The sequence below is a fragment of the Erpetoichthys calabaricus genome, chromosome 2 (assembly GCF_900747795.2).
Source record: "Erpetoichthys calabaricus chromosome 2, fErpCal1.3, whole genome shotgun sequence".
In the NCBI taxonomy this organism is placed as follows: domain Eukaryota; kingdom Metazoa; phylum Chordata; class Cladistia; order Polypteriformes; family Polypteridae; genus Erpetoichthys; species Erpetoichthys calabaricus.
In genome coordinates, this window is record NC_041395.2 from 150327614 (window position 1) to 150471792 (window position 144179).

Sequence of the window (144179 nt, forward strand, 5' to 3'; positions counted from 1 at the left end):
CTTTCTCCTTGAATTATAAGGGATGGGTTAGGATTCAACCAGTTAAGCAAAATGCATCCTGGTGCCAGGAAGGTAGTGTAGGATGTCACGGTACATTTTTCATTGCATAATGTTATCCCTTCAGGGGTTACTCTGAATATGGCTGCTAAAGGATTAGGAGTAATTCTAGCTCGAAGGCTGTCTGAGAGATATGTAAATATTTTAACCCAAAATAGTCTGGACGTAGAACATTCTCAAAACATGCAACTTAGTGATGCAGGTGCTTGATAACAGCATTCACAGATTGTATCGTAAACCACATTATTAGGTAATTTGGACATATTTGATTGATTATAGAGATGTAGGCAATTAGTTCTGATTCTGTCCTACTTTTCACTTTAGTCTTATGTAAAACATATAAGATTGTTCCCTAAGATATGCCTTCCATGTTTCAGAAGGAAATTTTAGGAAGGGAAGTGTGAAAAAGCTGCCATTAGAGAAGATGATGAAAGAGGAAAAAGTTAGTCATTAAGACCTGGAGTAGTGAGAATGAGCTTAGCTTTTTCTGTTTTTCTTTGAAAAGATTCTTTAAAGCCTTATGGAAGAACACAAACAGAAAGATCAGTGTGACTGTGATCAAGGGATGTAAAGTGTTCTGCAACAAGCTCTTTAATTGTAATGGTTTGAACGTATTCTCTGAACTCATGTGCAAGCTGTCTCCCTGTTTCACCTATATACTGTAAATGGGAGGACATTTCCTACAAGGAATGCAGTAAATTACATTTTTAGACTGGCAAGAGGCCAGTTGTTTAATACTTACTTTTCCAGAGGGACCACATACAGTGGTATTGTTGGTGACATATTTGGAAGTCATAAATATGTGTTTCAGCTCAAAGTGCCTGGTGATGAATGTGGCTTTCTTCTGTAAAGTGAGCTGTAGATGAGAAATTTGTGTAGGTTAGGTGGTCGATGGAAGGAGAGACAAGAGAGCGTTAGGAAATAAACTCCTGTGGAAGGAACAGTCTGCAAAATAGGGAAATTTTATTTTGATGACCTGTGGGAAAGATAGAGTATTAGGGTGGAATGGAAGGACCAGCAGGATGCTGGTTTCATTATTGGGGTATCTCTTATGGTGGATGTTAGGAGGTCTATGCCTGGCTTGATTGAGGGCCCTGTCCACAATTTGAAAAGAGTGACCTCTGGCAATGCAGAAACTCACACAGTTACCTTCTCTACAGCTCATTCTATCCCTGGCATTATGAAATTCCTCTACCTGTTTCACAGATCCTTAGAGTCTGCCACCTCTGCTGTGATGAAGTTGACTTCTGTAATGAAGCACACAGAATGAGATGTTTCTCATGAAAAATGCAGTCCCAAGACAGAGAACAACCATGCTTCATATGGAAAATATGGCCCACAGAAAAAACAACCAGCCCAGCACCTCCAGTTCAGAAACAACACTTTTAAATTCTGTTTTTCTATATTAGAGCAAAGCTCTCAGGAACATTGCTGACTGGTGTGGATTTTGTCTTTTGTGTTCTATCAGGTGGTCTGCTTCTGTTTTATTGTCATTATTGGTTTAACATATGCACTGTCCTACTTATGAAGTTGTCATATGGGCAAGTAGTGTTTATATAAATTAAAGATATGGGTGTGCATTATAATGATATCATTAAGGGAATTCAAAAAATAAAATATATATATATTTATGAATAACTATAGAAAACAATCATGTATGAGCATACCCCTCAAGACATTTAAACAACACTCAATTCCCTCCTCACCTTGTAGAACCAACAACCACACTCTGTTCAGTATTATTTTGAGAGGAATCTGGCCAGTGTACCCTTTAACCTAATTTGTATATCTTTTAAATGTGGAAGGAAAAGCCAAATGAATGACTGGAGGAACTTCAGCAGATTTAAAATCTTTCAGTCTTGTGATTGTGTGAGAGTTGTATGGGGGGTTGGAGCCTATGCAGTCAATTTCACGTGTACATTATAATTAGCCATTGCAGCTTTTATTGTATTGAAAGAACATTTACCACCTCTCAGTGCCTGGGTTCAAATCTGGACAAATGTGGCTTGGGCTTTCAATGTTTCTATTAAGTTATGTAAAGGAAGTTAAGTAAACGCACAAAGCTAAATTGCCTTGCTGCGCCCTAGAAGCTGTTTCAGACTAAAAACTATTAGCGTACCAGTTAAGCCCTTTCCTCAGACATATTGTGAATCCCAAGAAAATGCTGGGAAGGACTGGAAGTTAACGGTTTCCTTTATGATTTCAATTTCCTGCAAGGACATTAACTCCAAATGGACTGTGTACAAGACCTCAATAGTGGAGAAAGATGAAAAGAGCTGTGGCCAAAAGGTTGCTGCAGAAAGCAAAGCTTCTAAATGAGCTAAACATAATACACATGTTTCGCACAATAAACACTTAAGATTGATGCTCACTATAGATAAGTGCAAAATAAAATTTATCTTCAGACTTGTGACCAAGTGCCTTGTTATCTGGTTTGCACCAAGCTGTCTTAGCTGCTGAGGCAGAAACCTACCCCCAGTGTAGCCTGAAAAGATCTTGGAAACAAATTATTGAGCAGTCTTTAAATGTGATTCCTGCTTGCCTTGTGTAGAACTGACACTTTCATGTACTAAATTATACAATGAATATTTAAGTGCCTTAGACAAGAGACATCATCACGGAGCACCCTACAAAAACTGAACAAAAAGAACAGCACATATTGTAGGTAATAGAATTGAACAGGATCCATATGACCCAAATGTACATTAGGAGTAGAATGAGGGGACTAGCCACACAATTCCTTAAATTTTAGAACATTTGGTAGAATAAGGTTTCAAATTTGGAAATCGACAAGAGTATTCGTGGTGAACAATAAAGAAGCCTCACCAAGTGCCATTAGAAGGTTGCTCCAAAAAAGTGTGGCTTTAAGATCTTTGCAAAGAATAAGAAAGGCTTTTATTCTCTCTTATGTTTTTAAAATTTTGCTTTTTATAAACAATATCTTAACATTCTAGTTTTGTATATTAAAAATGAACTAAAAGAGCATAGTGCAGCATGGTTTAAAATATACAATAAATAGTGTTTACGTATACATGAATATTTGGTGCATGTAGCATCTTCCATCATTACAGTGTAACTGACTCTAAGCATTCAATGACAAATACGTAGATGCTGTGTGAACTGCAATCAAGAATACAGCCAACTGTGTCTGTAAGTAACTAATAAAAAAAAAATAGTGTCAAATTCTGTACATGGAATTAACCTGGAGTGCTACTGCTTCTACATTCTTCACTATGTTAAAGCTACATAACTATACAAGGCCTGAATCAATGAAGTAAGCTAAAAGTCACGTAATCCTTACACAAGGCTGATTTTAGATATGCCAGTAATAGCATTGTAATGACAAAGACATCTGGGCAGTCAAAACAGAAACCTCCCTAACCGGTTTAAGGATTTATAAGGTACAGTATGAAAATCAAAGACAACAATAAATAAAATACATTTATGTGGCAAATATTCTGTATGAAGCTAAAAATGGTTTTACAAAAAATGTCCACACAAACTACTTAATATATTCAGTATAAACAGATACTCATACTTGTAAGAAGCTACTGAAATAATAATAACAGGTAGATTACATCCTGTGCAGAATAGTCAATCTGAAGGAGATTGAAGACTGCAAAGTGGTGGCAGGGGAAAGTGTAGTTAGGCAGCATAGGATGGTGGTCTGCAGGACCACGTTGGAGATCAAGAAGAGGAAGAGAGTGACGGCAGTTGCAAGGATCAAATGGTGGAAGTTGAAAAAGGAAGACTGCAAGGTTGAGTTGAGGGAGGAGGTGAGACAGGCACTTTGTGGCAGTGAAGAGTTACCAGACAGTTGGGCAACTACAGCAGGTGTAGTAAGGGTGACAGCAAGAAGGGTGCATGGCATCACATCTAGACAGAGGAAGGAGGAAAAGGAAACCTGGTAGTGGAATGGGGAAATTCAGGAGAGTATACAGAGGAAGAGGATGGCAAAGAAGAAGTGGGATAGTCAGAGAGATGGAGAAAGTAGACAAGAGTACAAGGAGATAAGGCGCAAGGTGAAGAGAGAGGTGGTGAAGGCTAAAGAAAAGGCGTATGATGAGTTGTATGAGAGATTGGACACTAAAGAAGGAGAAAAGGACCAGTACCGATTAGCTAGATAGAGGGACCGAGCTGGGAAGATGTGCAGCAGGTTAGGGTGATGGAACATACTCACAAGCAAGGAGAGTGTGTTGAGCAGATGGAAAGAGTACTTTGAGAGGCTTATGAATGAAGAGAACAAGAGAGAGAAGAGGATGGATGATGTGGAGATAGTGAATCAGGAAGTGCAACGGATTAGCAAGGAGGAAGTAAGGACAGCTGTGAAGAGGATGAAGAATGGAAAAGCCGTTGGTCCAGATGACATACCTGTGGAAGCATGGAGGTGTTTAGGAGAGATGGCAGTGGAGTTTTTAACCAGATTGTTTAATGGAATCTTGGAAAGTAAGAGGATACCTGAGGAGTGGGGAAGAAGTGTACTGGTGCCAATATTTATGAATATGGGGGATGTGCAGGACTGCAGTAACTACAGGGGGATGAAATTGATAAGCCACAGCATGAAGTTATGGAAAGAGTAGTGGAAGCTAGGTTAAGAAGTGAGGTGATAATTAATGAGCAGCAGTATGGTTTCATGCCAAGAAAGAGCACCACAGATGCAATGTTTGCTCTGATTATGTTGATGGAGAAGTATAAAGAAGGCCAGAAGGAGTTGTATTGTGTCTTTGTGGACCTGGAGAAAGCATATGACAGGGTGCCTCGAGAGGGGCTGTGATATTGTATGAGGAAGTTGGGAGTAGCAGAGAAGTACATAAGAGTTGTATAGGATATGTACAAAAGAAGTGTGAGATTAGAAAGGAGTCCCCGTAGACTATGATATTTGCGGATGACATTGTGATCTGTAACGATAGGTGGGAGCAGGTTGACAAGATCCTGGAGAGGTGGGGATATGTTCTAGAGAGGAGAGGAATGAAAGTCAGTAGGAACAAGACAGAATACATGTGTGTGAATGAGAGAGAGGACGGGAGAAATGGTGAGGATGCAGGGAATAGAGTTGAAAAAGGAGATTGAGTTTAAATACTTGGGATCAACGGTACAGAGTAATGGGGAGTGTGGAAGAAAGGTGAAGATCTACAAGATGATAGTGACACCAGCTATGTTATATGGGTTGGAGACGGTGGCGCTGACAAAGTTAAAGTTGTTAAGATTATCATTGGGTGTGACAAAGATGGACAAGATTAGGAATGAGTACATTAGAGGGTCCGCTCAGGTTGGATTTTTTTAAGACAAAGTCAGAGAGGCGAGATTGCGTTGGTTTGGACATGTGCAGAGGAGAGATGCTGGGTATATTGGGGAAAGGAAGCTAAGGATAGAGCTACCAGGCAAGAGGAAAAGAGGAAGGCCTAAGCAAAAGTTTATGGATGTGGTGATAGAAGGAATACAGCAAGATACAGAGGACAGGAAGATATAGAACAAGATGATCCACTGTGGCAACCCCTTATGGGAGCGGCTGAAAGAAGAAGTAGAGGGATCAGACTTCTAAAATGCATTCAGCATGGTTCCCTGTCACATGACATGAATGCCTGTGATTCGCCAATACACTCATGCTTAGTGAAAGCATTTATGGTTGGTTAAAACCCACATTTGCAGTTTAGGGCAGTTTGCAACTGGGAAAGCTGTGACAGGGCGGAGAACTTAATGGAATATTGTAATCACCATGTTCAAGGATTAGTACATGTTGGCACCAATAATCATAATAGCGATTTATATACAATTAATTGTTTTTTTTTTTAAAGATAATACCAGAAAACAGCAAAACCACTACCCAGCTCTGCCCCTTCCAGTTTGTACATTATAAGAAGCCTGGCTGCCTGGGAGGAGGTGTCACTTGCACTAAGAGAAGACCCACCAGACAGAGCTCCAGTGAACAACACTTTTTTAATGGTCTAGAGCTGGATACTTGGCTGTTGCACCAGAGAGGCTATTTGCTTTGTCGCCAAATAAGAGTGATTTTGTTTTGAATTTTAGTTATTAAACGCGATGACCCGGGTGGTATCCCAACTTTTTTCAGTCCTGTAACCCAGCCACATTTTATTTTATCCAAATTACACTCTTTTGTGAAATCATAGTGATAATGTAAGTATATTAACATTTTAATATTAGAGTCTTTGAACAGTAGAGAAGCAGCAGTTGTTGCACTGTGAAATCAGAATACAGTATATGAAGAATGATGTTTAATGGTGACAATATGAGGTAAAGAAACAGAGACATAATAATTACAATAATAAGAATTTTAGCAGGAAAATCTGCTCCCCAAAGCCTGACCTAACCATTAGAGAAAGAAGCCCTTTCAAAGCCACTCTGTAAATTGAGTGCCTTTATTGTGTCACATTGGTCACATGTAGTGTGTCAGCATCAGACTCACAGGCACACATTAAGATTTGTGTTATTTCAACTCATTACATTTTGAACTATACTTTTTGTTTATATGTGTGACCAATGATTTTTATCATTATTTTCATGATGTCATTGCACTGACAGTTTTTGTTTTATGTCTTTCTGAGGTTCTGCTGTAGCATTGATAGTAAAGAAATCTGTTATTAAGTATGTGCGTTGACAACGTGTTGCATGTGACATTATGCTGTCACAACTATACAATGGCAGCATACTCCAAAAAGTCTGAATCCAAAGAAAGAAGAGCAATCTATTTAGCACTTAATAATTTAGAGTTAGTAAGTAAGCACAACATTATTATATTTCTGACTTACATTTTTAGGTAGTAGCTTGGTTTTGATGATAGCAACTCTAAATTCCAGCATTTTAATCTCTGCCCATTTCTTGATGCTCCTTTTGGTTTTCCATTTCAAAACAAGCATTTTTCTTTGCTGCTCAGTTCATTTACAAGTCTGTTTGAACATATCATTTTCCAAAACAACCTGGCGATATATATGAGCAGTGGAAAGGCTCACATGTGAGATCTCAAGTTTCAGAGTTTTCTGAACCATGGAGTCAAAAAGCAGTTAGCCATCTTGACAGTGAAGGTCATCATATTCTTCTTCAACTTGGCATTGCAGAGAGAATATTAAAGTAGCTGACAAAATTTTGAGCTTTATCTTCATGATAAAGAGGTACAAATGAAAAGCAAGAGACACTGAGGCTGAGACCCTGCTGAACCTCCGTGTACATTTTGGCACATATTATAAGAAAGTCAATTAAGAGTTGGAAGGAACCCAACGAACAGAAATGTGCCAGCTACCTGCATTAAACCGTCTAATCTGTAAAGAAAAACAGTGTATAAATTTTGAAAATAAGGATTAACAGAAATGCAATGGTGATGGCTTCAGATTCTTGAAAGACGTAAATAAGGTTAACTGCACTAAATATTAATTTCAGGGTACAGATGAACACGGTGTGACTAACAGGACAAAGCTAACAAAGGGCAGATTCAGAGTAATCATTGGAAGAAGGTCTATGTAGACAGGACTCTTAACCTTTACAGTTTCCTCCTGGGACACTTCAAGGCATTTTCCTCATAGCCTCATGTGCAATTTTTGTTCTTGAGCTTGGAGCATGACTTCCATGCACTGTGGACCAGCTGCCGTGTCCTTTACCTTGCATGTGGTGACCATTCTGCATTTATTAGATTGGGACAGAAGAGGGGAAAAAAAAATAATGAGCCTTGATAGGCTGAATGGACGGACGTCTGTCACCTTGAACTAGATATGCTCTTACATTCCCACTCTTCTAGTTTCTGCCAAGTAATCTGAGACTCGCACATTATTAAACACTAATACCACTTTTGCAATTGTGCTATAGTATACACTTTAAAACTAATTGTCTGTTAAACAAATCCAGTAGTTTAAGCTTCCTGTGTGCACCTGGTGATGCCATGTCTTCCCAAACTTACTGAAGATTCAGAATACAAGTAAGAAACAGATAATGTGGAGTCTTCTGACAGTAATGAATCACAGGATAAAAAAAAACCTGAAAGTGGAGCATTTCATGTGCCCAGCCAGGACTAGTCCTTCAGAAAAGAAAAGAATGTGCTGTACTCGTTAAAAACACAGTTTCTCTTTTTATGATTACTGATCAGATATACTTCTCAAGAGGAAAGTGGAAAAAGAAAAACAGAAATCACAGGTTTTTATCGACTTATCAAGAACATTGTGTTTCACCAAGTCAGCGCTAATTTATCTAGGTGTTAAATCATTCAAGGACAGATTGCAAATTCAGATTTATTGTGTAGACTACTTGAATAAACATTGTCTCGGAAGTGAATAAAGTAATTGCTCCTGTAAATTATGCTGATGGAAGTGGGTCACTCGTAAGTGACACGAGTACTGCTGAACAAAGAGTGTGGGCTGCTGCTCAGGTGTCTGCCAGGCTGTAAGGTGGGGTTGAACAAGGTGACAAGCTAAGGAGCTGAGACAGCAGGTGTTCATTTCTACTAATCTCGGCATCAGAACCTAATTTCTACTTTCAACTGAACCGCTCCCTAACTTGATTTCTGAGTTTCTCTTCCTGCTTGCCCTAGAATTTAAAATATTTCCTGTTGTTCTGAGATTGCCCTGACAGTTCATGCTACAAACAAGCATGAAATGGCCATCTATCTATCCAGTGACGTGCACAGAACCTTGGTTGGGCAGTGGCTCACAAAGCAGGGAGAAGCACTTTATAAGACAGAATTTCATACATTTCATGGGGCATTTGGGTGTAAGTTCAGGGGCATTATAATACTCAAAAACTTGTTTTGTTAATATTCAAAAATCATGTTTGCCCATGAGTGTTGATTATGTCAAATTATCAGAAAAATCAGTACACCCCTTCCAATTGTCACCTTCCTGATATGCAGTTCCAAGAGGGGGTGCTACCATTAACTGTGCTGTCTTCTTTTTTCCTCCACTGTACTGAGAAACCACCCAATGAAGGCAGCTGACTCCACCCTTTCTGGTTCTTGGGCCATAAAAGCAGAACCGTCCGGGAAAAGCCGGCACTTCATGACCAAGTGACCAGAGAGATGGAGCTCCGCTATAGCCTGAAGAAACCTAGAGAATTAGTCAGGCCCTGTTGTTTTGTTCTGTTTTTGACACCAATAAGTGTTTGCTTTTGTTTACCTTTGAAGTACATGGGGATGGCCAAGTTGGCACCATTCCCTCACGTGACCATGTACTTGGCTTTTCTACTATGATACATTTTAAAACAAAAGAGCAAATAAAGGAATGTTCATCTAGTTACGTGAAATACCGAATAACAGCAAGGGTTCACATAATAGCAGATTACTATAACTTAAATGCTCTATGATTTTTAACTTAAAGGCAGAATGAACATGATGTTGTTAGACAATATCACTGTTATGATTCTACAGCATTTTCTGTTACCACACCCGCCTAGTGTCATGGCCTTGCAGTCTCTTCTGTAACGATGCAGTCTTGAGTCATACTGGCTGATATAATCTCAAGTCATCCTTAACGGCACCCTAAAATATATATATATATATATATATATATATATATATATATATATATATATATATATATATATATATCTTTACACATGTTTGTTGTGTTAAAGTAGCACACGCAAATCAATTCTTATGTTAGGACGTTCTATATGATGCAACTGCTTAAAGCAGGGGTGTCAAACTCCAGGCCTGGTAGCCCGCAGTGGTTGCAGGTTTTCATTCTGACCCTTTTCCTAATCAGTGACCAGATTTCACTGCTAATTAACTTCTTTTCCCTGTCGTTGTTTTTAAGGATTCAGTCCTGTGAATTGATTCTTTTCTTCATTAAATGTCAGCCAAACAGAAATGACATGTGAAACGAGACAACAGATGACCAGCTAAATTGGGGCTTCAAACTCCAACCAATTTCACTCCAACCAGTTTCTTAATGAGAAGCCAATTCTTGCTGTTAATTAAAACCATTTTTACTTTTTCGTATACAAAGTATAGGGAAAGTATTGTAATCGTCCAAAAATTCAATGTCGAGATTTTGATAAATCTGGAAGTTTAATACCTCCCTGACTTTCTCTTATACGAAGCATAGGGAAATTATTGGAATCGTTCAAACATTCAATTTCAAGATTTTGATGAATCTTGACGAGTCTGAAAATACCATTTTTGGAATTATGTCTGTGTGCGTGTGTGTGTGTGTAAACACGATAACTTGAGAACGCTTTCATTTAAGTCAACCAATTGTATTAGGTACAAAACATAGATTTCCATCAACTTTTGGGCTATTTCTGCTAACCAGAAGTGGTACTTTACCTTTTATTCATGCAGCTGCAGAGTCTGATTTATTCATCTTTACTTTTATAATAATAGTTCAATATATTATTTTTTTGATTTGATTAGTTGTTGATGGTTCTTTAATGTACATAAAATAAAAATATAATCATTGTCTAGCAGTTTACTCCTCAAATATCCATCCCCATATCTGAGTATACGAGATCTAGGGGAGACTGCTCCCGATTTTTTAATTCCACGGTTTGTTGCTGCTCTCATTCCACCAGAGCAGACATTTCCAAAACTGCTGATTTTCTGTTTTTTCTAAGAACACCATCAAAATGTTTTGGTGACCTAAGAGATCAACCTTTCTGAGACTGTCACTATTTTTGTTTATTTTCAGATATTGTGTGATGGGCACAAGTGAGCTGGTCATTTGGCGGCTTGTTTTGTGTCTCATTATTGTTTGGCTGAGTCACGTTAATTAAAACTAATGAAAAAAGTTAATTAGCAGGAAAAACAGGTCACTAATTGAGAGGATGGTTACAATGAAAACCTGCAGCCACTGTCACCCCTAGCTTAAAGAAATAGATATGTGATGGATTTCTTTTTATTTGATACATTTTTATTCTTCCATAGTGCTTCTTTTGTAATATTACTTTAAGCTCATTTGATTTTATGTATGTTTTCACAGTTTCACAATATTGGTGATTTAATACAGAGCAAGACATTGAAGTAAAGTTTGTTCATTTCGCTTCAGGGCTTGATTCTTCATTTGTCATTTTGTTTAGCTTATTTGTCAAGCTTTGACAGACAATCCAGCACTTTTTTCAGGACACTATACAATTATGCGAAGGCAACTTTTCCATTACTGTGAGCTTTATCAGATAAAATACTGTATGTTTACTGCTTTGTTCAGGCTCAAACCATGTGTATGTGACCGTCGTTAATGGAAAGAAAATACACAAGTAACATAAAACCTCACCTTTCACCAATACGTGATTGCTTAATATTAACAAGTACTTATTGGCTTATGTATGAGGTTGATTAGCATGATCCACATATGGTTGTTTCAGGGTGACAAGCTGGGTGGAGTTTGAGGCACTCATTTACAAGATGATTGTTATTTGAAAAGGTGAAATTACAAAGAAATAAATGTGCGCACTCCAGGTTTTATAAATCAGATTTTTTCTGCCATATGCATTTTCTTGCTATTTGGCACACACATATTTTTAAGCATGAATCCAACGTTTTACAGATGAGACTCATGGTATAACTGCCAATAGTTTTATGTATTAAAGTGCCTTGCAGTGAACTTACATTCTATCTAGGACTGGTTCAGCCTCATACCCATTAGTGCAAGGAAAGGAACCAGCTCACTGTACTCTTAATAAAGAATAAACAGGTTTGGTTTTTCAAGAGTAAGGTCATAAAAAGATGAAACCCACAATGAACCTAAGGCAAAAACTAGTCATGAAAGGTCATTCCATCCATTACAGGCCACACTCCTCACTGGACAGCTTGGTCTGAAAGAGTCTAAAAGTTAGTTTTTTGATGTTCACAAAGGTAAGACTAAATGCAAATTTTGGTTTGAAATAATCAGATCATGTATTCTGTTTTTTAAAAAGCTACCTAGATAGGTGGCCAGACAGATATTCACATAATAATAATAATTCATTACATTTATATAGCGCTTTTCTCAGTACTCAAAGCGCTATCCACACAGGGAGGAACCGGGAAGCGAACCCACAATCTTCCACAGTCTCCTTACTGCAAAGTAACATGGTGGGGTAGCAGACCAGGGGAAATGTTGGGGGCATCAGCCGGGTCATCCCATTTACTTTGATTTAAAAAAAAAAAAAGGCTTTCTGGTTCCACAAAACAACTTCAGTCAGTCTTGCAGTGTAAGTTACGTTTATAGTTGACCCATTAGGTCAGTAAGTAAAGCCACCTCCCAGGAGGAACTCTGTTTTATGGTGTTGGTGCCTTCTCAAGGTGCAGTGACCAGGGCTAGGTATCTTCCTTGAGTAGCCTTTCAGCGCTAAGGGGGGAAAAAGAAGATATGGTTAGCATCAGAACCCCTCTTATTCCTGGTCTCGAACTGTTTATCTCTTCAGAGGCAGAAGATGGTTCCCAAACACACATGATAGATAGATAGATAGATAGATAGATAGATAGATAGATAGATAGATAGATAGATAGATAGATAGATAGATAGATAGATAGATAGATAGATAGATAGATAGATAGATAGATAGATAGATAGATAGATAGATAGAGCATAACACTCTAAGATAAACTGGGAAAAACAATCAAATAAAATGGTAAAAATATTTCTCTTGAGTATACAACAAAATAAAAAACAAAAGAAACATGAAAATGATCAGATGATTTTTTTTGTGATCAACTTTTTATTAAGTAAAGACAAATTGACAGGATTTGTAAAAATATTTTTATTAATTTGTCTGAAGATGCTGTTACCCTGGTGCAGAGCAGAACATTGGCCTTAAATGGCAGTTATTCTAGTGACTCCTGCAATGCTGAGGTGCATTTTTGTGTTTGTTGTGTTTACCAAGACACAGAGGACTGGTTTAGATTGAGTTTTTTTGTTGTCTGATAATAAGGAATGTACTATTCACTAAATAATGGTAACAGTTAATATGTCCTTTTGTCCCAGCTACTAAAACAAAAAAACTGCATTTAAAGCAGACAAATCATACCAGCTTACTCTCCCCTCAATGTAGATTTTAGAAACACATAAGCAGCCCTTTTAAATATTTTAACATGTACAATATTCTCCATCAGTAACATACCATTTCTACCTCTTTTGTTGCCATGGATCGAAATTGCTTTGTTTGGACTGCTGTCAAAAACCTATTAACTGCTTATCTCAGGCCATGTTCAGCTCTGCTGATTTCACTATTGAAGGTTCAGTTTCCTTGAATACTCCTTCCAAATTTAAGTAGTAGGAAATGTTCTAAATGACAAAGAGTCTTAGTGGCTCACTGTGTGATCTATGTGGTGCTATATTACAGAACACTTAAGAGTGAACCCATACTATCACAATGAACAAGTACAGACCTAAGCAAGTGCTTTGGCTCCTTTCTCTCCATAAGTCCCTACGGAAGCCTTTTACTGTTTGATTAGCAACAAATACTCCTTCCTTTCCCCCATCTCCCAACATATGCAATCCATTTTCGGCAAAATAATTTACATAGGATTCATTTCAGAGAGCAATTAATTGGAGTGGTCTATATGGCTTGGGTAGGGCACAATGCCAAAGACTATGAGGCAGTTCACATTGTGCCATCATTCATCTAACCATATTCCTATCGTGCTTTTTCAATATAGGATCACAGGAAAACCCAATGATATAAGAGGCAAGGCGTTTATCAGCCATAGACTGGACTCCCAATACACACATAAACACCAGCAATAAATGTAACCAATATATCTTTTAGTATGGAAGGAACCAATTACTGAAGGAAACCGATAAGGACCAGGGAAGAATGTACAAACATAACAGAGGCTGCAGTTGGGCTAGGAAATGAGCCCCAGTCCTTAGAGCTCTCAGTGAGCAGCACTAACCACTGGTGAAAGGACGAAAGCATGCTAAAAAATGCATGCAACAAGTAACTCCTGGGCATTAGTTTTATTTACTGGTAAGGCATTATTTTTTTAAAGTAATATAAATGAAATGTTAACATAGCATAAAAAATTGAACACAAGGAGAAACACTATAAACATTACACAAATTAAAAGGACCACAAACCATTGTAAAGAAAAGGATATCCATACCGTGTAATCCTTCAAAACAAGATTAACTGCAGCACCTGACCAAGTTGGGCATATTTTGATGTGGACGCAGTTGTGTGCAGTATGGTCAAAAATTCAAGGTGTTCATAGATACTGGCATATTGTAAATACTTTTCAGACAGAAACAAATAACACATGTATTATTGGTTAATAGTGCATACATGCGTGCCTCTTGACCAGGGCCAGCTCTAGTATTCTTACTGCCCTAGTTGAAGATGTAAATGGTTCCCTGCCTCCCCATTTGCTTTGAGTGGATTAATCATTGCCAGATATGTATGTAGAAACCTAGAAACACAAGAGAGGAGCAAGGACTGGAGGGGGAGCAAAATATGGAGGGTATAGATACAAAACAGTGAATTTACTATTTGAAAATATCGAGGGAGATGCTTGATTACTTATAACAATGTCTGTTAAAAAAATACGCACTTGAGGGATGCCATTTCGGAGAACACATAGAAATTAAGCAGTATTAGCAGGCTTTATTTATTTCTTTGCGTTTAACATTTCTCTACAGAAAAAAGGGTACAGTATGTATGAAATAATCAAATTACCACTTAAGTTACAACTTGCTTAGTAGCTCCCTATTTAAACCACCAGCCTAACAGGGAGTTTACACTGATGGTAACAAACTAACTATAATCTTACTGAGGCAGCTACATAAACATATATTTTTCATTTAGGTTACTGAAATAAATTGACAAGCTTGATATAATCACAACAATTCAATAAAACTGAAATATAATGATTATCATTAAATATTTACCTATGAGTCCTATTTACTTACTGCACCCATGGGAAGATATGCAATTAATACAACAAAACCATCCAATCAAAGCATGACCTCAGAGAGTTTTTTCAGTGAGAGCTATTTCGCTTGGTAAGAGAAAATGTCATAGATGGCAGTGAACAGTGGAGAATATTCGCCAAGTTTGAATGTAACCCCATTTGGGAGACTATTATAATTTGAATTAAATAGCAATACATTCAAGAGCTGCAGCAATGTTACTATTTTGATCATTTGATTTTATTTTGCCATGTCTGTGCCTCCTATGCCAAGACAGTTTGAAGATTATTATTATTATCAATATAATTTTTGTTATTATTGGAGTATCTATGCTCTAGGTATTCTTTGTACCCACAAACTGTTCAAAATCATTGCAAATGTCATCACAAGGCACAAAAGTCAACGTGCAAGGGATTAGTCGATTTTGAAAGTGTCCAATAAATTAAATTCCTGCATTTTGCAACACAGCAGCTGCCCAAGATAGGAAAAGCAGCCTATTAGCCTATTTTTCCTGGACAGATTTGTTTCTACACTCTTCTGTTCCAGACCCAGACATCCTCTGTAATCTATTTAGAGACTGTGGAGTCCGATAGTACATTTCATTCTTTTCCAGATGGTTTCCAGAATCCTTTTCTTGCCTTAGCCATCTTTATTGCTGTCCATTGTCATTCTTTGATATCATCAATACATCTCCTTGCTAGTCTTCCTACTCGCAGTTTCCAATTTATTTTTCTCTCTATCGTTATTCTGGTTAACCTCTCCTCTCCCATCCTGCAGATGTGCCCAAAAAGACTTAACTTCTGTTCCTTATTAGCTTCACAAATAGTTTTTTCTTGTTTATGATGTTTTCAATTTGTTTTATGTTTCACCTTTTGTCTCCATCCAATTTTCAAAATCTTCCTGTAACACCTCATTGCAAACATGTTCAATTTCAAAATTGCCTCCTTCATAATCAAGGCATAAAGTAATGTAGAGAACACTCATGTTACCTGGCTGGTACTATTCGTTAAAACAACGATCGCATCATTGCATGTGTTAGGTTATAGCGATTACCCATTCAGATGCTGTTGCCTTCCACCTTTCCCTGACTGCCAAAGCACAGAGGAGAGGCATTATAATGCTATGCAAGATCTTGCGCTCTCAATTGTGGAGCACTGCCAGATACTCTTGAATGTAGGTGGTAAGGTCTCATTGTGTCAGTAGGGAGGCTGGTTTACATGCCAATGGAGTTCTGCAGAATGGTGATTGCATAACTGACTATCCAGAGTCAATCCACGCAAGGCTGCAGGACCTGATAACATACCTGGTTGTGTGCTCAAAGAATGTGCCAGTCAACTGGCTGGTGTCCTCACAGACATCTTCAACACATCTCTGAGCCAGTCGTCAGTCCCAGCATGCTTCAAGTCGACCACCATCATACCAGTGCCGAAGAAGTCATCAGTGACATGCCTGAATGACTACCGACCAGTTGCACTCACGCCAATCATAATGAAGTGCTTCGAAAGGTTAGTCATGTCACACATAAAGACTAATCTCCCTGCCTCCCTTGACCCTCTTCAGTTTGCATACCGCTCAAACAGGTCAACTGAGGATGCCATATGCTCTGCCCTTCACCTCTCCCTGACACATCTGGATAAAAAAAGACATATATTTCAGGATGCTATTCATAGACTTTAGCTCTGCCTTCAACACAATCATCCCTCAAAAGCTGGTTGTAAAACTGAGCAGTTGTGGCCTGAACACCACTGTCTGCAATTGAATCCTGGACTTTTTGACAGAGAGGCCCCTGTCAGTTCGGATGGGCTGCAACACTTCCAGCATCATCACACTGAGCACTGGAGCACCACTGGGCTGCGTGCTTAGTCCACTGTTGTTCACCCTGCTGACTCACGACTGCACAGCCACGCACAACACCAATCACATCGTCAAGTTTGCGGATGATACGACAGTGCTGGGACTGATAAGCAGGGATGATGAAACAGCATACAGAGATGAGGTGGAACGGCTGTCTGCATGGTGTGAAGACAACTATGTATCTCTCAATGTCGACAAGACAAAAGAGATAATCATGGACTTCAGAAAATCACATCCTGCCCACATCCCACTCCGCATCAACGGTTTAGAAGTGGAGACTGTTAACAGTACCAAGTTCCTCGGTGTGCACATAACTGAGGAACTTGTCACAGGCCGTCTAATAAAACAGATGGCCTGCTAGTAGTTTGGGACCGACCAGGACTGAGGGGGTAATAAGAGAGGCACGAGAGAGGCAGATGTTCAAAACCAAAGGTAATTTTAATATAGATGAAAAAAAAAAAAGGATGCTAAAATGTATAAATAATCCAGTGACACGGCAAAATCAAATCATGAAGAAGGGGAAAAAAAAAAAAATTTAAAATTATAAAACACAAAGGCTCTTACCCTAATATATATATACTCAATTCCAGTCCATGCAAGGGCATCAGCAGCCTTAAAATAATACAAAACTGGACTCTGTGTCAGTCCAGGTCCCCAGTACAACTCCTCAAAAAAAATAATCTCAGGAGTCGTTTTTGGTCCTCAGGAGCCTACCACACTCCTTTACAGCAACCAACAGCTCAGCGCTCAGGCACCTCTTAATTCTCTACACACGATTCCCCTCATTGCGGCCACAACTGTGCTTATAAAGCCTTTTCCATTAGCAGGACCGGCTTACCTGATCATAGGGAGATACCATTTAAGACCTTCCGGGGAAATCGTACCATCCAAATACAAATCAAAATATCCGATAACCACATATACCTAATAAAACAATAAACAACAAAACAACAAAAACATTTATACCTAACCTCGAGGTTATTAACATACAAACTTAAACATTACGGTACACGTATGCTACTAATACTATTTGGACTTCTCTTACAGCTATCATTGGACCTTCTCAGGCACCTGTGACTACATTTAGCATCTGCACCCCCTTTAAAACACCAGTCGGTAAAAATGATATGTTACGTGCGAGTCTGCGCTCGAAACCTACGGCGAAACCTCTGAAAAAAAAAAAAAAAAACCTTAACAACCAGATGGTAAGACCAAATATCTTACAAAAGTTAGAAAAAAAAACGTTCCCTTTTTTTTTCCTCATTGCAAACCCGCTAGTACTTTGCTCATTGTAGTTCATATGTAAAACTTATTGAAAGTCTTGCCCTGTAGCTATCCGTGCTATAAATAGATCAGCGTCACACACCCCCTCGATATCATGCATTCGATATAACACCTCATCACTAATCAAGAAAGCCCAGCAGAGACTACACTTCCTGAGGCAGCTGAAGGGAGCAAGTCTTCGCCCTTCCATCCTCACCATGTTCTACGGAGGCACCATTGACAGTGTTCTGACCAGTTGCATCACTGTCTGGTATGGCAACTGCAACATATCTGACCGCAAGTGCCTGCAAAGGATAGTGAAGACAGCAGAGAACATTGTTGGGGTGCCTCTCCCTTCACTACAGGACATATTTTACAAACGCAGTGTCCGCAAGGCCTGCAGCATTGCGCAGGACCACTTACATCCCTCACATGGACTTTTCACACTTCTGCCATCCAAGAGAAATACTGCAGCATCAAAGCCAGATCTGCCCCCAAGCTATTAGACTCCTTAACACTAGGCTGCCCCCTGGGACCTTCCACACTGCCTGAACCACCTCTAAAAACAGAACTTTTATACATGCGAGTCACTTTCCTGCAAAGACTAGTGTGCATGTAGAGAAGAACTGAAAATCTCATACTGACTTTTAAGTATTTTGAAACTCTTGATATCCTTCTGCTGTGAAACATTCTGACCTGTCATCGTTTATGCATGTCTTAAACAACTATTATCATACACTGATAATTTCTGTATGATCTATATCTATTATTTATTTATTATATTACATATCTTACACATCAATATTGCTGCTACTTCTTTGTCTTGTCTTTGCACAATGCCTTGTCTTGTTTGTGTTTTAATTTTAAATTTTAATTCTATTTTTAATTCATTATTTGCACATCATGTTGTTACACTGTGGACGCTGAGCTTTGCAATTTCGTCTATCTGTATACTTGTATATGGTTGAGATGACAATAAAGTTCACTTTGACTTTGATATGTATGAGGTTGATTAGCATGCCCCTTATATATATATTTCAGAATAGCAAGGCGCAACCAAACATGCATATTTACAAGGTGATTGTGATTTATAAAGAGTAAATTACACACATTTGTGTACGTAGTACATTTTACAAATCTGATTTTTTTTTTGGCCACCCAGTAAGTCCAGCCTAAGAGCAGGAAGCAAGATACTGAATTAAGTCACTAAAAAGCCCACGAGGGCTACATGTAGCTCTCATTATTGTTTATGTCAAAGTGCATGAGTCCTTTAGAGTGAGGTTGCACAAATTAGATCTAAATGAAAGGTGTGCCATGAGGAAACATTTGCTGTCCAGAAGGAACATCAGGGCAAGACTACGGTTTACCCATGAACAACTAGACAAAGACCAGGACTTCAAAAACAATGTGGTCAGGGCAAGACAAAGACAGAGTTGTTTGGCTACAGTATCAGAAGATGCATTTAGAAAAAAAACAAAGACAGAATTCTACCAGAAGAATCTGAAACCAGCATGGTGATGGAAATGTTATGGTTTGTTTGGTATTTCTTTGCTGCATATGGGCCTGGGCAGCTCACCATCATAGAGACAACTATGAAGTCCTCATTGTACCAGAGAGTGCTTGAGGATAATGTGAGACCATTTTGTCAGAAGACTGAAGCTCAAATGAAAGTGAACTCTGTAACATGATAATGACCCTAAATTCACTAAGGAATGGTCGAAAAGAAAGAAATGGATGGTTCTGAAATGGCCAAGTTAAAGCATGGGCCAGAATCCCATTAAGATGCTGTGGGAGGGAATTTGAAACACGCTGTGGAAGCAAGACAACCCTCAAATATTGCACAGCTGCAATTCCCCCAGGCGACGTTTATTAAATGCCTACTTCAGGGGGCAATACCAGCTAGTAGAGCCAAGGGTGGACATACTTTTACCACAGTCCAAAATGGATTACCCTTTTAATTTCTTGTTGAATAGATTATTACAAAGTCAAATTTTCATTGTCTTTGTTTTCAATTATATCCCCTTTATCTAAAGATATGTGTGATAAGGCACAGTAAGTCCCAAAAAAGTTGGGGTGCCAATGAGGCAAACCCTGTTTAATTTGAAAAAGAAAGATAAAAAGATGTGCACAATGAGGAGAGAGGAGGGGTTGGGAGCATGAACTGATATAGCGTGTTGCCGCACCCACCACACAACAAACCACCTCAGGATCCCAGATTAGGACCAGAGTACAGCCGTGCAATGGGTGACACCTCAGCACCACACTAGTTTAAACGGAATGGAACAGTTTGAGGTGTTTTACAGTGCCTGGAGTACCAATATGCCACCAACCTCCAAGTTTTCCCTGCAAGTTAGAGGACCTACAATGGTGAAACAATAAACAATCCGCAAACTGCCTTTTACTGCCTTCTATTGGCGTTCCTAGAAAGGGTTGATCTGGAGTCTTCCTTGACAGTCGGACTCTCAGGTCCAAAATGAGATGCCACCTTCCAGAGATGCCTCTCTTTCATATCAGCCGGACCTAAGTGGACAGGCATTCTCTGGCTCTGTTGCCATTAATGGGCAGGTTCTTGGCACTGTGAGAGAAAAAGGAGATAAGGCTGTTAGCGACAATGCCTCCTCTTGTGCTGGGGTAGTACCTCATACCTGAGGTGAGCCTGGAAAGCAACCCTCTAGTGGGCATGCGTCACAATGTTTAAAAGAAAATCAAATCTTGATAAGTTAATTTTTGTTAAATGAGGTGCACCTGAAAAGTGACACAAGATGGTATTCATTAAAAGACATTTGGCTGTCCAGTTGAGCTTCTGTAAACAGTCCTTCTCTGCTGGAGTGATTAGCCACACTAGTACAGTATATGATGACTAACAGCACGGGCTCCTTTCCAAAGATCTTAGGGACTGACCTGGCTCTTCTTTTGCTTCTCCACAGCTGGCTGACCTTATCCCTTCTTTTGGCATGCTAGACATTTCAGAAATGCACACTGAAACAAAACATTTGACATTTCAGCTGTTGTAGAACCAGGTGAATGTCACCAAGTGGAGCTTGGAGGATTTATTTATCATTTGTGGGCAATACAACTAATTGTGGTTGGAATAAGGCTAATCTTCGTAAATGACAAGAGGTAGATTAATGATTTTATTCAAGATGACTGACACAGATAGGATCCCAAACTGAGCCAAGCAACACTCAATCCAGGAGAAACATAACAGTAAAAGCACAAAAGTGATTTAGAAAGTGTTTCTTTGTATTGAAAGTGAAGGCTGCTGCTGTGTTAAACACAACCTGCCAAGGTTAGCAGAGCAGAACAGGTTAGCATTATGGGACAATATAGTATTTTTATCCCAGCCACCCATATACTCATTCATTTTTTATACTTGCCTTAAACAGCTTGGGGTCATTGTGAAGCAAATGGTCACAAGGCAGAAAGACAGTCACCTAAAACATGGCTCTCGTTTGTCATTTTCTCTTTCAGTTCTGAAATCCAGAGGATTCTTCAGCCCAGGCAAAAGCTCTCACCAATACAGTACATATAAAGGAATCTCCTGGATAGTAGCTGTTGTTATAAAAAAGACCAATAGACAAGAGGTTAGTCAGGTGGATTGTGAATACCATATCATACTTAAAACCTCCCAGGAATGCATCTGAACAACAATATCAGACATGCCGCTATCACACATGTATGAGTAGGAGGCAGCTGAAGGGCTTAGAGACAAAGAGTACTAGTAATAGTAATACATCTGCCCAGGGTGTGGCGGGGGTCCACTAACTTTCTTTCTAAGTCTCCTGCAGACCCTTCCCAGGAAATCCAGCCAGGAGCCAGTGCCTCAGCTCGGGACACATCACTTCCGGTCCCGGCTCAGAGGACGACATCACTTTCCACAGACTCCCTATAAAACATCACTCCCTTCCCCTGGATTTCAGTTGTTTTGAACTCTGGCTTGTAACCATTACTTGCTTTGAACAACCTTACTCTTTTTTGCAGCCAGGAACATATTATACGGGTGGCTGCCCCAAACCTTTGCGATGTCTGGTGTCTCTTTTTCTCATATCGCCATACTGCATACTGTACCCACAGTGCTAGACATTCACACTCAGAGGCAGGTGATTGTCCTCTACCCAGCAACACCCTGAAAAAATAGTGTTAGTCATATTCAAGTTCTCTATAGTAATTCTTCCTAACATTTATTCAAAATTTTCTCTTCACAGTTGTTGAAAAGCTGTTTTTAAAATATCCAGATGGCGTCCACCTTAACAGTTTTGGTTATTAATCACTTGACATCATAATGTCCAAACTAGAAGTGGAGATGTCGACACCATTAGATGCATGAAAATGAGAGCCCACAGAACTAAATAAGCAAATATCATTATGCATTATCTTACAAATATGTGGAGTTTAAAGTATCAATACAAACCCACACTGTAAGGCAACAGGCCGAACAGAGTCATATACTGGGGGCTCCTTCCAACAGTTGTGTTCAAAATCTCTTTCCTTCTTCTAGTATACTCTATCAATACACTTCAAAAAGGCGATTTAGTGAACTACAGGTTCAAAAGATTTTAAAAGACCAGTACATACTTTTCCTTTTCTTCTTGAATTGTTATGATGATAAAGAAGAGAGAATTGTTGCTTTCATTCATTTATCCAAAGAGTTTAAGTAACTAATCCGGTGCTCTAGGACTGCAGCTCTTTGCAAAAACTCCTCAGTGTGAAAGTCATTTTCCCAAGGTATTCCGTTCTTACAGATCAATCTTTTGGTTGAACCTTTGCTTTCAGTCATCATGCATATGGTGTTAGGGCTGGGCAATATGACAAAAATATATCTCAATATTTTTAGGTCATGTGGTGATATTCAATATGTATCAATTGTCTCTAAAATTCTGTGGTATAAGTTTCATTTATAGTCAGGTCCATGTTAGAATGAACATTTGTCACATCAATATTTCTCTCTGTTAACAGAACATACACACATACACACATGCACAATACACCAATAACTTATTAATTGTATAACATGTATATTTTTGGTACAGTATTGGTAAACAATGGTCTCTTTCACCATTTCACTATTTCTCTTTCACATGCAAACACACACATCTCTTACTTATAGAGAGTTTTAAAACATATACTTTGACATTGTGTTACATCTGTTAATTTACAGTCTCTCCCTCACCCACACACTCATTAGGTCCATTGTAATTAGTTAATGAAACCTTAGATATGAGTACACATACTATTGGATACAATTGTCAATATTTAATCAAACTTGGTCTGCAGTTTTGATTAAGTCCAACATAATACAGCCTACTTACCAATGGCAAGGTGAAGCCAGTGTCCAAAACACTGCAGCCTCATCCATTTATTCAAGCTCACTGTTTTGCTTACATTACCGCCATTATTCTTCATGCAACAACAATTTATTTCTTATATAAACCAAAACCACACATGGAATGTCTCAATGGGCTTTAAGAGGCCCTTTTCTTTAACAGTTCCACAGCACATGCATGCTGCACCACCCCGACTACTCCAAGACTTTCACATATTTTAATATACAAATCAGTATAAATAGCCCCTTTCCTTCGGTGTTCTGTGAAAAGACAATGGCAAAAGCACACAGAAAATAGAATTTTAGCAAATGGGAAATAGAGGCAGGGAAAAACATACTATTTGTTGGCTTAAGTAGTGGTATAAACAATTAAAGAAAATTGATGGAGTGATACAGAGTGGCAGAGACAGTTGAAAGTTCAAGTTCAGAAAGACACACAGTGCCCAAAATTAAAAAGAAGTGGTCAGATATCAAAGTCGATGTGGAAAGCGATTTGCAGCTCACCGTCTGTTTACTCTGTTTAAGACAATATTACAAAAGCTGACCCCCGTGCCGATGATACAAATCCACGCAGTGATAGTGCTGCTGTGTCCAGCACATTTTCAGGCACTAGCTGCACACACACTCCTGCCTCAGAAACCACCGGGTGACGATCTGGCTGTGAGGTGACGGACGCTGTTCTAGACACACAAAATGCAATAGAGATGTGGCCGATGAACTAAGGAATATAAGGGATGTACTATGTTATGTGCTGTTGACCACAAATTAAATGAAGTGGTTAAAAAATAAATGCTGCATCTGATTACCTGATTTTACATTTTGATAGTTACAGTACATTCAAATGAAGTTGTAACGCTGTCCGATTTGGCCGATCATTTGGTGGGTCAGGGTCAGGTTCATTGTAGTGCATCTCTACAGGTATGTCAAGCCACAATTGTGTGCCACATTATGCCACAGGCTACATGCTTGCACAATGCAACAAACTTTCTGTGGACAATAGAGTAGCACATTAATAGAGTGGAAATGCTTTCTACTTAAATAAGCAAATTCATTATCTGAAGGTGTCTTTATAGTGTAGTGTTGGGGCCAAGCACCACAACGGATTGATTCTTTTGCCACACTAGCTGGAAAAACCACCTGTGACTGTGCCGAGCTGCCAGTTTTATAATCTCCCCTGCTATAGATGATGTAACACTAGCTCATTCTTTTGGTGATTCATCCCTGGCTGTTGTTACTTGTCCAGCGCTGTTGCAATAGCAATGTGTGTGCAGCTGACCGCTCCAATTATACGTATTTGGAAAACCAGATGTTGCTGCAAATTGTATTTTCGTGTTTGCCAGTTGTAAGAAAATCTTATCTATCTGGATGACAAGCGGATAGTACCATCCTATATAGCTGCCACAGCGTGACTCAGTGATGTTTGTGAAATACCTGATCGTCAGCAAGTTCACGTTGAAAAACAGTGGACAGAACTTCCAAAGAAGTAGGTAGAGCACAATTTCTCAAAGTCAGCCTTTGTAAAGCTGGTGCCAGTTCAGCACACAGCTCCAAGAGGAGAGCTCTTGGAAATCAAAATCGACTTAGAAGCCAGTTATCATCATCATCATCTATAAATACGCACTCTCTTCTAATTCTTCCATTTGTGATGTCATCTAACAACACTAAAGCAGCTGTGGTAGTTGGAATAGTTTGGCCATTCCATTCACCATTATATTTATACAGAATGATTTCAATCACGTGAATTAAATCTGTACACAAAATTCAATTAATTTCAGTGTATTTAATAAATACAGCATCACTGATGCAAATCTGAAAAAAGAAAGGGAAATGACATAGAAACAGTAGCACTGCTTTGACGCTGGGTGCCACCAGTTTGCAAAACACAAGCAGAAAAGTGTGTACACAATGGGTGAGGCTGCCGTGAAATTGTACATGGCTTTACGCCAAGCTGACTTTTTATACATCTCAAAATAAGTGTGGAAACTGACGTACACTCTCATAACAGACTTGAGAACCTGTACATGAAAAAGCGAGTTCAGGAAAAGGATGGACTGTTTACTATAGAGATAACATGATGCAGCATGGAGTGCTACTGCAGTTGGACTATAAAGCAATAAGTCATGAAAATAAGTGCCTCCAGGGTAGAGTTTCTTACCAGAGTCCTGACTGATTTTCCTGTACAAGTGACAGCATCCAGACTTTCCCTCTATGGGCCTTTTGCTTCAAGCATACAGTATGTGACAGTTCCTTGTATACCAGACTAAAATAAATCAATGAAAAGCGAATAATGCTAGAGGTCATCTTCAATGTCACTGAGCAGGGGCCCTAAATTTCAGTCCTGGAGGACCAAGTGGCTGTGGGTTTTTGTGTTCCAACCCAATTGTTTAATTAGAAGCCAAACTTTACTAATAACAGAGCTTATTTAATGATGTGGTTTGTTAGTGTTAACATTTTGCCACTACAGGTTGCTCCTATTTTGTAGATTTTTTCTTTTCTATGAATATCAACCAAATGATTTGTACCCTTCAACAGATCAAACATTCTCAGTCCTTCCGTTTTTCTTTTCAAAAATATTATTAAAAACAGATAATTCATGATGAACACTTACAGGTGTAAATGAGCACAGGGGGGTAAACTAGGAGTGCTTAGCGTGCATGCTGCTTAAACCGAGACACTGGGCTTATCTGAGCCAGTTTTGGTTCCAAATAAAACCATTAGGACAAGCTGCAATTGGTAACTAATGCTCCATACCAGAGTAAAGATGAAGCTTAGCGGAGTGTTGTGGATTGAGAGTTCATAAAATGAGAAACAAAACCTTGGAGAAAGGTTTTGAGGATATTTCTAATGTTGCTAAATTCTTGCTTAATCTCACATTATTTACAAAAATGTAAAACATTATAACCTAAACTATCCATTGAAAATAAATTATGAATTTCATTAACATGTTTTACTTTTGTCAGAGACAGGATTTTTAGCATGTCAAATGTTAATGCTTTCTTAGTTAAAATATGGTTAAAATTAATCTGATACTAGTGACAAAATGGTAAAATGTTAAAAGCTATATTGTCTATTGAAAAGTGTGTGTCCGGTTCCTCTAAGCCAGGGGTCCCCAACCCCCGGTCCGCGGCCCACCACCGGGCCGCAGCCGTCTGACAGCTGGGCCACGAGAGAACTGCCGGCAACGGAGACTCACCCAGACTTTTCGGAACGCTTGGCGGGCGGGGCTTTGCAGTGGCGCAGAGAGAGGAGAGAGACCGAGGTGAGAGAGTATTACAACAGTTATTTTTATGGTCCCGACAGTTTCCCATATGACACGAGTCTATAGAAATCGCGTTACTACGAAGTACATTCAGCAGATGCTTTCATTACAATGAAGTGACCTTGAAATGCTTGAACGAATCATCCACAGAGCAGATAGATCTGTGGTCACAGCTCAGTTGTGACGTTTGCACAACGATCCCCAAACAGAAACATTGTAAAAAAAAAAAATCTCTTCGAACTTTCCTCGTACTGTTTTTTTTTTTGCTGTTTTTGTTTTCTGTGGTTTTCAGTGATACCTTTTGCTTATTGCTTGTCCACATTTGAAAAACATCCATTGGAATTTAACTCATTGTCACCCTCCTATAGAAACGGCAGACACGAAAAAAGATTGCAGTGTTAATGTTTGTGATGTGCAATCTGTTGGAATGGCAAATGCAAAGCATATGTCTTTGTTATATGCAAAAAAAGAAGAAAAATCTTGGATTGCAAACGTATGCAAACTGCTTAATAACTTAATAATAATAGAAATGTTATGTAAATTGTGTATAAAACTGCACCCACCCCCCACCCCCCCGACCGGTCCATGGAAAAATTTGCATCTAATAAAGTGGTCCTTGCTGTCAAAAAGGTGGGGGACCACTGCTCTAAGCCATCTAAATTGGTCTGTTTGGCATTGGTGATGGAATCAAAAGACGAAGTGCGAGTGTGAGACCCACAAGGTGGAGTAAAGGGGTAGGAGGCACGCTGAGAGTCGATGGAAAGTATAAAAGTGGACTGGAGGTGAGCAAATGAGAGTGTGAGAAGCAGGCTTTATGGAAACAAGCATGAATGATAGACCACTGGTCAAGAGAAGTTCAGACACACAAGGTTAACAAGAAAATGCATTGGAGGTAAACATGGGAAAAGAGATTTCAAATATAATTTAAAATTTACTCTATTACCTGTGTTCAACACGTAATGTGGCTAGTTATTAATATATCACATTTATGTTATTACATCATTTGTCCCTATTGCTCATTATTGTCAGCGAGACACAAACAGGAAAGATATATTTATTAAAACCAGGTTTAAAAAGACGGTGTTCCATGATGTTAAAATGATCAGTTATAAAAATGACTATTTCTAACAATAAAGTAACGCAAAGATATTCATAGTAATGTACAAGAATAAAACCACTTCACAACCTTCTAGGATCAACCATGGTGTGTTCCTGTCCTCATGTACTCCAGTCCATTCAGTGCATAAAATGTGAAGTGTGGTAAGGGAAACTTTGTAAAACGCAGTTATCCAAAGTCACATCAGTGACACTAGATAGTGTTATTTAGGCTTCCCAAACGTCATAGGCACAACAAACTGCACTCAAGAGCGAATAACGGCACTGCCAAGCTCATTAGTGCTGGACTACAAATCATTTGTAGCATCAATACGCAGCTCAGTCCTTTTAAATTACACTGACATGTACAGCCGGTCATATTTTGCAATCAGCCATTCTAATGAGGGCATACTCCTGCAGCAGGAGTTACATTATGGCAACACAGCAGTTACAGAAGCTGCAGCTCTCTTTTTGGCTGCTAAATGTGGAATATAGCCTTGCATATACAGTACATGTACTGTTGCTAGTAATTCTGAAGTACGATCTTGGATATCATTTGCAATTGCTGCCAAATGTGCTTCACATGGCTAGTGAATACTTAGTTGCTTTAAGTGTTAGAAGTTTCATATTCATAAACCAACACATACAAGTGAACTGCACAGTTCAATGTAAACTGAATTGAATAATGTCATTATATTTAATTAAGCAGTGCACAAATTCAGTACTGTAATGGATTGCCATGCGGACTCACTCACTTTCTTTACATCTTTTCTTTAAATTAGCTATTACTTGACGACGAACTGCTGAAAAGACAACTGTCTCTGTTACGTCTTCTTCAGTTTTTATGGCAATTAAACCTCTAAATTTTTCCAAGCTGTCCCTATCCCATTATATATACATCATTCATCCAATCAGTTTCACATTTAAAGTCACAGGTACTCAGTCTGCAGATACTGCACTCTCTTCTGTGCTTTTTGAGCCATAACAGATGTTAGATGATCGGATCTTGGGGCTGCTCAAATCTCACGAGTATGCAATTGTGGAACTGACTTAAGATGATGAATTGATGTTACTCCCATCTCATTGTAAATAGGCAGCTTCTAATAAAAACAAGAAGTAATTTGATCAGTTAATAAAGCTATTTAAGACTGAAATAAATGTGCAACCTAAACTTATGTGTATCATAAATGTTGCAAGTCTCCTTGGATAGAGGCGTCAGCCAAATAAGTAAATGTAAAATAAGCAATTGGGGCTTGTAAATCTTAACAAAAAAATCAAGTAAAATGAAGCCTAAAATGTTTGAGCAATAATGGTTTCAGAAGCAGTAAATAATATCTACTGTACTTAAGAAACTGGGAAGAAAGAAAAACCTGTAGCCATTGCTACCCTTCAGGCTCATATGGTTGAATCCATGTCATGGAGTAAATACAGTGACAAACCTAAGCTCTCCATGGTTGAAAGTGGTCCAACATTTGTATCAATATAAAATCATTGATTAATCACCTACAGTACTAAAACAATTAAATGGTACACAATCTTACAGATGCAAAATAAATCAGCTTTATATACTATTTTCCTCATAAACCTTTGAAAATAAACAAACATGTTTTCTTTCATTTTTCCTTATTACAAGTGCACTCATTTACTTTAAGGAATTGGAGTTTTGATGAGATTAAAATTCTGCTGGTAGTGCATGTCTACAATAGCAGCTTGCACTCAGTTGATTTTACTGTTTACACATAACTGTCGTAATAAATTAATAAAAGTTTTAAGAACCTGTAAGTTCTATCTAGCCCAAGAGTTTTTTCATACATATCTAAAGCTTTTTACCCAATGTAATTTTAGAAGAGAGAAAACATTTAATATTACATTTACATTTACTTGAACAGCATGCAATTTTATTCTAAGCAACTTACAAAATAGGTCTGCATAATCAAGTAAACATCAGGGAACTGTTCCGGAAACAAATAGGAAAACTAAAATGTTATACATTTTATCTACAGAGCAAACTTATAGTTTCAGATACCTTTGTAATATTCAGTGAAAATGGTCTTCCATGTTATGCACATGAAATCAATTTTCTTTTTTTTAATGTTTTTTTTATTATCACTTACCTGTTCAGATGGTGGAGTTGTATGCTGTTGGCTTTGAACATGTTAAGCTTCAATGTTCACTATACCAGCTTCAATTCTACAGGGCATGATGGTTTTCACTCCAATCATGCTCACAATGAAAGACTAGTTTCTGTCTTAGTATTAAACTCGTCTAACTTGAGCAGGCCTTCTGTGATTCAATTTATGCACTAATTCTAAATTAAGAATTTCAAACTCTTTTGGGTGGGGTCAGAGTGGCAGTTGAAAAGCTGGCTTGATTTATAAAACAATCCCAAAATATCGCCAATTCACTTGGTGACATAAATCTGATAAAAAATGAAAACCTGCAAATCAACGATATGAAATGGAACTGAGATCTGTTTCTTTAAATGGAAATCCATTTTCTTCTGTTGTAGTTTTCAGATGCAGGGAGCTGGTGCCTGTCATGCAGTATTTCTGCCATCAGCCTTGGACTGGTTGCCAGTCCATCACAGGACACACCCAGACTGGTGCAAGAGATCTTCTGGCATCCCTGTGACCTAGGGATCAATTATATTTGAAAATAGTTTGGAATAGTCCAGGGTTCATTCTACCTATGACAAAAGTACCCAAGAAACGAGCATTCTGAGCCACAGATTTGTGTATTGAGATAATAGCAATGCCTATAGAATGATGTATTATCGTGGAGGAGAAACTACATAAAACTAAAATACTAGTCAGTGTATATGCACCAAATTTGGATGATAAAGAATGTATAACTAACGTCTCAGTGCTAATTCCTAACAGGAGTTCTCATAACTTTATAATGGAAGGATGATGTGTTTGTCATCTTGAACCATGTTCGTATTATTTTGGAACTTACAATACCAATAAAAAGTATTCACCCACTTGGAAGTTTTCACATTTTATTGTTACACTACATTGAATCAAACAAATTTAATAGATTATTTTGTGTTTTAGGATTATGATTAATTTAGACCACCTAGAGATCTGTTTTTATTTTGACATTAAAGAGTCTTTCTGACATGTTACATTTACATTTACTTTTTATGTGGCTGACGTCTTTATCCAAGGCAACTTACAACAGTTATGATAAAATTAAGTTACATTTCTTTTGGTTTTCCATTTGGAGCACAGGCAGGTCAAGTTACTCGCTTATAGTCACACACAGTGTCAGCAGGATTTAAACCCAGTATCATAAAAGCCAAATAAAACCCAAGGGGGTGAATAATTTTCATAGGCACTGTAAGTAGCTACACTTTTCTAATAAGCTCATCAGTGACATATAAACTCATTAACCATAGTAGATGTCTTTACTAATTGATATTTTCAGTGAGACCAAAACATCTCCAGAAATACTTGCAAGAAACACCTCAACCAAGCATTATGGACAGGGGAAATCAATTCATATGTTTAACATAAAGAAAGAAAAAAAAAACCAAATAGCTCATTAAATAAAAAATAAAGAAGTGTGTGTGATGAATTTGTTTATTCATGTATTTAAATGTATTACATTTTGGCTGCTTTTCTAAATGACATGTCAGTGACTGTTTTGGGTTTTATATGACTGCTTTTGACAATATTTAAACCTCCTTTCTACTATGAGGTAAACATGATGTAAATGTAAGGTCAAAAACCTCCATTTTTACTTGATTAAAATTTACACAAACAAGGAAATGTTCAATAAATGAAATGGTAATAAAACTGTTTTTCTAATCATAAAAATATCACGGCCAGTAGAATTTTGTTAATCATTCTTACAATTTCTTCAGTTATAAAAACATAAGCACTGAATATTTTTAATGAACATTTGTGTAATGCACAGAATGAACACACTGACACAGCTGTACAAGAAAAAGATAAACATTTTCTACTTTATTACTTACAGAAAGAGATTTCTACAATTTACAAACACCACATTGTTTATCCCAAGGTGAGTTCTGTCTTGCAGAGTTCAAACAGTATTATTTATTTGCATTTTCTGTACATTATATACAATGGAAGACATGGTTAAAGCCTGTTAGTCATTCTTTTGTTTCACTTTTGTGCAATGGATGGATGCAAGGTACCATGGAAATTCAGATTCATTCAGGTTAATGTAGCCTATCATTATACAAGAATACAACAGTACAAAATTCAAATTGCAAGAATTCAGTTCAACATTAACAACATGGTAAAAGTGACTGAACAAGCAAACAGGTGTATACATACCCCTGTGTGTTTATCAGTTGAGATATACCATTTCATAGCTACATTTTTAAATCATGAATTTTACTACTCTCTATTTTAATATACTAAAATTTAAGTATTTTCCCCCTCTGTTCAGAACAGAACATAAAATCTGAAACACACCAACAAATGATGTGTTCAAAGTTATTTCATTGCAAAAAAGATATTGATATAAAGTATGAAATGTTAAATATTTAATACTTCTCAGACAAACATTAGACAGTTCTATATTCAATAATTTACAAGAATGATTCTTAAGAGTATTCAGCAGCAAATGAATTAAAACAAACAAAACAGAGTGTCCATTTATGTGTTACAGTATACCTGATCACATAGTGACCTGGTGTTAGGTATACAGCAGGAGATTTCTGTTGAAATCCCATAAGAAATACTGAGGATACGTGGCAGATGGTAAACAGGTTGTCACAGTGCTATTTGTTTGGCAAAAAAATGTGCAGTTCATTCAGCTAAGTCCTGAGGTTATACTAAGTAAACAATGTAACCCAAACAAGTTGTACCATTAACTTAAAGGAGGTCCTGGTTATGGCATAGAAAGGATATGCAGTATGGAGTTCCATCACTGGAGTATGCTGAGTTTTGTAAGGTTGTCATTCTGAAATAAAAAATTAAAACAGGTTTTAAAAAAATGTAAAAACTGCACAAAACTGCATCAGAATAAAAATATACACTACTAAGGATAATAAACAAAAAATCAATCTTTAGGTAACAAAATGTAAAAGAAAAACAACTATTCTAATCTTTGCAGGATAACAGACACTTTAATTGCAATAAAAAAGACTTAACAATAAACAAATGGTAATGACACCTCTTCCTGAAAAAATAAAAATTAAAGCACTGAAGATCATGTGTTGTATGATCTAGTTTTCTTAGAGAACTTTTTCTTTATTTTCCATTCACATCCAAATTTAGTTACTACAGGTAGTAATTTTATGTACTCTGTTACATTTATTGTTTACCTACACTATATACAACCTAGTCAACAGTAAAAACTAATGTTTTATTCTTGCACATTTCACAATCAGAAATATCAAAGAAACAGACATGTTACAGCAAAAGCGGAGGAAACTGAATGAGTAAAGGTTTTACTTTATAATCTAACTTGTGACCTTTGTACTGCCCGACTACTTGAGCAGCTTAGAATGCTTAAATATAATTAATAGTATGTCAAGTGATTCTGCCACATTACAGAGTCAGTAGATATCATTGTGTGCTAGAAAGCATGTACTGCAGAGTAATTACATAGATTATATATACAGTGCATCCGGAAAGTATTCACAGCGCATCACTTTTTCCACATTTTGTTATGTTACAGCCTTATTCCAAAATGGATTAAATTCATTTTTTTCCTCAGAATTCTACACACAACACCCCATAATGACAACGTGAAAAAAGTTTACTTGAGGTTTTTGCAAATTTATTAAAAATAATAAAAACTGAGAAATCACATGTACACAAGTATTCACAGCCTTTGCTCAATACTTTGTCGATGCATCTTTGGCAGCAATTACAGCCTCGAGTCTTTTTTGAATATGATGCTACAAGCTTGGCACACCTATCCTTGGCCAGTTTTGCCCATTCCTCTTTGCAGCACCTCTCAAGCTCCATCAGGTTGGATGGGAAGCGTCAGTGTACAGCCATTTTAAGATCTCTCCAGAGATGTTCAATCAGATTCAAGTCTGGGCTCTGGCTGGACCACTCAGGGACATTCACAGAGTTGTCCTGAAGCCACTCCTTTGATATCCTTGGCTGTGTGCTTAGGGTCGTTGTCCTGCTGAAAGATAAACCGTCGCCCCAGTCTGAGGTCAAGAGCACTCTGGAGCAGGTTTTCATCCAGGATGTTTCTGTACATTGCTGCAGTCATCTTTCCTTTATCCTGACTAGTCTCCCAGTTCCTGCCGCTGAAAAACATCCCCACAGCATGATGCTGCCACCACCATGCTTCACTGTAGGGATGGTTCCTGGTTTCCTCCAAACGTGACGCCTGGCATTCACACCAAAGAGTTCAATCTTTGTCTCATCAGACCAGAGAATTTTCTTTCTCATGGTCTGAGAGTCCTTCAGGTGCCTTTTGGCAAACTCCAGGCGGGCTGCCATGTGCCTTTTACTAAGGAGTGGCTTCTGTCTGGCCACTCTACCATACAGGCCTGATTGGTGGATTGCTGCAGAGATGGTTGTCCTTCTGGAAGGTCCTCCTCTCTCCACAGAGGACCTCTGGAACTCTGACAAATTTTTCTGTAACCTTCCCCAGATTTGTGCCTCGAGACAATCCTGTCTTGGAGGTCTACAGACAATTCCTTTGACTTCATGGTTGGTTTGTGCTCTGACATGAACTGTCAACTGTGGGACCTTATATAGACAGGTGTGTACCTTTCCAAATCATGTCCAATCAACTGAATTTACCACAAGGTGGACGCCAATTAAGCTGCAGAAACATCTCAAGGATGATCAGGGGAAACAGGATGCACCTGAGCTCAATTTTGAGCTTCATGGCAAAGACTGTGAATACTTATGTACATGTGCTTTCTCAATGTTTTTATTTTTAATAAATTTGCAAAAATCTCAAGTAAACTTTTTTCACGTTGTCATTATGAGGTGTTGTGTGTAGAATTCTGAGGAAAAAAATGAATTTAATCCATTTTGGAATAAGGCTGTAACATAACAAAATGTGGAAAAAGTGATGCGCTGTGAATACTTTCCGGATTCACTGTAGGTATGATATAGACATATAGATTATACCATACCTTAAAACAAAAAATAATCCCAAATACACTCATTATTTTTAATTTTTAACATTATATATTTTGGAAATTTAAGCAATACAAAAATGTACATGTGCAAAATAATACATCATGGGCAACATTACCACTAGATTTATATTTTTGCCAGCTAGTAATGGAGATGTATAGGAATGGCTATATGCAAGCAAGTCAATAATATATAGATATACTTTGCAAATTAACCAAAAACCTGTTTTCGTGCAAACCTTGGAAAAATGCACATATTTAACTGATTTTTTGTTCCATCCAAATATATGTGAAATTAATTACTGACAAGGCAAATTTTATTATAGGCCGAAGCAGAGAATTAATTTTAACTTTAACACTCTGGTATACATAACTAATCAATACAATGAAAATTCCCTTCTTAACTTCTTCATCCATCCATCCATTTTCCAACCCGCTGAATCCGAACACAGGGTCACGGGGATCTGCTGGAGCCAATCCCAGCCAACACAGGGCACAAGGCAGGAACCAATCCCAGGCAGGGTGCCAACCCTCCGCAGGACACACACAAACACACCAAGCACACACTAGGGCCAATTTAGAATCGCCAATCCACCTAACCAGCATGTCTTTGGACTGTGGGAGGAAACCGGAGCGCCCGGAGGAAACCCACGCAGACACGGGGAGAACATGCAAACTCCACGCAGGGAGGGCCCGGGAAGCGAACCCGGGTCCCCAGGTCTCTCAACTGCGAGGCAGCAGCGCTACCCACTGCGCCACCGTCATTCTCAGTTGAAATGATGTATATACAGTGGTGTGAAAAACTATTTGCCCCATTCCTGATTTCTTATTCTTTTGCATGTTTGTCACACAAAATGTTTCTGATCATCAAACACATTTAACCATTAGTCAAATATAACACAAGTAAACACAAAATGCAGTTTGTAAATGGTGGTTTTTATTATTTAGGGAGAAAAAAAAATCCAAACCTACATGGCCCTGTGTGAAAAAGTAATTGCCCCCTGAACCTAATAACTGGTTAGGCCACCCTTAGCAGCAATAACTGCAATCAAGCGTTTGCGATAACTTGCAATGAGTCTTTTACAGCGCTCTGGAGGAATTTTGGCCCACTCATCTATGCAAAATTGTTGTAATTCAGCTTTATTTGAGGGTTTTCTAGCATGAACCGCCTTTTTAAGGTCATGCCATAGCATCTCAATTGGATTCAGGTCAGGACTTTGACTAGGCCACTCCAAAGTCTGCATTTTGTTTTTCTTCAGCCATTCAGAGGTGGATTTGCTGGTGTGTTTTGGGTCATTGTCCTGTTGCAGCACCCAAGATCGCTTCAGCTTGAGTTGACGAACAGATGGCCGGACATTCTCCTTCAGGATTTTTTTGGTAGACAGTAGAATTCATGGTTCCATCTATCACAGCAACCCTTCCAGGTCCTGAAGCAGCAAAACAACCCCAGACCATCACACTACCACCACCATATTTTACTGTTGGTATGATGTTCTTTTTCTGAAATGCTGTGTTCCTTTTACGCCAGATATAACGGGACATTTGCCTTCCAAAAAGTTCAACTTTTGACTCATCAGTTCACAAGGTATTTTCCCAAAAGTCTTGGCAATCATTGAGATGTTTCTTAGCAAAATTGAGACGAGCCCTAATGTTCTTTTTGCTTAACAGTGGTTTGCGTCTTGGAAATCTGCCATGCAGGCCGTTTTTGCCCAGTCTCTTTCTTATGGTGGAGTCGTGAACACTGACCTTAATTGAGGCAAGTGAGGCCTGCAGTTCTTTAGACGTTGTCCTGGGGTCTTTTGTGACCTCTCGGATGAGTCGTCTCTGCGCTCTTGGGGTAATTTTGGTCGGCCGGCCACTCCTGGGAAGGTTCACCACTGTTCCATGTTTTTGCCATTTGTGGATAATGGCTCTCACTGTGGGTCGCTGGAGTCCCAAAGCTTTAGAAATGGCTTTATAACCTTTACCAGACTGATAGATCTCAATTACTTCTGTTCTCATTTGTTCCTGAATTTCTTTGGATCTTGGCATGATGTCTAGCTTTTGAGGTGCTTTTGGTCTACTTCTCTGTGTCAGGCAGCTCCTATTTAAGTGATTTCTTGATTGAAACAGGTGTGGCAGTAATCAGGCCTGGGGGTGGCTACGGAAATTGAACTCAGGTGTGATACACCACAGTTAGGTTATTTTTTAACAAGGGGGCAATTACTTTTTCACACAGGGCCATGTAGGTTTGGATTTTTTTTCTCCCTAAATAATAAAAACCATCATTTAAAAACTGCATTTTGTGTTTACTTGTGTTATATTTGACTAATGGTTAAATGTGTTTGATGATCAGAAACATTTTGTGTGACAAACATGCAAAAGAATAAGAAATCAGGAAGGGGGCAAATAGTTTTTCACACCACTGTAATTATTGATACAGAGTCTAGCTTTAAATGGTATTAAGACTTTAGAAGGGTCTATGAATAAATTTACAACCTGCTGTTATTAATGTAATATACATAACTCTATTCTAGGTTTTAGTCCCATCTTCTCTTACCACATATGGAAGTTGATGTTACAATGTATTGCATAAAACAATTATTTTGAAATGCTCTATGAATCTAACAATTACATTGAAATAGTGTGTTTGTAACATAATGTGTGCTATTTAGCTGCTGTACTTAGATAAGTGTAGTGGTTAGCACTAGAAATGTAATTTCTGACACAAATAGATGTTGTGTTTTTAAATTATGCCAATGTGCATATTTTGCTTCTGTCCTTCCTCGACTTGTTCTAAATACGTGCACTGCAAATGTCAAAGCTTTTAAAATTCTAAAATTCTAAGAGTGTCAACAGATTTGACAATATTGTTAGTTCTTTAACATGAAAGACTCCTCCATTACTGCCATAAGCAATGCTATTGTACAGTGGTACCCAGGTGTGAATTGCTGCCCCTCTGTCCTGTGGCTGACACTTGGCAGTATTTGCATCTTCTTTCACCTCATCAATTTTTTTCCTATCACTTGCTATTGACACTGAACATTGCTGCGTATGTGTGAACTGCTGTCTCTTCTGCAGACAACAAGAAAATAATCAACGAAAGTGAATCACACTTTTAATGACTCATATTTACTCACTATGTGGAATCAAGAAAAGAGGAAAAAAAATCATAAAAACAGTCCGAGAACTAGTTATGACCAATTAAGAATGAATGTAAACATATTTCAAAATGAGACCACAATGTTTTTCACATAACTCAAAATGGCAGCATTGGAACGTGGCTCGCTCATGTTTTCACAGACACGTAAGCAACTCCAAGAATAAAGAGTCAGCTTTCTATGCCTGTGCTACATGAAGATTATGACACACTTTGAGATTGTGCTGTGGCTGAAGCTGGAAAAGTAATTGAAGGTACAGCTATTTTGAAATTCTGTGGCATATATAAAATCACATACACAATGGTTTAATAACAAATGTGAAATTTGTGCTCAAATCATATGATTTTTATTTTGCTAAATGGCGCAGTTTGCCAATATCACACACTTGATACACTTTTTTCAGAAGTGCATTATGTGTTATAAACCCAGGTAAAACATTACTATTAATGACTCATAAAAATCAGGCTAAGTGCATTCTAGAAAACCTGGATTTAGCCAAACATGCATTTCTGAAACAGATTAAATCAGAATTGTGTGTTCTGTGAGGCCAAAGATGTGGGTAATTTGCTAATACTGCTTTCTGGAACAGGCTCACGCAAAGACTGGGGCAACCAGTTCTCTAAAACTAACCTGCAAAAGAGCAAGTTTAACGAAAAGGGTTAACTTTTTGAGGCAACAATAATGGTGAAAGGTCACAGTTCCCAGCTACACTATTTAAGAAACAGAAAATAATAACTAAATGTTGAAAATGTCATGCTCCTTTCCGAACAAACAATCGACACAGAAGCATAACTGCTTTGCAAAATTCTGCCCACAGAAACATAGGCTCCAATAAGACATTCTGACAGGTCTATATATGTGTTTGTTCTGAAATCCAAAATTAGCTAAAATGTCTTAATGGAACAGACCACAGCTATTCCAGATGATATGTTGATTCACTTTCACTCAGTACAAGTAAAACAAACTCAACAAGTTTGGCATCAACTTTTGCATAGCTGGTTATGTAAATGAGAAATATATATTAAGTTCTATTCCCTATTTGGAGAAAGTTTCCACTAAATTACCAGGAATGACAGTCTACGACTGTGGTGATCCAACTCAAGCCTTTCACAGGCAATGAGAAGCTTGACTGCTGACAATATTTTCACATTACTTTCCATGAACTACAAAACTACTTCTCAAAAAAGAGAAGCCAGCTTTGTAACCTGCTTTAAACAAAATAAGATGGGAACTGCCACCCAGCTACGAAAGCCAACATGAATGATGGTCAAAGTGGTGTCCACTGATGAGACATATGAGTAGTGGTAGGTGGGAGGATGCGCATGCATCCAAAACAAAAATGAATGAAGTGCTGCCATTTTGTGTATAAATTGCATTCACAGAGAAAAAAGAACAAAAGTGCGTAAAGACAAAAGATTGAAAGCTAAAACATTTTATGAATATGCAGATGGAGTTGATACATAAATATTTGGACTTTTTTGGCATAAATAATAATAATTAATCAATCTGTAACTATCTGAATTTCATATTTATTCCTTTATTCATGGTTTGTTTCATTTAAGAGGTTAAATATTATAGAAGTCCTGGCAATCCATACTTTCATCAAATAGCTGGGATGGTATAAGAGCTAACACTTTCAACTCATAATCTGAAGGTCCCAAGTTTAAAACTCAAAGTAGGAAATTTTTTTAAACAAAAAAGTAAGCATCTGTCACAAATTTCATTTAACAATGCATAAAATCTAATCAATGCTTATTCGTAATTACAGTTTAGCTGTAGTGACTATAGCATTTGGAAATGTTGAACTTAGAAGCTCAACGTTTGAGCTTTGGACTGAACTCAAAATTCAGAAATGTTTTACTTTCAAAGTCCTAAATGCTGATGCCATAGTCTGTGAACTTCTGAGCAGTAATTTGTATGTTTTGGGCATCAATGTATAAAACTTTAAATTTTAAAAGGTCAAAGCTAAATAATTAAAATTTACTCAAATATAATTAGACCAACAAGTCCAAGTAATCTAAAAAAAAAAAAAAAAAGATCCATTCGTTCTTGAGATAATCTCCACAAAACTTTCCCACAAACAGACATCTTAACCAAAAATGCAAACACACGTCCCAAGGATATCAAAAAATGTTTTACTTTGAAAAATCAAAGTCCATTTTATTTTTAAAGACAACAATATGGAGTACTGTACTGTATAAGAATAACTGTAGGTAAAAGGACAAAAAGAAGAATAAAATCAAAGCTATCTTTATCATTGTATGTGGTCACATTGATTCAGGTGCTTAAGAGATTGGACAATTCATTGACAAATGAATTTCTGGTAACAGGGCTTTAAAAAAAAAAATCAAACAACCTTGATCTCATTAAGACAAAATACATTTTAAGTCTTACAACTCCAGTAAGACTCCCCCCTCTCACAACCCCCCCCCAACCTAATTTTAACTGGGCCATATTTATTGTAATGTAGACAACTATGATTATTTTTATGTGTCTTAAATGCAGTGGCTGTTTGTCTTTTTAAAAATACTAAAACTTGAAATATTTGGCTAAATTTGAAACTGAAAATTATAATAAAAGTGTAAATTTTGTTTCATTTGCAGCCAAACTTTTCTAAGTGAACAATAATTGTTTTTAAAATACTGTTTCACATTTTGGCACAGTTTGGCGTTGACAAACACAAAGAACCTCTTAAAATGATGTTCAACCTCTAAGATACATAGTATCTGGTTTTATTCAAGAACACCTGTGTTACCTAGCTTCATGCATGAAATTTCGTAAGACCATGGGCTTCAGTTATACTTCTTTTGGTTAATCGGATGTTTTAGAAGTACCATGCAACTTATTACGGTTTTGAATATGGTGGGTTTTTTTTTAAGGGACTAAAAAATATAATTTCACTGGATCTTCTTATACTTGAATATGCCAGATATAACTGGTCATACACATAGCATTTGTGCTGTAGGATCAATTCTTTTTTTTTCCTAGTGCCTAACCATGGCTTTTGCCGAAATTTCACTGCAGCAACTCAGAATCGTACTGAGTAGTTTGTATGGTCCCCACATCCTTGTATGCATGCCTGACAACGTCGGGCATGCTCCTAATCAGATGATGGATGGTGTCCTGGGGGGAATCTCCTCCCATATCTGGACCAGGGCATCACTGAGCTCCTGGACAGTCTGAGGTGTAACCTCGCGGCATCGGATAGACCAAAACATAATGTCCCAGAGGTGTTCTATTGGATTTAGGTCAGGCGAGCGTGGGGGCCAGTCAATGGTATCAATTCCTTCATCCTCCAGGAACTGCCTGCATACTCTTGCCACAAGAGGCCAGGCATTGTTGTGCACCAGAAGGAACCCAGGACCCACTGCCCCAGCATAGGGTCTGACAATGGGTCCAAGGATATCATCCCAACACCTAATGGCAGTCAAGGTGTGCATCCCTCCATGGATATGCCTCCCCAGACCATCACTGACACACCACCAAACCGGTCATGCTGAACGATGTTACAGGCAGCATAACATTCTCCACGGCTTCTCCAGACCCTTTCACATCTGTCACATGTGCTCAGGGTGAACCTGCTCTCATCTGTGAAAAGCAAAGGGCACCAGTGGTGGACCTGCCAATTCTGGTATTCTGTGGCAAATGCCAATTGAGCTCCACGGTGCCAGGCAGTGAGCACAGGGCCGACTAGAGGTATATAATTACATCTTGTAAAAATTGTAGCTTTAATTAGTTTTGAATATAATGCTTTGGTCTGTAACCTTGTACCTTTGCAAAGTTTTGCAGGGTTTAAATCAAAAACAATATACAGTGAATCATGTTTTACTTTAACCTGTAAAACACTGATGTTTACAGGCTGCACATACAATGAAATGAATGTTTTAAGTATTGTACAGAAAAGAACAAATGAAAATAAATAGTATGGTGAACGATGTACAATGTCCTACTCCTTCTCTATGTTCTGTCCTTGGGGGAATGCAAGCATTTAAACTTATCAAGGCATGGCATAGCTTCCAGCTTGTGTTTTACCCATGGCTTAAAGTGGGCCAATAGGCTGTACTGACACTTCACTGTTTCTGCTTTGCGAATCAAAGTGTAGCCACACATTGCAGTCTGGCGTCTAAAGGGACACATCAGTTTACCAGAATATTGCATGTATTTCACCACCAAGGGCCATTGTCATCCACTCCATTCTTTGAAGTATATGTTCTGTATATAAGCGAGATTAGCAATCTACAGAGGAAAACCATTCCAAGCCAAACCACTAGAATGTGTATGTATTTCATACCACATCACGAGGAATAAGAAAAAGTTGAGTAATGTGTGTACTGAAGTACACAACATGCTAAGCACATCTTCTTTGAGCTTCACAAAACTACCACTTCAACCTTAAACTGCTTGAAGTGGCAGGCCCATTTCTCTACAGTGCTATCACTTCTCGGCGTTCAGAGGAAAAAAAAAAAAAAAGGACGTTGTGCCTAAGAATAAACCACTCGCTACACAAATATTATCAACAAATTTAAAAAAAAAAACGAAATTTCAATAAAAAAATTATTTTTTCTATAACACCAAATTTCAATCAATACTGGTATATTGGAATGTGCTTTCTTACAGAATGTCTACTGGCCTAGATGTTTAAAAATGCCAAATTTCAGCTTTTTTTAACTAAATAGAAAATAGTGTTTTTGTTGATGAATGTGTGAATGAGTTAGTCCATCAGTCAGCTTTGCATTTTATATATTTTACATTAGGCATCCTTCTGTTAAGAAGCTTTTTGATTCCTTCTTTAACAAAAACATTTTAATTTTGTTAATTTGAAACACTAATGTTAAGTTTTTGGGTTATACAGGGAGGGTGAGTACCACTATGACACAGCTCCAAAAAAGTCCAAAATCTCACTCCAGGGTGGAGTGGCTCTTCCCTTGACTTGCTGTATTTTAATCATGTACAACTAATTGTAAATTAGCCTTATTTGATGTGAATGAGTGTGCCCTCTGATGGTCAGGCTGCAAAAATAAGCCACAACCCACCGAAACCATACAGTAATTGTGGGCTTGAAAATGGATGAATGATTAAGTTTTCCATATCATACATGGATACAATACATTTGTAGTCACATTCATTGCACTTTTTGTTAATTTTACGTAATTTAAACATACAGTCATGCAAAATGTTTGATTAATACATTTAAAAAAATTATACATCATATATAAAATAGTTCCAACCTTTAACTGTAACTGGAATAATAGGGTATCAAATAACAATATTGATGTGTAATATGTTTACCGGTAAGTATGTTACGTTAATATGTTCTTCTACATTACTTTTTTTGTTTTACATTTATCTACACAAGGGAACACAATAAGTATTATACAAATGACAATATTGGAAATATCACTTTCTTGGCAAGGACAAAAGAATAGAAGTCATTTTTTAAATCTATTCCAGCACTATAATCTATTTAAAGATATAGGTTTCCATAGTAAAAATAGATACACTGGAGTTTTAAAAAAACAATATGCAATTACATTTCAAATCAGAATCAGAATCTAAATAATTTACTAGAGGCTTCTTTCAGCTTGGATAATTTTTTGGGTTATAAAAGATAAGGTACAGTATGACTGCAGAACTAAGGAGCTTAAATAAAATATGTTTAACATTATAAACTAAGAGAAAGACAGAGCTGGAAAAAAATCAAAGCACAATCTCCTACCAAGAATGCATATTTTCTTTCTGTCCATCCTGAAGACTTACAGATGAAAATTAATTTTAAAAGATTTTAAATAGTTGATATTCATGGATATTAGGGAGTAAGTTGGTAGTAGATACATTGATAGTTATGAGTGTTTGAGAGCAAAATCATAATGTATTTAAATATTTGAGAGATGCTGTAAATTTTCAGTGTTCTGTAGAACTCTATTTATTCAATTCCAGGAAATCTTTAAAATCATGAATGCTATTATAATTATTTTTACTACAGACAGAAAAAAAAACACTAATAGAAATACATTTTCAATGATTTTTAGTATTATCATTTCAGGCCTATTGCAATAGTACTACATGAATGCATGAATGATTGAGTAATAACAGGTCATTAGAGACTTGCATTATTTTTTGTTAGCATATATCTATAATAATAAAAGGCAAAGCCCTCACTGACTCACTCACTCACTCACTGACTGACTGACTCACTCATCACTAATTCTCCAACTTCCCGTGTAGGTGGAAGGCTGAAATTTGGCAGGCTCATTCCTTACAGCTTACTTACAAAAGTTAGGCAGGTTTCATTTCGAAATTCAAAGCGTAATGGTCATAACTGGAACATATTTTTTGTCCATACACTGTAATGGAGGAGGCGGAGTCACGTATCGCGTCATCACGCCTCCTACGTAATCACGTGAACTAAAAACAAGGAAGACATTTACAGCACGAGTCACACGCGGGAACGAAGGTAAATGACGTTAATTTTTCACTGTCTTTTAATACTGTGTAAGCATACATATTAACACATGTGCAATTAAACGTGTGCATTTACGGGGTGATTTCTCAGGCTTAAAAGCTCACCTTTTATCAAACGCGGGAACAAAGGTAACTGACGTTGTTCACTGTCTTTTAATACTGTGTAACCATACATATTAACACATGTCCAATTAAACGTGTGCATTTACGGGGTGATTTCTCAGGCTTAAAAGCTCGCCTTTTACTAAAAAGGTAAATGCAAAACTATTTTCAATCAGTTTATTGAAACGCTCCCGTTAAGGATTGCAATAACATATTCGCGAGATAAAAGAACGAAGTAGGGGGAAATGGAGGAACAGCCGCAAACAGCGAAGAGCAAAAAATTAATTAAACAATTGAGAACGGAGCGAGTTAAGCATACAAGCATGTTCATAAGGGAAACAAAGCACGGTGTAAAACGTAACTTTAAATTAAGTTTATAGAAACGCTCCCGCTGCGGATTGCAATAACATATTCGCGAGATAAAAGTTTAATGAGAAGACACGAGGTATAAACGAACCACACGCCGTGGCGCAACGTTAGGGGCAACAGTTTCAACCATTCTATGATCTGCTTCTCGCAACTGAAAGACGGCACATGGCGGATGTTAGCCGACTTGCTGACCGCAACGTTAGGGGCTTCAACTATGGCGCTGACGCCACATCTCAGTGCCAACACTTTGCAGACTGTACTTAAAAGACACGCCCTCCTCACTGGACAGTTAAAAACACCAATCAAACTAACGATGACATCAAGTATTACCCAATCAAAAGTAGGAAAGGAGGCATCTTCATAAAATGCGTGTGGGATGATTTGCATGAGACGCTGCTTTAAAAAAAAAATGATAAAAAAAATACGGGATAAATCCCGTCCAGTATTGATTCAAAACGGGACGCGCAATTTCATTCTCAAACGCGGCACGATTCTGTATTTTAAAGGACGGGTGGCAACCCTACAGTGCCAGGTAACCACCCATACAATCAGATTATGATTCAGACTAGGAATGCAATGAATGTAATTACCCCGATCTACATACAAGGCGAAAGTCTTGCAACATTCAAAGATGATGGTTTGTGATAAGTACACCATACAACATAAAAGAGCTTATGAAGCCTTGAACCGAAAAAAGCAAGATCTCAGAGATCGTAAAAAATAAAATAGGAGGTAATGTCGTTTTACTCGCTGTAGATTTTAGTCAAACATTACCAGTTATTCCACGAGGGAGACCAGCAGATGAACTCAACGCGTGTTTAAAATCCATGCTTCTCCCACGCTCGGTTATATGTCGCGTGTTCTCGGGTAGGTGCACCAAAAAATGTATACATTTAAGCGTGTAATGGGCAAACAAAAAATGAGGTATACCCGAAGGCACTGCAGTAGTACTTAATGTAACTTTACTTCTTAAATGTTAATGTTTTACTGTTTAATAATTTATACGCTTCTTATATGTTGTTCAAATTCTTTTATCAAAATACCACTGACAGCGCAATGCACGATAACATGGAGTGAATACACCATACGCATCCGCCCACGGCTGCCCTGCTGTGCGCAGATAGGAGTTGATTCTACAATAAAATAAAATAAAGATAAAAAGAGTAAAACAATCATCACCCATAAAGCGTGTGTGTGTGTATATATGTGTATATATATATGTTGATATGTGGATGTGTATATGTATATATATATATATATATATATATATATATATATATATATATATGTAGATATGTATATATATGTGTATATGTATATGTATATATATATGTTTATATGTGTGTGTGTGTATTTTATATATATAAAACACAGCAACACTCATAACAATGACAACACAATTACATTGACAATCATGTTACGTTATTTTTAAAATGTTTCCTTTTTTTTTCATAACCTCTTTAACACACTACTTCTCCGCTGCAAAGCGCGGGTATTTTGCTAGTCATCAATATACGGAGAACAGCTGTATCAAGTTTTTTTTTTTATTAAACATTTTTCAGCCATGTATTGGTATAGGGATCTTTGCAGTCACGATAACATGTGTTGCGCATAATTCGTTGAATGTAACCACAATACATTTTGTTGGTATATACAGTGATCCCTCGCTATATCGCGCTTCGTCTTTCGTGGCTTCACTCTATCGCGGATTTTATATGTAAGCATATTTAAATATATATCGCGGATTTTTTGCTGGTTCGCGGATTTCTGAGGACAATGGGTCTTTTAATTTCTGGTACATGCTTCCTCAGTTGGTTTGCCCAGTTGATTTCATACAAGGGACGCTACTGGCAAATGGCTGAGAAGCTACCCAACTTACTTTTCTCTCTCTCTCGCGCTGACTTTCTCTGATCCTGACGTAGGGGGTGTGAGCAGGGGGGCAGTTCGCACACCTAGACGATACGGACGCTCGTCTAAAAATGCTGAAAGATTATCTTCACACTGCTACCTTCTGTGCAGCTGCTTCATGAAGCGACATGCTGCACGGTGCTTCGCATACTTAAAAGCTCGAAGGGCACGTATTGATTTTCGATTGTTTGTTTTTCTCTGTCTCTCTCTATCTCTCTCTCTCTCTCTCTTTCTCTGCTCCTGACGGAGGGGGTGTGAGCTGCCGCCTTCAACAGCTTTGTACCGGCGGTGCTTCGCATACTTAAAAGCCAAACAGCCCTATTGATTTGTTTGCTTTCCTCTGTCTTTCTGACAGTCTGTGCTCCTGACGTGCACTCCTTTGAAGAGGAAGATATGTTTGCATTCTTTTAATTGTGAGACAGAACTGTCATCTCTGTCTTGTCATGGAGCACAGTTTAAACTTTTGAAAAAGAGACAAATGTTTGTTTGCAGTGTTTGAATAACGTTCCTGTCTCTCTACAACCTCCTGTGTTTCTGCGCAAATCTGTGACCCAAGCATGACAATATAAAAATAACCATATAAACATATGATTTCTACTTCGCGGATTTTCTTATTTCGCGGGTGGCTCTGGAACGCAACCCCCGCGATGGAGGAGGGATTACTGTACAAAGTGAAATGGATGCTAAAGATGGAACATGCAAACATTAGCACTATTGCACAGATTCCGACACTACATGCTCTCAATTCTGTTTAAGTCCAATCTCTGGGTTAATTTTGTTTTTCACAAAGTAGAGCAAAGAAAGTTCTTAATATGGTATTAAAATTCACAAAAAGCACTTGTCCAACTTAGCTGCGGTGCTCACAATTGTATTCAAACAATTAGTTTGCCCCTGTCATTACTGTCCAGAGCTCACCTCTATTGGTGCTGGAACTTAGTTCCAAATTCAAAAGAAAAGAAGCCTAACCCTCTTAAATAATTAAAAAATATGAACTACAAAGCAGATTTGAAATATTCCTCATAGTTAAGCAACATCAAACTTTTATCAATATTTGAGAACTAAATAATGTTCAACAGATTTTTCTTAAGTGTGAAAATTTATTAATTAGCAATAAAACAACACATTTACTGTACATGTTGCAGAGATATAGTTGAAGCAGATTTCCACAATTTTATGGGATAAATTAAGTAAAGAATTTTTCTTATTAACTGTACCCAATTAAAACAATGTTGCCTGTAGGTATAAATTTAAATTTCAGTCAAAATCAGATTATTTCCTGTTTCGAGTTTTGAAGAAATCTCTGCAGTTTTCAAGTGATGAAGACATCATGGGAGCTGTGACATCCTGGTTTGAATGTGAAAAGGAAGTTTGTTTGTTTTTTTAAAAAAGGGGTTAAAGTCAGAAAAAGTGAATGAAGTGTATGGAGCTATTGAAAAATAACACAATTTTTTTTTTTTTTTTTGAAAACTCTTTTCTTTCCTATTGAGGTAGATAAACTGTATGCTCGTCATATGAGGCCAATGCCAACTTTGGATGAGAAGCTTGTCAATCTCAATAAACCGTCATACAGACCCCCACACACAAACCAACATTCGCTTATACCGGGAACAATTCAGTGTTGATAAATTAAAATGCACTTCTTTGGGGAATAGGATTCACCCACAGTACCTGGAAAAAAGAAACACATTAACAAGAGTAGAAGGTGGCCTGGTCTGATGAATCACATCTTTTAGATCATTTGGATGGCTCAGTACAATTACCTTGAGGATAAGATGGCAGCAGGATGCATTATGGGAAGGTGGCTAACTGTTAAATGCAGTGTGATGCTCTGGGTAATGTTCTGCTGGGAAACCTTGGGTTCTGGAGTTCATTTAGATGTTACTCTGAAATGTATCACATAACTAAAGATTGTTGCAGACCATGTACATCCCTTAATGGCATTGGTATTCTCTGAAGGCAGCAGCCTCTTTTTAGCAGGACAATGTGTCCTGTCACACTGCAAAGCATTGTTCAGGAATGGCATGAGGAATGTGACAAAGGGTTCACTTGGCCCTCAAATACCCAAGATCTCAATCCAACTGAGCATCTGTGGCATGTGGTTTATATACAAATTTGATCCATGGAGGCCACATCTTGCAACTTATAGGACTTACAGGATCCGCTTCTAATGTCTTGGTGGCAGATACCATGGTCACCATTTATGGTCTTGTTGAATCCATGTCTAATAGGGTCAGTGCTGATTTGGTGCAGCAAAAGGGGGAACCTACACAATATTAGGCAGGTGCTTTTAATGTTGTGGCTGATCAGTGTATGTACAACATTGACTTGAAATCACTACATCAAAATGTATTACTTAAAAATACAAACCTTTTTGTTATTTATGAGTACTCACTCTTGTATGCAGGGAAACATATGCATGTTTCCTCAGTACTGAAAATAATTCATTATCTTTCAGTAACCATTTGAGGCTTTTGATTCTTCAAACATTTAAAACTTTAGGTTATAAAAGTATCCAAGTGTAATAAATAGAGAGACCATTGTTTTTGTCGTGGGCTAATACAGTACAAACACCTTAAAGTCAAAACAACCATGCTGTATTTGTTTCTAATAAACAGATGGGACTGTTTCCCTAACAACCCATAAACGTATATTCCTTAATTTGGGAGCATTGTTAACTGTGGTAAGATGAGGTAAGGATCACTAACACAGCTGACATCATTTGCTGGAAGGCATTCAGGGGGAAAACCTTTGAGTACAAGGTTTGCAATTTTTCACTGGGATTAGCTAGGCTGTCTGAAGTGTGCAAAATACAATTTGAAGGAAACTCATAATAATCCTGCAAAACAATTAACTATTAAGTTAAGAATCTACTGCACAGTACTTTTTACTGATAGTGAAACAGAAGTGGAATTTCTTCACATATCTGGGCCAAATGCTGCTCTGAGCATTTATGCAGAGGCCAAAACGTTCAAGAGCAAAATATCAGTACTGTGTGTTGTATAAAGTACTGTACCAGCTTGGCTTTGTATTACTCATCAACAATCCTCACTACAATACTCCAAATAGTTCTTCCTTTATCCCCCTATTCTTGGCCTATGCACATAATACATTGTAAACAAAAAATATTTCCTGATGCAGTTGTTGCTCACTATATCTGATCTTCACTATTTGATGGATGCTTTAAAATGACTATCACTCTGGCTTCTGTATTCCTTCTTAAATATTCTCATTTCCCACACCTATTTCTCTATCCCCCTTTTTATAAGGTGCTATTCCTACATAAACACAGCCACAATCCTTGATTACAAAATTTGTCATTTCTCTCTGTAACTTCAGGATAGGGAATAATGGTTCTCACAGTCTGGTTGACCAAAGGGTAAAACTGGGCTGGACAAACACTGTCTTCTATGCCTAGTAATACAATCCAGCTGTGATTAAAGAGTTCATGATGAGTTAAAAACAAATAGATTTACTTCTAAGGCACACTTTATATCAGATCTTATTTATATATAGTCTTTTAACCAATGAACCCTGTGCCCACTTACTTTACCAAATCCCCATCGGAATGGAATTAATTGCATTTGATGATTACAGTTTTTCTGCTGAAGAACTTCCAGGATTCCAATAAACACATGATTGTTATACTGTATGACATGTTTCTTTATTGGTAAGTAGCTAAATGAATCAGTGTATGCCACTGTTTAAAATATTAAAATGTATTTTAAAGACACATAAGACTCAATCTTAATCACAAACTAGAATATCATGTCTGAAATCAGTAAGAAATTTCAGTTGGTATTTTGAATTGGACATAAAAGAGAACATCTTTAATATAACTGTACCTAGCTTTCAGCTGTTAAAACACCAGTCTTATGAGACCAACAAAAGTAGCTGCTCATAACATAGCATAAGCACTTGTATCTGTAAAAAGGAAGACCCCCATGTAACATCTATTTTCCACCATCCTAAATGAAAACAGGCCTAGGAGAAAAGTGCTTTCACTAAAAGTAATAGAAAATAGTGGTTTAACACAGAAACACTTTGTGTTGTAAGATTATACTTACATGCAGAAAGGGTTGAGTTACTTAAAACTGTAAATTAGCAAATTTTCTGTGCATTGCTAGAACAGCAAGCTATGTAATGTCATTTTACCAGTGGGGAAGTGATGAAATAACATTCTAAACCAGAAGATAACTGAAAAGGTCACATGACAACTGAACAATAAGTGCTGCACTGTTTGCAGTACTTCTGTTGACAAAAGATTAAGAAGGAATCTGAAAACAGGGATTATTCACAATCACCATATATTGATAATTTTGGCTGTTCCTTCTATGTTAAGGAAATAGGCTGAACTTCATCTCACTGATAAAAATAAAACATTAATCTAGACATATTCACTTGGCCTTCTTTTCCTGTCCAGCAGCAACACTTTCACTCTTTGCTACTGGCTAAATTCCAAGCAGTCTTCACTGTAACTGTCGAGACCTTCCCCTTCAACCTTTGTTCCAGTTTCTTGTTAAAACAACTTGTCTCTTGTGGAAGAATTTATTTCCAAACACCTTTCTCTCCAACTCAATAACAGAGTGGAGCCCTGGCAAAGGGGTAGAGCCTCCTGGCACCTGTCCAAGCCTGTAACTTTAAGTAGTAGGAGGGCCAAGGGGAGCAAAAGCATTCATTTCCTCAAGTGCAAGGTAACTGATATGGTAGCTTGTGTGAATCCCACACCTCTGCTAAGAATGTGGAGAAGTGCTAACTGGATTTAGCTGCAGAAAAAATGTAAACAGATTACTTGATAATCAACATTTACAATATACAAAGCCACATGTGCATAAACAGTGAGATTTGGATGATACTATATCTCTTATGTAAGACAACTTGTGCACTTGCACTCTGCCTATCTGTCTGTAATTCAAAATTGTGCTAAACACATTTAAGTGACTGTCCTTTTAATTACAAGATACAAAATAATTTCTACTTCAAAAAAAATTACTATATTTTCAAGAACTGACTTAGAAACAAAATGGCAAATACTCTTCAGAATCATAATATATCAACAACTGTAGAATAAATACAGAAATGATGTAATGCATTTGGGATGTTTTTCATCTGCCTATTTATATCAATTCACAATAAATTCTAATACCACAAAAATAGAAAAGAGGGATTGAAAGGATTTGAATCACTGTTTTAAGCTACAGCCAGCTGTTTAAAACAGCATTTCACAATACAGCAGCCAGTGAGCACACAGAAAGCAGGACATACTCCTCTCACAAACGAAGCAATTGTTAACTTTGAGTAATACTTGCGGTGTAGGCTACAAGAAGGGTCACCACCTTTGAAAAGACTATTTAAAACATTATTCTCATTCTTAAATTTGAAACAAAAATAACTTGTGTGTCTAGAATTGGAAACGAATACTCCAATACAGCTTTTCATAAATAAGTTTGCAAAAAAATAAAGGAAACTATGAAAGTAAATTCAAGTTTATTTTTGCTTAATTTGTAAATCACCAAGCATGGAGTGGAAGATTTCTGACAACTGTGAAAAGCTGACAGAATCATAGAAGTAGTATTATTTTAAAAATACTTTCAGAGATCTTTAACTTGATAAGCAATTCATCTAAAGCCTTCACACTGGTGATGAAATAAAGTAAATCTCTGAAGATTTATAAAGTTATTTGTACATCTTTGTTTTAACATTAGTGTTGACACTACCTGACAAATTTTTCCAATTAAGAGATAACCATTTACATGGAACTCCAAATTCCCATGAACAAACACAAAAGCAATAGTTCAGAGATAGCAGAGGCAAAAGAAGAAGAAACAGCATAATTAATTTGTACACCAAAACCAAATATCACTCATCTCTGAAAAGGACAAGCTGGTTTCAAATATAAGCATTTGTAAGTTTTTAGGCTTTTGTTTTCTTGGCAACTTGTGCCCCATAAAGATCCATTATAAAATGCCGCAAGTGGCTATGCTTTTCTTTTTTTAACTCATAAGAACTTTAGAAAATAATTTCATGTGGCAAATGCATACTGTATATATTTGTGAAATTAATCACTTTGTCTTGAAAAATACTGAACGTATCCTTTAACACCATGACAGAATACACCTAATCCATTTGTAAAGTTACTTGCCATTATTTTCAATGACATGATTCAGATCTAAACATTTTAGAGGTGACATATTTAGAAAACTCCTAGCCAGCAGCAGCACTTCTTCTTTCCTTGGGATGAGCCACGAGTGAAGCACGAAGCTTCTACACTGTGCAAGGAAAAATATGTTATGTTAACATAAAAATATGATGACCTGGTGATGCAGCATCCTAACCTGTTTTTTTTTTTGTTTTTTTTTTTTAGCAACACAACACTACAGGTCCACCTGGTTTGGGTACTGTATTACCTCAGGTTGTAGATGATCAGGAACACCTCATCATACATTTAAGACGTAAATTCTTACCCAGAGAACGTATTTATTTCACTGTGGAAAAGAAATGTCTGGTGATAAAATGGGTGGTTGAAGCACCTTTGGGGTTGCAAGTTTATATTGGTAACTGATCACACACTACTACAATGGTTTTATTGACAAAAAGACACAAATTCAAGATTCAACAGATGGTCTACTCAATTACTGCTTTTAACTGTTTAACGCCATCCCAGTAAATAGCATGGTAATGCAGATGTCCCTTTCCGACTCACAGGGCCAATGTTATAAAGTTGCTTCATTAAACATGCGAACGAAACAGAGGGAGGGGAGATGCATCAGAGTGCAATCTTGTTATCTAGAGCCAGTTCAGTTAGAGAAATACTGTACACTTTACTCATACAGAAGTCAGGGAAATGCTGAATTTACTGTGGTCATACACAAGTCTCACAGAGATGTAAAAAAAAAAAAAAACAAAAAAAAAAAAACACTTTTGTAAAGTGATTGTCTAATATAAGCAGTTCCCGGAGTGTAGACCACTCAAGAGCCTTAAAGCCCTGCCTCTCTGCAGCTTGACAGCTCTGAAGATGTATTTGAATTCTATTAATTCCAGGAAAACATATATCTTGAAGTTTATAAAGTTTGTTGTTTGCTTTTCAAAGACTCAACTATTGCTTCTACAGAATCAAAAAAAAGTGTGATTATAAAGGACTAAGGTTTGTGTAACCCTGAACCCAATATGTGATGAGTATCTGGTCAAATCATGTCACAACACTATTATATTTCAAGACCAAGAAAATGGTGACAGCAATTGATGCAAATCATAACTTCCCCTGTAAAATACTTATTTGAAAATGTTTGAAAAACAGTAGAAAACAATCAAAAAACACCCAAAAATGCATGAATATTACCAAAGGCAGGAAATTTACAACATTCAAGTATGAATGGGCCCTGAGAACTGAGATGTGTGCCTTCATCTCAAATTGTTGAGAAAGAAAAGTTGACAAATTGAACCTCCTTTGGCATTTTGTGGTACAAAAGGGTATTATTTTATGAAAATTTTTAATGTAGTTTGGCTTTGTAAGTTCTGTTCATTGGAACACACGCCTTGGTTGTGAAATGTGGCAATCAAATATTTAGACTCTTAAATTGATTGACAGCATTATCAGCCTTTCAGTTTTCTTTGTTTTTTTTTTTTTTTTAATTGGATTGAATTCACCATGGAAAAAGAAATGAACCGACACATCAGCTTTCTGGACATCTCCATTGAAAGAAATAACGACGCCACCTTGACCACTAGTGTTTACCGTAAGGAATGCTATGCAGACAAGATATTACACTTCGCCAGCAACCACCCATTGTCTCATAAACGGAGCTGTGTTAAAACTTTACTCAGAAGAGTCTACACCCATTGTAATACGAAGGAAATAAAAACGAAAGAAAGATGCTATCCTTTCCACCTTTTCACTTCAAACGGATACTCAAAGACATTCATTAAATAATGCCTACACAGAAGACGCCAAAAAACTCAGCAAACAATTGACTCGAACCAGACCCCCCCATCCCACTTGATACACACTCCCTTATCAACACTGTGTGTCTGAAGGCGCAGCACGCATCCTGTCCAAATCAGGCATCAGAATTGCACACAAACCCACGAACAATCTGCGCACCATCCTTTTCAACGCTAAAAACAAGAAATTGACAGCAGAAACATGAAATGCAGTTTATAGCATTCCATGCAGTTCTTGCCCAGCGGTATACATAGGACAAACATCAAAAAGAATTGCAACTCACATACAGGAACATCGCAACGCCGTTAGAAGGAAGGACCCATGATCACAGATCAATACACATGCAAAATCAAAAGGACATACGTTTAACTGGGACAATGTACAAGTAAGATTTAAGGCCAGTACTAAAAGTGCCAGAGAACTGGCTGAATCTTGGCTATCAGACAAAAACGCCATTAACAGACATTTGGACATAAATCCAGCATATGCAAACTTAATTAGAACATATTCATAATAAATAAAACATTACAACCGGCACCCCAATCGCCGCCACCCCAACGAACTGTGCTATATATTGCCTTTGATTCTTGTAAGTCTAAGCATTATCCTCTGATGAAGGCTCCTGGAAGGGGCTGAAAGCTCAGGAATAAAAACTACTTTATGATACGTGATTCATTTTTCTCCCTTTGTGGATCTCCAGCTGCTAATATGCAAACTGTATCACAGACCTTCGCTTCCATATATTATTTACATATATATATATATACATATACATACATACATACATACACACACACACAAACACACAAGGGGGTTTTGCCCCTTGCTCACTTCACTCACCCACTCCCTTACCCCTCCTAAAACCGGGCGCACTACGCACCAGCCACTTCACATCTCTGCCTCTCGCGTTGTGAAGAGGGGGGCTGAACGCATGCTAAGGAGATGCAGCCGCTCCTCTGAAACCCCCTCTTAAACAATGATACAACAGTGATACAATGGGAGACAAATAAATTTTTTTTTACCTCCTCTATGCTCGATCAGCTGGCTTGCTGCTGCTGTTTGTACCGTGCTACATGATCTGCATGTCGTGCAGCGCTTCGATCATTTAAAAGCCTGTGAGGCAGATGTACTCCTTGTCTCACGGGACTTCTCTATGCTCAATCAGCTGGCTTGCTGCTATTGCTGCTTGTGCCGTGCTGCACAATCTGCATGTCGTGTCCTCCTTGTCTCGCGGGACATTACAAGTGTCTCTGAGAAAATCACGTCTCAACCCAAGATTTTTTTATAGAATATTTTATATATATATATTATATATATATTGTGATATATGGTTGGCCGTTCATCCCGGCCAATACCCCCAGGCCGCCAGGTGGAGCTCTCCCTGCAGCATGGAGGTGCCCCGAAGGCCAGCAGGGAATCCTGGACAATGGAGTTTTTATCCACAGCCCTGCTGGATACCATGGGGGCCGCTAGAGGACGCTGCAGGGAGGCCCAGAGACTCTTGCGTGCCCTATAACCCGGAAGTACGTCTTAGTCACAACGACAGGAGGAATGACGTGCTTCTGGGATGAAGAAGAAGAAGAGTTTTTATCTGACCCAGAAGTGTTCCTAGTCACATGGACAGAGAGAGCGAAACACTTCCGGGTCAAGGACTGTGGGAAATCCCAGACTTTGAACTGAGCTGGGTGGAAGGGTGGCAACGCATCTGGGAGATTGGAGGATTGATTCTTGTTTATTGTGATTGTTTATGAGTATAGTGGAGTGGAGGGTGCTTTGTGCACTGTATTGTCTGAATAAAATAAGTATCTGGACTTTTATCTGGTGTCTGGCGTCTGATCAGAGGGTTCAAGGGAGCGATAGTACCCCCAATCTGTCATATATATATACATACACACACACATACATATACACAAAAATATATAGACTATACACACATATACACACTAGTATATAGTATATATTCTAAAGACCTTTAAAAGTATAGTGCTATGATACTATTGTTCACTTTTTTTTTTTTTTTTAAATAACTTCAGCACCAAAAGATTACATCAGGGTTACACTTAAGACAGGGTTGAGGACTGAGCCTTCAAAATTTAGTCAAATGCCATGGTCATTAGAAATAGGGTTTGAGAAAAGCTGATGAGGAAACCAATCTACTCCTCTTTTATATATTTATGACTCCAAACATCTGCAACAGAATCTGTTTTCTTTCATTTAGTAATGACCACTCCAATCATTTTATTGTTTATTCATAAAGGACAATGGAAATAGAAAGGGAAAAATGCATGATGAGAACCATTTGCTAGACCACCAAGGCTTTCATATTCTTTACCAAACATGGAGCTTCACCAGTTGTTTAGGTGTGAGCAGCATAAATATTGACTTTAGATTTTACAATTGTATGTGTGCTGCCTGTTCACAATCAAGAAGCACCATGATAAGGAACGGGCTTACTTTTTAGTAGAACTATGAAAATATTAAAGAAAATCAGCAGTCATTCACAAAAAATTCAAAAGCAACCCACCATCTCATTAAAACTAAAAGTTTCGTCATATAATAAAAACAAGAAACATGGAAAAAAAAACAGCAGAAAAGAAATGGCTATATTGTTCATATACATACTGTACAATTTAAATAACACAGGAGTGACTGAAACATTTGCAATGTACAACCATTTATATTCTTAAGTTATTGTACAAAAAGCAATTAAAAGAAAAATAATTGTTAATCACAAAAAAAGATCTAATGGATGAATTTAAGAATTTTTTGCGTGGTCCAAATATTTATAAAAACACAGGTCAAGTCCAAGTAAAAACATACGTAATACAATTAAGTATATTTTTTCTGTAAACTATTACTTTTTCTTTAATACCACTACAGTGAACTTTATTTGATAGTGAATGTAATGCAAGTGTTCTACATTAAGAGCATTTACGTGGCAAAGAAGAAAATAAACATCTTTCAGTCAATTCAATAAAAAAAAAAAAAAAAAAAAAAAACTTTAAGTACATTTGGCCAGGCACTTCCAATATTATTATAAAAATATATTATCTGATGGCAAGCACAAAATTAAGCTGGAATTGTGTGAGGACACTTTGGTGACATTTTTAATTGGAAAATGATGCATGTTGCATAAATAGGCTTGTTTGTTACCAAGTGGCAGCATACATCACAAAGCTTACAAAATGTGACTCTGAAAGTGATAAATTGTTTTTAAGGTTATTTTATAGGTAATTAACTTTAACTTTGTTATTACTTTTACTGTACTATTAAGTCACATATCAACCTTTAATATGGATTTCTGATCAATAAAATGCCAAAAGTCATATATCAAAAGCAAAAAAGAGTTTATTATAAAATCAAAAAGGGGCTAGGCACAGAAAAACAGTGCAGAGTAAGGAAATAATTGAGGCTTATCAGATTGGAAAATGTTTCAGAGCAAGTGGATGGTAAAAGCCTAGAACAAAAGTCTCTGTTTGAATGTGTCTATGTTGTGCAGGAAGCCTAACATCAGTCAGTTATAGCTTAAGCACAGTGAACAGTAAATGAGTTTAAGATGCCAGGTCACGAGTAGCAGAGAAGCAACCTGTTATAAATGGCAAAAATCTCCAAAGGGAAGGCTGCATGGTAAGGTCCATTTGTTTAGGTACTGATGATTCAATTCCGCAACTACCATTCACAGGTTTAAGTAATAGTTACTCTGCTTCTTTAAATACAGTATATGACCCAATAAAAGTGTTACACTATTATTTTTATTATAAGTTCACAAAATGTCTTTTCTGATACTCAGTCACCTGAACACATTTATTGAGAACATGTACAAACTGGGTCAGGTCATAATTCCTAAATCAGTAGGTTGGTCTAGTTATGTAATTTAGCCTTGTTAATTTGCAAGCTGTGGTACATGTGTGCTTTTATTATTGGGTACAGGTTAAATCCACTTCTTTAAAAATATCACAAAGGAAACTTAGCAGAATGCATAGAGTATTTAAGCTGTATTTGTCTCCAAGGTTGATCACTGTCCCTTCCAAGACAAGTAGTGCTGACTGTGTGGGGCCCTGGCACACACCTCAAAACCTACATATAATGGTCTCTCCTCAAAGGAATTCATTTTTTTGGGAGTCTACAAGGAGCAGCACTGGAGAAATAATGTAAAAAGAGGTGGTCTCATACTACTACTTGCAATTATTTTACCATTTTAAGTAGACGCTGTCAAACCTTACTACTTTAATGATTGTAAAACTATTCCTTATACTGACAAAAGTATTTACATTGTAAAAAGTTATGCTTCACATCCATACAATACTTAATTGAAAAAAATGAGAATATTAGTAAAGGACATCGTCTTCTGGGTTGCAAACAGCACTACAGCTACAGCTATGTATCGCTCACCACTAAGGAACACAGACAGCTGTGCTGTTGACAGTCTTAGATCACACCTGACAGGAATTAGGTAAGTGGGAAACAGCAAAACATAAAGGAGACAAATCTCATTATAACAAGGGGCCATTCTTCATTGTGACCTGAAGTACTTAGGCATCGAATTGTTGTGTGGAATAAAGCAGTGCTTTAGAGACATGCAGGCATGTAAATATTTGCTTACAATAGTTTATGGAAAAAAAATGTGAGTAAGTTAGTTTAACTGGGGACTCTAAACTGGACTGGAGTTACTGAAGGCAGGCATGTATCCTGCAATTCCCAAATACCCCTACCCAGGTAGGGCTCCTGCATTATATCAAATTCTCCAGTCTCCATGAGTCTGAATTAGACAGTGAAGATACAGAAAAATTAACAAATCAATGTATGAATTAATTTAAGGTAGAAAACACTTATGAGGCCATTTTTAGGCAAGTTTGCATATAATACAAAAAAAAACACCTACTGAGATAGTTAGGTATGTCTGTCTGTCTGTCTGTCTGTATATCTCCCTCTCTCTGTGTCCACATAAAACAAATTAGCTCCAATTGGACCAATCATGTTCAAATTTGGTAATTTGTTTTTCATGGAAATATGTAGAGACCAATGATTTTTTGTTTAGAAATCTTGAATACAGCAGAATGATCACATTTTTTGAAATCTCAAAATCATCCATTGAAAAGCACAAATATATTTGCAACCTTATGTTTTTGTAAAAACAGAGAAACTTTCCGTCTGACTTCAACTATAAATTAGTTTATTGTTTCAATTTTACCCTGAGTGTTTTTTTAAACTTCTGTGCTTTTTTAAATTTTTTTCTTTGAGTCCAATCGATGGCTACTTCTGCTGGCAAAACAGTGAAACACCTGCAGTTATGTATTCGGCATAAAGTATACCTCACTGCAGGGTACAAGATAGAACGGGTTTGGATGTAAAAGGATTTGGATGACTGATACTTACCATATAAGAAAGGTATGACGTTAGCTATGTATTTTTTATACAGTCTGCTAATATGTTTATTCAATATGGTATTAATGATATTGTTCAGTTATTCAATTTCTGTAAAGTATTGTCCATTGCCGTACCAGAATGCAGTGACACAGCACAAAAGGAATAGTAGCTACTGGTATATTCTAAGAGCCTGGTGCCTATGCAGTGTCTTACACAAACCTCAGTCACTGCAGAATATATTCATGTCTATAAAAGTAAAAAATAAAAGCAACTTATGTAGAAATGTATGAAAATGGGTCAGTGACAATGCTACAGTATAGTTTCCAAGCATATACTCCGTATTACCAAAATTATCAAAAATTCAGTATTTTTTAGAGAAAATGATCACAAGGGGAATGAGCTACTGTAAAAATCAGTGAGCCATTCCTGTATCAGTTTAGGCACTTTGACATGGAAAGCCCAAAGCAGAGCCAACTAATGCAGCTCTAATCTGTGAGAGGTAGTAGACACTTTAAAAGGGTTAACATGCCATTGGCCACATAACTTTTACCATTTTTGTAATAATAGACATCCCTTGTTTAAATCAGATTTTGCTTAGCACAATGTGGGTAAACTAGTCAAAGTACTTGGCAAACCTGGTGCAAACAGTTTTCTGACAAGAATCACAGTTCAGTTAAATTAAAGATGGGTTAGTATTAAATTGAGGTGCTCATTATCATAAAACTGCTAAATATCTGATTGAGAAATGAGATTAAAACTTTAACAGTGCTTGCTAAATACAGTATTACAAGACAGTGTGGTAGATAAGAAAGTATCATGTTTGCCACTGATCAGCATTGTAAAGTCATTTGAAAAAGTAGCTGTAAATATGCACCTGACTTTAGACTCGTGAAACATGGGTGAAATATTCAGTTCAAAATATTAGTTGCCGCTGCTTTAGGTTTTCTGTGTCAAAGTGTCTAAACCGATACATGTGCAGATCACCGTATCTCATGCTGGCTCATTCAGCTTGTGTCTGTCTTCTCTGATACACCATAGAAATCTGCAGTCTATCATACTGTTAAAACTGCAGAAAGTGTTCTATTGACTCAACTGGAATTTCAAAGAATGGGCATCCAGGGCAGGTAACTTCATCACCTGAACTGGTGTGTGGCTTGGTCTATTGCACCAGTTCTTCAATGTTTTCACAAATAGTTTAACCTATATCGCAGTCTAAAAGGATACCAACATTTTCGTTACTTCTGATAAATCTTCAATTTTCTCCATGAAACACAAGAAAACTTCGTCAGAATCCATTTCATCGGTAGTAGCATTTTTCTAATTAATTCTAGTGCTATCTCATTTAAATCCATCACTCAGCACAGATATATTTAATTAGGCATGATCCATCTACAGAAGATGATTCACCCGTCAAAACACAGTATTGGCCAGAGCCCAACCTCTCAACTTTGACAAGTAAAAGTGATGGTCATTATGCATTTGGAGGAATATTACGGACAAAATTAAATAAAAAAACAAAAAACATATTCCATGACACATTTATTTATGCTCACAATTCATCACACATACTTATTTGTGCACTTTAATTTTGTACAAAATATTCCTCCATACTGTTATTTTTTAATAGGTTGTTCAAAGTGCAGGCATTTTTTGTTTAGCTCTGATTTACATTATAATATAATGGCATCTTGCTACCACCTGTAAGAAGGCAGTAGGGCTAATGAGGTGTCTACTGTTTAGATAAAAAAATACTATAAACAAGTAACGCATTGTTAGTGACCAATTGTATTCTGTCCCACATCTAAATGTAAAAACGAACAATTTCTAATGTAACATTGACAAATTTTTCTTTAGAGTATAAAGGATTAAGGACAATATTCTCAATCAAATCAGATCTATCAGTTTCACAAAGCTCTGAGAAACAAAGAGAAACAAGATATATATAATGCATCGACAAATAAAGAGAACAGCTCGAGAAAAAAGTTTTAGTTTGTCACAACAGTTACAAAAATGGCTAATGTAAACTGTATGAACACTAGATTTAAAAAAAAAATACAATTGTACAATTCAAACACCTTGTCAGTGGAACACAGGAAGTTCCTCTTTTAGGTCTAGTTGGCAGAAAATAACTAGACAACAGTACAAGGTTCTCATCACTACAGTCAGATGCTCCATGCAATATCAATTACGGAAGAAAAAAAATTTTGGCACCCAATCAAGTTTGAATAGCAGACAAATGAATAAATGTTTCATAGTGATAAAATGAGGAAACAAATGATGAGAAAAACGCTCTATGTTGGCCTATATTTGTTTACACTAAAACGTTTGCATACAGGTCTCCATGATGCTTCAGAAAAAAACCCAAGAGAAGCTAGTCAGATTTAAAAAAATGTAATGAAATATTTAAAGGGACTAAAAAAGGAAAAGCATGGTATTACAAAACAATTGTTATTAGTGTTCACTTTCTTCAAAAATATATCAATCAGCGCAAAAGCCATTTATGGTTTCACTGGAGAGAAAAAAAAAAAAAGGATGCACAGTAAAAACATAATGCCTAAACATTTAAAACAGTATGTTTTACTTAGAATGTTCTTCCTAGTCTCTTATATATATTTCTCTTCTGGTCCATCCTGCTTCCACTTCAAAACCGGTCCCGCCCACACACAGCCGACGTGGCATTTCTCGATTCCTATTCGTCCTCTTCCATGTCATGCACTATACTGGCCTGCTGAGCGTAATACATCCAACCAGTACTCGAGGTGCTGCCACAACGGTAAAGTAGCTTTACCACCTTTGCGGGAGCCACCTGTGTCTTTACAACAGCTTCTTACACAGCAAACATCAGAAGCTAAAAATTATTGTGAACACATTTGAGAATACAACTCTTCTCTAGTGTTTGCTTCCATGGGTGCACAGATAACTCAACCTCCTGGCCACGGACCATACTGTTTTAAAATACACGTGCAAATTTATCACCAAATCTCTCCACTATATGCTAACACTTCTACCTCTCAAGGATATGGACAGTTGCATGTTTTTGACACAGCGCAAGCTACTGAAGTACGCTTACAAAATAAAGCAAACTCTGCATGCAGTGAAAATTTACTTCTTCAGCTAGATTCCATGCTCAGAACCATCAACCCCTTCGCTAAATCATACAAACACATTCACGAAATCGCTCAGTCCAATCCAACAGCATCTGTACAAATGGTTTTCAAGGAAAACCCTAGGCAGGATTTACGACGATACAATGCCCCGACATGTCACGCCGATGTTGCAGCGATTTTCATCGGAGAAGATGGCGAACGGCTTGCCAAAAGGGACATTTGCATCTACAGTAATCCCTCGCTGTATCGCGCTTCGCCTTTCGCGGCTTCACTCTATTGCGGATTTTATATGTAAGCATATTTAAATATATATCGCGGATTTTTTGCTGGTTCGCGGATTTCTGCGGACAATGGGTCTTTTAATTTCTTGTACATGCTTCCTCAGTTGGTTTGCCCAGTTGATTTCATACAAGGGACGCTATTGGCAGATGGCTGAGAAGCTACCCAACTTACTTTTCTCTCTCTCTCTCTTGCGCTGACTTTCTCTGATCCTGACGTAGGGGGATTGAGCAGGGGGGCTGTTCGCACACCTAGACGATACGGACGCTCGTCTAAAAATGCTGAAAGATTATCTTCACGTTGCTACCTTCTGTGCAGCTGCTTCGTGAAGCGACATGCTGCACGGTGCTTCGCATACTTAAAAGCACGAAGGGCACGTATTGATTTTCGATTGTTTGTTTTTCTCTGTCTCTCTCTATCTCTCTCTCTCTTTCTCTGCTCCTGACGGAGGGGGTGTGAGCTGCCGCCTTCAACAGCTTTGTGCCGCGGTGCTTCGCATACTTAAAAGCCAAACAGCCCTATTGATTTGTTTGCTTTTCTCTATCTCTCTGACATTATCTGCTCCTGACGCGCACTCCTTTGAAGATGAAGATATGTTTGCATTCTTTTAATTGTGAGACGGAACTGTCATTTCTGTCTTGTCATGAAGCACAGTTTAAACTTTTGAAAAAGAGACAAATGTTTGTTTGCAGTGTTTGAATAACGTTCCTGTCTCTCTACAACCTCCTGTGTTTCTGCGAAAATCTGTGACCCAAGCATGACAATATAAAAATAACCATATAAACATATGGTTTCTACTTCGCGGATTTTCTTATTTCGCAGGTGGCTCTGGAACGCAACCCCCGCGATGGAGGAGGGATTACTGTATCCCATACCCAACTCCTGTAAACAGATTTCCACGCTCAATGTGAATTGCGATCCTATGGTTTACCCACTTTTATTCCCTTACGAAGACACTGGCTGGCACAAAGATTTACAACATGTTCCCGATAAAAGAACCGCCAAGCAAATCAGGCTTACTCAATGCCAATTTTATGCGTACAGATTAGCAATGAGGAACACATTTAGTATTTTGCACTCCAGCGGCAAACTATTCCAACAGTACGTCGTAGATGCGTATGTTAAAACAGAGGGCGCACGTCTCAACTATCTCAGATTACATCAACAAGATCTGCGTGTGGAACAATACAAAGGACTATCCGCCGCACTGCAAGCAAACTCTGAAAATAACAACACACGTGTAAGCAAAATGATCATATTACCATCCACATTTCCAGGAAGTCCAAAATACATGCAACAAAACTATCAGGATGCCATGCCCATAGTATGTAAATTCGGAAAGCCTGATTTATTTATCACTTTCACATGTAATCCTGCTTGGCCGGAAATTCTACATGCACACTGCGTTTTTCAAGAAGTATTTATTTCTTCTTGATTTCGGAAATTCCTTTCTCACCGTTTTCCGATCCTATTCTTACAACGTCGTATGCTATGGCAGGCGTCAGCTAATTTTAAATAAAGCATATCCGTGTACTTAGTCTAGACAGAATATAGCACTTTCATTTGTACTTGTCAACTTCAATGATTTTAGTTACATACTAAAATATAGCAAGAAACATTCATGTTTGAGTGGTTCTTTGTAACCACGTAAAATAAACACTCCCCCTATACAACTGGAAAAAACTTTTTTTTTTTGTTAGAGTCAGAATATCTACTAGAATGGAAGACAACTGCAATTTGAAATAAGTCTTCCTCTAGTATTCCAATATATGCTGCAACAAATCCATAGCAAAGGCCAGGGTAATAGCTTTTATCTCACACTAGCAAAATACCCGCGCTTCGCAGCGGAGAAGCAGTGTGTTAAAGAGGTTATGAAAAAGTAAAGGAAACATTTAAAAAATAACGAAACATGATTGTCAATGTAATTGTGTTGTCATTGTTATGAGTGTTGCTGTCATATATATATATATACATATACACATATACACACACATATACACACATACAGATATATTATATATACATATACACATATATTTTTTATATATATATATATATATATATATATATATATATATATATATATATATATATATATATATATATATATACACATACATACATACATACATACATATACACACATAGATGCACTTACAATAACATAGAAATCAATATAAACAACATTAACATCATTATCATATGAGAATATGAAGCAATATATAAGAAGCACATTTCATATAAATATAAATTATTAAACAGTAAAATCTTCTTCTATAATTTGCTACCGTGGCTTTTCGTTGGTCTGTCCAGGATTTTAAATCACATGTAGCTTGCAAACCGTTTCATGTATTGACTTGAAATCTGGTACACATATAATACGTCACGTCTGCTATCCGCTTTATGGGTGATGAATGTATTACTCTTTTTATGTTTATTTTATTTTAGAATCAACTCCTATCTGCGCACACCAGGGCGGCCGTGGGCAGATGCGTATGGTGTATTCACTCCATGTTATCGTGCATTGCGCTGTCACTGGTATTTTTATAAAAGAATTTGAACAATATATAAGAAGCGTATAAATTATTAAACAGTAAAACATTAACATTTAAGAAGTAAAGTTACATTGAGTACTACTGCAGTGCCTTCGGGTATACCTAATTTTTTCTTTGCCCATTACATGCTTAAATGTATACATTTTTTGGTGTACCTACCCGAGAACACGCGACATATAACCGACCGTGGGAGAAGCATGGATTTTAAACATGCGTTGAGTTCATCTGCTGGTCTCCCTCGTGGAATAACTGGTAATGTTTGACTAAAATCTACAGCGAGTAAAACGACATTACCTCCTTTTTTTTTTTTACGATCTCTGAGATCTTGCTTTTTTCGGTTCAAGGCTTCATAAGCTCTTTTATGTTCCATGGTGTACTTAATAAGTACTAATTATCCCAAACCATCATCTTTGAATGTTGCAAGACTTTCGCCTTGTATGTAGATCGGGGTAATTACATTCATTGCATTCCTAGTCTGAATCACAATCTGATTGTATGGGTGGTTACCTGGCACTGTAGGGTTGCCACCCGTCCTTTAAAATACGGAATCGTGCCGCGTTTGAGAATGAAATTGCGCGTCCCGTTTTGAATCAATACTGGACGGGATTTATCCCGTATTTTTTTTATCATTTTTTTTTTTAAAGCAGCGTCTCATGCAAATCATCCCACACGCATTTTATGAAGATGCCTCCTTTCCTAGTTTTGATTGGGTAATACTTGATGTCATCGTTAGTTTGATTGGTGTTTTTAACTGTCCAGTGAGGAGGGCGTGTCTTTTAAGTACAGTCTGCAAAGTGTTGGCACTGAGATGTGGCGTCAGCGCCATAGTTGAAGCCCCTAACGTTGCGGTCAGCAAGTCGGCTAACATCCGCCATGTGCCGTCTTTCAGTTGCGAGAAGCAGATCATAGAATGGTTGAAACTGTTGCCCCTAACGTTGCGCCACGGCGTGTGGTTCGTTTATACCTCGTGTCTTCTCATTAAACTTTTATCTCGCGAATATGTTATTGCAATCCGCAGCGGGAGCGTTTCTATAAACTTAATTTAAAGTTACGTTTTACACCGTGCTTTGTTTCCCTTATGAACATGCTTGTATGCTTAACTCGCTCCGTTCTCAATTGTTTAATTAATTTTTTGCTGTTCGCTGTTTGTGGCTGTTCCTCCATTTCCCCCTACTTCGTTCTTTTATCTCGCGAATATGTTATTGCAATCCTTAACGGGAGCGTTTCAATAAACTGATTGAAAATAGTTTTGCATTTACCTTTTTAGTAAAAGGCGAGCTTTTAAGCCTGAGAAATCACCCTGTAAATGCACACGTTTAATTGGACATGTGTTAATATGTATGGTTACACAGTATTAAAAGACAGTGAACAACGTCAGTTACCTTTGTTCCCGCGTTTGATAAAAGGTGAGCTTTTAAGCCTGAGAAATCACCCCGTAAATGCACACGTTTAATTGCACATGTGTTAATATGTATGCTTACACAGTATTAAAAGACAGTCAAAAATTAACGTCATTTACCTTCGTTCCCGCGTGTGACTCGTGCTGTAAATGTCTTCCTTGTTTTTAGTTCACGTGATTACGTAGGAGGCGTGATGACGCGATATGTGACTCCGCCTCCTCCATTACAGTGTATGGACAAAAAATATGTTCCAGTTATGACCATTACGCTTTGAATTTCGAAATGAAACCTGCCTAACTTTTGTAAGTAAGCTGTAAGGAATGAGCCTGCCAAATTTCAGCCTTCCACCTACACGGGGAGTTGGAGAATTAGTGATGAGTGAGTCAGTCAGTCAGTGAGTCAGTCAGTCAGTCAGTCAGTCAGTCAGTGAGGGCTTTGCCTTTTATTATTATAGATTCAGAAACTCTTCACTGGACACCATTTTTTAAGTTTTAGCACTTCTGTGAAAATTCAGATCAGCATTTAGGCATCCAAATAATACACAAAGAAACAGTGATGAACTGCATAGTTTAACAAAACTAATTCAAAACCACCTGTTTTGCATCTTATTTAAACAACTGAAGGGATTCAATTAATTTTGAAGAGAAGATTTGTAAATTTTACACAGTAATTTCTGTTAGTGATTTAAAACTTGTATACAGTATATTTCACATGACACATACTGTACATAAAGCTTTGCTGTAGGCAAGATTCATAAACATCTGGATTTAAACTTAGAAATGAATACAAAAAATTCAGAAAAAGGGAAAAATATTTCAACAGCATTATCCTGACAAATACTACACTTCACAATAAATACCAATTCCTTTATTTTAAAAAAAATCACTTAATTTATTTTAATGATGTAGATTTTACATACATAATATACTCGGAAAACCTTTGCCTTAGCAGAGGCACTTCTCACTTACAAAAACAGATGGCTCTATAAAAAGTGACCATGAAAGAAGCTGTCAGGAAATGACTTTCAACTTGTATCACATGAAAAAGGTAAATTAAGTCAGAAGAGCAACTGTACTTTACAAATTAGAATATATAGATATTGGACATAAACATATTTGTGCTCATATACCTGAAGAAATCAAGATTTTTTTTGTGTTATAATAGAAAGAGATGAATTATCCAGCAATGCCTAGAACTGACCAATAGATATTTGTCTCATTATACTTTTTTGTTCTATTTGTTCATTTCTGTGGTGAAACCAAGTAATCTCAGCCTGCTTACTGAGGCTGAGCACTGCCCTATAAATAATGGGTTCATCTAAAGTGAGTAACATGAAAATGAGATAAAAAAACATTTTAATTTGGTTATAAGTGCTCAGTTATGTAGACACATTTGATATCATACACTTATTTAAACATAATACAAGGAATTTTTTATTTTGATTAAATAATTTGCTTTTCTTCTGCTAGATAGATAGATAGATAGATAGATAGATAGATAGATAGATAGATAGATAGATAGATAGATAGATAGATAGATAGATAGATAGATAGATAGATAGATAGATAGATAGATAGATAGATAGATAGATAGATAGATAGATAGATAGATAGATAGATAGATAGATAGATAGATAGATAGATACTTTATTAATCCCAAGGGGAAATTCACATACTCCAGCAGCACCTTACTGATACAAAAAACAATATTAAATTTAAAAATTGATAATAATGCAGGTAAAAACAGACAATAACTTTGTATAATGTTAATGTTTACACCCCCTCTGTGTGCTTTTAGCAATTTCATTTTAAGAAGATAAGCTTATAATATGTTTGGATTTCAAAGCTATGCTTTATGAACCATGATTACCGTAGATACTCGCGTATTAGTCAATCTCGCAGATAAGTCGAGTGTATTTTTAAGCCGAAAATTATGAAATTTGTTATGACCTCATATAAGTTGAGGGTTAAACTTGACAGCTATCAGAGATTGAGGGCGACAATCAGCTGTTAATGGTGACAAAACTCACTGTCACGTCACAGGCATTCCCCTCTGTGCTTGGAGAAATGCTAGACTCGTTGACTCGGCAACTAATCCTTGCGTGTGCGTGAGTTGCGAAATGTAAACAAAGGCAAGATGGCATCGACATGTCACAAGGGAGCGAAGCGAGTGCAGAAAAGAAAATACTCGGCAGACAATGTGTTGGACATTATCGCTGAGTCGGACTCTGATTTTTCAGAATCGGATTTTATTGACAGTGATCAGGAATCGAGCAAGAGAGTGAGAAGCTGGCATCAGCTGATCAGACACCAGCCGATGCCCTGCCAGCTGAACACATTCACGCAGCCGATGCACCTACGGCAAGGTTCGTGTGGGAGGAATACCCAGACATTGATCCGTGGGAGCCGAACTAGCTACCGGATTTCACAAGACAGCATGGCTTGCTGTTGGACACGACAGATCACCCGCTGCTGGACTACTTCAGACTGCTCTCTCCTGATGCTGCTTTTCAGCTACTGTCAGACGAGACAAACAGGTATGCAGAGAAATTTTTTGAATCGCGGGCTGCGCTTGCATCGCATTGATAGCGTGTGTTGCCTTGGTTCTTTTGATTCCAAATCTGGTTGCACATGGCAGCTAATGGTATGTTTGTTATCCAAAACCTGCAAAAGCTAATGCTCAAATTCAAGTATTTCACCGTTTAAAGAATTATTTAATGAAATTAGAAAAAAAAAACTAGCTAATTAGCAATAGTATTGCTGGCTTATAATTATTTCAAAGACCATGGGAAACGGCAGATGACCAGTGACTTAACACCGTGAAGCGTTGAGTGTACAATGTCATTACCCAAATTCTATGGACAATTGTGTTGCCCCGTGGATAAGTTGACCCTGTTTTTTTGAATGAATTTTAAGGCATAAATATTTCGACTTATATGCGAGTATAAACGGTAACCCCAGGTTAACGTGATTATAAGCCCAAACACCACACAAAACATGCTATAGTTTTTTGCATCTCTGAACTTCACAATAAAACTAAAAATAACCTAAAAAAATAAACAATAAGAATTTATTAATTTAGGATTACACTGCAAAGTTGTACTTATGCAAATATTACATTGAGTCACATGTTGCAGCATTCTCAGCTTGCACACTTAAATGACTTCCAGACTTATGCATCATTACTGACTGCTTTACCTTGGATTTACAAAGACTTCTAATAAAGTGAGACAAAGAGGCCCTGAATATTTTCAGTATTATAGCAGACGTTACGCTACAGGCAAAAAGATTTGCAAAACTTTCCATTGCTGATTTTGTGACCTCAAATATAAGGACATAAGCACTTCTGGAAATAATGTTATATGGCTGTTGGCATTATGCCATTGTGGCTTCAACAGGGAGCCAGACATATGCACTCCAGAAGGTTGTTTACAGTTTAAATGCAAACACAGTAAGGTTTTAATAAGTTTGTTGTATTTTATTGTGGCTTCTCCTGGTCTCATTCCAGAAATTAAAAATTGTATTTTTAGGTTTCCAGCAAAAAAAAAAAAAAAAAAAAAAAAATTACTGCTGCTTACGTTAGGCACTGACCAAACCTCAGAACTGTTGTTTGTTAGAATTATTATTGGAAGCCAGTAAAAAGACATAAGCATGAGTTAAGTAGAACACAGAAAAGCAAAGAACTGCATACAACATGCAGACCTTAACAATACATTTAAAATTTCCTGTATCGTGTGGAATTATACAAGAATCTACATCTGAGCTATAAAGTGCTAGCACTGTAAAACAGGTTTCATTTTTATACTAAAGTACTATGCCACTTTAGAAAATCAACTTGAGATTGTGCACAGTTTAAGGTATGAATTAAGGTATGAATTAAAATATATTCAAAATATTACAAAACAAACATTAAAAGTTGACCATATTTTTTGCATAGAGAAATTATATTCTAAAATATTTACATTTCATTTCAGTAATTCAAGAAATCTTGAAGTTTTGACAATATAACAAACTTAGATAAACTCTAATTAGTGACTATGCGGTAACAAGTAGAGAAAATAATGCCCATTATGCATGTAAAATGAAATACACATAGCCAGGTTATCTTGTCTTGTTACTTTAACTTAGAAGTCTTTCTAATTAAATTATTGTTTTGGTATTCCCACCATGCTTGTTGCCATGGCAAAAAATGTGCATTTTTAATGATATTCTGTAGTTTAGTGATGATTCAGCTTTATGTGAAGTCTATCAAATACATAGCACGAATATCTCTACAATTTCGATGTTTAATTAGTAGAGGGTTTATAATTGTTTCTTTTTAATTCTGGGAAACAGTGTACATTATGCTTACTTTCCATTAACTTTTATATTAACATTGACTTTTCAGAAATTTTCATTAAAATCTCCAATAATTGCTTTTCCATCAGGAAGTTTATAAATTTACTATAATTCTACTCCCTCCTCCGCAAATCTTCCATCAAAACTCATACAATTATGCCTGACTAATAGACTTTTCCCCATCCTCCATGTTGTGCTGGCGAATCATTTTTGTAAATATTAATAATTGGTCGTACAATGAGTCTAGAAATAGATACCCTATATCATCTTTGCCCTCCTAGAGGCTCTGGCACTTTTCTGGTGCTATGTGGCTGAATCCCTCTCCACAATTGTCTCTCCCAATTCCTTTGAGACTTTTCTTCTCTTTCCTCACTGTCCATTTCCCTGTCACAGTAAGCTTTTGATGAAAGCAACCACTGCAGCTAAGCTGCTTTTAGCCTCCGAATGGAAATTTCCTGCCCTTGTCTCTCCTGCAATCTTGATGTCTTCATGTTAAAATCTTAGTGTTTAAACTTTCCACAATTCAGATCAACAACTCTTCCAGCTCTACTATCCAGAAATGGCTTTATTCTCTTCACTTAGTAAATATCTAGTTGGGGGTTGCTCCATGAGGCAGTTTCTCATGTCCACTTTGTGTCATTCTTATTTTATCCTTTCTTACTTTGCCATGCATTGTGTGTGCCAGTTTACCCATTGACTTTGTTTTGCTTTTCTTATGGCGTTTCTGTTTAGTTAACCACCTCAGGTGGTTGGGGTTGAATTGAGAAAAAAAATTTCCACTATCACCAATATCACAAGAAGTCATTATCAAATAAATATTTTAGCATTCACTTTTTATGACATGTGGGTGTAAAATGTGACCATTCATATCACAGAACATGTGCATTAGAAAAAGTAAAATATCAAGTATATAGTTCCTTTTTTGGGTGCAGAAAACGTAGTGCATATTGCAATCAAGATTAAAATATTTTAACAAGTGCATAACATCAGCTGCATACAAGTTCAATCAACATACACATTTAAATCACCAGCATAAAAAGACACAAGAAAAAGACAGATGCTACTAAAAAAGGTACTAAGCAATTAACAAAAACCACCAAAAGAAATCAGACAGTAAGCATAAATGGCCAAAATTTCGTTCATGAGAAGAGTTGCTATACTCATGCGTAGAGATTGACATTTAGACTAGAACAGGTACAAATGAACTACAAAAAAGAATCACTATTTTAAGCAATAATGCTTACACCACCATGCTTTACAGTCATTAAAAAGTTCTTTTGGTCAAAGGCAGTTTTTATTTTTCCCCCAAACATGATGTCTGGCATTGTGTCTGACTAGTTTGACATTTTTTCCCCATACATTCAGAACACTGTTTCAATGTTCTTATTCTTCACCTAGGTGCTCTCTTAGAAACTAAACAATCATGCATCTATATTTTTGAGAGCACAGCCCATAGCCATGGTAAAGGAACATAGGCAACAAATACATTTTTCATTTGCAATGGACACACTACATTTTCCAAACATTTGCTCTTTTTGTAAACATCTTATCCAGGGTTGTGAGGAGCAGGTGCCTATCACTTAACATTGGGAGTAAGGCAGGCAGACTAACCATGACTTGGTACCATACTTGCATACTGTACATTAATTCTTAATTACATGGAGTCAGTTTCAAACCATGTGCTTATCTCCGTGCCTATGGCTACTTTATAACAGTGATGAAATGAGAAACTCTATGTGTCCATTCCAAAATAAAATTTTTTTAGTGTCAAATCTTCCACACCAGCCACTCATTTACATGGCTCAGCTTATGTTTTGAAGCAGGAGGCAAATCTCTCTAATGATATGACATGCAATGCATTAACGAAAGCACATAATCACAGAGACACATGGTTAGTGGGACTTTCAAAACATGTATTTCATTGCTGAAAACAAATCTGTAGGCACTAAATTTTTTGCCATTCTTTCAGGAATACTGAAACAATAATCATCATCTTTAACGTTTGATTTCATACACATAGGCTAAAATTTAACACAATTGTAATAAAGTATCAGGAATTTGTGACAATTGAAATTTAAATAATGCCACTTGCACAACTGGCATTCCACAACTAATACGCATTACTCTTCATTAAAGATTACTAACCAGTTAACACCACCTCCATGTATTGATGCAAACATCACAATAGTAAATGTCACAAACCTGACAAAAGTCATTTTCTGACAAACTTGTTTTGAAAAGTGTGTTATCAGAAAAGCACCTTTAAAGAGTTTGTTCAAAATAAAATATGAATTTTCTTGTTTTTTTACCCTCTGCCGCCAATAAAATTCAGACCCTTGGTATACTATGTTTTTACACCACAGTAAATGAACAGAACTTTGGCATTCCTTATGCCTGCCCACTCAGCCAGAATGAGACTGAGCTGGACCAGGCTTAATAGCACCAATGCATTCATAACTGGAGACTCTAAGCCAACTGCTTTCATACCACTGAAAATATATGCCACATATACATTCACTGCATCAATCACATTTTAGTAGTGTACTTTGACTTCAAAAGCTTCATGAACACCACAAATTTAGAGTTCCATGATTAGTTTTCAGAAAAGAAGTATGCTGTTTTATCAGCTACACTAACTGCACATCTCTGTAATTCTGGGCTGCTGTTAACTAAATAGAGATCACAGGATCATTAAAAGGGTCTGCCTTATGCTTCAGAGCAGCAATATGGCACACATCAAAATTTTGAAACACTGACTAAATAAATTTTATTTTGAAATAAACATACAGAGCAACTCATTTAATTAGTATTGTAAACTAGCCACAATTACAATTTCACCAGGTTTGAAACTCTTAAATCTGCTTGTGTGAAATTTCATTAACAATCCTTGCATCTGAATGGGGTTTCCTCTAAGTTATACCGGTGTTTCTTCCATATCACAAAAATATGTAGTTTATATTGACCCCATACTAGTAAGTGTACATGTTTGCAGTAGTGGTGTTCCACCCATGAATGGCTAACACCTTGCATCCAGTGAAGCTGTGGATGGACAACTGTACCCAATCCATTAGTAAATGAACACATGTGAAGAATAATTTCTAATTCCCTCATTCAACTGCAAGACACTACAAGTTAAAACAGCTGCTAGTCATAGCAAATTAGTTACATCATTATGCTCTCAAATCATCCACAATTTCTAAACAAACACCATAATAAAAAAATTAATGAAAGCATTTTCTTCCTTTCTTTTCTATCCTGAAAGAGCAAGAGGATGTTCCTGCATTATTAAACAATGCAAGATTTTTTATTTACCGGGGTGATTCCTGTAATCTTCTGCAGAAATCCAGGCCCTATACTCCTTTGTAATTATGTTGTGCTTACTGTAACATTTCTAAAACATTTTTGTACAGCTACAGTTTTATACTGAAAAGCCACTGCAGGTTATGAAACATACAAAAAGTGAAACATAACAAAAGTGACTTGATATCTTAACATTTAAGGAAGGAAGGAAGAAAGAAACTTTGTACACAATCAATAGCACGTCATGCATGATACCCCTAAAATATTAATTCAACAAAGGACAAGAAAAAAAATGTGCATTTTCTTGTTTGTAAATATTCTAGGTACTGCTATGTTCTGATGATTTTCCTGAAAGCCAAATATCAAAGCAAATATTTTATGGTTTATGCATTTCCTATATGGTGACCTGCACTGTACTGTTTTTATATGACTTTACAATAGTGATGTAAAAGCGCATTTGGCTTTCAATTTTTTAGTTGACACAAGACAAATCTTAAAACAGATCATAAAAGGATTTATTTAAAATCAGCCAATACCAGCCCAGTAGCAACATACATGTAATAAATTTAAAATGTCACTGATACAAAACCATATAAAAAACAGATCAAAGAAATTTTAAACATAAAAAGTAATTTTCAAAGATACAATCTTTCTTCTCTGTACTTGCAAAGTGTGTTTCAGTCTGATCTCTAATTTTATTAGAGCATTTTTTCCACTTTTACTGGGGCTTGTGTGTCTAAATTGGCCTGTTACCAGATCTGCACATATGCCAAGGCAGGCTCAGAGTCAAGTTGAAATAAGGACACCACACTTAGCTGTTAAAAACACACAGCAGATGAAATGCTGTCTACGTTTTAAAGTTGGACATTTCAGACTCAGCTATTTCTGATTAAAATACATTAATAAAAGATCTGTATGTTAAGACCTCCCCTCATACTGTATTTCAATGGATATGCATATAATGTTAATTGGTGGTAAGGCTGAGTGGTTCATTAACCCAAGTGGTATAGAAATGGTCATTTTAAAATTATTAATTTTAGAAACAGGTCTCTTATAATAATCATTGAAACACTGATAAATCTGACATAACTACATTATTATATGAGAAAACAATGTCTCTTTAAATGTAACTGTTAAAATAACACTACTCAAATATAGATAGACTATCTATAACAGTATATAGTAGATTATGAAAGGAGGGACGGTAGAGCAGTCAGATTTGTCTAAAAACACAATTTAAGGCTGACCAAGCATGTTATTAAAAAAACAACTTAGAAGCAAAGTGTTAATTTACAAAGTATACTCAGATTATATATTTTTACTGGCCGACACCATAAAACAAAAAAACAAAAAAAAAAAAAAAAAAAAACAAATTCAGATTTCATCAAAACAGCTACATCAATTAATTACATTGTTTTCCAGCAGACAATTCATAAAACAGAAAATATTCTAGCACCATTGATTTGACCCTTATAAAAGTTGTGATACACCAGAGTATAAGTCAATATCACTGTGTGCTTCTGTTCAAACATGGAACCTCCCATCCCCGAGACTAAACTACATTTTTCATGATGGATACAATTTTTTAATAGAAAATATACTGCTGTCATTTAAATATTTAAAACATCAGCTTAAGTTTTGCTATAAGAAATCACCTTAATTACAATAACAAACACTTGAAATTACCTACTTTCAAGACAAACTAAGAAAAAACAAAAAATACTTAATATTAAATTCTTAACCCTATTTAATCAAATTACAGATCATAGGAAAAAACCCTGAACAGGGCACAAGTCAGTCACAGGGCCAGCTCACATACAAAGCCACATTCACAAGGATACATTTTGAAACTTCCAATTAAACTAACATAGATCCTGCATACCTATCAATATAATTAAAATAATAATTATAACATGGTAACAAATAAAACAGAATTTCTGGAATTGGAACAGTGAAATGGTACGTGTTAACCTTTGCTTTTTTACACTTAATAGCTGTACATAAAGGCCCAAAGCAATGCAATGAGGCTAACTACCAGTTTAATGTAACTAAATCTTAATACACATTAATCACAATTTTTCAGATTAAGAACTACCAGTTGTGCATAAATCTGTATTATACTGTATATACTCAATATACTATCAATGCCACTGGATTTTACCTCTGTGTTGCATATGCACTAAAATTTACTTAAGTTAATTCATGCTAAATTTAAAGTAAGTAATATGGAAAAAAATGTTTTATAAAGTAAATAAGTCACTGCTGCTTCATGTAACATTTGTGACCAGGAGTAGCAAATCCACAGCAAAGTATAAGGAGAAAGGAAAAAAACAAAACCTTTGACCAGTTACAACTATAGGTGATATGGTCACATCACAATTGCTAACAGCCAAAAAACATTCCTTTTATGGGTTTGGTTGTTGTAGAGCATTACAAAAGGTCCATCTCACTGAAGACCTGAGTGAGAGCATCCCTTAAAGACACAACAACATTCCAGCCAATATGATTCAGCCTCTGGGCTTAAAGCAGACAGCAGCCATTCATTTGGCAAGCCACAGGCACATTCCTAACTTTCTTTACAGGCCCAATGAATGGACCAGCCCACCCAATGGGACACACCTGCCCAAGTCAGTTCTTTCATGAACAAACTTGCTTTACTCTAACATATTTCACAAAGTGAAGCTCCATATTATCATACCATTATATATCAACAGCAAATCAAAGTTATTTGCCACTATAACTCACATATCACTTTGAAAAAATAAAGCTTAATTAAAGTTTAACAAATAAAAGTTCAAATAGGTAGTAATAAACAATTTCTGTAAATAAGTGATTTTGGATTACATTAAATAAAAAATAACATCAATATTTAATGTTTCTGGTTTATGTAGTTTGAAGTACTATGGGTAATAAAAAAAAAAAAAAAAACTAGCTACTCTAAACCTAAAAATTCCTTTCTCTGTAGGAACTTGGGGAAAGCCATTACAGTAAATAGCATTCTACTCACAGTGTGCATTACAAGCCAAAGTTTCTGCAAGGCATGCTAGTATTTGTATTAATATTAGATTTTCTCACATATTTCTCTGCATGTACATATTAAAGCTAGCATTCAAAGAAAAAGATGGATACCAAGAAAATAAACATTGAAATTGTGTACAAAAATACTTATAGTAGTGATAACATAATTACACACTCAAACATTTTAATGTACATTTGCAAAAAAAAGTTTATTAAAAACACAAAATTAATTGCATCTATGGCACTGTACATTTTTTGCATAACTCTTACGCGAACCAGACCATAAAAGGGAAATTTAACAAGGACCTGTTCACTTGTATGTATATTTACATGCCTTATCCTTATATACAGGGTATTTAGTAAATGCAGGTTTCAATTTAAAATTGTGCCACCACCTGACAGTGTTGTAATGGGTTCTGGGGTTGGTGGGGTAAAAGGGAGGCAGTTCGCTTTTCATAAGCATCTATAGCATTTTCCTTGTACATAAAAAACAACAACCACCTCACTAACCAATCCCCTTTCAGACGTTATGGCAAACATCTAATCAGTGCTAATACTGGACAAGCCTGTGGTGGTGGCTGCTTGCATGTAACCAACTACAGAATAGTACGTTGTCATGGTAAAGCTTGTTTTTGTAGAGTAGAAGTCTATGTATGGAAAAATTCTTGAACTTCAGACACAAATGGAAGCTGTAAATACCTTTAATTGTAAACTCTGCAGACTATATGAATAAACAACTTCTTTTCTGCTTCATTGCACAACTAATCATTAGTGGTTGCTTTACCATTTAACATAAGCACAAAATATGTTAAAGTAACAGTACTAAACATCCATCTATCATTTGCTTTATCCAATTTTAGGCCACACAGTGTTGTTACATAATCTGACAGCAACCAGCACAGGGAAGGGTTAATAGCAGGGACACAAGTCAGTAAATTATAATGCTTGCACAAACACTGCTGCACATCTACTCTGGCAATTCAGAATATTTAATAAATAGAACATTTTTAGACTCCTGACAAGAGAAAATTCAAACTGAGGCACTCTGGGAAGAAAGTGGTCTCAACATGCAGTTTATACTTAATGGAAAAGCTAATATTATAACAACACATAAAAAAATTAACTGCAGCATACTACATACAAATTTGCTTTATTTAAATGGCACTGAGTAATGAAGTCAAAAGGGGGTGAAACATACAGCTGTTACATCAGATGCCAAACAGACCCCAAGGCTATGAACCAAATTCCACTAAAGAAGCAATGAAAACATCAAACTGGGCTTTCAATGGATTTGTATGCTATTGTGGTGTAGCACATAATACAGTACAAGTGTTTCAATATACACTTGGAATTCAACCTGGGCCTGAAGTCAAAAAAGCAAAAAAAACTTTACATATCCATTAATCACTCAGAAATGTTAATGAAGATTAAGAATTTAATTTCAAATAATCTTTATTTGCTTTATAGAAGATATGACCATTAATGTTTAAGTGGCTTACCAGCAACAGCTTTCAAAAACTTTACATATAAAAGCTAATAAGGTCACTACATGTTAAAAAAGTATGAATACAAAATGTCTCACTGCTACAGCAGAAAATGAAAATCACTTGAGATTACAATCCTAAACTATTGGAAGGCCAAAGTTTTTTTCACTAATAGATGCAAACCTATATCTGTATACACAAGTCTAATTTTCAAAAGTCCAATTATTTTTACCACAACTGTAATACAAACATATACATGAATGTACACTTAGAAGTAGGAATGAATCTGAACAGACCTCAAATGTTAATTCTCTAACTAGAGAGCTTCACATAATAAACTCAAACTTCTGCTAAACCAAATTAAATATTTGTAAGCTTTCACATTCTTCTTATTACAGCATATAGGCAATGCCCCATAAACCAAAGCACTTCCATCTTAAATTGTATATTCACGATTAGAGTTCATAATTTGGTTAGACATCATAAAATCCCTGTCTCTACTCAGTAAATTGTTAAAAGCAACAGTCATGGCAAAGGCAAAAATAACAAACCCCAAAAAAGGAGACTCTTGGGGGAAAAAAAATGGGTGAACTAAAGCAAACAAAAGCCATAATAAAAGAATGACTAATTACCTGGAGGTTTTCCTATTAATTGGTAACACATTGAATGTAACAACTATTAACTGATAAGAAAATTTACAAAAGGGTACTGTAAGAAACCATTATAAATGTTGAATATTGCTAAACAAAAGGCTATGGAGATTCAAGTTCACTAAACTGTAACCTGAACCAACAAATAAAGCAAAATAAATGAATACAAAAATATTTTGGAGTATGTGTCAGAAAACTTTCAAGTTTTCAATGATGATCAGCCAAACCAAACCGTGACCTGGAAATGCTTTAACTTGTTACTCAAGACAGACAAAAAGAAAAGTGCATGAAAAATGTGATATACAAAAACTTGCAAAAATTATTCAGATGCTCAAACAAAACTGACAAATTACTCAAGCATGAGATTCATAGCCAAAAAAAACTTTGAATATTCCAAAACAATTGCCGGAAATATTAAACTGAAGAATAATTTAAATTCAGCAAGATTAAAAAAAATACTGGATTCTACTGCATAACTTAATAGGACTCTTTTGCATGTGGTTTTATGATAGTAATAGAATGCCATATCCAATAGCACCCCTACATTATGAAACCATTACCACCAGTAGGCAACACAATAAGTTATATCAAACTTTTTGCATGTTGCTATAGTTATACCCTCTCTCCAATTTGCATATTGTGCAAGTAATAAAACAAAACAGTAAATGCCAAAACAAAAACACTACACAGGACAATTACAATCCACTTTCAAGCTGTTTAGTCCACATGTTGAAATCATTCAGGATTTCAGCAATGGGTTAAGATGACAGTTATGCAACACTGCCGTCCAGTTTTCATGACTTTGCTGGCACTGCATAATGGATTAAAAAAAAATACACACTTTGCAGCAGCTGCTGAAATGGAAGGCATCTGGACTACATTTTTGAAGATGTATTCCTGTTTCAAAGAATCCAGGATTTATCGTTATCAGCAGCAAAGACTCATTCTTCCTAATATTTAAAATATACCATTCTGTAGTGTACACAGTGCTTTTTGTACAGACATGTGCAATACTAAATGCTCCCAACAGTCAGTTAGACATACAAGTTTAATAAAAGGTTAAAACAGATTCAAAAATTAAGAGTAATTTGTTTTTCACCTGAAACTTTAGAAAGGTACTCTGCCTACAATATACTGTAAAGTCAATTCAGAGCCAACACATTTAAATTCAGTTTTTTGTTTTTTTTTCTTTAAAGATTGAAGCTCACAGGTGAGCTGACCACAACTCACAACTTAAACTTTGTTGATTTAAATGTCTTGGGCAACACAAACTTAAAACTTAGCTAGCCTACTCAATAAACTGCCCTCATACTATTAGAATATTCGGGTCATTGATCGATTTGTCTAGATACAGTGTAGGCCAACCAAAACATTTATAACCACTGTTTTACAATACCATCAATTAGGTGTATAAAAAAACACGTCAAAACATAATTTCAAACATATGATAAACTTGTGCTTATGCACACCACCATTTCCTTCGATTCAACATCCTTGGCTCATTTTCTTTAAAAAGCATGTTATGAGACAACTTTTTGTCGAGTACATATTGTGCCACCCCCCAACACATTTAAATTTCACTGGTGTATTGGGTCTGCCAGACCCGGGAGCAATGCAGTTGTGGAAACTGTCTGAAAAACAACAATAACATCACTTTAGAAGCATTGTTTCCACAAAACCCAAAACTAACCCCATCATAACAAAGAGAGAAACGATTTACATCACCATCAACCATGAATACCCCACTACGAACTCCTCCATTCCCATCCAACCTACAAGAATACCTTGGACCAATGCATGTCTGGATACGGTCTGTAAGACAACAATAACACCACTTTAGAAGCATTGCTTCCAAATGCCCTAGACCATATCCCATCATACTAATAGTTTACATCACTGTCAACCATGTATAATAAAGTATCTATCTATCTATCTATCTACCCCCATCAACCCCTCTATTCCAACCTCCAATAACTTTACCATTCACGTACAATCCTTAATCTCATCAGGCCGATCATTCTTATTTCATTTCAAAATGGAACTGGGGAGAGACACAACAAATAAATAGCTCTGCATATGTGATTTCTTTCCAAAAACAATCCAGTATGACAAACAAAAACCTCTCCTAAGATGGCCTTAGACATCATTTTAGAAGAGAGAAGACAACATGGAGGGAGTGCTCACTTTGGAAGATGAAGAAATTTTCAGAATAGAGTGTCATGTTTCTGTCAATTCAGAGTCTGAGAGTGAGTTTGAAGAAGAGAGCAGAACTGACTCTCAGACAAGCGGTGAAATATGGATGTCAAAAAAGGATGAGGCTGATTGGTATTTTTGTCCACAGAAGGAGCCTCAAACCCAGAGGAGACAACACATACCAGAGACCACTGTCTCTGCAGCCAATGTGAGGAGGATTTAGGAGCAGGATGCTGGAGCCACAAGACCACCAACTCCAGAACCAAAAGTAACTGTGAGTGAGCCTGACCATATACAGTATATTTGTTTGAGGAATAGAGACACTTAGAGATGTTAGTAGACTTTAGAACTAATTAGCATTTTCATCATGCTAGGTTGCTACCACTCACTGCAAGAGAAAATGGTGTGATGTTTTTTGGACCCAAGAAGGACAGAAAGACCCCATTAACATGCTTCGTGCAAAAAATACATTTGCATGGAACACACTTTGAAAGTCTGTCTTTTATGTGTGGTACAGTACACATGCTATAAATTTGTGTTCATCCAGGCTAATTGTATCATTTCAATATAACCCTGTATGTCCTTTCAGTTTATTAAATTCAAAATAATAAACATCAATAGCTCTAGTATCATTTATATTTGTTCTATATTAATAATATATTCCATTATATCTTGATTATTATTGATTTCTACACAAAAATCAAATTTTACAACAAGAATTGAACAGCACTCATTGAGAAATATGATCTAGCAGAGCTTAATAGTGAATATAAAACATATTTACTGACTATATTTTTTGTAACTAAGAAAAAGTCAACATCTGTTAAGCAGTTTGACATAAAATATTGTTTGTATTATTTTAAAAACCCCAAAACACTGCAGGTGTACCAGACCCATGAATACCAGTAGCAGTAGTATTAGAATACAGAGTAACAAAAATATGAATACCACACAAGAGTTAAGTTTATTTTAGGCTTCCCTATTTCTTTAGATACTTGAACACAGCTGCAAGGCAAAATTCAGATATACCTAGTCATGTGTACATTAGCTTCAAATGTTTTTATTGTTACTTGTGAATGGAGAAAGAAACAAACAAACAAACAACATTCACCAAAACACAAGGTCTATATCACACTTAAATTTTTAAAGCATAAAAAGTACCGATAAAAATAATTTTTTTTTTTTTTTTTTAAAGAAGAGATGGAGTGCATTTTACCCAAGACAGATCATAGCAAAATCACCCCTGCTGAAAGGGAAGGCTTCCCCAGCTATTTTTGGATGACCAGAACACTAAAAAACCAAACACTATAATTAAGATTCTGTAATGCATGCCAGTAACCAGACTTTCCTTTTTATTTATTTATACTTCAGAAACCCCTCAAGTGAAAATAAAAATTATCATTTTTGAAAAGAACAGGATCTTGTCAAATGTCAAAAGATCAGTAAGCAGGAATGCCCTGTAAGGCAAAAATAAAGTAACCACCAAACCCTTACCTTCTCTTTTTACTGGACTGTTTCTTGCATCATCTGGCTTTTGAAAGCTGATGCTTGCATACGCGCTTAAATCATCACCCGAGTTACTTCCACAAGGCTGATTAGGGGATTTAGACAGGAGGGAGGTCCATTCTTGATTGTTAAAATCCTTGACCAAGTCCAGATCAATGTAATTTAGACCATTTTCAAAAGCAGCGGCAGTATTTAACAGCTGCTCTTTTCTTCCAGTCTCCCCTTGTTTGAGCCAAACATTTTCAAAAGATGCATAGCTATGCCTTTTCACATCCTCAGCATGGGAAAGATTCATGCTACTACTAGCAGCTTGTGTTGAGGAAAAGGTCTCTGAACTGTGCCGCCTCCGACCCTGGGGATCGGCACGGATCACCTTGGCACCCTGGTTCCGATTTGGACTTGAATTTATTCTGGTAAAAGCACTATTCCCGGACAATGGGACAAGTAAACTTCCACAGGCTCCATTTGCAACACCATTTAATGACGCAGAAGTGAAGGTTGGAGAAATGGAGCGGACAGGAGATTTAGCAGCTACACAGCCCACATCCGAGTAATTAAGCACTGCTGGTGATTCTCTACAGTCTATACAGGAAGAATTTAACTGCATACTCACATAATCACAGTTCTGCTGGCCTCCTCTGCTCGGCCTGCTTGTAGCAGTACCAGCAGTAGTGGTAGTGGCCGTGTTGGCTGAGCTTGCATAGTGCGATGAACCAGATGAAGATGCTGCAGTATAGCTTGTTTTGCTAATGTGCGTCCCCAGATCCATATTCATGTACTCTGAAGAGTTTTCCATTTGCCTCTCTGAAGGCTCTTCTGTATATACTGGAGAGAAGAGTGAGGCAGAACTTAATGAGTAAGATTTTTCATTAAATTCTATATTGACATATTCACCAGGACTTTTGGGCTCAGGTGGAAGGGGGTGTTCTCGAGTCCGTGGAAGAGTGCTAGCTTTGTTGTTATCAAGAGATAGTCTTGTTGGACGTAAAAGCTTCCCTTTAATGTGTGTATAGGCATCAACTTTCTTTGGCTTGCCAGTATGTTTGCCATTAACCTGGCCTCCTATACTATCACTGCTAGTAGATGAAGAGGAATCCTCTCCATAAGTAAGAAGACCAGAACTCACTGAGACATGTAACTGGCTGTCGTCATTTTTCCTCTGACTGTGCTTAAAAGAGCGAGGTAAAGAAAAATAGGAACAAACTGACTTTACTGGCTCATCAACAGTGTTGAAATAGCAGTCCGGAGGAGTACTGGTTGTTGATCCACTGGCAGGAGACATGTTGATATAATCACTGCAAGACACCTTTCCATCATTGCTTTCCACTGAAAGTTTGGGGTTAGCACCATTGGTCCATAACTTTCCATAGTTTGCATTGTCAGGGGAGCAGCTACCACTAGGTGACATCATCATATACCCATTTGAGTCCACTCTCGAATGCTGCCTTGGATTAATAATTTGCTGAGGTGCGGATATGCTTTTGGGGCTCATTGGCATGTAATCATCACTTTTATTAGGCACAGGTGCCACACCTGGAGACATCGGCATATAGCCATCATCTGCATGATTTACTCGACTTCCATCAATATGAAGATCACTGCACTCCTCTGGATATGAGTGGGTAGGCACAAAAGCAGAATGTCGATAAGTTGATAAGCGACCACATGGATAACTTGGCATCATTTCAGTATATTCATCCAAAGATGTAGCAGCTGCTTGGGAGGGATCTGCCTTTTGGTGGGAAAGGGTTGGTGGAGAGGCACCTGATGAGTGTGTCCTTTTCCTGAAACTCTTGTCCAAGTCTGCTTCTTCTGCTCGAGAGGGTGTAAAACGTTGTTGACTCTTGCTGTACTGTCCATTTGGCAAAATACTGGGTTTGGCCATGCAAATGTAATTATTTAGCTCTTCTTCCTGGGCAGGAGGGGTGTGACCCAGAGAGTCTGGGGTCACACTCCTAAATGAATTTCTAAAATCACAAGGGCTAGAACCATACTCATCAGATGAAATGAACCCTCCATCACTGGGCGAGCCAGACACTGAAGCACTAGACCGGCGTGGGTAAAGGCAATCCGAGGTGGACCCATGACCACTAGTACTGCTAGATGATAAGCTAACAGGGCTTGTTGCAGATGGAGAACAACGAGATGAGGGCATAGGAATCGAACGACTGTGGTTCAAAGGTGGATGAAGCCGGGAACTCCCTCTATGCTTATGCAAGTGTGTCCGGCTTGTGCTAGGGCTTACTGGGCTCCCGTCAACTGATGTTGGTCTGGACATAGTTCCTTCTCCATCACTGGAGGCTCTCATCCTGAATGAGTTGCCATGCTTACCTGGACCTGCAGGTGAAGTTGCTGTAATGCTTTCAGTCCGAGGCCGCCTTATGAGACCTACTTGGCTGGGAGGAGGATTGTTAATATGGTGTCTTCGAAGAGGCACAGAAATCGGATTGGAGCAGTTGGAAGACGACTGGCTTTTGCTCCGGGGACGGAACTCTTCACTCATGGCTTTCATGGCCTCAAGGATTGTCTCATGCATGTTCTGGGCCACTACAGAGTCATCCACTTGCATCCAGAACTCCCCGGGACCGGTGACAGCAGAGCGACCCACCTCGATGAAGAAAAAATTTTCTGAATGTCCACATCTGCGAATGTTCATGAGTTGCAGTACCACAGCAGCAGCATCAGAGTTCAGTTTGACAAAGCTGATGGTCTTATTGGTGAGGCACAGCCTGTAAATGCCAATCAGATTTTTGGTCTGCCCAAGGCCCTTGGGTTTTAGGATGACTTGCCAGACTTCTTTGAACGCCGGTCCTGGCGTGGCATCCCCGTAGCTGTCATCGCCGTCCCCAAGCCCAGCGCCCGAATCGTGCACTTTACCACGGTTGTGCAAGTCCACCAGGGACTGGAACCATACGTCCTGCTCTTGCTCACTGTCTGCTGCAATGGCAAAGTATTCGTCTTTCGTGTAGAGGGCCACCAGGTACCGATTTTTGGAGTCCGCCCTCTTGTTGATGTTGAAGCAGTTCTCCAAGGGGATGGACCTTTTGGGGGCGGCCGACTTGTGCCTCCATTTTTTCTCATTCTCATAGTACTCAAGCCTGGCGGGTCCCGAGACGCTGGCCGCTCGCAGGACAAAAAATCTCTTGTGCATGCTTTTAGGCTTTCTCAAATAGCCCACCTTTCTGACGTCCGAAAAATTATCCGTCTCTGCTGTCGGACTCGCCATGGTGGCAGGAGGAAGAGGGCAGATGCAAAGTATTAAGTACTCTTCATAAGCGAGAAAGCAATCAGAATAAGCAAGAGTAAATATAATAAAAAATGCAAAAGTGCATGTCCCGAAAGTCGCTACATGGGAAGTCGCCAAAAACAAGCGCGATCGGGAGACTTGCTTCTTTCTTGTTTTTTTCTGCTGCTTCAGTCCAGGCGCTTTTTTCTTCTTTCGACAGCAATTCGTTACACCCCACAATCAACACGCTCTGGAAATGCTTCCCTCAGAAAGTAACGGCCCTTTTCAAAAAATAAGAAAGAAATAAGCGATCGAGGTAAAGGAGTAATTATAGATTCAAACAAACGCACCTCTTCGTCTCAGCTCCGGAGTTTACAAACGCACGCTCATCAAAACAAGCCCAGTCCGTTTGCGACCCCATTTAGCGCTGGAAAGGAGAGTGGCAATTCCAGCCACAAAAAAGAAAACAAAACAGTCTTCGGCTACTCAGAAAAAAGGACGCCAGTGCACAAAGGTAAAATCCAGTTTGAGATATGGGTTTCCTCTTCTCTTCGTTGAATGTTTTATTATTATTTTTCTGTATATTTCATCCACACGATCCGTTTCATACAGTACCAAAACAAGACGCTGTGTTTGTGTGCGTACAACCCCTCCGATTCAATCACACTCTAAAGGAGAAAAACACGTGACGAATCTCAATGCGTGGACGGTTCAAACGGGAGGGGGGCGGGAGGCGACAAGAAGGAGGGAGGTGGAACAACCTACCTTATCATAACATTCCAGGGTTGCCCGCCTAGAAGAATGTGATTGGGTAGAAATTCAATATCCCGCCTCCCACGAGATCGACCATCGAAAGTGTTGTGGCGGGGCTAAGGCCTGTTTATGTCTTTGGTGTTAGCCGATTGGAGAATATCCTGTCCATCACGTGGAACGCCCCAAAAAAGGATTCCTATGTGAATGTTCGGTGGTGCGGAAATATAGTAAAAGGCGTCGACGGCTTTCACCTACGCGGGAGGGTGTTATTTATAAACAGCCGCTTGTGAATCTCTGCAGGATTTTTTTGTACATGTAATATTTGGTGAAGGTTTTTTTGAAGATAAAAAAAGGAAATACTACTATTTTAGGTAAATTGAAATTAATTATCGTTACAAAGCATTTCAGTTCTGTACAGTATCAAGCAGCAAAGATGTTCTGATTTTATTGTTATTGATTCGTCTGCTTCCCGGTTTACAGAGTTTCTGTTGTGCAATCCCTCAGTAATTGGTTGCGTGAACTCTTCTTAACAGCCTGTAGTCATATAAATGACTGTACCTCTGGCGTCTTTTCTAGTCGCCCATTTTATCTTATTCATATGTAACATCTTTGTACTCAAATGTAGAAAAAAAATACTCTCCCCAACCCCTTTCTCTCCCATGTGGGGGTATAATCCGACGGCACCCGCAAGTATGGCAAAAGGTGTCTAATTTCATTAGGTGGTTGCGAATTGGGTGGCATTTGGTCAGGTTCATCCATGTGAGCGCACACCCCCCGTAAGTGTCCATAGAGATTAGCCACCACATCCCAGTATACTGATTATCCTATTATGAAGACGGATTCCCCGTGTCTAGGCCCCATTTTGATGCTGCTTTGTCAAGGTCAGGATTTGGTACGCATAGATAAAAATATACTATTATTATCTATTGTATTGTTTTATATTTTAAAAATGTTTTAATCACTTAAAATCTTAAATCATTTTATGTGTTTTTTTGCATGCGTAAAAAGTAGGGCAGTTGTGACACATACAAACCTAACTGCTCAATACTGCCATCTAGTGTATTTTATGTTTTATGTTTATATCTAGTTTATGATTTCAGTAGTTATATTGGTAACGTCTTTTTAATTTAGGGGATATTTGCCTGATATATTCGGGATTTCAAAAATAATGTCCCAATTAGCATAAATCCCCCTTATTCGGGGTACTCATAAGAAATGTAATGATTTAATTCATTAAGGTAGAAGGTCATAATGAATAAAAACAGTTTTGTCAAATATTTGAAATATTAAAATTTGTGCCTCACTTTTAATGTTTAAAGTCTAATTCTCGATTATAATATAAATTTGTAATTTTTCACCCTTTGACTGAAGTTCATAGAGGGCTACGTCCTAACATCTAAATTAGCATCATATTCATAATCACTGACCTTGAAATAGTATAAAACAGAGATGTTCAACTCTGATCCTAGAGGGCTACAATGACTGCAGTTTTTCATTCCTGACACTTTCTTCATCAGTGGCCAATCTCTGCCATCATTTTAATTATCCTCTTTTTAAATTCTCAGTCGTCTGAATTGCTTCATTTTCCTTAAATACCAACCAAACAAAAGTGAGATGTGAAGTAAGCCAACAGATGACCAGCTAAGTTGGGGCATCAAACTTTTAACAAATTTCACTCCAACCAGTTTATTAATTAGAAGATTAGAAGATTCTTCTTGTTAATTAAACATGTTATGTAATTATATGGCTCTCATTGTGCCACACTAAACATTTCCAAAAATGTTACTTTTAGTTTCTAAGAGCACCATTACCATGTTTTACTGACGTGAGCAGATTAATATTACTGAGACTTTTATTTTTATTTTTCAAATACTGTGTGATGGACCAAGGTTAGCAGGTCATATGTTGGCTCACTTTGTATCTCATTACTGTTTGACTGCTAATTAGAGAAAAAAAGAAGAGTCTACATTGTAAATAGAAAGTCAATTAAAATTAAGGCAAAAGTTAATAAGTAGGAGAAATTGTTCACTGTAGAAAGGAAAACCCACAGTTACAGTAGCCCTCCAGGATTAATGTTGGACACCAGGTCAGGTCAGGTTGGGGAGCATACACTGGTACAACATGTTGCTGCACCCACCAAATGACAAAACAGCTCGGGATCCTGGTTGGCAACCCCCCAGGCAGACGCGTGGCCCAGTCCCACCCTCTGGAAATGACCGTCTATCTTCTGCAGCCAGGTGTTACGTGGGTGTCCCCTTGGCCTGGTCCATTCACTCTGGTCCTTAACAATGAGGCTCCTGTGAGGTGGATCACCCTTGGAGAATTGCGCCACATAGCCATAGTGCCGTAAAGGACACTCCCTCACAATACACTTAATGTGCCTCATTCGGGACTCAGTGAGCAACCACTCATTTGACACAAAGTCAAACCAGTGGTACCCAAGGATTCTCTGAAGAGATGCAGTACCAAAGGAGTCCAGTCTACGTCTCAGGTCACTGGATAGCGTCAATGTCTCGCAACCATATAGCAAGACAGAAAGCACCGGTACTCTAAAGACTTGGGACCTTCGACCTTTTGCATAGATATCGGGAGAACCACACACCCCTTTCTAGCAACCTCATGACCCCCCATGCTCTCCCAATCTGTCTACTGACTTTATAGGAAGAGGCACCAGAGACATGAAGGTCACTGCCAGCGTAAGTAAGCCTCTCGACAAGGTCGACACTGTCTCTCACAGAAAGAAACACTGCTGATGGCTGTGCCTAAGAGGTCATTAAAGGCCTGGATCTTGGTTTTTAACCAGGACACTCGTGTGCCCAGACACTCAGACTCCTCACTCAATCTCTCAAGAGCCCCAATCTGAGCCACAATTGACTCATCGAAGATCACAGTACCATCAGCAAAGTCAAGATCAGTGAATCATTCTTCACCAACAGATGCCCCACAGCTACTGGACCCCAAGACCTTGCCCAAGTCCATGCCATCATTGAACAGAGTATGAGCAAAAACACACCCCTGACGGACCCCAGAATCAACTGGGAAAAATGTAGAGGTTCTGCCTCCACTCTGCATAGCACTCACAGTATCAGTTTACAGGCTGGCAATGATATCCAGCAACTTTGAGGGGATCCCGTGAAGTCTGAGGATGTCCCATAGGGCAGCTCAATCAACTGAGTCGAACACTTTACAAAAATCAAGAAAGGCTGCAAAGAAACTCTGCCGATATTCGTGTTTGTGCTCTATGAGAATCCTCAGTGCCAGGATGCGGTCGATGATAGATTTCTTAGGTGTAAAACCAGACTGCTCTGGTTGTTGGTAGGTGAGCAAGTGATCACAGATCCTATTGACGATGACCCTAGCAAGGACCTTACCTGGCACCTAGAGAAATGTTTTCCCACTGTAGTAGCTGCAATCCAGGCGATCACCCGTCCCTTTCTAGATAGGGATGACAAGTCCCATTTTCCAGTCATTTGGGATGACGCCCGTCTCCCAAATGGAAGCAAATATTGCTTGTAATGCCAGGAGGACAGCCTTCACCACCAGCCTGGACATGTTCACCCCGGATACTACAGGTCCCTGCAGTCTTCCATACCCTCAGCTGGTTCACCACCTGTGCAATCTCGGTGAGATTGGGTGGTTCACAGCTAATTGGAGGATCAACCTCAAGAACCGGGAACCCAGAGATGTCTAACTTCCTAGCCGGAGGATCAAGTTTACACAGATGCTCAATGTAGCCGGCCCAGTGGGTCACAACTGCAGTGTAATCCGTAAGGACCGTTCCATCAGCCACCCTGAGTGCAACTGTCTGAGGAAAAGATTCGGATGTGCTTAACGCTTTGATTCCTCTGTAAGCAGGATGTGGGTCACTAGACCATAGATGATGTGTCACTTGCTCACAAATTCCTCTAACAAACACCATCTTATCTGCCCTCTGAGCCCTCGCAGCCATCCTTCTTGGTTCCCAGTACAGACCAGAGTTGCCATCAAGCCATGCGCTGCGACTCCTCTCAATGATATACTAAGTACCCTGTGAGATGAAACACCTCCATCTGGGAGCACTGGTAATACCAACACAATCCTCAGCAATCTTCTGGGTCTTGTCATAGGAGGTCTCCCACATCACATTAGGGTCGGCAGTCACACCCAAGTCCGTAAGTTCCTCACACGAACTGCATGCAAACTCATCAGAAACTGCCTGATCTTGGAGTATGGCAGGTCCAGACTCATTTTTCTAGTAGTTGGTAGCCTACTGGATCTAAACTGGATCTTCAGAGTAGTAACAGCAAGCCTATGGTCAGAAGTCAAAAACAGGGCACTTCTGTAGACCCTGCAGTTTTATATGAGCCTCCAGTGTATGCCAACGAGGATGTATTGAAGTACCAAGTCCATAATGTGGCTCAGGGTGCTGGAACCAGGATCCAGTAATCTGCAACCCCTGACCTTTTTCAAAGTCAAGGAACATGGAGTCACTTTCACCACGACCACCAGATCCACAGGGATCGAGACAATCCTCATAGCCAGCCCTGTCAGTGCCAGTGGTTGCATTGAAGTCACCCATGACCAGAGGAGTGTCACCTTGCAGGCACCCATCAACCACCAAGCAAAGTTGCGAATAAAATGTCTCCTTCATCAAGACATCACTGAGACAACAGACAAGGTATCCATATCTGAAATGATACTCCACATGCTTATATTTGAAATTTGTCATTTTTAACCAGTAACGAATTGGATATCAAAAATATTGTCATAATTGTGATCAGAAAATTTGAAACAGCATAAAATTACACTTCACATGCCTATATTATCAATCCCCATTTTTTTTAAGTTTTGTGAAAAGGAGAACATTTGACCCCCTGTATACCATTAGGGGGTGTACCCCTGTGGTCAGTTAATGTGGCATGCACAACATCAATTCTTTCTGATCATTTTTGCTATAGACACCTTTTGCTTTACTCTTTATCATAAGAGTGTAATTTCCTGCACAAAATATAGTCCAAAAGTGGCCTTAAAATGGTCTAATTTCAGTTCTAAAGGGCAAAAAATTGGATGGGGCGAAAAGCTTAATGTCTGGCATAAGTAGACATCTAGATGAATCGAACGGTATATTATATGTGGGGGATTACTTGTACTGAGGAGGCATTCAAAGTGATTTCAAGGCGCTTGTAAGTAATTCTTATGAATGCATTACACATAAGATAAAAAAATTATCAAATGCATGCTGTTAAAACAGTAGAACAGGTAGTATTATTTTCCACATTAAACCATCTGCATTTTTTGTGCCTTTTATGTTACTTCTTGTTTTTTTACAGGGACAATGAGCCAATGTCAGCATAGAACGCCAGACCAGCAGTGGACACACACATTTTTACTCACGTTGTTAGAGTTAAAAGTTATCAGCTAACCCAATGCCATTAGTTTTTACTTTTTCAAGAGGGATGAGCCACACAAGCACCAGGAGAAAGAGAACAGAAAGAGAAGGCACTGCATCCATGAACTCAGCAGGGTTCCAATTGACATGACCCTGGCGATGGAAACTGACTTTGGGAACTTGAAACATTACCTCCCTAGTGGGAAAGGATCCTGAGCTGGTGTGGAAGGTAAAACAGTGTCAGCTGGATATAGTTGGTGTCACCTCCATATGTAGCATGGGTTCTGGAAACAAACTTCTTGATGAGAGTGGTCTCTATCCTATTCTGGACTTTCCATGTGCAAAATACCTTTGTTGGCTGAGGTCTCTGCAATTGGAGCTCTCTTCAGTGGATGAGAGGTTTGTTTTAATGCAGCTGCAAGTCACAAAGAGGAAAACTCTTTGACTGTTGTTTAAATGTATGCACCAGCTTGTTTAAGCTTTCAGCTTTCTTAGAGAAGGTGGGTGAAGTACTCAAAAGGGTGCTGCCCTCTGAATCAGTAGTCTTACTGGTGACCTCAGTACAATACTCACAATGGGAATAACAGAGATCTGAGTCAGAATGGTGATTTGTTATTGGATTTCTGTTCTAGACATAATAAACACCATGTTCGAACATAAGGAGGCTAATAGTTGTACAGGGAGATTCACTCAAAAGAAGCCCAAATATTCTGTTGTAACTCCCGTTAGGATTAAGCAATCTGAACCAAAAAAATACGCTATATACCTTGACATGTGTAATTGATTGCATTACATGAGATGCTGGAAGTGATTTCCCTTTTCTGCGAAACACATTTCGATGCGCCATTCCATGTTCCTGAACGTATCAGCAAGTGTCTCAACAACAACAACAACAACATTTATTTATATAGCACATTTTCATACAAAAAGTAGCTCAAAGTGCTTTACATAATGAAGAAAAGAAAAATAAAAGACAAAATAAGAAATTAAAATAAGGCAACATTAGTTAACATAGAAAAGGAGTAAGATCCGATGGCCAGGGTGGACAGAAAAAACAAAAAAAAACTCCACAAAGCTGGAGAAAAAAAATAATATCTGTAGGGGTTCCAGGCCACGAGACCGCCCAGTCCCCTCTGGGCATTCTACCTAACATAAATGAAATAGTCCTCTTTGTAGTTAGGGTTCTCACGGAGTCACTTGATGCTGATGGTCATGCAGACTTCTGGCTTTTAATCCATCCATCATTTTTGGAACATCATGGTACTTAGAGTAGATGGTGGTGGCGCAAGCCACCACCAAAAGGACACCGGAAAAGGAAACAGAAGAGAGAATAGGGGTTAGTACAGATTTTAGAGCCACCATGAATGGTTATTATAATGAATTGGATATACAGAGTATCAGGATTAAATTACAGTGAAGTCATGAGAAGGCCATGTTAAAGTAATGTGTTTTCAGCAGTTTTTTAAAGTGCTCCACTGTATTAGCATGGCGAATTCCTACTGGCAGGTTATTCCAGATTTTAGGTGCATAACAGCAGAAGGCCGCCTCACCACTTCTTTTAAGTTTTGCTCTTGGAATTCTAAGGAGACACTCAGTTGAGGATCTGAGGTTGCGATTTGGAATATAAGATGTCAGACATTCCGATATATAGGATGGGGCGAGATTATTTAAGGCTTTATAAACCATAAGCAAAATGTTAAAGTCAATCCTGAATGACACAGGTAACCAGTGTAGTGACATCAAAACTGGAGAGATGTGCTCGGATTTTCTTTTCCTGGTAAGGATTCTAGCAGCTGCATTCTGCACTAGTTGCAAACTATTTATGTCTTTTTTGGGTAGTCCTGAGAGGAGTGCGTTACAGTAATCTAGTCGACTGAAAACAAACGCATGAACTAATTTCTCAGCATCTTTCAATGATATAAGAGGTCTAACTTTTGCTATGTTTCTTAAGTGAAAAAATGCTGTCCTAGTGATCTGATTAATATGCGATTTAAAATTTAGATTACAGTCAACAGTTACCCCTAAGCTTTTTACCTCCGTTTTGATTTTTAATCCTAATGCTTCCAGTTTATTTCTAATAGCCTCATTGTATCCATTATTGCCAATTACCAAGATTTCAGCTTTCTCTTTATTTAACTTGAGAAAGTTACTATTCATCCATTCTGAAATACAAGTCAGACATTGTGTTAGTGAATCAAGAGATTCGGGGTCATCAGGCGCTATTGATAAATACAGCTGTGTGTCATCAGCATAGCTGTGGTAGCTCACGTTGTGCCCTGAGATAATCTGACCTAATGGAAGCATGTAGATTGAGAAGAGCAGTGGACCCAGGATAGAGCCTTGTGGAACACCATATAGGATATCATGTGTCTTTGAGTTGTAATTACCACAACTAACAAAGAATTTTCTCCTAGGACACTGCCAGAGAGGCCCACCAACTGACTAAGGCGATTCTTAAGAATATTATGATCAATGGTGTCAAATGCGGCACTCAGATCTAAGAGGATGAGAACAGATAAATGGCCTCTGTCTGCATTTACCCGCAAATCATTTACTACTTTAACGAGTGCAGTTTCTGTGCTGTGATTTGTTCTAAAACCTGACTGAAATTTATCAAGAATAGCATGTTTATTAAGGTGCTCATTTAACTGCATAATGACTGCCTTCTCTAGAATTTTACTTAAGAAAGGCAGGTTAGAGATGGGTCTAAAATTTTCAAGAGCAGAGGGGTCGAGGTTATTTTTCTTAAGTAGGGGTTTAACTACAGCAGTCTTAAGACAGTCTGGGAAGACCCCCGTATCTAATGACGAATTTACTATGTCAAGAACATTATCAATTAGCACGCCTGATACTTCTTTGAAAAAATTTGTTGGTATTGGGTAAAGGACACAGGTGGAGGGTTTCATTTGAGAAATTATTTTATGTAAATCAGGTAAATCTATCCTAGTGAAACAGTTCAATTTGTTTATAACGGAATACTGGGGTTTAGGAGGATCCTTAGTGTTGGGGAGATATACTATGTTATTTAGAATATCATTAATTTTTTGATTGAAAAATACAGCGATAGCCTCACAGGTTTTACTTGAAGTACTTAGGATGCATTCCTTTGAGTTACTTGGGTTTAACAGACGATCAATCATTGAGAATAAGACTCTGGGATTACTAGCATTGTTATTTATAATCTTAGAGAAATAGCAGTGTCTCGGGGGGAATAGCAGCAATTTCACATTGGATGTTTTCCTTCAAATCTTTCACAGTGTGAGGCTTGTTCTGACAGACTTTTGCTTTGAGCATACCCCAAAGGAAGAAGTCTGGTGGTGTCATATCCGGCGACAGTGGTGGCCAAAGCCCCTTTGAAATTACCCTGTTGCCGAAGAAGGATTCAATTTCTGCCATGCTCCTTGCTGATGTGTAACACATTGCTCCACCTTGCTGGAAATGACCTTTCGGTTCCCAGTTGATTCTGACATCACTTAAATGAATTGATGACCCAATAGGTTTGCACCATGAAGACGTGCTGGTCAATACTGTACACCACCATCCTGATGAAAGTCGAGTGACTGAGTGAAGGGGTACAGGCGGTATGCACGCAGAGACATCTGGGCTTGTTTGAAGCTCCATATACAGAGGAGCACATTGCACGTTATTTCGTTCAGATTGCTTCGTCCTAGCGAGAGTTATTACAGAATATTTGGGGCCTCTTTCGAATGAATCTCCCTGTATCTGGTACCATAGCACCTTGGGTAAAAGTTTGATGATAGAATTTCTAGTTGTGTCATTTGATCTGAGAATAATGTTTTGGACACTTGTGTGAAGAAAAGAACAGAGCTGCCAACTGATCACCGCATAGTAGAGAGTTGGATTCAAAATGAGGGGTGTAGCCCAGATAGAACTGGGAAGCCTTGACAGGTAGTTAGGTTTTCCTGGGAGTGCTTGGCTGAGGCCTCATGAGGAATTCAACTCCTACTTCTGAAAGAAGTTCTCCCATATGCCAGAGTGGGGTTGGGGACATTGAGTTCAAATGGACTTTGTTCAGGTTCTCAGTTGTGAAAGCAGCAACCCTAGGACATGATAGTGGACACAAGAGGTGAGGGAAGCTGTCAGAATGAAGAAGGTAGCCTTAAGGGAAATGCTGTCTGAGAGATATACTGGATCAATTGAGAGAACCTGACAGGCTAAGAAGACTGCTGCAGTAGTACCCATTGAAGCAATAGCTCGAGGAGGGACGAATTTGGAGACGCATCAAGAGAGGAAGGTGTGAACTTACCCAGACTGTGTTAAGCAGGGATTGGGAGGTGCCCTGAGTGATTGAAGGAACACTTTGAGGAACTCCTTAAACCAGTGGACAGGCCCTCATACCAGGAGACAGTGGTGGACATATACAGTGAGAGGGATCCCATCACTATTGCCAAAGTCACTATTGTAGTCCTAGGACTCTGTAGTGGTAAGGCTGCTGGGGTGAAGGAAATCTGCCCATAGATGTTGCAAGGGCTGGACATTACTGGGATAGTGCTGCTAACATTTCTATTGAATGTGAGGCGGGTAAACTACCCTTGGAATGGCAGATGGGTGTGGTGGTTCACATGTACAGAGGGATCATACTCCTCATCTTCCAAGGTAAGGCATATGCAAGAGTGCTGGAGGGAAGAATCCATCTGATTATTGAGCCAAAGATACAGGAGGAACCATATGGATTCAGTCATGGCCTTGGCACAGTAGACCAGCTCTTCTCCCTGGCACAGTTCCTGGAGGGAGCATGGGAGTATAATAACCCACTCTACATGTATTTTGTAGATTTGGAAAAAGCATATGACTGTGTCTTTAGAAAGTGTTGTGAGATGTGTTGTAGGAATACGGGGTAACAGGGCTGCTATTGTGTGCTATTCGTTTCCTATATAAACAAAGTGAGGCCATACCCAGATACTTGGCCTGAAGTTATCTTTGTTCACTGTGGGTGTCAGACTCTGTCAAGGCTCTGTTTTCATGGACAGAATATGAAGGCACCGCCAAGGATGAGATGATGCCCATTTGGGGAGGCTAGGGGTAGTATCATTGCTTTATGCAGATTATATTGTCATCTGACTATGACCTTTGGCACATACTCAAGGTATTCACTGCTAAGTATGAGGTCATGGTTCTCTTTGGAAAAGAGTGGATTGCTTTCTCCAGATGAGGGGGGAAACTACTGCCCTTAGTGGAGAAATTCAGTTATCTTTGGATCTTGCTCATGATTAACAGAAAAGGGGAACATGAGATTGTGAATATAAGTGGCAGAAATTAGTTTTCTTCACATGATGGCTAGACTGACACTCCACAATAGCGTGAGAAGCTCACCAATTCGAGAGAGTATCAGAGTATAGTTGCTGCTTCTTCTGGATCAAGAAGAGTTAGATGAGGTGGTTTGGACATTGTGAAGATTGCTCCCCCTAGAGAGGAGCAGATACTGTGGCAGACCTAGAACACACTGGAGGGAATATATTTCTCGGCTGGCTTGGGAACACCTGGGAATTCCCCATGAAGAGCTGGAATCTGTAGCTTGGGACAGGGAAATCTGAGCTGACCTGCCTGGCCTGCTGCCACTGCAGCCCTCACCAGGAAAAGCAGATGGGAAGACAAGATGATGTTATATATTGTATTATATTTTGTTATATTATGTTGTGCATTCTATGGTTCATTTCTCATGCATCTTTCTGCAATCAAATTTGTCTCAAATTTGTAAAGGTACTTTTAGAAGTATGCGTAATGATAAAAGGCTAAGTCAAAAATAAAGAGTGATAGCTGTGTAAATTAGGATTTTGATAAAAGGTGAAGTTTATAATAAAGATTAGAATTCCATTACCTGAAGTAGCTATTCATTGCAACATGGTAAAGACTTTTGTAAAAGCTAAAATATCATGCATGTTATCAGTCAGTCCAACCCACTATATCCTAACACAGGGTCACGGGGGTCTGCTGGAGCCAATCCCAGCCAGCACAGGGTGCAAGGCAGGAACAATCCCAGGGCAGGGCGCCAGCCCACCGCAAGCGTATTATCATATGATAATAATTTTTAAAGGAATATTGTGCAATTGTTATATTCCGGCATTGAACTACTGGCATTGAGCAAAAGTCTAAGGGGGTCTGATATAAATACATTTCTATATTTTTAGTAACATGTATGAAACACCTAAGTTATGGAACATATGTAGTGTATGCTAAGAAAGAAATGTTATGTTGAAACAAATGTAAACAATTCTGCTCACCCTACAACATGCTTCATAATTCTGGACATGGGAGAAGCAGCTGAAGAGCAGGTTGATGCCTTCCATTCTCATTTTAGCCCTGTTCCTTAGTAATAGTTAAGGCAATATAGACATGGATAGGGAACTGTTAGCATTTAAATTGTAATAAGTGTTTGAAATAACTTAGGGGATGAATGCCCATGCTCCTTTAGAGAAACCTGTTAAAGCTGTCACCTCAATCACATTGTAATGAAGGGTTTTAACTTGAAGTTATGCACCATTACACAGTTTTGAATAGCTTACATTGTTTCAGTGGATCACCAGTTCAGTAGTTAAAGTAACTACAGTATGTGCAAAGAGACAGTTAAAAAAAGTTTAAAAAGTGTTCAGGATAGTTCATTATTCCCTCTTAGTTTCATATGCTGTTCGTAGGTAAATGGACTTCTTGATCATAAACTATTCTTGTTGTTACCTGCTTATATGTTGGTGCTATTCTGCAACTTTCACACAGCCAGTCACTAAGCTTTTCCAATGTTGAAAATCTTGCAATACACATTCATAAAGATTCTGCAACTTTATACAACTGTATGTTTTAAGCTGGGCTATTCTTCAAATTCCACACAAGTTTCATAGGAATCTATAGAACCATTTTTGTATGATTTCGTAACAAACGGTGTTTTAGTTTTATTTATATAGATTTATGATCTAGGACTGAAGAATATGGTTTTAGCCAGTACTCCCGTTTTTCAACATTTATTTTTTTGTTTTTATTTTTAATTTACTGCATTTTGTACAGAATCATCAGTTATCACATAGGTGTCTTTAAATAAATAAAGATTCCTGTATTATTATTTGTTGCGGTGGGCTGGCACCCTGCCCGTAGTTTTTTCCTGCCTTGCGCCCTGTGTTGGCTGGGATTGGCTCCAGCAGACCCCCGTGATCCTGTAGTTAGGATATAGCGGTTTGGATAATGGATGGATGGATGTACAGTATTATTATTTGTATTGTCTGTGCAGTAGAAACCAGCCAAGTTACTTTTGAGTCAGAAAGAATTATGACCTTAAAGTCTTCATTAGATATGGTTATGAGTTTTGAGTTAGCCTGGTTAGGCAGTGTTTAGTCATGCTGCCCTAGAGTTCCAGGGATATATGGTCAGGGCACATTTTATAGACAAAACCCATGGCACCTAATCATATTATACTATGCGTGAAAGGTCTTAATAATGAAAGTTATTTGCATTCCTAGTTAGGATCAAAATTTTACTAAAGTAATTTTTAAACAAAGTACTGTGGGCAGCACAATGATTCAATAATTGCCACTCATGATTTACAGCTCCTGCGGTGAGCTGGCACCCTGCCCGAGGTTTGTTTCCTGCCTTGCGCCCTGTGTTGGCTGGGATTGGCTCCAGCAGACCCCCGTGACCCTGTAGTTCGGATATAGCGGGTTGGATAATGGATGGATGGATGTATTATTATTTGTATTGTCTGTGCAGTAGAAACCAGCCAAGTTATTTCTGAATCACAAAGAATTATGACCTTAAAGTCTTCATTAGATATGATTATGAGTTTTGAGTTAGCCTGGTTAGGCAGTGTTTAGTCATGCTGCCCTAGAGTTCCAGGTATACAGTATATGGTCAGGGCACATTTTATAGACAAAGCCATGGCACCTAATCACATTATACTATGCGTGAAAGGTCTTAATAATGAAAGTTATTTGCATTCCTAGATAGGATCAAAATTTTACTAAAGTCATTTTTAAACAAAGTACTGTGGGCAGCACAATGATACAATAATTGCCACTCATGACTCACAGCTTCTGCGGTGAGCTGGCACTCTGCCCGGGGTTTGTTTCCTGCCTTGCGCCCTGTGTTGGCTGGGATTGACTCCAGCAGACCCCCATGACAGTGTAGTTAGGATATAGCGGGTTGGATAATGGATGGATGGATGGACTCGCAGCTCAAGGGACATGGTTCTGAATCCTGTCCCAGTAAAAGTGTGGAAGATGCACATTCCCCATTGTCAATGAATGTGTCGATGTTTCTGTTATTCAAGCAGAGATTAAACTAGGTTATCAAGTTTAAATCCTGTGAGGCTTTAGATAAAATTAAAGTTAAATTATTGTATATAAAATCACATCTAAATTACAGCGTGTTATGAGGTCTACTGGGAAAATAATTGGCTATGCTCTTCCATCTGTGGCAGACCTGTATACTGTACACCTCATGTCACTAACCATGCCAAAAGGAATACCATGGACTCATCGCACACAGGTCATCACTTATTCCAAAAACTCCCCTCTGGTAAACACTTCAGGTCAATTAAAACTAAACACCTCAATAGTTTCTTTCTCATAGCCATAGCCCCCTCAAACCAGTAATTTAGTCTGTGTTCTTTGTATGTTCATGCGTTCTGTCATATACTGTATGAAGGTGTGTGTGTTTACAGTGTACATACAAGTATGTGTGTGCATGTGCATACATACTATACACTCACACTTTCACTTGCACATCATCATTTGCACATCTCCTTTATAATTGTGCTATTCTGCAAATTTGTTTGAAGTTTTTCTTTTTAACGTATGCTATTTATGTTATTTGTATGTGATCGAAGTGTTTTGTTATAAGCAACTCCAAATCTACCAAGTCAAATTCCTGTACATTAAGTACTTGCGAATAAAAGTGATTTTGATTCTGATTCTGATCAGCAGGCTATCTCTTAGTTTATCTAACAGCTACTGCATACTTAGAAAGTAATGTAGAAGCACTGAGCGAATGTATTTCAGTTATCCTATTTGAAGACCAGTTTTGTAAAATACTCCTTGACATGTTTGCAAACCAATGTAGATGTACTGTTTAAGATTATTTAATAGTTATTGGTTATTTTAAGAAGAGAGTCTTCTTGGTTACTCTTTAGCGGCCACTAATGTTAATAACATCAAATACAGTACAGTATGTATATTTTAATAGGTTTGGATTTGCCATCCTTGTTATTTAACATTTAAACATTTTGTCATTAACCTTATGACTAAATATAAAAGAAGCAAAGCCAATGCATCTGAAAGAATTTTTGCAAGGCAGTGAGAAATATTCAAAGAAATAACTGAGCTACAGTATAACAAATTGAATTGTTGTGAAAAAGACACTTGGGGTGTTTAAAATGAATCTACATACTTTTTTTAATAAATTTATAGCAGAATATAAATGAATTTGTCTTTGATGACTATAGCATATAGATAACAAATGTTAAAATAAAAGCAAAATTGTCTGTTGTGCCAGGCGGCCACGAACGGAATGGAAGGACCTGGTGAGACAGCATCAGTGAGGCAATACCTCCCCTGGAATGCTATAGAGCAGCCCTCCTGGGTGGCTGTGGCACCACAGAGTCCCACAAGGCACACTGGGAGTTGGAGTTTGTTACAGCCCTGTTAGCTTCAGTGAGGGCCACCAGGGGAAGCTGAAAAACCCTATAGTGGATTTCCATCACACCTGGGAATGATTCCAGGTAACACTGATGAACTACCTGGAGCACTCCCAGGAGCTGAATAAAAGGGGCTGCCTCACTCCATTCGAAGACCCAGAGTCAGAAGGAGATGGACAAAGCTTGCTGTGAGAGGAGTGGAGGTGGAGAAGAAGACGAAAAAGAAGAAAAAGCAGGAAAGGCTTTTGTGCTGGAGTGTGTTAGGTACTTTCTGTACTGTGGTGTGGGGGACAGAGAAAAAGTGCAGCCCCAAGTGTACAGTGTCCATTTTAGGACATCCTCCTCCCTCCGAAAAAACTCCATCCTTCCTACTACCTTCGACAAAATATTCCTCCTCCCTGCGAGGAATCCCCAGTCACCCCTCCTCCCTCCTCCGTCCGCTCTCAGTTCTCAGCTGTCCGTTTTCCGCCATCCACCCTCCTATCTCCGTCATCCGCCTTCAGCTCTCCATCAAACCCCACACTCCCCCCGCCCCCTCATCGACATTTTCGATAATGAAGTGACGTAATACTTCAGCTCCACCTTCTTCACAAGTTCATTAACCAAATTATTTGTCAATTATATTTCACAGTAAGAATTTCCAGCACGACTCAAACGTGGGAACGAAAGTAAATGACGTTAATTGTTGAGTGTCTTTTAATATTGTGTAAGCATACATATTAACACATGTGCAATTAAACGTGTGCATTTACGGTGTGATTTTTCAAGCTTAAAAGCTCGCCTTTTATTAAAAAGGTAAATGCAAACTTTTTTCATTCTGAAGGGCACAAACCACGCAAAAATGTCGGTACACCAGATAAATAAGCGCAACATATTATCAGTTGTATTGTATGCTTACAATACATATAGAAATGTGTTAATCGTTAACTAATAGTATGGGAAGGTGTTTTTCAACTCAGCTACAGATGCAGATGGAAACCAGAACTGCTTTGAAAAATACGAACGCCTTAGGACCGATCTGGAATAAGGTAGCACAGCGCCTTGATTTAAACGATTCCATGTCTTGGTGGGTTTGCGTTGCTTGTTGTCAATATCTTTACACCTGTTTTTAAGGCTTATTGACTGAAAGGGGCTTTCGTGAAAAAAGTTAGGGCTTTGCTACAGGATACACCCTCCACAAGTTAAGGAAGTTAAAAATAAAGGTATATATTTCTGTTTTATTTAAACCTTTTAAGTTTGTATGCGGGCGGCATGGTGGCGCAGTGAACGGTGCCAGTTAGGAGACCCGGGTTCATATGCATTTTACTTTTTTTGTATCTCTTTAGTAATATTTTATTGTAAAAGGATAACCAGTATTTAAACCTTTTATGTTACTTTATAAAGTTATGTTACACAATGTTGAAAGATTAATAAGAACGCTACATATTTTGGCAGCTGCTGCTTTAATTTCAATGAAATGAAAAAAGCTCTCCAAGAGAAAACCTCAATGAAGAAGAAACAGTTTGCACTATCTAAAAAGGAGAAATCCTCATTTATAAAGGTTTGCTGCAGATGACTTAACTGAAAATAAATGAATAGTTCCTATGTGTATAATACATATTTATCTATTTTACTTATGCCTTTATTCCAGCAACTTGCAACATCTGAGGTACAATTTGTTACATTACTTTTGTTTTTTGCAGCACAGGCAGGTGAAGTGACTTCCTCAGGGTCACACAGTGGTGTCAGTACCAGGATTTGAACTGACAAGCTCCGGGTTTGCTGAAATATTACTGAAGAAAGAAAAAAAAACGAAAACGGGCAAATAGGGCTATGCATACAAATGTCCATCCATCCATTATCCAACCCGCTATATCCTAAATACAGGAGCCAATCCCTGCCAACACAAGGCAGGAAACAAACCACGGGCAAGGTGCCAGCTCACCGCAGGGCGCACACACCCACACACCAGGGACAATTTAGAATCGCCAATGCACCTAACCTGCATGTCTTTGGACTGTGGGAGGAAACCGGAGTACCCGGAGGAAACCCAGACAGACACGGGGAGAACATTCAGACTCCACGCAGGGAAGCGAACCCGGGTCTCCTAACTGGCACCTTTCACTGTGCCACCATGCCGCCCGCATACAAACTTAAAAGGTTTAAATAAAACAGAAATATATACCTTTATTTTTAACTTCCTTCACTTGTGGAGGGTGTATCCTGTAGCAAAGCCCTAACTTTTTTCACGAAAGCCCCTTTCAGTCAATAAGCCTTAAAAACAGGTGTAAAGATATTGACAACAAGCAACGCAAACCCACCAAGACATGGAATCGTTTAAATCAAGGCGCTGTGCTACCTTATTCCAGATCGGTCCTAAGGCGTTCGTATTTTTCAAAGCAGTTCTGGTTTCCATCTGCATCTGTAGCTGAGTCGAAAAACACCATCCCATACTATTAGTTAACGATTAACACCTTTCTATATGTATTGTAAGCATACAATACAACTGATAATATGTTGCGCTTATTTATCTGGTGTACCGACATTTTTGCGTGGTTTGTGCCCTTCAGAATGAAAAAAGTTTGCATTTACCTTTTTAATAAAAGGCGAGCTTTTAAGCCTGAAAAATCACACCGTAAATACACACGTTTAATTGCACATGTGTTAATATGTATGCTTACACAATATTAAAAGACACTCAACAATTAACGTCATTTACTTTCGTTCCCACGTTTGAGTCGTGCTGTAAATTCTTACTGTGAAATATAATTGACAAATAATTTGGTTAATGAACTTGTGAAGAAGGTGGAGCTGAAGTATTACGTCACTTCATTAGCGAAAATGTCGATGAGGGGGCGGGGGGAGTGTGGGGTTTGATGGAGAGCTGAAGGCGGATGATGGAGATAGGAGGGTGGATGGTGGAAAACGGACAGCGGAGAACTGAGAGCGGACGGAGGAGGGAGGAGGGATATTTTGTCAAAGGTAGTAGGAAGGATGGAGTTTTTTCGGAGGGAGGAGGATGTCCTAAAATGGACACTGTACTACAGAATAAATGTATGCTGTGTGGCAAACTCATGTCTCTGCCTTTCTGTGTTGGGTTAGGGCGGCTGTACATGCCCCTGGGCTTCACACTATATACATGTAGCTTTCACAAATATTGTCAGTCATTTACTTCCTGTTCTCAACAGTTTCTAGGAAAAAATGATGAGCAGTTTTAAAATGTTTTTAAGGAGACCTCTGCATATCCGTGCACTGGTACTGATAAAGACTTCTTTTTTCAACTTTCTTTCTCCCTATTGGTGTTTTTCTTTCAGAATCCTTTCATGGCAGCTGTGAAAATCTCTCCTTTTTGGGGAAAAAATCCTTGTGATTGGTCTCTGCAAAGTAATAAACATGAGAGTGTGTTCTGGAGTACTGAACACAGAAAAGCAAAAGCATGTTTAAGAAACTTTAAATCCTGTATACTAGTTATGAAGCATGTCTTTCTTCTCTGTACAAACAGCACACTGTATATCCAGAATTACGGACACTATGTAGCCAGGTATCAAGCTGCATTGCAATTGTGGCTCTTTTAAGTGTAATATTGGCTGGGATAACCAAGAGATAGCCCCCTGTAACAGATTGAGGCATTCAAGAATACAAGTATTTACTTTGAGATGCTGCATTGCAAACCAGATTGATGGTGCAGCCTTTAGAATATTTGCCCCCCACCTTCTTCAAGGTGTTTGCACATTTCACAGGATCTGTTTGGGTTTTCTAATGCTTCACAGGTTACCTTCCTCATCCTATCAAAGATATGAATATTAAGTTAGTTAGAAATTTGCTGGATTACAGGTGGCACCATAAATAACTGTCATCCTAGAACATTCCTGCCCAGTGCTACATGGAAACCTAAAACTCCTTGAAAAGCAGTTTCATAAAGTGGACGGGTGACTATTGTGATGCTTTGTATTGTGTCCTTTTTTGTCTTCTAAACTAAAGTATGCTGCGATACTTTTTTTCCGTATTCACATGGACATTTTGGGTTTCTTTCGACATCCAAAGACATGAAGCTCAGTTAATTGGTAACTGTAAATTATCCAGAGCATGTGGGTATATATGTGAGTATGCCACACAATGTAGAAAAAAAAGTTGGTGGTGAGTTTGGGAGCATTAAATAATGTTTATTGGAAAGGTGTTTATTGGGAAAGATCAGTTCAATATTTTGTACAAAAATTTAAAAGCACAAAATTAATTTCTCTGTGTATGAATTCTTTGCCCTTAGAAATTGTGTGAACACCAGAGACTGGTAAAAATGGCCGTCATATGAAATGAGTCCTACATCTTGTGAATAAAAGCCTGGTACATAATCTTACACTCTTTTTTTCATGAGGGAAAACTGAGATTCACCACTCTTCTTTTAATGTTGCTGACTTTACCATGACAAGCCCCTGTGGTTGTTTGAAATGGTTTCTTATTATTTGGGAAACAATGTGAGCAGGTTTTTCTAAGTTAACAATTACAGAGGAGAATATGTTAGTTGTGCTGTTTTCTTGAGCCACTAAGTCATCATTAGGTCTGGATAAGATCAAAACATAAAGACAGGTCTTCTTCATTTTTTTAATGAGGATTTTGGGCTGTATCATTCATTTTCTTTGTTTTGCTGTGGAAATTCATTCAAGTTCAACAAATATATACATTCTAATGGATGTCTTAAGTCTTTTTTTTCATGACCCTGCACTGCAGAACACCCACTTTGTTTATGTTTATATTCGTTGGTCAGTTTTTTCAAAAATGCTTCTTTTAATACTGAGTTGTGGCATATCTGAAACTAATTCTAGTCACATAAAAATGCAGGAGTATGGCTTTGAATGGACACCAGTCCATCACATGGCACATTTCAATAAACGCCAACATTTTCTCACAGGGAAAATTGACAATCACCAAATATAAACAGCTATGAGGTATGAGAGGAGACTGGGGAGAACATGCAAACTCTACACTAAGAAATGACTTGCCAAGAATTATGCCATATCTTGGGGACTCTTTTATAAAATCTTTGTGTTGATCTGATTGTAAATATGTGCTGCCCAGTCTAAAAAGAATACATTCTTTTAATCTTAGATGCGAAAGTTTCCACTGTCTGTGCCACTTTCCACAGGCCGGAGCTGCAGCTTGGCAGTGTAGCAGTGGTATTAAGTGCTACAGTAAGATAGTGAGAAGAAATACAGAATAGAGAATACTGGATTACATTGTTATGCTTTTATTTTTGTGCTGACTAACAAACAGAAAAGCAGTGTGAACAACTACTCAACACCAACAATTGGGGTGCACTAAAAACACCCACTGAACCTAAGAGAGTCAACAGCCTGAATTTGAATGCCTGGAATCAAAAAGGTATTCCTAACTCAAGCAGTTGCATAATTCTACTGCTTTGGGGCCCTGTAGCTAAGAGTACTGTCTCCCACTGTTGTTTTATTCATCCCTGCAATCTTTAGTTGACCAGCATCTTGAGATTGTAATTCATGACCCAATATGTATATATTGATAAGTGTAGATAAAAAAGTAGAGCCTAAGCCATTTAAAGATTTATATGTAAGAAGGATTTCAAAACCAACCATAAACATGAGTGTAAAGACTTACAAACTAGTGTTATGTGGTCACCCTTTCTGGTTCTAGTAATGATCCTTACAGCATGTTGGCTACAAATTGAGTGATTTTTCATTTTATTTTATCTGAAGAAAATAACATTGTATACAATCAAGATGAACTTGTACAACAACTGACTTCACAAAAAAACTACAAAAACAAAAAGGAAAAATACTGTATACCAGAAAGAATGATTTGAGCAGCCTGTGAAAGGTGGCCTACTAGAAATATTTGCATCAGTTATCTTCTCTGTATCTTCCATAGTCAAAAAACACCCACATTCTTGCATATCTTAGGTTGGGAAAAGCAGATTTTGAATGTGTTGTAATATGTTTGGTAAAAGACTAGAATCAAATATAACTCAAACATTTTTACCTAACTCATTGAAATTAAAGTTTAGGCCCACTGAGTTAAAAAGGACCCTGTTGCCTTCTGTTTCATTTCCACCAAGTAATAACATTTTTATTTTTATGTACTCAAAGACAAACAGTTATTGATCATTCAGACTTTTAACTCGCTGACACAACTAAGGACAAGATAGAAAAGACATTATTTTGTTCTTTGGAATGATATAACTGAGTAACATCTGTGAATGAGTGAAAGCAGATATTATATTTTTAACTGAAAAGCAGAATGTGAAATGAAAACAGCAGTAGCCTGAGTGCAGTGACCTGATGGGGACCACATCTAATTTCATATCTTAATAATGGGGTACTATCATCACATTTCTAAGTTAACTTAGGTACTCTAATAAGTTTAATAATTAAGGTAACTCTAATAAGTTTAATAAGAATGAACTTAGACATACAAGGACAGTGCCTGAGAACTCAACATAACTTCCAGGCATGTGTAACAGAACAGAACTGTCAATGGAGTCAAAGGCTCTACTTACATCTAACAACAGTTCTTGTTATTTTTCCTTCATCAGAATACCCTGAAATATTATTGTAAGAAAGTTTAATAAGGCCACGCCCTCGACCGGAAGTGGTTGTCTTTTCACGACAGACTTTTCATTCCGCCATATTTGTTTATCTTCAGCATGTTTGTTTGTTTATTGTTTCAGTAGTTTTTTATGTTAAATAAATATAAAATACTGGAATTCAACAGTCTCATATTGCCAGTCATCTGACCGTGACTCCTGCACTCGGCTTTCTGTTAGCTAAACCCTGCGAATTAGCACATTTCCAGAGGTCCCTGACACCCCTCTACTACAATTATTGATAACATGGGCTAATGCCACTTCTGTACTGTATGTAAGACAACGATAACCACAAGAATTGCTTTGTGTTGGCATTTACATTGCTCTCTAGGGAAATCAATGGACCTAAGCAATAATAGAAAATGAAAATGCACCACACGTTAAAACAGCACTACCAGAACTTTTCATTTGGGGAAACACACAATCAGGCGTGCAGACCTTTTGTGGTGGACTACAAATGAGGTCACGTGCTCGTTGGAAACAAGGTGATGGGTGTCCTATATGTCTTTTCCACTGCTCAAGAAGATCTTTGCGTAACTTTACCAGTACAAGTCTATTTTCTTATTAGGATTAAAAAGATTGGCAACAAAATCAATACAATACTCTTTAAACCATAAATGCAACATCTACAAAATGTATCTATCGTCTTGCATTGTCAATAAGTAACATAATAATTAAATGTCAAGATAATTATTATAATTAATATATAAAAAGCAATGGCATATGTAAGTACTATATAACGTTAATATTTGCATACAGTAGTTGTTCTGTACATCATAGTTCTACTACAGTATATTTTGAAAGCATTGTCCTTAATTTTAATTTAACACAATTACAAATGTATGTATACACTAAAGGAAGTCTCAGCATGAATAGTTGCTAACTAAATGTGCCAAAAGATATGCTTCATCCTCATGTAATATGTGTATAAAACAATACAACATAAAATGTTTCAAACCTTCATAAAGCAATTCTGGGTCTTTTAGAGCAGCAGCATATTTTGACTGCTTCCACCCGGGGAATGGGAATCAGTCCATCGGTCCATCTAATTAACTTAACTTACTTGTCTTTGAGATGTTTCAGAAAATTGAGAGTAACTGGATGAAAACCTACACAGACATGGAGAGAATATGTAAAGACTCAAAGATGGGCACAGATTCATAAATATCTGTGAAAATGAATATCAGTTTATCTTACATTTTTTGAAACATATTATCCCTTCATATTAATGAAAAACAATAAGCCCTTCTCTATACCAGAGATGAAAGGTACTAAGTGAAATTGTACATACTGTAAAAGAATATTTATTGACTTTTCTTCTATAGTGAACTATTATCTGTTCAATATTTTACATGTATTACAAAGAACAGAAAGACCTGAAATGGCTCATCAGTTATTTGACCACCTCACTAAAGGACTCTTTATAGCAAGAGGAACACTATAAATTCCAGTTGTCTTGAATCTTGTTTTCCTAGTTTAAACAAAATTTATTGACTACCATTTAAAAAACCATAAAATGTTACATAGTTTGATACTACATCATGACTGATCTAGTCCCAAATCATACATTAATTAAGAGATGTCAAACACACTAGTATAGCAAGTGTTTATGGGGTCCACTGTGAAGACACCAGGGCCTCATGTATACACACAAAAATGTTGCGTAAACCCGTTTCCACGCACAAATCGTGATGTATAAAACCTAAACTTGGCGTAAAGCCACGCACATTTTCACACTAGCTAAAACCCTGGTGTATGTAAGTTCTCCGCTCGGTTTTGCAAACTGGCGGCACCCAGTGTCAAATCAGTGCTTTTTGTTCCAGTATGGTTTCCCTTCTTTTTTTTAGATGCACAACCCTGACACGGCTTTATAAGTACACTGAAATTAACCGCATATTGTTTATTGTTATTGTTATTGTTGATTGTAATTAATCTGTAACAATATAATGGTCCACGGAATGGTCAAACTATTTCAAATACCATAGCTGCTTTAGCGTTGTTACTCTCACTGCACCTTCTTCTTCTTCTTTCAGCTGCTCCCGTTAGGGGTTGCCACAGGGGATCATCTTTTTCCATATTACTCTCACTGCATCACTCGGAGTATTTATATCACTGTATCTGTGTGTGGAATCACAGCTCTACAGCAGCTGATTGGAAAGAGAATTATCGGTATACAGCATCAAGCACCCCTCAGCCATGCTATCTATTGAACTGCTCTCATACGGCAAATGCTTCAGAGCCTTTCCTGTAGGGACTTCGCGGTTCAGAAACAGTTTCATCCCAAGAACTGTAAACGCACTCAATCAGTCCATCAAGTGCTCCTTGTAGAATGCTTTGTACTTATAAGTACAATTATCTCGCTGTAAACTTGCGATACAGTTATAATATTGCACAACCTGAGCCACTTTATAAAGCGCATATTTACATATGATGACGATATCATTTTTAAGATGAAATGCAGAAAAATATGTTTATTAGATTATACAGATAAAATGTTAACATCATTTAAATAATCTATACTATTAATAATGAAACACGTGAGGACACGGTGGCGCAGCGCTAGCTAGTTCAGGAATTGTTCCTGCCTCGCGCTGTATTCTTGCTGGAATAATTAAACATGTACTACAAAAATATTTCAATGTTCCTTAAAAGTTTTGAAGAATCGGCGTTCTAAGTTTACAGATGGCTTAGCATCTATTACAGAGCTGATTGTGTGGTGATTGGTTACTTGGAGAAAGAAAAGGAAGGACAGGAATTAGAGGTTAGTATGTTTGAAAGAGACTGTACTGCTGCGATTATTTATTTCATCGAAGGTTGCGCATGGTGCAGCAAGCATCTTGTGGGAGGCAGGAAAAATCTCTGGACAGGGCGCCAGCTCATCACTATCACTGCACCACCGTGTTCCCATGTTTAATAACATGCTTTAACTCCTATCATCAAGAAAATGATATCAAGTATACATCTCAGTATTTTAATTATTCAGAGAGCTGTAATATCACGAATGTAATAGATTCTGTGTCCTGTCGGAGGAAGAGAAAGCCCGTTTAAGAAGCACGTAGTGATTCACACATATAGAGCACATAGAAGAACACATACAAAACAAAACATTTAACGTGCTAATTAGTTACGATGGGATTTGAGAAAAAAGTAAATTAAATGATTTAAAGATGAAGTTTATGATGTTCTACTTTAATGACAAAATAAACTACATGATTAAAGTGGAAATTTGAGATTAAAGTTGACATTTCAAGCTTTTTTCTCACTGTGTCCCTATTTTTTTCTTTTCTCTGTACCCTAATAAGCTTTCATATGACACTCAGACGGTGGGCTACAACTCGCCTTTTTACGACAACTGACAACTTCTTTTTTATTTCGGGCATTGTGCGACTTTGTGAACTTGAGCATTCGAGTTCCTCCAACACTCTGTGTCACTCAATCAACTTCCTTTTGTTGTTTATACCACTGTTTAAACCAACATATAGTACGTTTTTCCTTGCCTCCACTTGGTATTCACTGAAATTCTTCTATATCCCCCCGTGCTTTTGCCATTGCCTTTTCACAGAATGCTGAGCTTAAGGGCTATTTATATTGATTTGCATATTCAAAGAGGCATAATTCTGGGAGGAGTTTGGGTGGGGCAGCAGGCGCGTGCACGTGCGTTACTTTTCACGCTGACCAGAATTTATGGAGTGGAAGAACGTGGAAGTTGGCAAACGCATAGATTTATGCATCTGGATTTTTTTGTGCGTATGCACATTTCTGGTTTTGTCCTTACGCCATGTTTTAGTGTGAATTCCACGCACACCGTTATGTGTAAGGCACCTGGAGTTGGGAAGGAGGTTGTGTAGTTACAGAATGTAAAAGAACCTTCTCTTTCTTTTCCAAAGTGGGTGACAAGGTGATTGCCAGTGATCAATGAGGTCACATTTGCCAATCTGCTAGCCTTCGATATCTCCATTAAGATAAAAGGAAGTGGGCCATCAGTTATTCAATACACCTTACCAGTGGGCTCTCTTCAGCAAGAGTAACACTCAAGCAATCACTATTTTTAAACATTTATTTCTGGATTTACATCTTGTTAATGGAAAGTAAAAGAGCTTTTCCCCTTTTTTATCCACACAGGCCAACAGAAAAATGTATTGTTAAGAGACAGATAACCTTTAGATTAAGAAAAGTGAAATTTAGTCTTCTACACGTCTTTCTAATTTGCTAGAATTATCCCAGGAGAACCCTAGGATAATGGTGGGTGCTGTTAGTTTATTATCTGTAAGATTAAGAAGCAAGTTAGTTTAACTTTTATACACAGTACAAAGAGAAACCTAAATGTTAAAATATTAGCTGGAGTTAGGAATTTGTTTTTGTGTGTATCATGACAACAGTGGAGCTAACAGTATTAATCAAGAGCTTACCACTGTAGAGAAGAGAAACACTTTCACCATGTTCACATGCAGTGACAGAGGCAGCACAGCTAATAATTTAAATTTGAAAGGAGATCTTGCAATATGCTGTGAATACAGTATTTAATTTTATTGTTTTAATGCTTGAACAAGACCCTCCACAGTAAGTATGCATTGCTTTTATAAACAATGTAAACATAAATATTGTTTAAGGTTTGGATTTCCCATTTCTCTTGCAAGGTATACAGTATGCAATCCTCATCCCAAATCTAAAAACATATGAAGTATGGCGTTTACCTCAGTGCAACCTGTAGAGGATTGATGTCTGTAGCTACTCCTTGCCCTGCCCATGTTAGATAGATGGATGGATCGATAGAAGAATGGATTTGATTTTGATAAGCACAGTCTGCCTCCACGTAAACAGCAAAATAAGACAGCATTATGGTATTTACCCAGGAGTGTCAGTACTACAGTATTTTCCCTTCATTTACTTGTGGAGCTTTGCTGTAGATAATACAAGGTGGTCCAGATCTAATTATGCAACTGTTCGAATGACAACCATCTCCCTCCCATTTTGGAATGCAGGGTAAGTGCTGCCATCTATCGGCAACAAAAATAATTTTAAGTGAAATCTCTATGTGCTGGGTAGATGCTGTGAATTCTCTATGTAATAAACTTAATAAGTTATAGAGTAATGAAAATTACATAATTAGATATGGAACACCCTATATGTGAATAGGTCCCCAGTAGATTGATGACCTGTCCAGGGATGTCCTCTGCTACCTGGACAGGCTTCAGACATCAATTCCTTAAGTGACCTTGAAATTGAATAACCAGCTCTGAGAATGTTACATTACATTTTCATATATAAAAACTGAATTTCTCTCTTTTGAGAGTGAGCCATATGTATGGGTATATTTAATAAAAAGGTTTTCTTGTATAGTCTTTATTGGTATATTTGTTTATTTATAAAATAAAGGAAATCTACTATATATATATAAAATCCTAAGCCTAAATGTGCAACAATTTTGTGCAACGATTTTATGTGACTTTTTTGTCACGCTTTAAATTGGCTTATTTTTAAACCTACATATACTTCAATGTGATATTCTTAGATTTTCAGATTCAGCCCCCCTCTTCACAACATGAGTGGCAGACTGGCTGCAACTGGGGCTTGCCCCCCTAGTAAAAAATTAATCAGTACAGTAAACCAAATAGAAAGTTAATAGATAAATTAATGTCCTATTATAATTCAATCCTATTTTACAATTAGTAGTCCCTTTTCTTTTGTGCAACACCCAATAACTTAGCTAGTGTTACAGTACTCTTCTTTTTAGGGTTGAATACTGCTTTGCAGCCAATACCGCCATAACTGGCATCATCATTCTTGGAAAATGAACTGTGGACTATGGGAGTACATAGAATGGAATGATAGAATAAATTAATTAAATAGTTAATTTTAAAACACACCTTCAATTGTTCCTTGAACCATTTATCTACACTGTTTTAACAAATATAGCAATAATATGCTCTTCATTTAGTATCTGGAATTTCTTGTTTGTATATATTTTTATCATTTTTTTAATTTATTTTTTTATTTAATTTTTTTCATTTTATTTGTATTCAGGTGGTAACTGTTTTCTCACTAAAGTCACTTCAGCAGGAATTCTTGTAAAGACAAGGAAGTGGCAGGCAAAGGAAGTTTTCAAAACAGAATGGAGGTATGGCTGTGGCACAACATCCTGGTGGGATCTGTGACGGTGGATGAGCAAAAGTGGAGGAAGAATGCTGGAGCAAGATGGTCGGCATGTAAAAACAAGGTGCCTGGACCGGATAGAAGTATGATCACCGGGACCATTGCTTATCAAGTTTCTCATCAAATTAGTCTATTATGTTCTACTAAGCTCTGCCAAGATGCATAGCTAGAATATGGCAAATACACCTGTATGCCATCTGTGCCAGAGGAGGGTCACTTTGGAGTACATTCTTTGTTGCTGCCTAAAGCCATTCAGGGAAAGGAGATGCTGCTGGTGTCATAACCAAGTTCTAATGTGTTTGGTGGACACAATCAGAACAGTGATTCAAGGTAGTAAGAATCAGCTTGTCGCCAAACCAGTACATCACCTTCATCAAAGCTGGGGAGAAGGCATAAAATCAGCCTTGCTCCTCTGATTGGGCTACTTGACACCGCATGGGACTGGCAGCTCCAACTCAACCGAGAAAGGCAGTTTAAGTAACCAGAAAGCTTGGAGTAAAAAGACTGCGGTGCAGAAGATTCTTGTTCATAGTCTTGTCACTTCTCGGCTGGACTACTGCAATTCACTCCTCTTTGGTCTCCCGAATAAATCTCTTCATAAGCTTCAGTTAGTCCAGAATTCTGCAGCACGTATCATCACTCAAATCCCATCTATTCACCATATTACTCCGGTCTTGCAGCAGCTTCATTGGCTCCCGATTAAGTTTCGTATTGATTTTAAGATTCTACTATTAACATTTAAGGCCATCCATAACCTCGCCCCTCCATATCTGTCTGACCTTCTTCATGTTGCCATTCCATCCCGTAACCTTAGATCCTCTTCCTCCACCCATCTGACTGTCCCTCCCGCCCATCTAACCACCATGGGGAGCAGAGCTTTCAGCCGTTCTGCTCCCAAGCTCTGGAATTCATTGCCTGCGGATCTCCGAAATATCAAATCATATTCATCCTTCAAATGTAAACTTAAAACGCATCTGTTTAAAATGGCTTTTTCTTTTTCCTCCTGATTATAATGGTTTTGTTTGGTTTTAATTTCTAGATTTTCTGATGTTTTAAGTTTTTTTTTTATAATTGTGTCTTTTATTTAATTATTTATTTATTTATTTATTTATTGTTGTTCGATGTCCTTGAGTTCCCTGAAAGGCGCCTTGTATAAATAAAATGTATTATTATTATTATTATTATTAGAAGAGCCACCAAGACAATCCTGGAGTCAGTGTAAAAGAAAGGTCTCAGTGGGGGTGGAACTCGTGAAGAAGTGCGATCTTGGACACAAGTCAGGGGTTGATTACGCGTGGCTGGGGCACCCAGGAGAGGGTGAATAATGATTAAATACCTGAAACACTCCATGACCCCAAGTCCATCACTAAACACGTGTCCATGTAGCAGTAGTAGTTCTATTCTATTACTGAATATTTATGACTAGGTGTACAAACCTTGTCATTTCTTTGATTGCAATTGGAATTTTTCCCATCTCAGTCATTTCATGTATGGAATTTGCACATTTTCTCTGTGCCCGTATGTTTTTTTTGTTTTCCTCACATAGCCCAAAGGTGTGACTCTAAATTGGCACTGTTTAGGTAACATCTGTGTATGCAAGAGTTTGCCTTCCAATGAACATCCTGCCTTAATCGATGATTCATTCCTGCCTTGTGCCAAATGTTGCTGGGGCAGTTTCTGAATTCCACGACACTAAAGAAGATTAGAAAATGTATAGATGAATCTACATATGTGATATATAATTCAATTCATGTTATTTTACAATTGTTTTTCTGAATATGAGTTTTCCAATTATGTTGAAGTTTTACTATGTCTTTCTTCAAATGTTTACACATTTATATTTCTTTAAGTGCTCTAAATTGAGCCACTGCATTCTTTCTTTATCCCACCGTGGGTTTCTCAAACATTCACCACCTTTTTCATATGGTTTCTGAAAACAGGTAGAAAATTTTCAGGGAAGCTTGCAGAAAAGACCTATGTAACACCTTGTAGCAGGAAGTTAAGGATTTGTTTGCCAAATGCTGCAGTTTTCATTTAAGTCAGAATGTACTGTTATAGCTTAACAGATGGATACCAACAAATGCAGAGTTATGATACTGGTATCTTCTTTATATAAGTAATTCCATTCACATGCTTCCACACTGTCCCATCATCATGGAGGCAAAAGTGAAAGAAAAAAACTTTACAATAAACGTGTATAGTTGTAAAATGTACATTTTATGAGGCAGAGTAAGCAACGCACTGTAAGAATTAAAAATGAAATCTGCAAGCAACTTTGACCTGGGTCCTGCAGCTTTACAAAACAGCCATAATGGATAATCTTAACAGTACAGCTAAGGAGACCCTGTTCCGGGCATTATCTCCCCCCAGATGCTAGTGAGCAGCCCCCCTGAGTTGCTGGGGCACCACGTATTCCCACAGGACACGCTGGGAGTTGGAGTTCGCTGCAGTCCTGTTGGGTTCTCTTGGGGCCGCTAGGTGGAGCTACAGAGACAGCAGAGCTCCGCCATGTTGGGCTTTCACCACACCTGGGAGTGATTCAAGACCTTACTAACAAGTCACCTGGAGCATTCCCAGGTGCAGTTTAAAAGGAGCCGCCTGCCTTCATTCCAGGAGCCATGTCATGAGGGAGAGGACAACACTTGCCGGAGGAGAAGTAGTGGTGAACAAGAGAGAAAGAGAAAGAAAAAGAAAGAAGGCAAAGAGAGTGTGCTGTATTTATTGTACTGCGCTACTGTGGGGAACGAGGGAGAAGCGCTTCCCCACTTAATAAAGGTGTGTTGTGTGCTGAACCTGTGCCTGGTGTCTGTGTGTCGGGTTTGGGCAGCCAATATGTCCCCTGCAGGCTACAAATGATATTTCCTCCTTAATTGACTGCACAATTATGAAAATATAGACATTCAGAGAACATACTTGAGCACAAAGCATTGCTGTTTTCTCTGTAATTTCAGCAATATGAACTTCTAGATGTGCACTTTTCCATATCACATTTGCTCTGAAAATTTTATAAGATTCACAACATAAAAATGAGTGCATACAGGCTGAGATTAGATATAAAGAGCATATTATGGGAGTGTTGCATATACAGGTCAGCCTGACCTGGATGTCTTCCTTATTGCATCAACAAACATTTTAAATTTTATTACAGCTTTGCTTAGAAATAAGGCAGAGCACTGAGACAGATGTGTGGTCTCCTACTAAGTTTGCGCTCTGAATATTAAATATAATGATTCATGTCAAATTATTTGGTTACTGTCACACTAATCTGAATACTTAACATTCAAGAAAAAAATATATCAAATCTGTAGATTTATGTTTGTACAGACTCCTTCAAGTTGACACACAAGAGTTTCGTGGGGCAAAATCCTGTTGTAACTGCTCCAGCAAAATGCCCAGTTCAGCAACTGATAAAGAAGTGGTGGATTGCTTATTCTGTGAGAAACAGACCAAAGTCAAGAAACCTTTTTCTCCATACCCCAGAGGTGGGCGCTGCCAGTAATAATAAAGTAATAATCAATTACATTTATATAGCACTTTTCTAACTTGCTCAATGTGCTTTACTTAGACAGTGGTGAACCACTTCAGCCACGACCAATGTGTAGCATCCATCTGGATGATGTGATGGCAGCCATTTTTACACCAGCATGCTCAGCTCACACTAGCTATTAAGTGGTGAAGCGGTGAGATAGTTAGCCAGTAAGGGAGAAGGGATGCTTAGGAGGTCAGAATGACCAGGCCATGGAGAGCAATTCAGCCAGGACAACAGGAAACACCCTACTGTTTTCAAAAGATGCCAAGGAGCTTTTATAATCACAGGGAGTCAGGACCTCAGTTTTGCATCTCATTCAAAGGACAAAACTCTTTTTTTTAGGACAGTGTCTCCATCTCTGCACTGGGTCATTGGGATCCACAGACAGACCACAAGGTAAGTGCAACCTAAGGGCCTCACTACCACCTCTTTCAGCAGCAACCCAAACCTTTCCTAGATGGTGGCCCAAACATGCTTAGTTTGAGGTAGATTACCTTTTCTGAAGTTCAGATGGTATGGCTGCTGGCATTGCAGATCTCAGTGGAGATCAAAGAACGCCACATAATTCAGTGATTATCACAACAGATGGTTGTGTCATGCAGGTCTTGTCAGCAGGTAGTCCATAATTTGCTGGCTATTTTTTTCTACATTGAATTTATTCATATTGATATTTTTATACTGATATTTTCTGTTACATTTTTGTGACCATTGATGGTCCAGAAATAACTTGTTTCCAGATAATTTGTATGCTGATGTGTGAATAATAGCATTCTAGCAGCTAGCAGCCAAATGTGATTCCATTAAGGAGGAAGAGAGTTTACATTTGTTGTGCCATATATATGTGGAAAGCAGCCCGGACATAGACAGGCGGACACCGTAGGTACAACACCCAACATACGTTTATTTATATTTACACAAGTGAAAACACACACAACCCCAAAACTCCCCCAAAGTTCAGGCATTTCACAATGATGCCTCCCTCTCTTCAGGCCGCCTCCTTTCCTCTTGTTTTGTCTTGGTAGAGTAATATATATTGCTCTACTTTCCCCTAATATTAAGATGTAGCCTTTGTCAGAATGCCTCTAATCCCACAGACGTACCACTGTTTATAAGGTATTATAGTATGTAACTTATCCCCACCTTCCCTTCTATATTTATAGGCAATTAGGTGTAGTAAAAGACAAGCAGGAGTTAAGTTACACATAAAACAATGTATTATTGGTAATATTCATAAATAATAACAATAAGCAAAGTACATTTGAATATTGGCAACCATACAACCTGATTAAATGGTGATGTGTAGTTTCAGGCGGCACACAGACTTTTAGTTATTTAAAATGTCTCTAGTTAAGGCATCATTGGTGCTCAGCTTTCTTCAGAACAGACTGCATGCCTGTTCAATATGGCTGCTGAGTTGTGCTCTTCATTGTGTTGTCTTCATCATCAGAGGTTAGTAAGAGAGATATGCTTCTTCATCATCGGACGTTAGTAAAAGAGATATGCTTCTTCATCATCAGAGGTTAGTAAGAGAGAGAGAATGTGGTTGAGTAAGCAGATTTATAGATTCTCTGTCCAACGCCTAGAACCAATAGGACATCATGGTACTTAAAAGCATCTGATCCAAGCCAATTCCAAACAGCCATACTTCAGACCAATGGGGGAATAGAACATCTTAATACCTGCCACCCCCCCCAAGACCATATGTTAGGTAGATTGGCTTCCTTGCGGGGGTTGAAAGACTTTAGCAGAGAAATACTCGCCAAACTGGTTTAAAGCACATCCTTCCCATCTCTGTCGTAAAATTTAGAGAGACCCATTTCTAAGGGGGGGGGGGGGGTTGTAAACATGAATGCTTCTCACGAATGTAACATTGCTTTGCCTAAATTACAAATAAAGACATACAAAATATTTATCAAGTTATATGCAAAATCTTACATAACACCATCTCTCCTCCCGAGCTCTGTCATTCTCCACTCCCAAATCAAGCCACTGAACGGAGGGAGGCGACCTCTTATATAATCACCTGGATGAGCTCCAGGTGCCTCCCGATAATCTTCTGCTGGCACTCCCCAGTGTGGCAGAAGTACCGGCTGCATACCTGGAAGCATTCCGGGTGTACCTGGTCGTCTTCCCCCCAGCACTTCCGGGTGTGGCGGAAGTGGTGAGGACCAGGGCTTTCCAGGCATCGGGGCGCCCCCTGACGGTGACGACAGGCCCCTATAGGGTTGAGCTTCCAAGCTCGGTTCCCATGGTCCCCAAAGCCACCAGGGCGGTCTCCCCCTCGCGGTCTGGAGGAGGCATAATCCCTCCTCCGGTCCTTCTGGGCATCCCGACTGGGTGCGAACCCCAGCCGCTTGCCACAATATATATAGTATGTGCTCTTTTGTAAATGTTTTAGCATGCAGAATGTATGTGAGCTTCACTTTTATCCCTCTCAAGTGGTTAGTCTAAAATAGTATAGTGAATTAATTAATGTGAACACTGAACAGGATTAAAAAGAATTTGATAGATCTTCAATGTGATGATATTTAATTGGACTTTAAGGCAAGAGTGCTGACAAGTGGATAAGATTTGCTGATGTGATGAAGGTGAATTGATTGTGCATTTATAAAATTGGCTTAATAAAAAGAGTTATCAGGAGTTCAGAATGGAACATGCGGTGAACAACCTCATTGCTTTCCACTGGAAAGATCAACGGGCACAGTAAGCAAGGCAGATGTCCAATTAATTTGAAATCTGTTATGGTAATGACTATGCTTTTTTTTTTGGTTACATTTTCTAGGGTTATGAGGTAGAAGAAGTGGGAAAAGAACCTAATTAGAGCTGAGCAACAGTGTAATACTACATTATAAAATAGTTCCAGAACATGAACAAATGCATTGAAGTAGATATGGCAAAGGTTTGTATTTCAAAAGTCATATATAATTTGAACTCTTTTTCTCCAAAGCCTAGATGAAATTTGAAATTAAATGGGAAGGAAACATGGAACTGAACAACCCACAATAAGTTTGTAAGCACTAATATGTATGACCTTTCCAGGTCAAATTCCCATATAATGACAGCTAAAAAGCACTTTTTCATGGGTAATTAAAAGGCTGTAAATTTCCATTCAAACGAGAGACAAAATTGTGACAATACATCACTTGTGGCACCCGACTGGGGTTGTCACCCGGCCGGGATGCCCAGGAGGACCGGAGGAGGGCTCATGCCTCCTCCAGAAAATGAGGGGGCGTCCGCCCTGGTTGCTTTGGGGGCCACGGGTACAGAGCATGGAAGCACAACCCTGTAGGGGCCCGTGGTCACCGCCAGGGGGTGCCCCGATGCCTTGGGAGCCCTGGACCTCAGCACTTCCGCCACACCTGGAAGTGCTGGGGGGAAGAGGATTGTGGACACCCGGAGGACTTCCGGATGTACCGTCAGAGCTTCCGCCACACAGGGGTGTGGTTACAGAGACCCTCAGGATGCACCTGGAGTCCTTCCGGGGTGAATAAAAGGGGCTGCCTCTCTCCAGTCAGGGGCAAGAGTCGGGTGGAAGAGGACGAAGCTTGGTGGAGAGGAGTGGAGGCGGACCAGAGACTAATAAGGCATTATGTTGTGGCCAGGACTTAAAGGGGTGATTGGTGCTTCGGCACTGGGCATGTGCACTTCAACTGTAAATATGAGGATTAATAAACGTGTGTGGGGTGAAAACATCATGTCTGCCTGTCTGTGTCCGTGCTGTTCCCCACAATGGCATCCCAGATGGGACTCTCTGCCTGGTACAAGGCAGGGACCCCAAACAAATAATTTTGTGGGCAGTCCGGAGCAGCAGGTTAGCTCACACACGCGCCGCGTGAGCGGTGCATGTACAACCCTGCGAGAGCGATTCACCTCATGGCCCGCCACCGGTTCATTAAACGGCCATGTTCCCCTGGTGCAGGGAAAAGATCAAGGACGTTGCCGGAGTGCAGCAAGCTCCAGCAGGCACACTGTCGCTGAGGACGTCCGGAACGGCAGCACGGCGAGGATGGCGCCACAGAGAGACGAGACCCGGGAGGTGAGTGCCCTGCCTAATGGCGATTGGCCCCGTGGGGGCAAGCTTACCTTTTGTGTTGCAGGCAGGGACTGCCTGGGTCTGTGTCAGTGGCAGCGGTGTGCTGTTCCTCAGGCTGTCGTCGCCGCCGAGGCGGCAGCATGCGGTGCCACGGGAACGGAGTCGCTGCAGCTCGACAAGCCTCAGTAGCTGCTAGGCTCCAGGAAAGCACGTTGCTGCACCAGGAGAAAGAGAAACAGAGCCAAAATGGCCGAGGACTGGAAGTCCCTCCCTGTGACAGGCACGGGATTGGACGGTGTGTCCTGTGAGCCCGCCGATGATTGGATGGAGGCGGGCCCAAGGAGTGTCAATCCCGGGCTGAGGAAGGGCCCGATGGGGCCTGTGGAAAGGCCCCTCAGAGAGCAGCTGGCGGATATGCCCGACAAAAAAGTAGGGCAACTGCCGACTGACTCTCTGTGCTTGCCAGCAGCTCTGCATGAGCTGGAGGAATGCCTGCAGCCCGCAGAGTCGCTTTTACAGGTGGTGCGCATCCTCCGGAGAGGATTGAAGGAGCTGGAGGTGAAGGCGGCCATGTCCGTGATGACGCTGCGACAGTGGGCAGATTGGCACGGCGCTGGAGTCTTCAGCTGGAGGGACGCGGCGGGGAAGGTGAGTGAGACCGATCCCGTAAAGAGAAAGGAAGACCCACCGATGGGGACCGTGATGTCAGTGATTGGAACCATGTCGGTGGGTCTCCGACAGCGGATGCGGCGGGGCAGTCTGCTTGCGAGGTGAGGGGAGAAACAGCGAGAGGGCAGAGCGGACAGGGGCTGATGAGTGCCCTGGGTCCTAGCACCCGATGCCCCGAGCCCGCGGTAGTCTCCCGTCACTCTGCATGGACGCAGACGGGAATGGGGCTGCGCGTTTGTCATGCACAGACTCAAACCGTCAGGGCGTCCAAGAGGGAAAGGAGGGATCGAGGGCAGTGTGATGATTCCTCTAACAGGAAATGACGTGCAGCTGGGTGTGCGCGTCCAGTGAAGGGCCACTCCCCAGAGCCGGTGGAAGAGAGAGAAAAGCAGGCGGTCCCGTCAGCTGGAGGGACACGCAACCCACGGAGGAGGTTTCCGAACAGGCAAGTTCCGGGGTCCTTGTAAAAGGGGGGAAGCGCTGCCAGTGCATGGCACAGAGGGACACCAGGGAAGGGTGTCCAGGCAGCGGCTCTGCCCCTGTGTTTCTGTCTGTTACAGGACTGGGCCTGGGACGAGCAGTAAGACCTGCTTCGTGGGAAGCTGACCTTCATCGGACAGACCGTCTGGCAGGACAACATTTCGCTGGCGATGGGGCAGCCTCCTGACCAGGAGGCTGCGGAGGCACGAGCAGCGTAGAACAGAGGGGCGCGATGGCCTCGGAGAGGGTGCCGAAAAAGAGTTCCAGGGTACCAGAACGGACCCTGGACAAGTAGTAGGACCCACTTCGGGGCTGAACCGCCCTAACGGGGTGTGTCGCTTGGACCAACGGGTCTTCGCTGGCGTTGGGGCACTGTGGCACCCGGCTGGGGTTGTCACCTGGCCGGGATGCCTATGAGGACCGGAGGAGGGCTCATGCCTCCTCCAGAACACGAGGGGGCGTCCGCCCTGGTTGCTTTGGGGGCCACGGGTACAGAGCATGGAAGCACAACCCTGTAGGAGCCCATGGTCACCGCCAGGGGGCGCCCCGATGCCTTGGGAGCCCTGGACCTCAGCACTTCCGCCACACCCGGAAGTGCTGGGGGGAAGAGGATTGTGGACACCCAGAGGACTTCCGCATATACCGTCAGAGCTTCCGCCACACAGGGGTGTGGCTACAGAGCCCCTCAGGATGCACCTGGAGTCCTTCCAGGGTGAATAAAAGGGGCCGCCTCCCTCCAGTCAGGGGCAAGAGTCGGGTGGAAGAGGACGAAGCTTGGTGGAGAGGAGTGGAGGCGGACCAGAGACTAATAAGGCATTATGTTGTGGCCAGGACTTAAAGGGGTGATTGGTGCTTCGGCACTGGGTATGTGCACTTCAACTGTAAATATGAGTTTAAATAAACTTGTGTGTGGTGAAAACATTGTGTCTGCCTGTCTGTGTCCGGGCTGTTACCCACACACTACAATCATATTTATCATATTATAGGCACATTCATAGTGTGCACCTAATGAAAGTGTAACTGTTTAGTTTATCACCCTAATGTATGCATACTAAACCATTTACTTTCCTGCAATGATTGTCAATATAAGATATCAATACAATAGTGTCAAAATGGTTCCATTATTCCTGTCTCTTTAGGTAACCAGTCATATTTTGCCTTGTTAAGTCATTATAACTTCTTCAGAGAACTATTGCCATGTTTTGTGGTTTGAGATATGTGATACAAGCAGATGCATTTTTATGTGACTCTTTTCTCATCGGGGAGGAGTGTTGGCTCTGAGGCTAGGGATTTGTACTTGTAATCGGAAGGTTGCTGGTTCGAATCCCGTAAACGCCAAAAGTGACTCTACTTCGTTGTGCCCTTGAGCAAGGCCCTTAACCTGCAATTGCTCCGTCCTGGGTATGACGTTAATCTGCATCCAACCTTGCATGTAGGCCCTCCAACCTGCAGGGAAAAACCTGGGGGTTGGTGGCAAAATTAGCACTCATAAAAAATGGCCACCATAAAAAAACCTCACACTGGTTCTATTCCATCTGAACTTGTGTGGTGCTGAGGTGTCACCCGTTGCATGGCTACACTTGGGTCCCAATCTGGGATCCTGAGTTGGTTCATCATGTGGTGGGTGCAGCAATGCGCTGTATCAGCATGTGCTCCTAACCTCTCTTTCTCTCTCTCTCTCTCTCTCTCTCCTTTCTCATCCTTCTTTCTCTTCATCTTTCCCTACTTCAATATGGGGTTGATGTGCTTGATCAACCTCCTCCATACAGCTTGGTCCTGCACATCCTCCTCAGTCAAACCCTTTTCCTTCAAATCTTCTGTTACTGTATCCATCCACTTCCACTTTAGCTTCCCTGTATTTCTCTTCTCCTGTACTTCCATTCCCGTCACTCTTATTCATTGTCTCTTCTCATCATATGTCCAAACCACCTTAACCTAATTTCCTGTACATTTTTAAATATCTCTTACCCTTTTGTTGAACCTCTGATTGTCTCATTTCTTATTCTGTCCCTTTCTCATTTCTATCACATCTGACTTCTTCTCCTGTGCTACCTTTACTGTCCACGTTTCAGCACCATACACTAATTCTGGTCTTACCACTTGTTTTGTCTTGGTAGAGAAATATATATATTGCTCTACTTTCCCCTATTGTATTATTAATATGTAGCCTTAGAATGCCTAATCTCACAGACTTACCACTGTTTATTAGGTATTATTGTATATAACATATCCCCACCTTCCCTTCTATATCTATAACCTTAGGCAATTAGAAATAGTAAAAGACAAGCAGAAGTTAAGTTACAGTTTAAACAATGAATTAGTATTATTGATAATATTCATAAATAATAACAAAATGCAAAGTACATTTGAATATTGGCAACCATACAACCTGATTAAATGATGATATGTAGTTCAGGTGGCACACAGACTTCTGGTTACTTAAATGTCTCTAGTTAAGGCATCATTGATGCTCAGCTTTCAGCCACATGTCTGTTCAAAATGGCTGCTGAGCTGTGCTGTTCATTGTGTTCTCTTCAGGTTAGCAAGAAAGATGCTTCTTCATCATATGTTGGTTGGTAAGAGAGAGATACTGAGGTTAAGCACATACATTTATAGATGTTCTGTCCAATCCCGAGAGCCAATAGCACATCATGGTACTTAAAGGCTTCTGACCAAACAGCCATACTTCAGACCAATGGGGGAAATAGAACAACTTAACACCTGCCCCCAAACCATATGTTAAAGTACACCTTAGCCCATTTGCGGGGGTAGAAATGACTTTAGCAAAGAAACACTTGCCAAACTTGTTTAAAACACACATCCCCCAAATCCTGTCGTAAAATTCAAACAGACCCATTCCTAAAGGGGGGGTGAACACTAAATTACACTGCTTTGTCTAAATTACAAATAAAGATATACAGTACAAAATATTCATCAAGTTATATGTAAAATCTCACATCACAACACTCCACCCCGATGAATGTTTTGTACAATGTCTTTATAAACAGTCTTAATTGTTTAAAGAGTCTGATGCATAACTTGTGCATTGATTTGCAGTATTTGCTGTCCCAGTGTTAAAAGTTGCCCATGACCATTTGTCCATTACATATCTTCTTTAATTCAAAGACAATCTGAAGAACTTGGATGCGCTTCTGATGACTTGTACCTGCTCCGGCTTGCTTCAGCTGTTTGTTTAGCTTTCAGCAGTCTTCATATGTCATCAGATCTGGAGGTTCAAAATGAGACAAGTCCACACCTTCCACTAAACTAGCCCACTGCAATTTAGTCTGTTGTGTGAATTCCTAAAAGTCTTTACTGGTTTTGTGTCTAACTGCTAATTAGACCCCTGTTCCATACTATTCATTTAAGCATATGCAGCTGTACAATTAATATCAAAATTTGAAAGGTAACATGCCACAGGTGCCAGTACAACCACTTCTGCCCAAGTGAGAGCACATGTGTCACTGCATAAACTGTTCACAAACCAACTTTTGTGGCCCCTCTTCACACATTTGGGGTTGATTTAGTTGCCTCTTATGCTTTTCTACCCATGGTGTAACCTTTTGCTGCCATCAGCCTTTACCAGTATAGGCTGGCATCACCACCATGAGACATCACAGCTATGCAACTCATCATTCCCCCTGTAGGTCACCCCTAGAGTTGTTTGCTCACCATATGCGTACTCGTTGTGCTAAACACCTCAGTTCAGAATTGGCCCACTGGTCCTGTGCCTGCACCACAGCTGACAACCTCAGCAGGGCTTCCATATTTTCCCAATTAAAACTATACCTAAACATCGGAACCCATATATCTTGCAAATGTACCAGCTGCACCTGCTTTCCTGAAAAGTTCACTAATTTTCTTAGTATACATTTTCCTTAATAATAGTATTAATTATATTAATTATCCCACTTAATTAATTAATACCCAGAATGTATACTGTATGAACCCAAAATGAATCCCCTTATTTTGGCATTCCTAACTGGTTTGTTCAGTTTCCACCCCTTGGAATATAAATTTGCTGCAGTAATGAACAAACCTTTCCTTTTAAACTATAGCTATTCTGACTAGTCCTATCATTATGTGACTTGTGGACTTGTTACTCACTTAAACCCCAGTAAGTGTCTTTTCCTTGCTGTCTGTTCAGTTCTTCTTCATGTCTTTGTCTTTGTCTTTAGTCTTTGCTTGTTGTCTTTTCCTGTTTCTTTTTTCATTCCGCTATGTAGGCAGGTCTGCAAAAGGGAAGGTGACAAAGCAGTTTCTGTCCATCTCATCTTCTTGGTTGTTAACCTGGTGCCAACACTCAAACTTTGCTTCCTGGCATTCATTGGAACAGCTTGGCCACTAGTGCCACTCTGCTCCAATGTGCTAATGGTAACCCAATCTCCTGCATGGATTTTACTCTGCTAATTGCCTTCACTATTTATTACCTACACAAATCCAAAGTCTGTAAAAACCTTACAATAGAAGTTGCACTATTACAAAAGGCCAGAAAATTGAAACAGAAATAACTGTTTTCCCTTTCCTGTCTTTCTGCTCTACCCTTCTATTTTTTTCATTGCCTGTGTGTCCTTTTTATTTTATTTTATGGTAACTGCTACTTGAAAGTGTGGACTATAACCTCTCCAAAATCCCAATTCTAAATCCAGCATCTCTCCTAAAACTGACCTGTGTTCTTTACCCAAGACCAGCTCACTTTTCTCCATTTTATTACTGGGAGATTCATAGGTTGTCTTTTTAAACAACTGGTCAGTCAGGTTTCGATTTACTGAACTGAAATGTGTGTGCTTTTTAATTACTGCTGGCCCCAGCACAGCTGTTAGGACTTTCACACCCCTGTGCATTCCTGGCTTGTTGCCTGAGTTTGTAAACCTTCCTGTTGCACCATCCCCCATCCTTTGTTCTTTGGTTTGTCCCGATTCATTCAAACCAAATCCTAAACTGGTGCACTTTGTTTCCAACTCAGCCATTCTTGCATTAGCACTTTTAGACCTTTCACACACAAACACTTGAATTCCATTAATTTCCATTCTTCTTTGTTTTAATTCCACACTCTCTTTACTCATTATCTTTAAACCATTATCCATTTCATGCCCTCTAGTCAACAATTGCCATTCACACTCACCAGCTTCTCTGCCTTCCATCTGATTTCTTTGTCCTAAATCAAATTTCAGTGCAGCACTGGTTGCCTTTCTTAACAGTGGTGAAATATCTATCGGCGTAGCATGTTCTTTAAATACTGGGCAGACCTCAGAATCACCTGGAGATTGTGGTGCAATGGAGAATAATAATGGAAGAAAACATCCTTGCTGTTTTCCCTTCCTTTCATCTCTCTCCTTTTCCTTGCACTCACATTCCCACTCTTTATCTGAGCACTCATCTCTCTCAGGTAAGTCACCCACCCATGTTTTAGGGTTCCAGTAAGATCCCATTACTATTGCCCTAACTTTCACCAAAGGTGGTTTTCTCTCCTTGTTTCCCCTGCTTTCTGTGCTTTTCACTTCAGCAGTGGGTGTTCTACATGCTAGCACTTCACAATTTTCACACCAACTGTTACGTCTTTCAAAACTTTCACACATTCCATTTTCACTTTCTTTCTTATACCGATCTTCCTTATTACCAATAATACAAGATAGTAAATCTCTTATAACAGCAGCTGTCTTCTTTATACCTGATCTCTGTTTTCCTGCTTTTAATCCTTCCAGCCCCCTTCCATTTTGTGGCATGCTCAGCTCAGCTTCTGCTTTCTCTACCTGCACTACAGGTTTCCTAGCTTTAGCCTGCTTGCTTCTGACACTCCATTGGAAGATGGCTGACTTTAATTTAAATTTAGGCATTTCTGAGTCTACAATTATAATCTAATACAATTTGCTACCTTCGTTATGGGTTGGCCTACTTTTGCCCCTATAAGCAAACATACACATACATACACAAAGATCCTAAACAAATAAGTGCCGTATGAATGATGCATGCATGTCCCATCACTCCCTAGCACTTTAACCACTTAAATGCTGTATGAATGACGCATGCATTTCTCACCACTCTCTAGCACTTTAATTAGGGACTCACTACGACCAGCACTAATAAACATGCGGGTGTCCTCATGACACACATTAAGTCTCTACACTTTGTTGGTTATATTCCATTCAGCAACCAAAACAATGTTTTACTTCCACTGCATTTGTACACTGGATGCCCTAAAATTCACATACATACACATACATATACATCAACAGTATTTGCAAACAAGGTGCAAAATATTGTTACCCCAAATCCTACCTGACTACGCCAATTGTTTTGTCTGACAAGGTGCAAAACAATGGTTACCGCAAAATCCTGCCGACTACGCCAATTGTTTTGTCTTGGTAGAGAAATATATATATTGCTCTACTTTCCCCTATTGTATTATTAATATGTAGCCTTAGAATGCCTAATCTCACAGACTTACCACTGTTTATTAGGTATTATTGTATATAACTTATCCCCACCTTCCCTTCTATATCTATAACCTTAGGCAATTAGAAATAGTAAAAGACAAGCAGAAGTTAAGTTACAGTTTAAACAATGTATTAGTATTATTGATAATATTCATAAATAATAACAAAATGCAAAGTACATTTGAATATTGGCAACCATACAACCTGATTAAATGATGATATGTAGTTCAGGTGGCACACAGACTTCTGGTTACTTAAATGTCTCTAGTTAAGGCATCATTGATGCTCAGCTTTCAGCCACATGTCTGTTCAAAATGGCTGCTGAGCTGTGCTGTTTATTGTGTTCTCTTCAGGTTAGCAAGAAAGATGCTTCTTCATCATATGTTGGTTGGTAAGAGAGAGATACTGAGGTTAAGCACATACATTTATAGATGTTCTGTCCAATCCCGAGAGCCAATAGCACATCATGGTACTTAAAGGCTTCTGACCAAACAGCCATACTTCAGACCAATGGGGGAAATAGAACAACTTAACACCTGCCCCCAAACCATATGTTAAAGTACACCTTAGCCCATTTGCGGGGGTAGAAATGACTTTAGCAAAGAAACACTTGCCAAACTTGTTTAAAACACACATCCCCCAAATCCTGTCGTAAAATTCAAACAGACCCATTCCTAAAGGGGGGGTGAACACTAAATTACACTGCTTTGTCTAAATTACAAATAAAGATATACAGTACAAAATATTCATCAAGTTATATGTAAAATCTCACATCACAACACCACTGTCTTAAAAACCTTACTTTTAACCTTTGCCTTTATTCTTCAATCAAGCAATACTCCATTTCTTTCAATTGTTCCATCTACACTGTACTCTATAGATTATCTCTGCATTTAGTTTTCCATCTTGGGCTGGCTCTGATCCTAGATATTTAAATTTATCCACTCTTTTCAATAGCTTTCCCTGCAGGCTAACTGAACCCTGATCATCATTAAACCTTCTTCCTATTTATCTTCAACCCTCTTTCTTCCAAAGCATTTCTCCATTTTTCCAACTTCTTCACTACTTCTTCTTTTCTGGTACTGCACAACACAGTTTCATCAGCAAAAAACATGCACCAAGAGTATTACTGTTTTATACCATGACTCAACACATCCATAACCAGATCAAAGATGTTCCCTGGTGCAAACTAACTCTAACTGGGATTTTGTCTGTTACCTCAACACTGCTTTTAAACTGAGTGTCGCCTTCTAAAACATATCCTGGACAATCCTCACAAATTACTTTGGTACTCCTTTCTCATGCACCTCCAAACTTCTTGACGTAGCAATCTATCATTAGCCTTCACCAAATCAATAAGCCCCAAAGACAAACCTTTATAATTTTTCTTGATGCTTCTCTATGAGCTGTCTCAATGCAAACACTGCATCAGTTGTTCTTCTCCCTGGCATAAAACCAAACTGCCTCTTCCATATGGTGGTTTTTTCCCTAAACCATTTCTTTATAACCTTTTCCCAAATTTTCACTGTGTGTGATATCAGCTTTATCTCTCTATAGTTTCCAGAATCCTGAATATCACCCATCTCTTTATAAATGGGAACAATCACACTGTTCCTCTACTTCTCTGGTATTCTCTCCTGGTCATAGATCTTCTGCATTAGATCCCACAACACATCTATTTCCTTTTCTCCTAAATTCTTACACACTTCTGTTGTTGTTTCATCTGGTCTGGTTGCCTTTCCATTTTCATTCTTTTCAGTGCTTCCTTTACTTCTTCCCTCCTTATTCTTGGTACTAACCCTTCATTTGTACCCCTTCCCAATATACTACTCTGCATTCAACAGCTTTTCTAGGTACCTCTTCCATCTATTTTTGATCCTATCATGCTCATTTAAGACCACACCTTGGTCATCTTGACTCTTTTCTCATCCAGTCCATCTTAATGAAATGTCATTACATTTCAGTCTTTAATAAAAAAAAAAGTATAGCACTTGAATGCAGTATAACATATACAGTAGGGTTCACTTTCCCAAATGAAATATTATATGTTATTATATCACAAAATTTTAATTAACTCAATTGGGAGCTCTGTCTCTTGGGATTCTCACTGGTTTATATGATTTCCTCCTTCTGGCAGACCACTGACATATATAGGACCCAAGCCTATAACATGTTTAGAGTCTGGTGTGACCAGAACACAGTGCACAGTTTCCCATATAAATTGTCATGACTGATGAGAACTTTCAATACAAGCCTTCTTGGGCAGCTTTTATTTAGATAGCAACAGACTTTTTTTTTATTTAGCAGCTTTTTAGAAGAGTTGTCAGATTATATCAGATGTCAGTACACTAACATTCAGATTGATCACCAAAATTCACAGAGTTACACCAAACTTTAACCCAAAGAACAAAAAAAGTAAAAAAAAAAAAAAAAAAAAACGTCAAAAAACAGAATCTAAACCTAAATTAATCTATTGATCTACTATCATGGCATTCTGGTTGCTCAGGAAAACCTCTGCCCGCTAAAATGATTAAGTATCCACAAGTTGAAATTATCAAGAGCCAAACCCCCCCAGCCCCCCCTCCAAAATGCCCTGTGATGCATTTACATTTGGTACTGCTTTAAACATTTGTGTGCACTGCATTGTTAAAAATATGATCAATTCTCTGTTAAGGAGTTCAGTCACACAAGGGCCTGTGGGGGTCTTACTCCAGCCTTGCCCTTGCAAAGTCTTCTTTACATTTAAAGTTCACACACTACTTTAAACTTGTGGCCCTCTTATACTGTATATCATGGCCATAGTGATGGTTTGGGTCACAGAACATGTGTATCACATGCCTAGCAACAATGCAGCATCTGTCAAACATGTAAGCTTCTTATAAGTACCCTGGGAAGGGAGGAAACAAATTTTGCACAGTCATTAATGTAGTTTCTGCTTCTGTCCTCAAAAGAGTAAACTCTGTCCTCAAAGGAGAAGAATGACAGCACCCCCACTCCTGTCATTTCCACCTCTGTGCCTTTTTTCAACCTTTGCCTTTAAAAAAATAAATAGCAAATTGTACTACTATTTCTGTTTAGTGTTTTCTAATATCTGCTATCTGTGCCAACAATTTATTCTTTTACATGGAAAGACACTCTCACTAGATACACTCCATGAGCTGGTAACGAGGCCCTGGCCAGATACCTGGGACTCTCTTCTGAAACACATCAAGCCCTCTGACGGAACTTTCTCAAGGTATTTAACTGGAATCTCACTTCCACAGCCACACATTTCTTGCCTCCTTCTCTTTCTTCTATTGACTGCAAGCTCTATTCATACATTTGGGACTTACCACCACATGACAGGTGTTAGGCTATCTGCTATAGTTTGTTTTTCACTGCTGACCCACTCAGCAGATTCATAAAAACCGTCACATTATTTTGAAATGGCACTACGTGACATATTCAAGCATGTTTACAAAACATGTTGAATAAAATTCTGACATCTTTAATGTCAATTGCAGCTTGAAGGCAATTTTAATAGGGTCCTGGTTTCCCTGGAAGTCACATTAAAATTTCTGAGAATGCATTGTTAAATCAACACAACGAATGCATAAGAATGTGTAATTGATTAGATAATCCTTAGCTGCTTGAAGCAAGCATGTTAAGTATGCTGTGAACTGCAGTTAATCAATTAATTGCAATTCTTAATGCTGAAAACACCCCAATGTAATGAAGGGTGTTACTAATAAGAAAGATGTGCTGAGCAGCATCTTGATGGAACAAAGAAAAAAGATCTGAGAAGTTTCTTACTTTTATATTTTCCTTGTTTCCTTGTTTCCCAGGGAAACATTACATCTGGTCCTTCTGCTACAAAGCATCATATGGGTAGAGGATACTGGACTGGACAATCAACATTTATTTCATGAATTACTTTTAATATTGAACACCATGCAAACACACATTTATGTTCACTGTATTTAACTAGTTGTACATTTTAAGTATAGGCAAAGGGAGTGCTCAGTGAGCCAAGGGTGAGATTTATCCAATAGAGTACCTTCTATATATGGTGTCTGAGCTTCTGCATGTGCTACCAATGTCAAGGTTCTCCCAAAGAATGTGGTTTCAGTAGTTTACTTTCACATTTTTTCAATACAGATAATATCATTTCTTCCTCTTGACTGTAATCTGTGTTTAAATGGCGCTTCACTCAAAACTTACTGTCTTAACTAGTCTTACAAATCTGTATTCAATGCAAAGCAGATATAGAAGCTATATCCTAAAGACTTTGCCGGGATGTACTATTTTTCAATCACTCCCACTTCAACTTTCTTTTTTGTCTGATACCTGGACATTTGCATTCTATAGTCAGAGTATCAGAAATTCATATTCCTTATCATTATCCAAGCATTGAGAACCAGACACAAGTAAGTGCTGTTGACTCATTGCATAGGCTAACAATATTATGATGTTTTAGCAGGGATTCTTTCCCTAACTGGGGTTCAAATCTTTGTTTTATTTCCTGTCTGACTCTTTTGTTTACCTTAATATGGCTTCTGTTTATTATTTATATTGTTTGGTTTTGTATTAATGCATCAATTATGTTCCATGTTTCTTGTGAATGGTCCATCAAGAGGTGGGGACATCTGCCAATCTCTGCCAGGAACTGCCCTCTGACTATAAATCAGGAAGGTCTCCCACTGTTCCTGGTGGTTCATTCAAATTCACTTGGGAGTTCAGGGTAGTTTCGGTGTTTCTGCTATGCTTTTTGATATATCTGGATTTTGACCTTCTACACTGCATTTGACCTCGCTTTGGATTTGTGATTTTATGGGACTGTGTTTTCTATGGGATTGCCTTATTGTCTAGGCAAATCCTTTTTGCATTTTGTGTTCTATGAAAATGGGCGGCACGGTGGCGCAGTGGTAGCGCTGCTGCCTTGCAGTTAGGAGACCCGGGTTCGCTTCCCGGGTCCTTCCTGCGTGGAGCTTGCATGTTCTCCCCATGTCCGCGTGGGTTTCGTCCGGGCACTCTGGTTTCCTCCCACAGTCCAAACACATGCAGGTTAGGTGGATTGGCAATTCTAAATTGTCCTTGGTGTGTTTGTGTGTGTCCTGCAGTGGGTTGGCACCCTGCCCGGGATTGGTTCCTGCCTGTTGGCTGGGATTGGCTCCAGCAGACCCCTGTGACCCTGTGTTCGGATTCAGCGGGTTGGATAATGGATGGATGGATGGAATCATGTCTCTTTCTAAATAAAATTAAGTGTAAATGTGTCATTTGGCTCTGTTTGCATACAAGAATGGCTTTCTGTCACTAAAAATCTGTATACAAGATCTATCATGAAATTAATGAGACTGGCTAAAATTAATGACATGGAATGAAAACATCCAAAGAGCCAATAGTGATATGCTAACAAACATTACAAAATGCAATTTCCAAGAATGCTTCTGGGGTAGAAGCACTATAACTTAATAACATTTAATGATTTCAACAATAAAATATTCTCATTACTCAATAATGTCATGAGAGATTCCTCTTACATAAGTGTTGGACACATACAGCATTACTGAAAGTAACCAAAAACTTATCGTGTCAATTTGGGAATATGAACTACACGAAGGACAAGCTAATTTCAAGAGGAGAAGCTCCTACACGATATGTACAGTAGATGAGGTTAATTTGTGTGAAGTAGTGAAGGACATTTATGTGAATACGTTTTTACCAATATATAGAGAATTCATGGTAAGATTTCCATTTAAAGAATCAGTTAAGTCAAAACAATATGATAAACCAGCTCCTTTATTATAATACAGGGTCTGGGTTGTGTCTGAAAGCTCTAGAGTCTCCGAAGCGTCACTGTCTGCATGGAGCTTGCACACACGTTGCCTATGTTGACATTTCCTGCAGTTACTCACTTGCTTCTCACACACACTAAAGACATGCAGGTTAGATTCATTATTAATTAGATAGACTTCAGCCTCCACAATCCTGAATTCCGATTAAGCTTGTTTAGAAACAGATAGGTGAGTTAAATGCTTAAAACTGTGTATGTATCTGCACATCAGTGCACAACTTATTCAAATTCTGTTGAGGCTTAAAGGGACACTAATGATTATTTTACCTTTTCTAGGTGAAAAAAATTATAAAAATTTGAGTGAAGCAGAATGGTGATTCCTCTAAAAGCACACTATGTGTAAGCATAACCAGAGTTTCCAGTTTAAATTAGTAAATTATAATAGTTGAAGAATGGTCTGCCTGGTACAAGGCAGGAACTGATATTGTATGAAGTGGCAATCCAGAAGGGGACATAGTCACTCACACTGGGACAACTCCAAGTCATCAATAAGTGTATGATAGACATATTGGTTATATGGAAGGAAAACTAGAAGACCAAGAAAAGATATATGCAAACATGGTAATAAATTTGCAAATTCTACACATACAGTGATGGGTCGGGATTTCATCCCAGTCTCTTAAAGGTGTGAAGCAGCTGAGCTTAATACTGTATCACTTTCTTAGCTGTATTAGAGAGAGCTAAACACTAACTTTTAACACAGGTTACCAAGAACCAGCTTTTGGTTGCCAAAGCGAAAAATGAGGTTGCCATTTTTAACAGCCTAAATTTGGATCAATTAAAATCCTGTGCAATTATGTCAGTTTAATAATGAAACTGTGATGTAAAAGAATATTTAAAACCTTTATTACCAGACCTAAATTCTTTTTAGTTTGTGTCTTTCACTTGCTACTTTACAGCACTTCAATCTGAACTTTTATCACTTAACAGACCATATCTGAAAAATACAGTCAGAATGCCAGCCCTTGACTCTTGGTATACAAAGTACCACCAACAGAGCAGTTATTTTCATGTTGTTCACAGATTTTTCAAAAATAAAGCCAGCAAATGTTTACTTAGCTGCTCATCTGTTCCCTCTCTTTCACATTTGTCATTCTAGACCAGTAGTTCTCAAGATCAGTCCTGAATGCTCCCTGTGGTTGCAGGTTTTTGTTGCAAATAGTTTCTCAATCAGTCAGTCATTGTTACCTTTAATTGATCCCATTGTTTAAATGGCTATCTTGTTTTTTCCTTTTATTTTGCATTTAGAAAAGTGCAGTAATGTATCATTTACATTAATAGGACATTAAGATATTTTTCTGTATTCTTAAATGCTTACTTTGATTTGTTATTTTTTAATTCTCATTTTCAGTGGACTTTTCTTTCTTAAACATATCTGAATACTGACAATTAATGATGAGCACAGCGGACACCAGCCCTAATTAAGGCAAGAGTCCAATTAAAAGAAGAAACAGGTTGGGACAAAAACCTGCATCAACATTGGGCCGCCAGGACTGAACCTGAGAACCACTTTTCTAGACTTTTGAGCTGGTTCCCACCAAGGTCCATTGGCCCTTCAGCATGGAAGCTTTAGAGTGATGGTTCTTCAAGTAACACAGAATTCATCCTTCATATAATTAAAGTACACAGTGATTCCATCTTGCAATCTGTGTAATAATCTTGCTTTCATGAAGTACTGTGCACTAGCATCACATGAAAATAAACTGCTTAAATAAGCTTAAACTATCAAAGTTGGCTTCAGTTGGCTTTACCCCTGAACCCAACAAGATCAAAAAGAATTCTTAGGTTTGACAACATTAATGTCTTAAAAGCGTAAAGCCCAAGATCACAAAAGTATATAAGTAAGTAAGTGTAAGGATTCCCTTACAGGTTGCAATAAATTATCAGTAATTTTTAACACAGTACAATGTTATATACTTTAATAGATTAATTATAAATATATTCCCATTCTGTGAATGACAAATGCCATATAAATGAAAGTGTCCAACAGTCCTAAGCATATTTTAATGTAAAATAAATCTAACAATACAGTGGAACCTCAGTTCACGACCATAATTCGTTCCAAAACTCTGGTCGTAAACCAATTTGGTCGTAAACCGAAGCAACTTCCCCCATAGGATTGTTTGTAAATACAATTAATCCGTTCCAGATCATACAAACTGTATGTAAATATATATATATATATATTTTTAAGTTTTTAAGCACAAATATAGTTAATTAAACCATAGATTGCACAGCGTAATAGTAAACTAAATGTAAAAACTTTGAATAACACTGAGAAAACCTTGAACAACAGAAAAAACTGACACTGCAATAGTTCTCGCTATAGCGCTACGAACTGCTGGCTAAAAACACTTTTTTTTAATGAGTTTTAAGCACAGGGGAAAAAATGAACATATGAAAAAATCCATAATTTAATAAACCACCAAGAAAAGTAACATTGCAACAATGCACACTACGAACCGATCGCTGTAAACAGAAGTGAAAACAAAATCAAGCCCAGTGCATTCTTTAACTGCCTTCCTACCTTATGCATCCAGCTCTCTCTCGCGCTGCCTGTGTGTGTGCACGGCTCTCTCCCTCTCTCTCTCTCTAGCGCTGCCTGTGTGTGCGCGTCTCTCTCTCGCGCTGCCTGTGTGTGCGCGGCTCTCTCTCGTGCTGCCTGTGTGTGTGCGACTGTCTCTCTTGCGCGCTGCCTCTGTGTGTGTCGCGCTCTCTCACTCTCTCTCTTGCTCGCTGCACAGGAAATGCACAGGAAGAGACTGAACATGCACAAACCGAAAGGGAAACTGGCTTGTTCGCATACCAAGTGTGTGGTCGTGAACTGAGGCAAAAGTTTGGCAAACTTTTTGGTCGTAAACCGATTTGTATGTGTACAGAGACGTTCGTGAACCGAGGTTCCACTGTAGAATGAAACTGAACAATGACAGTCGAACTTGCTTTGCTGCCATGTCTTTTTGACAAAGAGAAGTATTTTAGGTTTATCATCTATCACTCTCTTTCTTTTGTTATTGAATAAAAGAAAAGCTGCACAAAACAATCCATTTGCTCTCCGCCTTCTTGCATAGGGCAGAAAAATATATTCTTGCTGCTTTCGCAAGAGCAAGGATATGTCATGTATCACTTATTGGTCTATCAGCACATGATGGTGCTTGTGATAGGTGACTTTGCAGTTACGATGCTGCAGAACTGCTCTGAGTGTGAAACACCTCCAAACTCTCCTCCAGCAGCTCCGAATAAATTGCAAGCAGAGGAGTTAGAGGCATTTTCTCTGAAGGCACATATGCATTAAATCTCTCCCTGTTCACCTCTCTTTTACAACTTTCTTTTCTAAAATATTCAGAAGCATTTCTCTTTCTTTCTCCTTTATGGCAAGGGTCTCAAAATGAATTTTATTGAGGCTCAAACATAACACTTTATGTACCCAATGCAGACTAGAATATATCAACAAACTGCTATTATTACTTTTTCTCTACAAACAAGACACACAGGTACCTCTTGGCTCATCACAATCACACATTCTGCCTCACATTTCCCTTGAGGCTGTCTTCTCTTTTTATCAGCTTTTATCTTCTTGGACATTGTAGTGAGTTAGGAAAGTCACCAGCAGTCAAAGGACAAAAATCAGCACTGAGTGGAATAAAAATTGCGTCAGTACCAAAGCTGATTCTAGCATTTTTGCTGCCCTAGGTGAAGCTGTAAATGGTGTCATGGCATTGTCTCCCACTCCCTAGGCAGTTTATGACTCTTTTAATATTAAGTTATGGAATGTAGAACTATTGCTATTTTATCCTTTGATATAATATTAATTACTGCGGTGGGTTGGCACCCTGCCCGGGATTGGTTCCCTGCCTTGTGCCCTGTGTTGGCTGGGATTGGCTCCAGCAGACCCCCGTGACCCTGTGTTCGGATTCAGCGGGTTGGCAAATGGATGGATGGATGGATAATATTAATTATATAACATTTTTCTCGTAATCTGTTACTTTAAATGGTTCTATATTTTGACAATCATATATGCGTTTTGGATTTGGACTTCACCGACTATATCACATTGCAAAGAGTCACTCAGTGAGTGCTTAGTGGATACACAGTGGTTTTGGAGCATGAGGCGGCAATAGTTGGGTTGCAAATCAGTGCCTTGTAAAGCAAGATTCTACATGTAGGGTACTTCACCAACTCAGTAACATTGTGGCAACAGACAGTGGGTCCAACCAAGACACCCTATGTCAGATTGGGAAGCAATGCATCACTTGTGGCCTATCCAGAAATCCAACAGCATCATCCTACCAACTAAAATTCACCATCTGAATTCTGTTGTCATTCCTACCATTATCTATGCCAGTGAAACGTGAAAGGTGATTGTAACCATTACAAAACACCCAAATGTGTTACTGAAACGGTGCCTTGGATGGATCTTCATATCTCATACTGTGACTATGTCAGAAATGAAGAAATATATCATTTAACTGCCACTCACCCACTTGCTGATATTGTCACTTGAATACCAGGCTCGGTTTGTGGGCCACATTCTCTGCATGCTCCCAGAATGTCTACTAAAAGTGGCCATTCTGTAGATAATGCATGGGAAATGGAAGCAAGGGAGACAGAGCCAAATCTGGCAGTGCACCTTTCTTGAAGACCTTCATGCAGTCAACTTGGCATGGGATGAAACCAAGGCTGCTGCTGCTAACCATGCTCAATCGATTGGCGCTCAATGCACCACCTGACTCAGGAGAAACTAAGTCTAAATAAGTATATTCATTTTAGGTGGACTATAGTTATGTGATTTAATGAATTTCAGAATGTTTGGTAAATGATGCCAAACAAAACTAGCAGTTATTAGTATATCAATATTAAAAAATAAGCAATAATAATATGTTTAAATAAAGGTCATTACAATTCAAAAAACACAAATCACTAAAATTCAAAATTGCTTTTTTTGCTGTCATCTTTACAAACTTAGAAACATTTCTTTTAAATCCATTGTCTGGGCTAGTTCAACCTCCACATATAAGGTGTGGCCTGCAGAGGGCACTCCAGCTGACCAAACCCGACACAGACAGACACAGACACACGTTCTGCCACACAGTACACGTTTATTATAGTGGGGAAGTGCTTTTCTCTCACTCCCCACTGCAGCACAATTCTAAACAGTCCAAGCACCAAAAGACACAGTACTTTCTTTCCTTCTCTTTCTCCTCCTTGTTCTGCTTCCACTCATCCATGGGCAAGCTTAATTCCTCTTCCTCTTGACTCTGGCTCTCCGAATGGAGTGAGGCAGCTTCTTTTATTCAGCTCATGGGAGTGCTCCAGATGGCTCAACAGCATTACCTGGAATCACTCCCAGGTGTGGTGGAAGTCCGAAGTAGGGCTCTGGAGCTCCCTCTGGCAGCCCCCACGGAACCCAATATGGCTGTCCCAAACTCCAACTCTAATGAAGCTCTACAGGAATCCGTGGAGCCACAGCAACCCAGGGGGGCTGCCCTCTAGTGATCCGGGGGAGGCAGCGTCCTGTACACATCTGCTACCCTGGTCCTTCCAGTATGTCAGCCTCCCGGCTGAACACTACTGAATCATAAGGAGATGTGTATGTGTTTATACAGGACACACAACTTCTATATTGTATGAATGGGTTTTCTATAATTTTACCTAATTTCACAAATTATTCACATTATTACTAATACAGAATAATAATAAAGTTTGGTTGGCACTTGACAACTTTAAAAAAAACAGGCATAAATATTCTGATGATGTACACATTTAGAGATGGTCAGAAACAGATAACGATCATATTTAAAAAGACTAGAAATGAAAATGCATTTTCTATTCAAAGAAAATGCATTTTCATTTCTAGTCTTTTTAAATATGATCGTTATCTGTTTCTGACCATCTCTAAATGTGTACATCATCAGAATATTTATGCCTTAATCAGGTCAGATCTACTTAAAAGACAAAAGAGTCATGTAGGTTGGTGACAACAGTCAGGTAAGAGGTGGAAGGGTAGCTAGTCCTGACAGCTGTGTAGATTTTAAAAGTGAGCAGAGTGGCAGCAGCACCATACATCAAGCTAAATCTTCTTCATATTTGGCATCATACTAAAACACGAAAGTTTATGGCAGAGTATGTCTCTTTCTTTTCACCTTTTCTTGTTGGGTAGCCAGTTTCTATTCTAACTACAGGTTAGTCATTGCCATGTGCTATGCTGTGCTGATAAGCGCAAGCGGACACTGAAGATGATTTTTATTTGCAGATGTTAATGTAAATTATATATTGATAGAATCTATATATAAAATGCAACTTAAATGTGTCTCCAAGAAAATGAATAGTCATCGCAGGCCATACAGGATGTTACATGTTTTGAATGGTAATACATCAGGACCCATGTGAAACATCTGGCCCCTCGGCCTTGTGTTTGACATCCCTGCTTAACCGGGTTCTTAAAATATTGGTCCTTGTTTCTTTTATACAAATAAAAAGAAAGATAATTATTACAATACAATATACTGTGTAAGTGACCAAGGGGATTGATGGGTATCCTGGCCAAGATGGAAGATAATTTCTTGCCCAGATGGGAGGCCAGGATGGAAGGACAGACAAGCTGGCCAATGGGACAAGGAAACAACTTCGTACCCAGCGGGAATAATATAATTTCTGGACCTGCGAAAGCCGGGAGCAGTTCCATTCCCCATATGGCAGGTGGCAGTGGTCTTCTTGTGTAGTCCCAGTTTGGATACCCGCGGGGGTGTTTGTGTGTTGCAGTCCAGACGTGCAACCCTGTCAGGATCCCTGGGCGCCAGTAGATGGCACTATCAGGGGTGGACCTTCCTGCTTTCCATATGACCTAGAAGTGATTTGAAGAAAACGCGCTGTGACACTGTAAGCATCCCTGGGACTGGCTGGAAAAAGAGTCCGCCGCCTCAAGTCAGGGAGTCAGAGTCAGAAGGCAGCAGGCATCACTATTAGAGGACAGAAGGAGGAAGAATTTGTTTGATCTATATAAATTGTGTCTGATCTTTGGAAGGGTGCTTTTTAGAAGGGTGCTTTGGATGAATAAATATCTTTTATTTAAATCCAGAATCATGTTGGGCATTACTGTGTCTGAGGTTTGGGGCTTAGTGATGCCCCCTGGTGGTTACAATGGCATAGTCGACAGGATCTCCTGGACATTAGTTGGCAGGGTCCTGAAATATTAATGTAACCTCACCCAGACATTTAATCCCACACATTTGGCACCAAACATTCGGTACCATAAATGGGCAAAAGATCAGACAGTGAGAGCAGCAGATGGGAAAATGACATGGTCAGAGGACCCCTGGTTGTCATCTGGGAGCTCACATAATTTTGAAGACAAATGGCCAACATATTGAGTCCAGAAATTGGATCCGTACGGAGTACCCTGTGGGAGGGACACTGGATGGCCTAATCGATGGGGCTCTCCTCGAGGAGAAAAATAACGAGGTACATACAATCAAAGGGCATATGTCCCCAAATAGTGTTCAAAAGACCCTTGCAGATTCAAGCTGTAAAAACAGGGATCCTGTGGCAGGCAGTCTAATGTGTTTTCCCCAACAAGAAGGCAGTAAGGGGCAGAGAGACCAG

General features: G+C 38.5%; 1 protein-coding gene across 1 annotated transcript; it reads right to left on the reverse strand.

The window, feature by feature from the left end:
- Positions 1–31613: 31613 nt before the first annotated feature.
- Positions 31614–87798, reverse strand: irs1 (insulin receptor substrate 1). Its single transcript, XM_028794633.2, has 2 exons — positions 83865–87798; positions 31614–32608 (listed from the first exon to the last, which is right to left on the reverse strand). The coding sequence occupies exons 1-2, from the start codon at positions 87100–87102 to the stop codon at positions 32604–32606; spliced, it is 3243 nt and encodes a 1080-aa protein (XP_028650466.1). The 5' UTR covers positions 87103–87798; the 3' UTR covers positions 31614–32603.
- Positions 87799–144179: the final 56381 nt, after the last annotated feature.

What these genes read in the sequence shown, in the direction of transcription:
- irs1 (XM_028794633.2), bottom strand. Translation starts at nt 87,102, where the DNA reads ATGGCGAGTCCGACAGCAGAGACGGATAATTTTTCGGACGTCAGAAAG.